Source organism: Platalea leucorodia, assembly GCF_965183815.1.
Source record: "Platalea leucorodia genome assembly, chromosome: 4".
Taxonomy (NCBI): Eukaryota; Metazoa; Chordata; class Aves; order Pelecaniformes; family Threskiornithidae; genus Platalea; species Platalea leucorodia.
This window is the reverse complement of record NC_138826.1, coordinates 85944880-86089058: the sequence shown is the minus strand read 5'-3', so window position 1 is coordinate 86089058 and position 144179 is coordinate 85944880. Positions and strand designations below refer to the sequence as shown.

General features: G+C 39.7%; 1 protein-coding gene across 6 annotated transcripts; it reads right to left on the bottom strand.

The window, feature by feature from the left end:
* Window positions 1-30599: 30599 nt before the first annotated feature.
* Window positions 30600-133259, bottom strand: KCNC2 (potassium voltage-gated channel subfamily C member 2; the record flags this gene model as incomplete). 6 transcript variants are annotated; one of them, XM_082311156.1, is made up of 5 exons in its annotated part: window positions 32570-32706; window positions 36659-36826; window positions 38779-38910; window positions 39235-40165; window positions 132627-133259. In XM_082311156.1, 5 exons carry the CDS (start codon window positions 133257-133259, stop codon window positions 32570-32572), a joined length of 2001 nt encoding a protein of 666 aa, XP_082167282.1. The 6 variants fall into 6 exon arrangements, with proteins under 6 accessions (XP_082167284.1, XP_082167286.1, XP_082167282.1 ...); XM_082311158.1 differs by lacking the exons at window positions 32570-32706; window positions 38779-38910 and adding an exon at window positions 30600-30709; XM_082311160.1 differs by lacking the exons at window positions 32570-32706; window positions 38779-38910 and adding an exon at window positions 31790-31851.
* Window positions 133260-144179: the final 10920 nt, after the last annotated feature.

Here is a 144179-nt window from a genome sequence, read left to right as displayed (position 1 = left end):
ATGACAAAATATCAAGGGTCTGACACATCTCATCATGCAGATAGCAATGTGGTCCTTATGCTGCAGTGCAGCAAGTGATTTATTAATTAATGTATAGAAATGTTACATTTGCTGCAGATCATTTTATTCTTCAGTTTCTACAAATGATGTCCTACAGAGATTGCAGAATCACCCACTCCCATATCAGTATTATTAAGAATAATTATTGTTGTTATTATTATTGATATTATATGATAAAGAATTCTACACACTTTTCAGGTAATTTTGATTTCCTTTTACAGAGGAACAGAAGTCTCCCAAGAGCTGACAATTGTGAAAAGCAATAAAATAGAAGGCCATTTTCTCAATGTATTGCCTTCAATTTTGCTGCTAAAATAAAAGTTTGAAATTGAGAACTCTTGAGCCATGAGGTATAAGGATGGCGCTTGTTTGGTAGTATCCAGAAGTTGTTTTCTTTTCAGTTTTGAAAACACAGACTCTTACATATGAACACTAGATTTTAGGAGAAAGCCAATTCTTTTCTGACACTATCTTGGTTTTTTGCCTGCATAGACTTTGTTACTCTTAATTATCTCAGTCTTCTTGATTTTATTTATTTTGAGGTAATTATCCTTTCATCTTCAAGACCTCTGTCCTCCATGTGTGTCTCTGGGAAAACCCATCTACTCTCATCAAACTCTTCAGGAACTTTACCACACTTCCATATCATTTTAAGCTTTTATTTTTGTTTTATTCTCCCTTTTTTGTCTTACCTTATTTCCTTTTCTCTCCCCATGGCTCATTTACTCTGTAGGTAAGTCTTCCCTACAGCTTGTCATTGTTTAGCAAATGCTATATTGGTGCACTTTATTTTTGACATTACTGATTCTCTAGGTTTTGTTTCTCCCCTGCAGTTGTGGATAATTGTGAATCCATAAGGAGAGCGCACTCTGATCCACTTTCTGAGATGAGAGTTAGACCACCCTTGTACAGCCTAGGGTTCACTCTTTGGAAAGAGACCAGAAAATACAGTTTGCTCAAGAGAAAAAAAGTGGGTGATCTGATTAAGTTGCTCCTTCCTCAATTAGACTGATCCAAAAAAAGCATTTGCATTTAGAAGCCCTACAGCCTGTGGCTTTACTTTTTAATCAAATAAGGGCTGCTCCTGCCATTTGTTTCTGTACTAGGAAGTGCTTTACTCCTCAAAAAATGCAGGACTATTAATCTGTGCCATTCTGCAAGGGTGGCCTGCAGTCAATTTCCATTCATTGGTTAACACAAGTTCTGTCACTCACTGGGGAATGCACATTTCCAGCTTGTCATACAAATGAGCCAAGGGTGAAAAGAAAATAGTAGAAAAATTATAGTGCCATAATAGAAAATGATGATGCATGACCTGAAAAGATCAAAAAATATAGACTAAAATTGAAAAATTCTTTCAAAGTAGTTGCAATTAACTGAACTTAATTGCTGCATGTGAACACCAGACATCAGCCTTGTGTTAATAATATTAGCTTTCAGTCACCAGCAGGAAGGGCATTTTAGCTTATTATTTTCATCGAATGGATGAATGGCGCAGATTAACCCTTTATATTTTGTTTTATGATACTGATATTAGTATTACAATAACATCTGCATTAGTCTGTTATATGCCGCCTATTCTGCTGCTTGAATACTGATAAACCTGGAGCACTATATGAATTCAAGGTTCTTCAGAATGAAGAAAAAACCCTCATTTGCTCTCAGTTTCACCAGTCCATATGTCACTCAGAAAAAAAAAAAAACATATTTACATAGTTTGCGTTAGCCCTGCATTTAAAAACTGTGTGCCTGAAGTCTGAGTTTTTACACCACTCCCAAGACCTACACTATCAAGATGCCCTTGTACAACCCAATGACAATCTTTTCTCATGTGGTGGGACTGCCAGTACAGAAGTTTTTTGAGTTAAACAAGTAAGAAAGGAATTTATATTTACAAGAAAGATGCTTCAATTATGAACACAGGAAAAATAGTAACTTAAATATCATGGATCAACACTTAATGAATATGCATGCTAGAGTTAAAAACAGATTCAATGATGGCTTTTGGAGCTGTTCCTCTAGAGACTCCTGCTGTGGTTGTCACTCATCTTGTTTTTGACAGATGAGGCGTATCAGAAACCTCTTGTGTTGTTAGAAATCATTTTGATGATGACAGTGAAGATAGCTAACTTGGTGGAGAGCAGTCTGATTGGACACTTTGGTTCCAGAAGAAAGAAAGAAGATGGAAGCTGAACCCTAGGGCGATGACACTCTTGCATTTTGAACAGCTACACAACATGAGACAAACTGCTCAAATCACTTTTAGAGAAAGAAGGACTTACCTAGAAATGTTCTCCTACAAACTCAAGATTTTATTTCTCCTTGAAGAAAAGAGAAATTTCACCAAAGAATGTCAGATGCATCTTCAGTAAAAGACCAGGCAACCATCAGCTAAACATTTGCAGATCACCCTGGAACCTAATGAACTTCAGGGAAAACACATACATCCCTGCTGAGTTTTTCTGTTTGGCATATAAAAGACGTGAGAAAATGCTGTTTCAGGAATCCAAACTTAAAATACTATCTTGTAAGAAAACACACTTCAGCTCACAATACAAAAAACTCTGACGTCATCAATTGCTATTTATCAACCTAAACATGTAGGTAAATATAAAGATCCTCTCTCTTTGTTGCAGCATAATAGTACATCTTAATATTTTGGGTCTTTTCTAGTAACTCTTGCTTCTGAAATCATGCAAATAACAACAATCTCCATTTTATCGTCTAACTTCCCTAGTTGAAAAGAAAACCTGGAAAATCTATGAGTACTTAAATAGCTAGGGAACAGTTAGAAATTAACATCTTTATTATTTTTAAGCCCTCATTTTTAAGGCATCCTTAAAATGGCTGGGATTCTGATCAATGAATTCTGAATATGTGGCTGAGTTAACCTCAGGTCTTAGACATACTTTCACATAGCAATAGACAACGATGATTTAAGATGTTATTGCTCCTCTCTGTCATATGTTTTATTTCAGCAGGACAGTAGGCAGTAGAAAAGATATATGATCATTCCTTTAGCAAAGTCAAACACCTCACAGGACAGCTCAGGCCACCAGACTTTGCACAGAAATGATTGACAAGTGCTTGCATGGCCACAGACTGCGCTGCAGGCACAACAAGGACCATCAGAGGGACAGGAACAAGCAGCTTGCAGGGTGCAAGTGTCAGAAAGCACCTCTTCCCTGTGCTGTGTTGATGCAGTTGTAAGCCCAAAGAGAAGCATGAAAGCATGCACAGAAATAAAAGGAGGGTACCAGAATTTGCATGAGGTTTGTTTATCGTGGTGCTGACCTGCTTATCATTAGCTTGCATAAGGGTAGAGAAAACAATATTCAGAAGGCGGCTCATTTCTGAGAATAATGTGGTTATATATGCTCGTCCAGCTAATGAGATTCCTGTTTAATGCTATGTACTGTACCATCATAACTACATGGTGGTAAACAAGTCTGCATCTCTAAATGCTGATAAAGGAAGCAGTGGAAATTTTAACATCTGAACCTGTGCTGAGCAATTTCACTGCTCCAAGCTGCACTTCAGTGCTGGACAACAAAGCTGCTTCTGCTACCACAAAGGCATCTTTCTCTTCTTGTTCCAAACTATCATTGACTGCATGATTCGAAAAAGTTTATTAGAAAACATTTAATACCTCCTTAAGTATTTATATTGTCATTTTCAGTCAATTTGGTAAGACTGATTTCCCAGTGCAGCAGGACAAGAGACGTTTTGCTCCAATAAGCTTTCTGCAGGAGCTGAAAATAAGACACCGAAAAATGTGAAGAGCTCATCAATCCAGATAGATTGACATCCATGATAGGATCAAACAGTTGCCTATAGTGGGCATGAGAAATTCTTTGCCAATATCTTCATGTCTTCAGCATCACTGCCATAAGCAGTCAGTGGATGACTCTGTTTTGAAGTGTTTCCCACAAATGTAATTAACTGTATGATGGTTGATAAGGTCAAACACCTAACTGTCACCCATCTAAAAGTCAGGCATCTGGTCTAAGGTATGCATTTCTGCTCTCTAAATTCAATAAAATGACATCTGAAAGCAGGTCATCCCATTTAGCTTAGACTCTTGTCTTAGGGAGGGCACCAATTGCCCACAGGAGCTGCGTCTCTCTCTCCTTTACCTCTAAGGAAAGTCTTGATAAGTGGGCTAGACATTACACTTTCTTTCTCATTCTTCTGGTATTATTTAAATCATGATTATGGATTGGCTTACTTGCTTGGTTTTGAATGTTCAATCTTGGTGACTTGCTTTGGATTTTTTTTGAAAGGAACATATTTATGACGGCCTTTACTTTGGAAATTCACTGTTAAATTTTGCTGAAATTGAATATAATAATGTCGTTCAATAATGGGAAATACTTTCTCTAACAGATAGCAATGAAATGTAACTTAAGATGTTGCTGAAAATACAGGGACTAAAAAATGGCTGTAATTAGTTGAACTTCATTGCTGTGTGAACACTATTATTATCTATGTGTTATTATCATTTTAACTTCAGATCAAGGCTAAATAAAACTTGCTAAGGGAATGAGGAAACAGGTGAAAGGAATGCCTGACTATAACAATCAGCTTAACAGTGAGACGAAAAGTAATACAAAAAGGGTTAGGAAGTTCAAAATAAGAATTATAAACTCTCTCATATTCTGTCATACAGAACAGTTCTGCAACACTGTCGTGTTTCAAGAATCATAACTCAGCCACGAGAAACCTGCCCAAGTCTGACATAAGTTTAAAATGCAGAGGTATCATTTCACAGCATGACTTGAAATGTGGTAAACTGCAGAAGCAATCTGTAATATTCCTTCTTGTTATAGATGTTTTTGCTGGGACTTCATAAGCACGACAAATGCTTGAAGAGTAATGTAGGGGAAGATTTACTTTGTAGCCACTCCAATTTAGACTTGACTTAATACATTCTCAAAACCAGTGTATTTTCTGTATGTTGCACACATAAGCTATACAAGAAACACCCCCAACGCCCTCCTCACCTTCTCTTCAGCCCTCACATATGCTTCTTTTCACCCTAGCAAACTTGGGATTTCCTCTCCCAGATAAAATCCTACAGCTTATGTATGTGTTTAGCAAAGCCAGCAAAAATGTCAACAGCTGGATAACAGACTGGTATTAATATATGCTATGCAAAAGGGGCTATGCAAAGGGAGTGTAAGTACAGAAGTACTAGTGAAGGCCTTTGTCTGTGTCTTCTCTGCAATAAGAAGGAGACTGTGAGAAGGGAACCCTGAAGACCCCAAGGACACCTGGCCAGTGCAGTGACCATCACAGTGACTATGGCTCTGCTTGCCCACATCTCATGGGTGCTCCATCCTACAAACCTTAGCCCAGACAGGCTGTGGCTTGGCTTCTCTTCATTCTGAAACAGCTCCCAGTTGTGGATAATGGTACCTAGCTGAAAACTGGGCACACAGTTGCAGTTTGGTGCAAAAGAACAAATTCTCCCAATTGGAATTTCACTGGACAGATAAGCTTGATGGAAAAATAACCTCCTGAAATACTACTATATCCATTACTTCTCCATGTTCCTTAAATAGTGTAACCAAAATGTATAGGAATCAGCTATGACTTTTCGTATGATTTGTAATCTCTCCAACAGTGCTCTCTATGATGGGTGCTTGGAAACCAATAGCTGCTGTCAGCTATAAAATAAAACTTGTTGAGTTTTTCAGAAGTTAAAAGTAATTCATTTTACTAAATCTAGTTTTGTCTTTTTTGTTTTATAGTTATGATTCCATCTTGTAAGATGCAAGCTTTGAAAAGTTCAGCTAATTTGTTTTCAACCAGATACTATAATTTTTCTTTTGAAACCTGCTGGCTTGTTATGACTTGCCAATGAAATAATGTGTGATACCCTTTTTTCATAACATAAAATTTTAACATGGATTGTTTATCATTACAGTCTGTCTTCTGCCTAATGGCACCCAGATGAGTGAGAACTCCCCATCTAGACATGAAAAAAATGAGGTTTTTCTCTGACTTTGCTTCTTTAAGTGGTCCCAATAGTCTTGCGCTGAAATTAGAAACTATAGATCTAGTAAGAAGCTCAATTTTAAGTCCAACTTCTTCCACTTGTAAAGAAATTCAAATAACATTATTTTATGGTTTCCTAAATCAAATGGCTACAGAAGTTATGCTATTATCTAAGGTGTCCCCATGCTGACATCTGGAAGATAGTGAAGCTGAGGACTCCTGGCAGTGCTTTCACAAGGTAGTAGCTCACCAATATTTTGCAGGTTTTTTGTAAGTTTGCATTTGACCTAACGCTAACTGGTATTAGCTGTTTTTTTTCCCCCTGAATTTTACATAAAAGTTTTCCTCATGACACCTTAAAACAATTTACAGAGGAGATTGGCATCAATATCTCTATTTTTACAGATATAGAAAATTAAGACTTAAGTTACCCGGCCTGTGTAACTGAGCAGCCCAAGGCTGACCTAGGCTTCCTGAACATTCAAGATCTGGTTAGCCAAACCTGAAAAACAGAGTTAGCAATGTTACAAATTACCACCCCCTTGCTGGAAATCCACACCTCTCACCTGAGGCACTGTATCTGTCCATACTCTGCCCACAGCCCATTGCCATGCCTGATTGATAAAACAGCTTAACTAGGTGGCACTGAGGATGGCTGGGGCTGGGAGAGTCATAACTTCCAGCTGAGGAGGCAAAAGCTTGATTAAAACCAGTAACTCCATGACTTGGGGCTTCTTGGTCTTCCTGTGCCCCAGATGCCCCATGGTTTCAGCATGCACCCAGAGTACTGCCTGCCCCACACACTCTGCCCCCAGCTCTGCCCTGGCACAGACAACACAGTGCACCTCCAGCTCCCTGGCATTTTTTTTCTATATTAACACTGTAAGTTCTGGTGCATATTTTAGATTCTAGGTAGCCTCTTGGGTAAGGACAAATCCCCTCCCTTTCCTAGCCAGGCTTTTCTAGCAAGATTCAGCTCCAGGCACATAAATGCAGGTGTCTACATGTAAGTTGGGTGCCTTAGCTCCCAATATAGCCAGCGAAGAAAAGACAGTCAGTGGAGCCTAGGCTGCAGGCCACCTTTTCAGATGGATTTAACTGCTTCAACTTAGCCTTCTGGTGCCGTCTGAGATGCCCTTGGGTATCTGCCTTGCCTCCAGCAGCCACAACAGGAGACCTGAGGTCCCCTGTAGATCCTGTGACATATCTCACAGCCCCATGGAGATGCCTAGGTTCCTCAAAGACATTGTAAATGACATCTGAATCATGCCCTCAGTTTTCTTTGGAGAGAACGGAATCATTCTCTAGGCTCCACTAACTGCTGACTAGCTCTCAACGAACTACCATGGGAGTCCCAGCACCCCATTCATATGCAAATGCCATACGAAATCTTTCCTCTGCCTTGTCTAACTCTCACTGCTCTGTTATCTTTACTGAGCCACGTACTTGGACTTTGTTTAATTAATTCTTCTGCTCTGCTAATTAACAGTCAAATATGGCTGCTTTATTTTGAAAGAAATTTCAAGCTCCTTGCAAATATTTCTTCCAGAGGTTAATAGGACATGTTAGAAGCTGTTAGAAGCTGTGCCGATAGCTTGTTACGACTTCACTTACAAAGTCTCCACATTGTTTTCTCAGATAAAGGCTCTCTCTCCTGGTCTCTTGGTCCAAGATGTCTACATCTTCTGCTGAGCTATAAAAGTCTGCTTTCCAAGCCTAATGCTTTTAACTCCCACCTTTTCTTTTTCAAATGAAAAGATAAAAGTCTTCATAGTGTCTGTAGAAGGTTGTTTTTTTCTGTCTCACATTCAGTAAGTTTATGTGGCTCCTTTCCATCCCATGTTCCAGGGTCAGGATGCTATTGCCTATGCCAGTGCCTAAGTCTTTGAAACACTGAAGGAAATGCAGCATGGGACCCATATCACCATTTTTGCCAATCTGGACATGAGGGCTTAGCTCCATGGCAGAGTACTTAACACAGGAACTGGGACTGTTTCACTGCGGTTAGACAACCAGGGCTGAGGCAGAACCAAGAGGTGTTGATGTTGCTGATCTCTCCCATCTCTAGGTTGAGTGGTTTTCTCCTGAAAAACTGTGCAAAGGTTCCACAAGGTTTTTGATTCAGTTTTCAGCTACGTCAGTCATTTACTTTCCTTAATTCGGAAGCAATGTTTTCTTCCCTGACTGTCCTTACTGTCTGTTAGCGGTAGAAGATTGGGAAATAGATGACCATGAAAGCAGTGCATATTATTGGCATAGGTACTATGTCCCAGGCCCCCTAAGAATTTATGCACCTAAACACATCTGAGAATCCAGGACTCATGCTCAGTCCTTGATCTCTGATTCTGAATCCTGAGATTATATCAGGATGATATCTTTCATTAAAAAAAAAAAAAGGCAAATACACAAAAAGCGTTTTAGTCAGCACAGGTTCAAGGGAAAGAGTTTGGACACATAATCCCCATGTAATCAATGCAGGAATCCAAGCGAGGGCAAAAGCAGGTCAAACCTCCAGCTAGAGAGAGCACCAAAAGGATAGGAAGAGGCATCATCCTGCCTCTCCTCCTGCATATGGGTAGCATTTCTGAAAACAAAAATTGACCCTTATAATTGGGAAAACATCCTCCCTGCTCAACTTTTTCAGCTCCAAAGTGAAAGCCTCAGAGTGGAGATAGCCAGCAACACTAAGGCAGAGCTGAAGTGTCCAAGAAAGAGGGGGCAAAATTCTTGTAGCAACAGCAGCAGCTGAGAAAGGGAAACCCATAGTTGAATCAGGATATCCTGTTTGAGGCTGGTGATGCTTCCCATGCTCAGTACTTCAAAAGACTCTCTGAGTGATGGAGAAGATGCCCTTCCCTTGGCTTTTTCTCCTCTCTGCTCTAAATTTAGGGACTGAAGGCACTGAACTGTGGGCGGGCATCCCAGTCATTTCTAAGGGCCCAAATCCACCAACATGGCCCAGGCAGGAAGCACGAAAGGGATGTCCTGCCAGCATGAAGTGTTCACACTTGGCAGAAGGGATGTTCAAGGCCAAACACAATCCTTGGTGGTCCCTAAGCACTCTCTCAACAGAAAAGTCTGTGTGTGGAAAGAAAAGGACCAGAGTTTGGGTTCAGTACTAAAAAGCACTGCAAAGCTGCTCTTCTCTCTCTGTAGGGAGGACCTCTGCTACACCTTTCATGGGGGAAACAGGCACCTTTATCTCTGGAAGAGTCATGTCTGCTACCCAGAGCCCCTAGGGCCACTTGACTTGCTCCTGAGCTGAATTACAAGGTCTGGGGAGGAGCAAAGAGATTATGTACTCAAAAGGAGATTTTAAAGTTAGCTAAGAAGCTAGCAGCACTTGCCCTCCAGCAGTGCAGGGTTTTGGAAAGAGGGAGATCTGAAGGGTCAGAGGGCATCAGGGGATGTGCTGTTGTGACTATGCCCCTGGTCTACCTCTCCCTGCTTTCTCATGGAGGAGGGAGGAATTTTGAGAAATCCCTCTGGATACAACTTGCAACCCGTCATCTTTAAGCTCATAAATGGGTATTCAGAAAGCTTCCACTATTTCATATATTTTTTATGAGTGGGTTGGGTTTCTGGGAACAATGTGACTTCAGTTAGAGGTCTTTAATTCCAGCATCAACAGATTTTCCTTTAAAATCATTAGACATATTCTTTGTGATTTTTGGACCTGTAACCTCCAGCATATTTTTTATTCTTCCCTCACCAAAGAGATTGGTAAGATCTGACTCTGTGGCCAGAGGTGGGAATGCAGAGTTTAACAGTAGGTTGAGTTTCCTGTGATATATGCTGTGTGAGCCCTGTCATTGTTCATAATTATTGCTCAACACAATTTATAAGAGAAATGACAGTAATCTACATTTCCTCTAAAACTATTATCATTCTGCTATGGTTCTGAAATTCAGCTGCCCTCAAGAAATGTTTTAACAGGACCCTCCATATATAATACATGTGTTCAATTTATTATTAATGCACTTCAATCTGAATCACAAATTCAACATGATGTCTGACTTTTTTCATACTCATTCTGTTCTGTGTCAGCTCTTATAACATGTTCATCACTATAGCATCCAAGCAACAGACCCATAGTGCATTAAGCAACGGACTTAAAAATCAGTCACACTGTTTAGCTTCTCAGTTTTGCCCCAGAGGTAGCAGTCTGGGCCATGTGGAATATTCAGTTTTGATAGGGTTTTTATTTAGTTTGGCCTGATGCAGGTTTTCTTTTTAACATATTTGTGTTTGAGCCAGTCAAAGCAATGGCTCTTACCATCAGAGTATGTGATGGTCAGGTTAGTGACAGTCCTCAGTTCCTGCACAATTAGTTTCACAGTCTCAGCTCAGCCATCCTCACCTCTGTGACAGAGAAAGCGCCAGTCATCACTTGGCAGTTATCAGCTTTTGTCTTGATCCCAGCATGTCAGGACGTTTTGTAGATATTCTGGGCCCAGCTTCAAAATAAAGATTGAAGTCTAGCAATAAGCTACAAGTCCTATGACCTAATCTCATCTGCATGCTAAGCTGTGGCAGTGGTACCCTGTGCCTGGCTGCAGTGCAGGACTGATGGAAAAGCGAGTCAACCATGTGCTGCTCACTTTAGCATTTAGCCTTAGGTTACCCACTGGCCATGAGATACTGGGGCAAATCCACAGGTGAGGGATCCAGCAGTGCCTGACACGGTGTCCCAAATCTGATCACTCCATAGACAGCCCCAGGAGAGATGCAGGGCATCGTTAGCACCTGTACTGGGTTTGTGTGACAAGGTTTTGGTAGCAGGGTGGGGTAGCCCCTCCCAGGGGTGACTTCTGTGAGAAGCTGCAAGAAGCTTCCCCTATGTCCGATAGACCCAATGTCAGCCAGCTCCAAGATAGACCTGCCGCTGGCCAAGGCCGAGCCATGAAACAACATGTGATGAACTGACCACAACCCCCATTCCCCGTCCCCCTGCGCCACTGTGGGGGAGAAGGTAGAGAAATCGAGAGTGAAGTTAAGCCTGGGAATAAGGGAGGGGTGGGGGAAAGGTGTTTCAGGACTTAGTTTTTGTTTTCTCATTACCTTACTCTGATTTGATTGGTAATTGGTAATAAATTAAACTAATTTCGCCAGGTTCAGTCTGTTTTGCCTATGATGGTAATTGGTGAGTGATCTGTCCCTGTCCTTATCTCGACCCACGAGCCTTTTGTTATATTTTCTCTCCCCTGTCCAGCAGAGTGATAGAGCAGCTTTGATGGGCACCTGGCATCCAGCCAGGGTCAACCCACCACAGCACCTTGCCTGCATCCCTCTTTGAGACAGCAGAGCACCATCTCATGGGGACAGAGCAACTGCCAGACTGCATCAGACTAATACCAGTCCTCAATTGTCTTTCATCTGATGAGCCAGCATCAGACAGTTTTGGCTTGAAAGTTAAGCTTTCTCACCAGGCAAAACTGTTTCTAAAGCTCCTTGAGTGTCTTCCCAGCACTACTCATTTGCTCCCATGGAGAGCAGTTTTAATAACCCCGTTACCACATGGTGAGGATAACAACTGTGCCACCGGGCACGCAGAGCCAGGGGGACCATTAAGCTCAGATCCACATGCTGATCACTGGGGTTTCAACAAACCTCTTTGGGAAGCTGAGAAACAGGGGAAAATGAAGCCAGAAGCAACTCAGATGCCACACATTGTCATTTCCCTTTGCAGAAATCTAAGGAGCTACAGGGAAGTGCAGATTTTAGAAGTGGTTAGCTCTTTCCAGGAGCACAGGGTATTTTGCTGTTGATGTAAATATTCCATTTATGACTGTCATCTTGTTATCCAGCTCCTGTGTGGTGTTCAAAAGGCACCCCTCAGCATACTTCTTCAGGCAGTCAGTAAAATAACTTCCTCAGGCAGTTAGTAAAATACTAAAAATCCCACAAGTCAAGTTATGATTTGCTACAAAAGCACAGACACTATGTGCTATACACCAGCTGGAAGAAGTCCATAAGTACATCAAAGCATCCCTTTTGAAGTTCTTTGAGAACATGAATGGCAAGCTAGTAATGCAAAGATATTACTGAACAACTTCGCATGTGAGATTGCTTTACTTGAACGGAACAATTCAGCCAAATTATCTTTCAAACCTCTGAAAAGAAAAAAAATCTTTCATGTGAGTAAGCATTTCAGAAGAATACGGCTGAGCCAAATAATCATCATTCTGACATTCATAAAATTCACTTTAATGAAGACCTCAGTGCCTATTACAATATTAATGCAGCTATAAGAACTGGGGAACAGGCTGAGCCTAACATCTCCCAGCATGTCAGAAGCAAACGTGGGAAGACAATTCAAGGGCTCTGACTTGCAGGCTTCCTGTGCATTAGGCCACATCTCCCCTTACAAAGACCTGTCTTTGCAGTATATCCCCGGGTGTCGCAAAGCGTGCTGCAAGCCCCAGAAACCAAAGAGAGGAAAGAACAGCAGTTTGCACCCTAAGAGCCTGATCCTGCAAACAAAACCTGTATCGCTTTATGCATAGGCGAGCCCACCGAAGAGCAGCTAGGTTGTATCTGCCTGCAGGACAGAAACCTCCTAGGACCAAGTCCTTGTCTGCGTAACCTGAGCCAAGATCTCACTTGAGGCAAGGCATCACAAACAGATAGGAAGTCAAACTGAGAAGGGAGGAAAGAAGGAGAAAACGCTGTCAGTAAGATGATAATATATTTACCACAGTGGACTCAGAAGGGGTATACAGGAAAGCAGGTCTTGGTCAACAGATACTTGATAAATGCTGGAAAAAGAGTAAATTTTAAGGGGCTGTATTCCACAAACAGGGTTTAATTCAGAAGGGCACTCTGTACAAGGTGGAGAAAGCACAACAGCATCTCTTAACTGCTGTAAAAATGAAGTTTATGAGGAAAGAGATGGATCTGTGATCACAGCAGCAAGCCTGAGACCCTGTGAGTTTCCCTTATGCCTGTCTGTGAGTTACATACTTTCCATGCCTGTGAATCCCTTGTCTCAGACAGTCAGCCATTCCCCAAAACAAGCCAGCCTGCTGATCACTTCTTTTCTGTTCAAGAAAGCCAGCTGTCACTCAGGTGTTCCTATTGAATTTGTAGTTCAGTGTGGACCGAGTGTTTTAAAAATTTACCAATTCTCCATTTGTGTGAAATAGCTCTATGATATTCTGCGGAATTATATTGTAGTTTATAAATATTTGATTAATGCGATTGCTAAAATATTACCTTATCAGCTCTTCTCTATGCTACACCCTTATGAAGGGTTTAAGATCAAAGTATATGGAGGTTACAAGGCCCTGCTTTAGAAAGCATAATCTGGGGACAAAGAAGCTCAGGGAAGGCTGAGGGGATGGGGGCTCAAGGACATGGGTGACCCACTTTCACGTGCACCGAGACATCTTATTGTCCTCAAGATTTGACAAATGTACCTCCACACCCAAACCTGAGCACATGAAGCCATTGTTCAAAATTGGGGAAGGGCTGCAACCTCACAGCTACTGATTGACCCAAGACAGGGAAAGCAGCTGGCATGCCTGAGGCAGCTGTGCAGGCAGCTGTGAGGATTTACTGCTGGTGCTGGAAAATTAGGCCCCCTTGGGGTTAAGGCACCACTAAGCAGTGTCTTGCAGGATCTGGGTGTTGGATGTAAGTGCTAATGATGGAGAGGGCAAGTCAGGTGAGTACTCAAGTCCTTCTGTACACTGAGCTAAAGGTGAGATCAGAAAGGGGTATGGAACAACACCTCAGAGCAGTGGGTTTTATAATCTATGGATAAAGTTATGAGATTTCTCAAGGAAATGTACTGTTGGACAAAACAGTACATATAATTATGTTAATGAATAATCCAAAGATGTGCAGTCTCCAGAGCCATTAAACATTTAATGCTGCTATTTCCAGGTTAATTTATGCTTGGCTTTTTTTTTTTTCTGCTGTCTGATTATTAGTAAGCAGAAGCGACAGTCCCCCTTGAAATAGAGATTCAGTTTGAAGCTGCCAGAATTTTCCTGAACTGATTAAACATTTCCAGCAGATTTTTGTGAATGATCAGAAGAAGCTGAGTCACCTTATTGAAGAATTAGAAAAGGAAGCAATCTTTAAGCAATATCTCACAGAAATACCTTACAAAATCTTTATCTGCTCAAAGGGCATTATTTTGCAGTCTAGTTTTTGATCATAATGGTGATTCACTAAGACACTTAAAGACATATTTTAAGTGCATCTAAAGTCAATGGTTCTTGCATAAGTGTATGCATTCAAGTGTACCTAACTGCTCTGCTGGAAAGGGATCATTTCTCAGAATGAATGTTTTAGGTATTAGCCCTGACATTCATCTGGGTGGTCTGCAATCATGACCAAGCATTTCTGGCAGAAATATGTACTGTGTAAAAGACTTACACACTCAATCTCAGAAACAATTTGCCTCAAGTTAGAGCTAGTTAAATGATGCACCTGCCAAAATTTTGAGATAAAGGATGAAGCAGACAACTTCTATATGCCTTGGCTGTGAGCAACTGATGAACAACATAGGGTCAGGAGTGCTGTGGACAGAGACAAAATCCTTAGTGGAAAAATGTAGAGGTTAAAATTGCCTGAAAAGATTAAAATCTCTGGTGTCTTCACTAGAGCGGGTGTTTCCCACATGAGGATGGATGCCAAAGTCTCTAAATAGAGAACTGAGTCTTTTGGGGCTGATCTTCTTGCCCAGATCGCCAACATAAAAGCAATTACTAGGCAGAGGCTTTCAGTGGACTTGGGATGAAAATCCAAGCAAGAGCTCAAGAAGCTGAAGGAGTCCTGAAGTTTTATGACAGCCAAAGACAACGATGATGGCACAAGAAGAGGCTGTAAAAATTATATCAGGTGCTGGAGGAAATGTAACTGCATTATGCCAGTCCCCTGAACAGGTTAATCAACCCATGCTGACTGATTTTATTAGATCTTGTGAGTGCCAGATAGACCCTTTAACACCAACATGTGCTTTGTAGATACACTCTAAGCTCTCTACAAAGAAATAGGCAACTTTTACAACACTGCAAGTAAAACTGGAGATCAGCATCCTCCCGGGTCCTTACAAATACAGATAACAAAGGCCTTTGCTGATCATATTAAAAATGCTGAGGCACTTTCTAGGAGCCCAGTATTCCCAGGAAATGGCCAAAGCATTGCAAATTCCAAAGGGTAGGACCAACTCCTGCACCTCCAGACAGGTGTGAGTGGGAAGCTCAAGAGGGGATCGGTGGTCACAGACACCCATACTTCAAGTGCAGCAAACAGGACAAGTACAAGACTCTGTACTGTCCAATGAAAAATGTGCCAGAGGTCAGACAAAAAGTGAGTGCAGCTAAGGATGAGGCCTGGCAGAAGGAACTTAAAGCAATTAGCACCCCCATTAAATGCTGCCTTGGGCATGTTCTCAGCCCCTTGTGTCAGTGAGAGGCAGAGCTCTCAGTAGTGGATTTTCTTTTATTTTTTTCTAGAAACAGAATGGTACATCATTCCTAAATGCTTACAGAAAAATGCATTTAAAAGGCTGTGTGAGGGTCATTCAGGGCTTGAAAAATTTCAGAGGGGAACCAGGGACATTTTGGATTGACCTCAGATGAACTGTGGCATTATGGAAAGTCTAAAGGTTTGTCACATGTGCCAAAATACAAGACAAGTCAAGTGAAACAGCCCATGTTGGTGGTATAGAAAAGGGAAAAATTTGCTGCCTGGAGCAAAGTAAGTATCGGTTTGTTTAACCTGGTGAAAAAAAAAAAAAAACTTCTTGTTTAGATATATTTTTAAAAACTAGCAGAATCTCCTTTCTAGATCTGGATGTATGCTGTCAAATATTTTACGTGAGTCATCACTTATTTTTTAATGCATTTATTAGAGTTGTACCCATAAGAGTTTTTTGGATTTGCTATAAACAAACACTTCTGTCATTGAATATTACTTGCACCTTGGTTTAATTTGAGTGAATCTTTGTGCAGACTATGATATGAATTCAATGCACTATTTCAATAATCACAACAAAAACAAGCAAATTTTAGGACAGTGAATATTTACTGCATTGGCCTTTGAAGCACAATGAAAAGTTGTGGATGCACATGACCGTAGAAAAATGAACTTTTAATTCACACATAGTAATGTTTATTCCAGAAATGCTAGTCCACTGAGGGATGTGATTGTTATAATCAATCACAGATAACCACAGACAGATGAAATATGGATCACTCACAGACCCCATGGACTCCATACTCACAATAAGCCACATTCAAATCTATTTTCTTATGTTTGATAGTATTCCCAAATGCTATCAATATGAACATTTTTGTAGCAGGAGCAACCTTACAAGAAGAAGAGAATAAGAATTTGGTCCAGAATGTATGCTTAAGTTTTCATCCATAGACTTTAAATACATTAAAAACTATATATCTATCCTTTTTCCCCCAGATCCATTCCAGGAAATAATTTTCTATATCTGTTTATATCCTCAAAAGCAGTAAGAAAGGCTAAACTTTCAAGCTGAAATTTTAGTCCTGAATTATTAGCTTTTCATTTACTCCCTTACTGTTTTTCATTTTCAGAGCTAACAGTTACATTTCTAGGACATTAATCTTTTCAGGGGCAGACTTTGGATGAATGGGTTATAGTAAAACTTTGATACTCAGCATGTTATTTTTTCTCTTGCATCTTTGCTGGTTTGTTCCTGCTCTGCACAAAGATCCGTTCATACTTCAAAGACGCCTGCTCTTGACACTGTGTATATTAACTAGGGTCTTCTGACGTCTGCACATGACAGTATTCACTAATGCTTTTTCCTGCAATTCTATTTTTCTTAATCTTCAGCTCCAGTCTTCTATTATAAGTAATAGATATTTACTTCATCTTGCATAAGTGCTCTTCATATCTTTGCAATTTCAAATGAAAATTTTATTGGGCCACTCTGGTTTGAAAATGTGAAAGCAGCTGCCATTTGATGCTGTTTTGAGGAAAAGAATAAAAATGTGCTTGAAGCCAACCTGCAAGTTGGTGTGCACTTTCATGTGTGTTTTCTGGAAAAGTCACATTTCTAAACTTACCTTGCTGCTGGTGAGGAATACGTGAAATGTGGCCAGCAGCTCAAAGGCTGTGTATAAAGCAATATGCAGCATTCGCGGTCCCTTAATCTGAGAGATTCTGTCAAAGCCATTGACACCCTTCTTCTGGTGGCCAAGAGAGTTACATTTGTATAAGGTCTCCATGCTGAGAGGCAGAGTGAGACATACAAACACATAAACTGAAGAAGTGTTATTGTTATTGTCCTTGTACTTCTCTTTATTTCTTAGTTGTTCCTCCCTCAGTTTGACTTTGCTCTGACCATGATTATGATGGCAACAATCTGGATCTTCTCATATCTGGTGTCAGAGACCAAAGAAGGTAGTGAACCATGGGCATCCCACATCAAAGGCAGGGATGCTGCCTGGGTGGACCTTGATCAGATGCAAGTTATACTGGTCCCCGAGGTTTGCAGTTGAGGGACCAGTGTCAGCTCTCTACACTGGCCATGAGCCACCAGGTTTTCTTTTCATCAAACTGTAAATGAACTCTTGATGTAGCCAATTTGCATGCAATATTGTTTGTAAAGTTCTGAGAACAAGCTGCACTGAGGTTTGGGTGAGGTCGACAGAAAAGCAAATCTTTCTCATCTTTTTCATAGGTGGAGGGCTGAGGATTTTCTTTTCCTTTTTTTCTCCCAGAGTACCTAGGCATGTTTGTTGACATTGTTCCATAATGTCCTGACTGGGGAGCAGCCCCACATATGGCTGATTTGGGCTTTCTGTTCTGTCCTGCCAAGCACCCCCCTTGTCTTTCATCCCTCCTGTCACTGTGCGGTGGGCACAGTGCGGTTCTCATAGTGCTCATACCGCTTTCATCAGCAAATTTCAATTCCTTAGTTTGAAACTGTGCTCCTGATCCTACATGGCAGGAAGAAATGTCGTCCCTAAAAAAAGATTGGCTATGACGTGAATAGAACAACATATGAGACATTCAGCATTTGTGTCAATTAGGAGTGTTTGAACAGTGTTTATACCAGTTAGGGTTGTTTGAATATTTTAATGACTACTGGGGTTTTTTTTGCAAAACTATTTGTGTGTGTCACACATTTGCAGCAGAAGAGCTCATCTCTCTGCAGCACTCATTGTCTGCTCAGATTCAGCTTGCGCAGAGAGTCGGCATGACAAGCAGGAGCATGTTAACCTCTGCACAGTTAAAATAGGACTGATGTATGGGGCATTGTGGTGTTCCTCTTCAGAATGGTACATGTGTCCCAACCGATGAGTCAAGGCTACCATGTCAGAAGCAGCTAACCCAGAAGCTAAAGCAGATTCAGCAAATGTTTAGTGCTCTTAATGACAGCTGAACATAGTCTCAATGGAAAGGGCTAATACATATGGGATCTGAAAATAACTTTGTTGAAATGGAAGTTCAGTGAAGACTTTTTATGCAAAGTACTACTTTCAGCTTGCCATCATAGCTTGTTAAAAATAGTTCATGTTAATACCACCTTATAATGGCTTTCACTAAGTGTTTGACACATGAGGGAGGAAAGCAAGGTTAAGAACCCTTAACTCTGGACACCACCCACACAACACGGTTTCTGCCATAGCCTCTTTCATTATTGCCTGATAATACATTATGTTATCACTTCTTTACATACTAGCAGTTAAAAATTAGTGTTGGGGAAATCTGTCTCTCTCCAGTGTATAGCAGTGTCTGTACTCCACAAGAGAAAGACATATATTTTGATAGTGTCAAATATTAAAAGAAAGTAAAACAGAATTCCTTGTCTAGTTTTTATTTAGGTGAGAAAAAAATTAACTCAGTGTGATCAAGATGACAAAAATACAGTATCAGTCATTTGGGATGATTATTTATAAACAGTAAATAATAGGGATATTTCTGATGAAACACTCAGGAGACAAAAACTAAGGAAGTGCACTAATGGGCATCCATTAGATTACATTAATTTTGCTTCCTTAAGTTATTTTTTCTGGGATTTCCTTGTCAACATAATTTTTGGACAACCATTATATTAAACAGTGTTCCAAAGCTACACAGTACTGCTTTGCAAGTATAGCTTTTCTTCGCCCCTGTTCCTTTTTCTCCAGAAAAAAAGAAAGTGCTGGTAAATTCATTTGTAATCCAGGTCTACCCAGGATGGCTTCCAAAGGCAAATGAGTTTGTCCGAATTAAAGCTAGTGGCAGGTTGTGAAGTGCCCGTACACCAAGGGAATGAAGTCTGTGGGGATGCTGCCCAAGAGCCAACGTGTTGAGAGAGCATGTCCTGAACTGCAAACACCTTTCCCCAGAGGCAGGGGATGCCTCCTGCCATGGCTTTGCTGGCTTGGGGCACTGAGCAATCTAATTCGATGGTCCCAGGTGCCGGGCAGGGTTGTGGCTTCCCTGTACTTTCTGGGCAGCTGGGTACAATGCAATGGAAACCTCTGGCACAACACGTTAACCCAGATAGCTGTAAAAATTCAGTGCTAAGCTCTGAAATGTGCAGTCCATTTGCATATGTATTGCTCACTGCACTCACACTCACAAGCGCTGCTTGCTGCATTATCTGATGAGAAGGATAAAATTCCCTTTTTTGGGTGGACAGAGTTTTATTTTATTGCATGCTAGTGCAGCATGACAGAGGCATTAGCGATCTCTGGAGCTCCCGAGCCCTGGCAGTGCCTCAGTGCTCACGGCCCCTCTGCAGCCTTCTCATCTACAGCTCGGTGTGTGGCAACATTGGAGAGGTTGTCAGCCACCCTCATGAGTGACCTGTGACCAAAGAGACTAGCAGCTTCTTCACAGCAATTGTGTTTGATGTGCATACAAGGAAGGGCTTTTTCCAACTACATCTTACCCTCTTTTAGCCCCAGGGTCAGTGCAAGGCTGAGAATACCATTTACCTGCATCCCAGCTTCCCCCTGCAGCGTGCCTTATACACAAAGCATCTTTCAGAAGTGGATGAGTAATATTATCCCCATTCGTTTTTGTTTTGGTTTTTTTTTTTTTTTTAAAGAAGGAAACAGAGGTCCAGTCACTCAGCATTTAAGCTAAGAGAATGCAATAATTTAATGATCAAGGTTGGACTAACAGACCTCTGGTTCCCAAGTCTGGAGCAGATCCATTCAATTTCACAGATCCAGAAGCATTTAGGAGCCTACACCCCATTGATTTCAGTGAATCCCAGGGTCCTAAATGCTTTTATCCATTGGTGCCTGCTGTTTCTTTTTCCCTGGCTAAAGAACAGAATAGCCTGATGTTTTCACATGAGTGAGCTTGTGTGGACCAGCAGCAGGGCAGAAGCTTGAAGGACCAGAGCACCCATGCTCAAAAGCCCAGTTAGCCAGGAACCACCTTTCTCTGGGGAGCCAGGACTTCCGACGCAGAAGAAACAAAGTTAAACACTGGTAGGAGGGAGAGCTCCTGGGATCCTTCCTTGCAGGTTTGACAATAAGTCTGTTGTCCATAAAACCCATTACAAGAGAACCACAGTGACAATGAAATGACAGAATTTCTCCCTTGCTTATTTTTTTGTTTGAATCCTTTGAGAGGCAAGGTGGCCACTTCTATTATTTTAGTATGCTTTTTAACAGAAACCTATTTGAAGTTATGTAAAATTAATTCAGAAACACAGGTGGCCTTGTAATCCTGTTAAGGCTAAAGACCACATGCAGCTGTGAAACTGTGAGCCAGCACTCGCATTTCAATGTCAGCTGCTATGCTTTGGATGTCTCCTTGAAACTGCCTCAAGTTGGTCTTGAAAGAGAAAACAGTGTTGCAAAAAAAGGAAAAATAAGGAATATCCTATGTAGAAGACAAATTGGATGTTTAAGCCTGACTAATTGGAGGAAAAACATCCAAGCAAACAAACAAACCTTGTTATCACCTTAAACACAACCAAAAGCAGGTTCTGGGAGAATATGTAAAAGTGGAAAAACTCATGGTTTGTGATAAAGACAGTTTAATAAGTAAAATAAAAAAAAATAACAATAAAGAAAAACAAAAAAATAAAAACAAGTAGTGCAAAAAAACCCAAAATATTCCTCACCACCAGCCGACTGATGCCCAGCCAGTCCCCAAGCAAAAGCAACCCTGGCAAGCTCAAACTCCCCCTGCAAGCTTTTGCTGTTGAGTATAATGTCATATGGTGGCCTGGGACATCCCTTTGGTCATCTGGGGTCAGCTGTCCCAGCTGTGTCACCTCACAACTTCTTGTGCAACCCCAGCCTACGCGCTGGTGGGGGGTGTGAGAAGCAGAAAAGGCCTTGACCCTGTGTAAGCACCATTCAATGAAAGCTAAAACATTGGTGTGTTATCAACACTGTTTTGTTCGTAAATCCAAGAAATATCCCATACAAGCTGCTATGAAGAAAATTAACTCTATCCCAGCCAAACCCGGTACAATCTCTTTTGCAAAATGCATAACTGCATCTCTAGGGGTGTAGAGTCCACACCTAGCACACAGACCCATTTAACAAACCTTGCCTTATGCTTGATCACATTGTTTTGGGGTGGTTGTGGTGACAAAGGTACTTGGTGTCACCTTCACGGTGACACTGCATTACATAGAGTACCAGGAAAGGAAGAAAGAACCTCATTAGGACCAGGTGCACACTGGTTTCTCATTTTCCAGCTGCTGGGGATGCATGGGGGGGCAAGCCGGGGCAGGAAGGAGAGGAGCTGGTGGCTGCAGTGATGCCCAGGAGAGGAGGACCTCCCCATACCCAAGGCACCCAAGGGGCAAATGTTTCTCTGTGCTCCCATCCTGGGGGATGCTCTGTGCTTTCCCTTGGTCTGTAGGAGCCCAATCAGGCCCTAAAAGAGAAAGTGCAGGGACTGGGGAGGAGCAAGGTACAGCTTTGTGGCAAAGGGCCCAATGCCTCTGGCTGTGAGCAGGAGGGGACATGCAGTGGGCAGCAATGCTGAACCCCACTGGACCACTCCATACCTGTGCCCAGGCCCTGGTGGCAGCTCTCCCCACTGACCTGCAGCCTCTGCAGCTGCCTACCTCCTTGTGCGGCACAGCTCACTCACCTCCTGCCCACACCCAGAGCCCCAGCGGATGAGGGCCAGCAGGATTTGGCCACTGAGACTGATTTGGGATATTCTGTCTCTAGCCCTCACAGTGTGGTCCACATTCAACAGATCCCTTGGATCTTGGTGCAGGCAGGCCAATGCGTGGACACAAGGACCATCCAGTGCACATCTGTCCTCCTCTCAGGCCCACCTGGACCTGCATGACCCTCCAAATCCACCCACCTACCCAATGGGCAAAAACACAAGCTCCTTTTCTATCTCTGAAAACAAAATAACTTCCAGCTGATCTCCCAAAGGCGTACTCCTGCAGAGAGATTTGGAGAAGATTCCCTGCCTCCCACTGCCTTGTGCCATGCAGTACAATTCACAGTTTATACTGAGCTCATGATGTTGTAAAACACCAAGATGTGGCATTATTCAAACATTTTTGTGATGATGTGACTATTCCACGAAGCTGTGGAGGTGAAGGGGAAGGGGGAGAGGGCTGCGAAATGTTTGGTGCTCACCACACAGCTCAGCTTCCCTGCCAGCAGCTCCGCTGGTGAAGCCCACCGCACAGGAGAAAACACCCTCATTAAATCCTCAGGACAAGAGGACACAGACGCATTCTTCAGCAGCATTGTGGCTGTCACGTAACACTGCTTCTTGGCCAGACAGCACGTTCCAGCTGACTCGCTAAAACTTATGTCAGGGATTGCACAGTTCAGTGTTAAGGTTTGAATTCTGTTACACTTACCGCACGCACTGCCGCTGGGTCCCAAGCAAGGCGGCTGGCTGCAGGGGAGAAATCAGATCCAGGACCTGAAAGGGTGTTGGCAATGCTGTTGGCAATGCAGGTGTAACACCAGAGCTGTGCCCTGCAGAGGATGTCCACACTGCTCAGTGGGCTGGGCTGGGCTTTTTAGGGAGGCAAGGCATTAAACCCCAGTGCCGGCCATAGACAGATGCTGGCACCTCTCAGCTCTGCATGCTGAAACCTTTATGGGGAGTCAGAGAGCTGCAGTCCCAGCCCCTTCCTTTAGCTTAGACATGGTAGCAACAGCCCCACTGAGGCAAAGCCAGGCCCACAAATCACCCCAAGGACCCACTGTGAACTATAGACCATTCTTCTGGAGCATCTCTGCTGCTAAGCATCTGTCTGCCTGCCCTGCCAGTCATCACAAAACATCTCACCTGAAAACTTGGGAAAGCATGTAACACAGTTTGTCTAGTATTTTTAAACAGACACAGCCAATGCAGGAATGACTGAATCAAAAACTTACCAGTTACTGCCTAAAGATTCAAATACAGATAAGTGAAACAGGCTTCCCGGTAATAAGGACAGTAGAAGTCTAGGCCCTATTTGAAGGGTACTGAGGACTATGAATAAAACTTAATGAACAGCTTTTGTCTAGGACTAGAATATAAAAACTTTTCTTAAAGTAAGTTCTTATAGTTACCTTTGAGGGATGTTTATTCTCTGACGTCAATTTAGCTAATGCACCTATTTTCATTGTATTTATCTTTGGGTCTGAAGGAAATTCAGTATTACAGTAAGCCTTAAAAAAAGGCAGAAAGAATCATGTGAGTATTTGTCATTATTTTTGATAAATTATGATATATTCAGCACTCCAATCATTCTGCTCAGTACTATTATATTTATTGGTAAATCAATAGTTCAGTGAATATGCGGTTGGAAAACTTAATTTCTGAATTTGGTTTCTAAGCAATCATCTCTATTCGTTTTTTGGCATGTTCCTCTGCAGTGTCCCTGACACTGGCCATATTCCAGTTGCAAACTGCTCTTCATTGACAGCTGTGCTGTTTTTAGACAGCAGTTTATGGTTCCAGAATTTCATGTTCCCAACTGTGGTGGCCATACAAAAGGAGCTGCAGAGAATTGCAAATTCATTCCAAGCTGGGCTGGACCCAGCTGCATAAGGCGACATCTCCAACAAGTTTTAGTCAGCTTCACCAGGAGACTCAGTCCTGTACTCATTCACCCTTGTGATTAAGATCCAAATTCACTTACCTTTTCCCTTCCCAGGAGCTCTCATGCAGGCTACAGCTGCACTGTAATGAGGAGGCAGGCAAAGGAAGATGTGGGTAGGTCCTGAATACAGGATGGGCAGAGTTGAAGCTATGAAAGCTGCAGAAGGCAGAGAGCGGTGAAAGCACATGGAAAGAAAATGGGAATAATCTACATAGTGGGTTCAGGAGAATGCAGAAGGAAAAAAAAGCAAACAAGTAACATGAACTCTGCTTAAAGCTTCTCAGATAGCCAAATGCTCTTCCAAGAAGTGTTTTTGAAGTACGCCTGGAGCTCACATGGTAGCATGGTTTCAGTCAGAGATGTATTTCTTGCCACAAAAAAAAAGAGAAGAAAACTTGGGAGTCAGTGTGGGGACATGTCAGTCCTACGTACACCTGAGCAGGAGCCACCTCCCGGGCAGGCTCTGATTGTACACTACCTTCCTCTTCTGAGAAGAACGCAAGTGTTGAAAAAGAAACTATTTCTAGGGCAGTGGAGGGGAAATGTTCATGAAGCAGCCTTGGCACTGCACATCTGTGAGAGCAGGCGAAGCACCAGAAGGGGCAGGCACTGGAGCAGGGGCACGTTGGCTCTGCGCTGAGCCTCTGGCCCCACACCAGGAGGGAGACAGATCCAGCAACTTTTTGTGTCAACAGGCACTCACAGAGATCAATTTGACCCATACTGAAAGAGGTATCTAAGATATGGGTAAAATCACTTTCTGGACATGCTTGATCCACCTTCTTTAGCTCTGGAGAAACCCAAACAGCTTGCTTGGAGTAGGCACCAGGCATGCACAGGACAGAGGTGTTGCCACACACCCTGTGGGTGAGTTGGGTGCAGAGGTGACAATTGCCTTCTCCTCCTCACCCCTGCACGGAGGGGGGGAGGCTGGACCTTCCAGCTGCAGCATGAGGCCCCAGGCACTCACATGGGCCATCCTCCTGCACCTGCAGCAGCTGCTGGAGGATGGAGAAAAGGGGAACGGGGCACAGATAAAAGCTGCTGCTGCATATTCTTATAGCTACTTGTACTCAAACCAGAATCGGTGACCGCCGCAATAAATCACATTATTGTTATTGTTATTGTTATTATTATTTCAGCTGAAAGCTGTTTGAATACTAAGATGTGGTTGATAAATGTCCTGGAAATGTCCATGACAGAAACAGTTTCTTCCCAAGACCTAATCTTGCTTATGTATGTAAGCCAAGGACAGTTTTGCCATTCATTTCAGTGAGGAAATTTTACACTGGGAACTTGTTCAGATAATGTCCTGCACTGAGAAAACTCTTCAATAATTACAGATGGATCTGTTAATTTTGTGCACAAGTTCTTCCCTGAGTTCAGTCCTAGTGCTGTTAAGCTTTATAATTGCTCCATTATTCACAGATTTAAAGCAAACTTATCAAGGGTTAACTAGAGGTTATAAACAGCAGTAACTAAATAAATTTTGTTGCTATGATTTCCAACCAAAACTAAGAAGAGGAGTTTCAGAACTGGAAAAGCTACAGTCAATGTCAAGGGAAATTTTTATTTCTGTGCTGTCGCAGTTACGTGTAGCAGATTCCATAAGAGTTTAAGAAAACCGTGTCCTTCAGTGCTCCCTCTACCCTCCTTTCCAGCGTTCCAGTTCAGAAGAAACCTGATTTTTCATGCCAGCAAAATGTAAAAAGTACTACTAAACAATGGCATTGTTTTAAGACTTTCAGAGTGCCAAACACTGCATTGTACCAACAACATTCATAGGTATGAAGAAAATAAGATTTTCATAAAACTCTGGTGCTGCATTTAGTCACAAAGCAAGGAAATCCCTGTAAGAAACTGAAAAACCATTCTATATTTAGCATCAGCCTAATAGGATAATGCGGCTACGGTTTACTATTCTTCAGATGGATGGAGTTTCGCATTGTTTCACTGCAAAGGCCAAGCTTCTTAAATAAGTCTGATCTTGCTGCTTTTGCAAATGAGCCCTCTTAAGGTCAAGGGAAACAACTTCCACTTTCTTCTTTTGGTAGTTCATTATCTTATGCAGGTCTAATGCCGCACTGAGGAGGCCGACATGAAATTGTCTCCTTTCTGTGTTTTAAAGAAAGGGTACCTATAGCATTCTGCAAGACAAAGATGGATTACAGCCATCTATTACAGCCTCAGTATTTCCCAAACAATATATTTTTCTTCATATTACAGTTCATGTTTACAGTCCTATAGGAGCCACAACAATTCTATAGAGAAAATATTTAACTTAAAATCATACTCTCTAATTTGCCCTAGCATCTTATCTCCAAATCCCATTTGGGGAGAAAACTGAGAGCTTCACGTGATAGTAAAATGCAGCAGCGCTCTAACCAGATGCAGAAAATAAAATGAACACATGCTGAAACTTTCAGTATAGCCTAGCTGTGGCCCTGGTTTTAAACTGATCTCCAGTCTTCCACCTGCATAATAATACAGGAGATGTTAAATGAAATGCATAACATTTTGGTGCCAAATTTTCAAAAAGTGTCCACCTCCAATTTCTTTTTTTTAAATATGCTAGAATAATGCCATCTGTGAATGTGAAGCTGTGAAAGTATGAATCTGAAATCTGTCAGCTGTTCATCAACATGCTCATGAGAAAAAAATGCAAGCGACAGAAGGCTGGGTTTTGGGGAGGAGGTTGCAGAGGGCGGGGGAAGCATGCATATTTTGCCAGAAGGCAATGAGAAGCTGCACGTAGACCACGGCTCGGGGTGCTTCCACAGGCTGTGCCGCGGAGCTGGGAGCTCTGCACTGCTCACATCTGCTGGAAGGCATCCCAGCGTTCCTGCAGAGCCGGCGTGTGACAGATTCCCATCTCTGGGGCCAAGAGTCAGATACCTCTGCAATTTCAACATGTCCCAGGGATATTCAGTTAAGTAGGAGGGAAACGCTGGTAATGGTACACCAGCTAGGTACCCAACACCCAATGCTAACATCCCAGTATTTGCTCATGAGCTAACTCTCAACTTTAAAAACCACCATTTTTTAAATAACTTGTATCTTCAGAAATTAAATAAATAACAAGTATTTCCAAGGGGAAAATAATGTATTATAAAAATATTAATATTTCTGATAACTTTAACTTGATAAAAACCTTTGCTTTTTTTGTAATTTGTTCTCACTCAGTTAGTATTCAAAGGCTCTATTATGGAATCGTTCAAGCCACTGCTTGTAATACAGCATATTAATATATTCATTTTCTCTTTCTAGTAGCAGTTTTCCATTTCAATTTCCTTTATCTGACTTCTGCATGATTTATTCTGATGATAAAATGCCTCCTCTTTCATATAGCTAATTCATTCATGACTTTTAAAATTCGTATCTTCACATTAAATATATTGGCAAGTTTGCTCATGTCAAATTAGTCCCTTCCCCCTCTAGTTTTCAGTAATCCATCTGAACAGAGGCTTCCTCAAATTTCCTTCTCTTTTAACAGTTTTAATTTAATCCAGACCTTTTGTACAACAACTTTTAGGAACAATAATTGTTTCACACATGAAAAAGCCCCCTGACACACAGCATTATATTAATTTTCATTAGCTGCATGCTTCTTAGCAATTCTGGCACCAGTTTACAGTAAACACCTATAACACTCAATAATATAGTGTCTCAAAATTTGCTGGAACAGCAACATTTTCTCAGTGCTGAATGAGGCCTCATAAGAACAGTAACTGCATTCAAAGTCCGAAAATCCCATAATCTGTTCATCTCCATCACAGCTTTTGATCTCTGCACGAACCTTTCTGTTGCACTAGTTTATATTTCAAAAAGATGCTCATTTTTGACATTTTGACTTTACAACTTTAAAAAGCAAACAAGCAACAGTCTTTGGTAAATTGTCTTAAAGGATGCATTGCTTCTAAACTCATTGCTTGTTTAACTCTATCTAGTTTTGAATTCTAATCCTCAAGTCTTACTTATACAAGGATTAAATAAGTTTTTGGACTCTTAAAGCATGCTAAGAAATGTCTACAACCACTCCTTGGTAAGTATTTGTTCCCCAGGACACCCACGCTCACACAGCATCTTCCTGCTTGACCCAAAACTCCTTCTTCCAGGCTCAGTTTTGCATCTGCAGGGTTGAAGGCTTCTGGGGGCTCGGATAGATCTGCTCTGCATAAGCACATCACACTGGGAGGACCCCCCTTACAAAAGATCATTGTATCTACTAATTTTTAAAGGATGGCCAAAAGAGGAAGTAAATGTAAATGTGCTGCCCATCCTTTACATAGTATCTGAGACATAAAAACTGCATGACCCTGAAGAGTGAAGTTTAGGTTCAAAGGCTTCCTCAGTCTGAGAAAGTTAAATCTTGGTGGCCTACCTCCCATGAAAATGCACTTTCACTCCTTCTTGGGCCAAGAAGCTGGGGAAGAACAGGAGGGGGCTAGTCTTTGAAGGCTGGTGGTGAAGCCAACTCTTTCTCTTAGAACAGTTAGATTTGGGTTGCAGTCCCAAGACATATGAATAGTTAACAACTCACCATTGGCGTGTCCTCCAAGTGTGTTTTAAAAGAAAGCATTTAAACACGGGCTTGGTTCTGTAGGCAAAAAATAGGTAGCTGCAATCAGGATATCCTGGACTCAAGGTCCTGTGTCAGTGCAGGTCCATCCAGACTTAAGCTCCTTACCATCCAGAGACAGTGGAAGATGTCAGACACCACCTGGCCATCAGTGTTTTCCACAGTCTTGCCCAAAACAATGCACCACCTTGTCTGCATCCCATCTGGGGCTCCTCACTGTCCCCATATAGCACTGACGAAAGCTCTCTCTGGGTGCTTGGGGGCAGACATCAGACCTGTGTGACTGGAGCTGGCTGTGAGCCTTGTCCTGGCTAACCACTACACCTCTTCTTCAGGTGCGTACTGCTCACAAAGGTTGGAGTACAGACAACTTTTTAACCTTTGGGCAAACTCAGCATATTGAGCTTTCGTGGTATGTCACTATAACACATTTTCCAAAACTTGAACACCTCTTGATCCTGTTTTCTGGAATCTTTCTTACATTCCAGCACCTTTTCCAAAATACTGCAGTAACAGCCTCTCAGATCATGTGTACAGCTGTACTAGCTCCCTCACCCCTCTCAGACACTCTGCTTGTGTATTCAGGGATTTCACTGGTTGCCCCAAATACAGTATTGGATCAGGAGTTTTAAGGAACCATTTATCCCCTCCTTTTTAGGTTGATTTCACACCAGAATGCAATAAAACTGGCTTGAGTCTGATAATATCTAGCCCAATTACAATTTCCGTATGAGGCATGGGGTCATTAACAAGAAGGAAGATTTTAAATTGTTTTAGAAGCCAGCTCATGCTATTTTTTTAATTAGCTCCTCAGGTACCCTAGGAAACTGGTTTGAGAATTGGGATGGACAGTGGCAGGCAGGAGACCGATACAGCTAAAGAAAGCGCATGAGCCACTTCAGAAGATATGTTCCAAGTTCCTCCCCAGGTCTTTTGCCTTTTATTCTCCAATTCAGGTATTACATTTCCACTGGTTTCCACCAGGATTGTGCATGCACCTTGACATGTTCACAGAAGTTCCACGATACAGAGTTTCACAACTGGGACGGGTCCCTACAATCGGGACACCAGGGTGACAAAACAGATTCTGGAGAATTTCCCATTGAATAGGATGGAGAGAACATAATTACCACATCGTAGCACTACAATGCCTCATAAACATAGAATAGACTAGATCCATTTACCACAAAAATCACAAAAAGTAACTGATCAAAGAATATCTCTTTTATGTAAAATATACATTTGTAGGATATAATTTTAATACATCTTTTATACTTATTGATGTTGGGTTTGCAACACTTTGAATTTAAAAAAAAAAACAAAAAAAAAACCAAAATAGTCTTGCTGCCAGAATTTTATTTCTCATAATACTTATAGTTTGAGGTAACAATGAAAGAAGACTGTGTGCTGTGAACCGTCGGTGATGTTTGTCTGCAGTCACATTTCTGTTATCAAAGTGAAAAGTAAACTTAAGACTTGGCATGTACGCTAGAATTCATACAAATATAGGTCATGGCAAACTGAGAAAGCAAGGACTTATGCAAACCTACTCTGTTCATATTTGTGACCTTTGCAAAATATACCATTATTATGACAGAAGTCAAGACAGATGTTGTCTACATCACTATCATTATTAAGTGTGTGTCTTTGTATGATCCACAGCACAACTTACTGCAGGAACCAGGAATAATACACACAGGGGTGTGGGTCTTTGCATGGAGCCTTAGCAATGATGACTTGAATTCAGCTTTCCTTGATATAGATAAAAACTGATATTCCATGCACACACGTTTTATTTACAGCTGACTCATCAACAGTGACTAGTCACCCCTTCCTCTGGCAGCAGTAATTACGATCAGTCTTTAATCTTCTTTAACAAGCTCTACTTTGCATGTAAAGTCTCAGTGACCTCCTCAAGGCGTGAGTTGTTTATCAGGGCCCATTCAGCAGCAGCAGTCTCTTTCCAGTACAGTCCTTGGTATGGCTAAATTCCATTGTCCCTTTTTCAGCAGTCAAAAATCCATGATAAATTCTGTACAACACTGTAGTTAATATAACAGCAGCACCAGATATTATATTAATTCCTTTGCTAAAAGCTCTTTGCAATTATCTCTCTATTGACAATATCTTACCAAAACTAAATCAATGTACATCTCTAAATATCAGAAATGTATACTTTGATAAATACATTATTGTACAAGAATTCTGACATGCAGGTCATGCTATTGGGCTAGTCTATATACAGAAGAACATGTTACATGGTCAACAATAAGTTATATTTCTTTTCCTAACAAAAAATAAAACATGACAATCAGGGATTATTCAACAATCTCAAGGATCTCTTAAGATTTGGGTTGTTATAGTATTCCCCATGTAGTTCTAAAACTCTACAGTTTAGGGTAATTTTTCCTAACCAGGCCAGAACATCAAATCTGCCATTGCATTTGTCCTGTTGCATAAACAGAGATCAATATTGAATGAAAAAGCCACTAGAGGAGATGATACAGTTTCAAAACTGTAATGAATGCTGGTTGCTAGGAGGAAGATTGATGCAATAGGCAACCGGTCAGTACTGTAAAGCCGCTACTAAATCCCACTTGAAAAATCTTCAGAGTGCTCACATGAGTTAGTCTAGACGGTACTAACTTGCACTTGAAAAATATATATATTTGTATCTATACACGTAAGTGTAGTCCATACGAAAAAAAGAGAAAAGGAGAAAAATGTCCTTAGTTAACCTTAAAAGAGGGGGGCATTTTAGCAGTATCTCTGTGCTTTATGGAGACAGATGGAGAATACAGTCGACAGGTTGCAAAACAGACAGACAAACAACATATAGGACAAAGCACCTCAAAAAACATTGACTGAAGAAATTTTTGAAGCTCATGAGCCAGAGGTATAAGGCTGGTTAAAAACCCAACTTGAGAACTACTACCCTCTTACAGTGGTACAAAAAAGCCCCCAATAATCTTCTCAATTTTACATGGTACTCAGCCTCTGAAAATGTTGAAGAACCCTGGAGTAGAGAAATGACTACAGTACCAAGCAGCACTTGCTAGCTTAAAATTGCAAGTCTGGATGGCGTTTACCTTTCTTGCATGTTTTGTGCCTTCCCCAAGCCATTAAGAAAGAGATCTGGCTTCTGCTTGCGTGTAACCAGTAATGACAACCTCTTTGCAGTTATCTGTGTGCAAACAACCGGAGACATTCAGAACTCTGATACAGCAATCCAGTACCAAAGTAAGTTAATCACAAAATAAAGCCATTTATAAACAAGTAGATTGTTTAAAAATAAAGGAAAAGGTTAAACAAAGAAAAACAATCCCACATGCAGACCAGTTTATCAGTGCTTTCATTTCAGCAGGATGGTACAATGCGAGAACAGACATCCAGAGGCCTCTGTGGTCTCCGCGAGCAGCAACACTGCTTGTCAGGTGATGGAGACAGGATGGTCCATGCAAATGAGCAGACCCAAGTCACATCATTGTGTGCAACCAAGACACGATTCCAGACATCTTCAGAATGGATTAGAGTCACAAGAAATGGAGGTTCAATGGAGTGACTGATAATTAGTTGGAAGCACATTATTTTAAGTAAATCTCCCTGAAAATATGCTTATTTATTGAATATACTGGCCAACGGCATCCACTAACTGTCCTTTCATTGCCACAGGAAAGTCGGACAATATAGTAGATAAAAGGAGAAGCGCTACCTTAGGTAATCTTTAAAAGCCAAGATAAAATCGTCAGCTACCCAAGTGGCATTTCTTACTACTGACAGTTATATCATGCATGAGTTATACCATATTTGTGGAGCCTATGGTTAATGCTACATTTATTTCCAATATGTGGTAAACAGTATTTGAATTAATACTATGATGTAGCCGATTGTTGCCATCTGGTTTACAAGATGGAAGGGATGGGAGACCGAGAACGCCTTAGAGGACAAGGTGAGCTGTAGGGTGATGTTACTGGAGACAGTCGCAGAGCATTGCCTGTCAAGCCAGCTATGTTGTTTAAGCTTCGAGATTTTTCATAGCCTTGTATGAGAAAATGCACAGACATCAGTTGATTTCAGCCAAAAAATAGACAAAGACAAACAATACAATGTAATGTAATCCAAGGAGCTATCTGGGACTCAGAGGGAATCTGCCTGCAAAAGAACTCAATGCTGAGACACATTACTACCAAAAGATATTAATAAATAAAATTATTTACAAATTAATGCAGCTATTATTTGCCAGAAAATTAAACAGACCGTCATACAAGAGGTCTGACCTGCTCTTCCACATCCCATCTTGCACTCAATGCCACTCTATTGGCTTCAGCAGGGTTGCATAGAGTGCAAGATAAAGGATCCCAACAGGGTTACTGGGTGAGTTATCTGGCTAAGCATAATCAAAACCCCATTAAGACAGATTATAAAAACTGTTCGAATTATATAATCTCTGCTAAACCAAATTCCTAATAAAGGATGATTTTTCTTTAACAATTAATAAAACAAAAACCAGATTAATTGCATACAGTATGTGTAAATCACTTCTGCAGAGGATTGAATGATCATATGGGAAAGATGCTCCATCTTCAGAAATAGTAGCCCTAAGACTTTCTGTGTAATATTAAAGTATAATAAGATAGCAGAGTTTGACATATTTGCAAATGCCTCCTGATTGGCAAATTTAAAACACCATATTTGTGCTCCTTCTCCAGCTGACTCAAATGAAATAAATGGTATTAATCCACATAAGCAAGCAGTAAATAATTAATCATTAAATGAGGCAACCACATAATGCTTCACAATTTGGAGGGAACATTGCACTTGCAGACATTTCTGTTCACAGACACTGGGAGCTCTAGCTACCTACTTTTTGCTACATATAGATTGTTTCTACCTTGTAGAGGTTATGCTGTAAAACGATGGAAAAGCATTGATGTTCACTGCATCACTATCTTCATACTCAAGTATTTTCAATAGCACCTGAATAAGCCCACTTATGAAGAAAAGGATCAGCCCATTGGCTTGAAGAGAGATACCAGCAAAGAAATACAATGAAGATGAAGACAGACAGGACCTCGCTCCTTAAGTACGTGGATACATGCTTCACTGCAAGCATGAGAAGTCCCACTGATTTCAATGGCACTACCTATTTCCTTGAAGACAAGTATGCATCTAAGCATTTGTCAGGTTGAGACATTCAGGTACAAATTGCTTACAGTGAAATACTGACACTTTTCCCACAGAAACTATAAAATGTCAATGACAAATTACATGGGACGTCACCAGACATTTTTTTTCTTATTGAAATAGTCACTGGCTCAAATTCCAGATCTCCAGATAACAGACAATTAACAGACAGTTGTTAGCATCTTCAGGAAAAATCACGTCTTAGGTTGTCCCCTAACAACAATTAACATATTTCTTACCTACAAAGAATTGCATACTGTAAAGCTATACTTAAAGCAAATGTATAACCTCATGTCTGCTAAAACGTTGTGCAATGTTATCTCCAGATTGCAAGGGCAGGCTAGACTGTGATGCTTCACAGACTTCTGATACATTTCAAAACCAGCCTCCAGTTTCTAAGTAGAAATGGTATTTACACAGATTACACAGATTAGAAAGACTTGCTAAACTTTCTGTTTGAAAGGGGAATTGAGGGGAAGCACAATGCTAGTGTATATATTTAACCTCCCCTGTAACCATAAAGCTTACCACAAAAAAAATCAAAATAATCAGGTAGCTTTTTTACACAGAAACTAAGAAAGTATTTTTTTAAAATATTTTTCCTGCTACTTTTCTAATGATAAAAGCAAAGAACTGATAGAGGAAGATGGTAAAGATGATAAAGAAAACAGGAACTCCTAAAAAATGAAAACCAGATATACAAGATGAATAGAGATAGACGCATGATCCAAAATCAGTACTTTTCATGTATTTTAGTGAGGTTTGGATCAGCTCTGAATCAGTATCATCTTAGAGATGGAGATAAGGTGTTAATGCAAAAAAGCTCAGAATAAATGATCATTGAACACAACCAAGAACCAACCAAGGAACCAACCAAACAAGAAGGATGCACCAAAAGAAAGAAAAGGAAAAAATAAAATTAAAAAATAGTAGACTTGATGTGTGAATTAAATTCAAGTATTCAAAACCATTTGGATGCTACTTGAAGATGTTTTCTGTTTATGAGCTAACTTCCCTACTCTGTATAAAATAAACTTGAAAGTCAGTGGCTAAAGCATTTCAGCCTAGACTAAGGTTATCATCAGAGCCAGTCAAAGAGCACATTTCTCATTGAGAAACTGTCAGTTCTGAACTCAAGCCCTATTTTTCTAGTAAAAACTATGAAACAATTTTCTCTTTAATCTAGATTTTGAAATGAAAATGTTCACATGATCCCAGTATAAAATATGTTTCATTGTTTTATGAATATGTCTTTAGTAGCTGATGGGCAACTTCTTTTATTATTTCTGATCTGTTCTAATTATGGTTACTGTCAAGTGAACAACAGTCAAATATTTATACTAGCATTCCTAAAAGAAGTCAAAAATCTTGGAAGATGCCATGGCAATCTGCCTTATTCAGGTGTTCCTGACCTCCTCAAAGACTGGACTCTTACCATCAGAGATATTTTAAATACCATTAGAGATATTTTAAATAATCCTAATTGTTGAGAAGTCAGTGTGAGATATACACTCAGTGGAAAGCGTCCTAAATCTGTGCAAAAACATCATGTTTGCAATGTGTTTGCAAAAGTGCCGTTTAATCTAAACATTATATATAGGAATATGTAAAACCCGGGAGCATAGAGAAAATCATACTCTTTACAAATACCATACGCATTGAACTCTGGTTGCATATCTGCCTTCACAGGTTTAACCTACTCAGCTCATGCTTTTGAAATGTAAAAAGAGCATTTGCAGAACAACTCAAGAGAATTCCTTTAGGGTCTATGGTTGGCTGAGACAGCTACATTTGCTGTACACAAACCAAGTTTTTAAAAAGGGGGGGGGGGCAGAAAAATCTCAGCCAAAAATGTTTGTCCAGTGCCACATGGCTACTGCAGATGAACTCTGAGGTGAATGGCTGCACATCAGCACTCAGGAACATGAAACCCGTTGGAATGATACAATTTGCCAATAAACCAAAGCAATTCTTATCTAAGGAAATGGCAAGACTACCACTGGCATTGCTGATTTTGGGGCTATGCCCTGAGGTTAGATTTGCAGCCATGGCCATCTGTGGCTTGATGGGGTAGCCACACCATCAGTCACATGACGATATAATGACAGAAGGTTTTGCAAACTCTGCCTGGGGAACCCAATCCTACTGAACAGTGAGTAATCAGATTTGAAGAGGCTGAATAACTAGAAAGGCATTTTTAGCACCTTGCAAGATCAAACATTGTTTACTGTAGTTGAATTCTGGTTGGGGTAGACAGTCACCACCATCAGCGGTGTATTACAAAGATAAAACATTTTGTGGCATTATAAACTCAAACTTTTATTTGAAAGAAACCTAAATAGCATCTCATATAATATGCTTTGTTGTGTTCAGAACAAAAACATTGCTTACTTCTGACATTTCAACCTTTTAAGTGTAATTTATTCAGCTGTAATTTTTATGAGGTTATTAAGTGCAGACTGAAGTTATTAAATAATTAATTTGTCTTTTAGAATGACAAATGGTATTGAGTGATGAGTGGTCGAATGAGCGAGGTCTGAATTGCAGGCTTTTCCATTAAAGATAACAGACAAATGAAGACACAAGTGAAGTGAGGGTCCAACATCAAGCACGTTTTGTGAAGACTAAAGGAGATGAGTGTTTCTAAAAGGAAAGCAGGAAAAGAGTGACTAGGAATAAAGAAAAAAGATACATTGTGAGTACGATCTTTCCTCTAAGAGCATTGTGCACATCATTTTACTCTAAGATTGCTTTTCACAAGCACATTGCTGAGTAACCTTTTATGATCTAATGAAAGAAGTCCATACCTTTCCTGATCCCTCCATCAGTAGCACACGTGTAATCACCTGTCGTCAGTAGGAAACATGTTCCCCCTCTTCTGTTTTTGTCTCTTGTACTAGAGCGTCTGATGGGAGGGAGCCTTTCACCAGGTGAGAGTGGCTGCTCACTTCCTGCACTGTCTTCACCTGATAACACTGGTTAAAGCACCATGCCCATTTACAGACAATAATGAATGAGGAAATGAGACATCACAAAGAGCTTATGCTGAATGCCGGATATTCCCATCACTCAAAAAATAATTATAAGGTAAATCATTAGAAGAAAACAATATTGCAATTCACCATTAATCAGTACAAAATGGCAAAAAGTATATTTTTTAATTCAAGAACAAATGATCTTTTGACTTTCCTGTTCTTTTAAATCTCATATAAAGTTATACTAAACTGACATGAAATAAGAAATAATCAAATCAAGGCTCAGTTAATTGCCTATTATGGACTGTAACTTTTCAGAGTACAGTCAGCCTTGGATATTTCAAACAAGTGTTTACTATTTTGGCTATCCTTTTCGCTAAACAAGAGGTCAGGTTAGTCATTTTTGCTTAGAATAAGTTGTTTAGCATATTTTAAAGACAACCCCTCCCCCAGGAGGGTTAAATTTTCAACATTTGGCACTAAAACCTGTTTAATAACACACTTAGCTTTCATTTCTCTGCTTATCACACTTGCACTGCTTGTCATCATAAGTACCCAACATTCAGTGCTGTCTTTGGTCTCTGTAGTTTATTGTGTCAAACAGCGAAACTCTTACCTCTCCTGATTTGGCACTCCCAAAGGACTCTCTCTTAAAATTATGTGCTATTTCAGATTCAGGCCACACTTCAAGAAAAAAATCTCTGCTCAGTACAGCACATAACAGGTAATGGCATGTTACTGACTTCAGCTTTACCTTTGCATTTAAACCTGAGCATGTGTTTTTCTGAAATGGTAATGCAAAGGGCTATATTCAGCCTTGAAGTTTTGCACAGAATTCCTAGTGACTCTCATAGCATTCTCTACCAGAAATAAAGCTACTGTGCATGATGTGAGCGGTGGCACTACTGAAGAGAAAGTTAACACTTTAAAATGGCTTCTTTTTGCCTATCTGCTTTCCCTCTAACTTCAAGGATTATAACATCTTGTAAATAAAGCTGCAGACACAGAAAAGTGTCTCTTTGCTCTGATCACACTGAGCCTCCTCCATTCTGGAATACCTTTAGTAGGACCTGATGGCATGAAAAAGCTGTTATAATTAACACTTTAAAGATGTTGTCTGAAAGTGGGTATCAGTCAAAGCACTGTAAAACTAACTATATGCCACCCTCAGTGTGAGTCCTTTCAAGGGTTTCCATCCTCTTAAATATATTTAGGATGTTCAAAAAGCTGTGTTACCTTTGTCTATGAACACTCACTTGGAGACTGAAACCAAGCTTCTTTGAACATAAATGCTATTCAGTAACAGAGCAACAGACCAAAGACAGATATTGTTCAGATACCATTTTTCCAGACTCTTTAAAAAATAAATTTCAACTACTGAATGACACCAGTCATGGGTAGTTTTGCTCTCATTATTCTTTAGCAGCTTTCCAACAGGAGTCCAATGACTGGTATGTGAGCTTTGTAATCAGATTGCTCTTGGTTTAAGAATAAATATATTCAAGAAACAAACAAAAAAAACCTTGCTGCTAAAAAATTTGTTTTAATTATACTGAGAGATAAAATTTACTCTTTAATTTGAAGGGATATGGAATATGGGGCAGTGGCTTGGAGGGGCAGAGGCTGTCATTTAATATGCATTTTCACAGCAATTAGCACAAAATACTCCTTATACATCATTTGGAACGCTAACAAATAAGGTAATATAAATCATAAAAATCAACACTAATAACAATGATGTTGCTAGGGGCTGTCATTTTCATTTTTCTTGACAAAATTTACATCAGCTATGCTATTATCATTCAATTAATAGTAAATATCATGCAATGTCTCATCTAACACAGACGAAGGAGGTTCTTCTAGCCAGGGAAGCAGAATGCCAAATGGAAAGAAAGCTAGAAAGAGAATTTCTTCTTATTTCCTTTGAGTGCTGGGCTTTTGATGTAAAGCACCTGCTCCTTTTAAATGACTGCTTCTTTGTAGGATTTTGCTTAACAGGCCACGATGTGGCACAGGCAAAGCTGACACAAGAGACAGACACTGAGGCAAAACACCATGGAGTCCAACAGGGTGGGACACGGTGGCTGCTCAAGTAATCACAGTCATGCAGAAAAACAGGAAACATCCACACGACGCAACAAACAACAGGCAAAAGAAAAGGTTGATATCATCAGCAGGAAAGCATTCTCAACAGAGCAAGCAAAACTGTATAGACCAGCTACATAGAGGTTTGGGAACATCGCTATACCTACTTTGTCCTCTATGAGACTGACACACGCAAACACTGGAGGGGAGAAGGGTGGGAGCTACGTCCTCCTGGCAGAAAGACTGGCTGCTTTCTGACCCCTACCAAACATACTGGTCTATAAAGTGTTTTCAGAGGACATGCATTTCCAGTGGGGTCCTACCTGATGATCTGTTGTGCTCCATCAGCTGGTTGTCCTTGCCCAGGCAGATGTCACCCTGTGTGCTATTGCAGGCCATATTCAAGTCTGTCTTGCAGAAGGTGGGCGAGCTGGCTTGAGGAGCAGGAGGGATGTGCTTCTTCCGCTTCCTCGGCAGTTTCTGCTTTGCCATGGCCAGGGAGTAGTACATCCCAAAATTGTTAACTATCACAGGCACGGGCATGGCGATGGTGAGCACCCCCGCCAGCGCACACAGGGCTCCCACCAGCATGCCTGACCAGGTTCGTGGATACATATCCCCATATCCCAGGGTGGTCATGGTGACTACAGCCCACCAGAAGCCGATAGGGATATTTTTGAACTGTGTGTGCTCACTTGCTGATGGGTCATTAGGCTGGGCTCCCACCCGCTCTGCGTAGTAGATCATGGTGGCAAATATCAAAACACCGAGTGCCAGGAATATTATCAGCAGCAGAAATTCATTGGTGCTAGCTCGCAGAGTGTGGCCCAGCACCCTGAGTCCCACAAAGTGCCGGGTGAGCTTGAAGATTCGCAGGATCCTCACGAACCTTACCACCCTGAGGAAACCAAGCACGTCCTTAGCAGCTTTGGAGGAGAGCCCGCTCAGGCCCACTTCTAGGTAAAAGGGAAGGATGGCCACAAAGTCAATGATATTCAAGAGGTTTTTGATGAATTCAAGTTTGTTGGGGGAAAAAACAACACGTACTAAAAATTCAAATGTAAACCACACCACGCAGACTCCTTCCACATACGTCAGGGCAGGATCTGTCTCAATTTCATACTGTAGCACAGTTTCTGTCCCGTTGATGACCTGCTCAGTTTTGTTTATAATAGTATTGAAAGCCTCATGCGTTTCCAGACAAAAGGTTGTGATTGAAACTAGGATGAAGAATAAAGAGGCAAAGGCGATGAACTGAAACAAAAAGAGGGAAAAGAGACATCAGAACCACACAGCTCTTCACATTAATACTAACAAGGTCAGTGATCATCATAAATCATTTACTGATTCATCCCCAAATGGTTCACAAATTCATATGCACAAAACTTTGCATCTAGGCCAGATGAGAGCAGCTCTCACACATAGGCCAGGAATCTGGGAGCAGGAAAAGTCTTGGTGATGGACATCATGACTAGCTGCAACTCATTCAGAAAATGGAAACAAATTCTTTAATCTGTGCTAAATCATCTGAATTCCATTCAGTTGTCAAGGTACCTTACAAACAGCCCCCAAACACACCAACGACAGCAAGATTTGAGGCTGGACACCTCTCACATAGTGGAAAATGAGACTGACCCTGATGGTCTTGAGATTATGGTTCAGGAATTCACACCTGGCTTGAAAGGCACCTCAGAGGGTCCTAGGAACAGATCCAAACACCGAGTTTCCTTTGGATTTTCAGTGATTCACAAACACAGGATATTTGACAACAGAAAATCCCTTCCATGTTACAGGTAGAGTTGGTTGCACAGCCTGTCATGTTCACAGTCATCCATCCCTCATACTCTTAGACGGGACTAAGAGTAAACCTAGCAGAACCTCTCTCACTGCGGTGGCAGAGCTTTGCTAGTGTGTTAGGATCCACAATCCTGCTTTCAAAGTTACAAATCCAGGACAATCTGAACAAATTCAGTTCTAGTAGAGGCATGTAAATAGATAAAATACAGTTAAATCATAGAATCATAAAATCGTTAAGGTTGGAAAAGACCCTTAAGATCATCGAGTCCAACCGTTAACCTAGCACTGCCAAGTCCACCACTAAACCATGTCCTTAAACACCACGTCTACCCGTCTTTTAAATACCTCCAGGGATGGAGACTCAACCACTTCCCTGGGCAGCCTGTTCCAGTGCCTGACTACTCTTTTGGTGAAGAAGTTTTTCCTAATATACAACCTAAACCTCCCTTAAATAACCTGGAGACAGCCCTCACAGGGGATTATTAAGGGCTTAGAAAACATTTACTGCCTGATCTTCAACTTAGTCACCACAGTCAAGTATTGAAGAAAAAAGAGAACTTCTAGGACAGGATCTCCTAAAAGTGAACACTGAGACAAACAGTTGGAGGAGGAGATGATAAACTTTCTTACATCTCGTAAAACGTGCTAAATGAAAAGGTGTTTTGAGGGCAGTTGTTCCTTTGCTACAATGCTTAATGTCTTTTAAGTGACAATACATTATCACTACATTAGCACGCCAATAGCAATGGTGTGGTACATGAATAGATGATGTGTTTAAATCCCTCCCTGAGCCAGGATTTATAACATGTTATCAATGTGTTTGTTGTACTGGATTTTCAGCTTAAAAGACATTTTATAGCCAGAATTATCCTGGAAAAAAACCTCTGAAGACTTGAAGATTATCAAAGGTGTTACGGGCCCAAAGAGGCAAGAAGATGCCTAAACAGGTTTTTCAAAATTTCTAGTGCCTATGTGCTTCTTCACCTATCTAGCAGCTTGTCATTTTACCATTGTGTAATATCAAGAAAGAAACATATTTCTTTCAAAATGGCAGCAAATGACTAACTCTTTTGGCTTTGGATTTTTATAATTTTAAACTGTTACTTGCTAGTAAAACAAAAATATATGACAGGGATCTCAGAGATTGAGGCAGGCTCTTCCTCCTTTTTAATATTATTTTTTTTTAGTAAATAAACTTAATGTATTTTATGTTTCCCTTAATACTACTTACAAATCACTCTGGGTATCACTCATTTAATCTGCTAATTCCCAATTTGAAACCAAGGACCTTAAAGAAGCCCAGCAAATAGAAAAAAATATCATATTCTCTACTACCACCCTACTGGAGAGGGCAGCTTGCAGTCCGGGTTCCAGTGGTACAGGCAAGAGAAAATGTGGCAGCAGGATGCTGGTACGGTACCACACCAAAATCTTGAATCTCACTGAAAAAATCTAGTTACAAGGGAGACGGAACAGCAGCCATAAGCAAGAATGCCTCTGTTATGTCACTTTAATCCAGGCTGCAACATTGCAGCAAAACTGATTTTGTATACTTCAGGTATCAATCACCGAATTTAGTATTAGCACTCAGATTTAGTATTGTGTGCCACAACAGTTCATTTGGGCTGGTACAATACTTAATGGTTGCATTTTTCTAACAGAACATTAGACAACAAAATGTTGTCTTTACAACTGGTAGAAAGAATTGCTTTTATTCTGAGAAAGAAACAAGTTTAAATTTGCAATGCAGGCCTGGCAAATTTATTATATTCAGACTCACAAGATCGATCTATCTATCTATCTATCTATCTATCAAAAAAACCCATATATCTACCTATATCAGAGATTTGCAGCTTGTTTATGGCTTCCTTTCCTCGATCAATGAAACAAAGTTATTATACCAAGCCCCTCAATTACAAATGCTCTAAATCTGTTATCTTTCAGAAAGGACTGACTGAGGGACTGAACTGAACACTTATCATCCAGTCTGAACTTCTAGCCACGAGCTAAGCTAACAATCTTGCACTGTCTGGCTGATTTTTACCGAACAGGCTTTTCTGCCTTTGCCTTAACAACCGACGTGATTTAACCCCAGCCAGCAACAAAGCACCACACAGCCGCTCGCTCGCCACCCCCAGTGTGATGGGCCAGAGAAACAGAAGGGTTAGAGTGAGGAAACTCATGGGTTGAGATAAAGACAGTTTAATAGGCAAAGCAAAACAAGGACTTCATTCACTACTTCCCATTGGCAGGCAGGTGTTCAGCCATCTCCAGGAAAGCAGGGCTCCATCACGTGTAACGGCTACTTGGGAAGACAAACTGCCATCACTCCAAATGTCCCCCCCCTTTCCTCCTTCTTCCCCCAGCTTTACATGCTGAACATGACATCATATGGTATGGAATAGCCCTTTGGCCAGCTGGGGTCAGCTGTCCCAGGTGTGCCCCCTCCCAGCTTCCTGTGCACCCCCAGCCTCCTCGCTGGTGGGGTGGTGCGAGAAGCAGGAAAGACCTTGACTCTGTGTAAGCCCTGCTCAGCAGTAACAAAAACATCCCTACATTATCAACACTGTTTCCAGCACAAATCCAAATCATAGCCCCATATGATTTCTTACTATGAAGAAAATTAACTCCATCCCAGCCAAAACCAGCACAACTACAAAATTGCTGCATGTTCATAGCTCCTTTATTCCTGGCACTTGACACCACTATACACAAAAAAAGCTTCAATCTTGTGTGAGACAACTAGAGTCAGCAAATACAACCAGATTTATATAACCTAAGTGAATTAATCTCAGCTGATCTTTGCAAAACTTCTCCATAACATGGATAGAGAATTTATCACACTCTAAGCCACTGGTGGGCTAAGAATGACCCTTGGGAGGCTCCTAGAGCATCCTCCAGCATCTTTCTACACAGTGAAGGAGGGAAAAAGCAAACACCTTTGTGGAATTTGAGGAACACTGAAGCTAAGTCAGCACTGTAGTTTGCAATCTGGGTGGGAACTTTTAAGAGATAAAATATTGGGCAACCTCTTTCACAGCAATACTTTAGTGATTTCAGACAACTGTGAACATTTTTTGTCCGAAAAGAACAAAAAATTACATTAAACCTAGCCAAACTAAAATTTATCAACAACTCATATATAATAAGGATTAACTGTGCATTCAACAGTGCACTTAATCTAATAGTATGTAAATAATTAGCACCTGTTTCTGGGCTGTATTTCAGAAAGAGAGTCCATTCTGGTTCAGATCCTTTCTAAAAAAATGCCGAATACCAAGGGATTAACTACAGGTAGACCTGCCTGACAAGCTATTTATTACTGTTTTGCTCAACATTGATACTGTGAAAGGCCACAGTGCACTTGGCACTCGGCACTCAACACTTGGCAAAGCAGATTGAAATTTTTAATGGAGCATCTACATTCAACGGCGCTTTATTATCTCTAAAGGAAAAAGACATTCAGTCATTTCCAAAATCCACCGAGTATCCTTCTCTGTTATCCTAAAGGCAATCATCTTTCAGAGGTTAGAACAAACAAAGGCAAGAGAAAAACTATTAATCTAGTGACAGATTTCTTGATAATCCTGCAATTTCCATTCATAGCAATGTAAAACGAGATGTACACATTTCACCATGCACACAATAGCATATATATCACTGATTTTGAGCAAAAACAGACACTCATTCCTTTTATCTCTTATTGTGTTTTGTTTTAAATGGTAAATTCCTTGGATCAGGATATTCTGGACAGAGCTTGCACAACACCTAGCACAATGAAATCTCGTACACAAGAAGCTCTACAATGTTAGTGCAGTAGTCAAAGAGTTCAGAGAACATGCAAGAAGAAAATGCAATGGCCAATGCAAGAAGGAACACTTTATCAAAGAAAAATGCTTAGGGATTTACTTTACATTAACAAAGATATTTCCTTAGTACTATATTACATAATACTAGGCAATGTGTTGAAAAGACTCTAGCATGTTTTTCACAAACAGCTGTAATGATAGAAATGAAATTGTCATGTGCTATCCTCACTTTATGCTTTCCTTCTACTTCATCCTAATTCCATCTTCTCTCATTTTGAGGGTAATGAGCCTCTAAAAACACATCCATTTTTGTTCATGTGGACAAGCACCACATTCCAGACAAAGTCGGTACAGATCCAAACACCCAGATTCTCTGCTGGAGAATAGAACCACGTTCTATTCCTCAGTCCTGCTAATGTCCACAACAATTGGGGTACCACACACATCTTTTTCTTTTTTTTTTTTTTTTTTTTTAATGAAGCACACAAACCTAAAAGGAGTTAGCCTGATCATCATTTCCGAAAGGTCACAGCAAGAGACAATTTTTTGTTTGAATCATTAGCAACCTTTCACTGTGAGAAGTTCTGAAAACAGGTTTTGACTAGTTGCAAGACAAATTCAGCCTTGGTATACAGCAAAAAGCTTCATCGACTCCCTTTTTTAAACCAAAGACTGTGGCCCAAGCACATGGCTTGAAACTCTTTGGAAAAAAAAGTTGAAGAAAAATTTTCAAGTAAGATCCAAATAATCAGGATCCTTTTCTCATTCCTTAAAAGTTTTTAAAAAATAGTTGTTTCTTGTTTATTTCAATGGATGACATAAAATTATCTTTCTTCATTTAGGTTTTCTTTTTTTCCCCTGAGGAACAACACTTTTCTAAGTGAGAGAATGGTTGTACAGACACTCCAGGGCCACCAAAGCAGCCTTTTTCAAAATTGAAATTAGTAAAAGTTGAATTAATAAAAAGTTCGGTCCATTTTTGCCAGAAGCGAGCAGTGAAAACTTATAAAAAAATGTTCAGTATGTAACACACAGCATGCAGAACATTCCTCATTAAGTAGTTAAAGGTCTCAGTAGGCTGCTGATTCCCTCTGCTCACATTTTGAAGGCAGTGTGCACCCAATTTTGTTCATGTGTGTCGGCATCACATTTCAGACAACGTTGGTACAGACTCCAGCTCCCAGCTTCTGTAGTTGATGGGATCACCAGCCAAGCTCTGTTGCTGAGTCCTACCAATGTTCACGGTAAGTGGGTTAATTATCTACAACTTGATTTTTAATGAAGCACATAAATCTAAAGTGAGTGTCAGATGCCTGCAGATAACTTATTGGAAGTAGAAAACTTTATGATTCCTGTTTCGAATTCAGTGTCCCATGAGGAACTGAGCTGCTCAGAGTTTAAAGCAATTTAAAAAATGACAACCAATTCTAGGGCTGCAAATTGAGCAGTCTGTGGATTATCAGAACTTCTATGCATCCAATGTCATGTTTTACCTTGCACATAGCTCCTAAAGTGCCTCAAAGAAATTAAGGTCACTTTAAAAATCATGGCTCCAAATGACCTGACAACAGTCTTGTAGGCCATGTCTGGATTTCACAGTAGGAAAAGGCACCTAGTCAGAGGATGCTGTGGCTCACATCTAACCCACCTGCCCAAGTTTCCTTTCCAACACAAACCCAGACATGGGACTGGTTGCACAACTTTTTGTTGTCCTGTGATGGAGCCAGGGCCTGACTTCAGTCATTCTAAGGTTTATCAGCTGAGACATAGCCCAAATAAAACAGCAACAGAGCTAGAAATTGATCCTCACACTCAGGTGTGTTATTTATATTCATAAAATCAGACTGATAGTACTCCACATTCAAGATATGCTTTGTCTGTCCATTCCTCACCCTTAAAACAGGCTATTTCTACACATTATTTAGTATTCCAAGATGGACAGGTCATAGTCAGGGAAGACGTTAACGCACAGGCAATTGTTGGTAGTCACAGTCACCCTTACTCCTTGTTTCACAGTTAAGTTTTGAATAAAATCTCTCACAACATTTCAGTATTTTCCCAGAAAGAGTCTGTATCCTGTCTGAATACAACTTGTTCTGGACTTGGATCTCAACACCTCCTCCTTCAACTCACCTCACTGTGTAATATATATTTTCTAACGTGAGTATTCAATAGCAGCTTTTAAGGTTTGGTTAGTTCATTTGAGTTTCATTCCAGGACTTAGAAGGCTTGTCCTTGACACACTTGACTACAGAAACAGAAAAGTACTGAATATTTTATAAGCCCTTGGAAATACAACATTTAATATTCTCTAACGCAGGTACAGAATTGCCTTTAAAGAAAAAAGATTACAATGTTGTTTTAAATAAATATCTTCACAGGCACATTATGAGAATTGATACATGCATGTTGCTGAAATTTAGAACAATTTCAAAAAAACAATAATCCTCCCCACTACACTTAGTAGACTAAAAATACAACTATAGGGAGACTGTCACAGAAAAGAGGCTGTGTTTTATTTCTTAAAGAAACCAGCTTTGATGGCTTGCTCACTATTGAAATCAAAATCCTGCTTTCATTACAAAAGATGAGAGTATACTCAACAACTTAACTTTTCTTGACCAAAACAAGAGTGGGGGAGTTTCCACAGTCATGAATTCTTTGCTTTCCCACCAGATCATTTGTGCTAAACAGAACACACAAACCAGAGTAACTTTTCTGTTGAATAACAAAATACTTAAAAGGAAAGCAGTGGGTTTTTTTTAATATCATACTCATTTTGAAAAATCAAAAATAGATTTCCATACTTGGGAGATTTAAAAATTATTTCCAGTGACATCTGTTCACATCTGTTAGTTTAAGCCTCATCTTTTCATAGTTCAGAATATGATACAAATTATTTGAAAAAATAACTGATTCTGTTTCTTCCTCCTACTAACCCTCTGACCACAAGAAGTCAATCTATGCATTAAACACATCCAAGGTCATTGACTGCAAAAATGTAGTCAGATATATTCATTACAAAACTGTATTTTACAATTTTTCTTCATATGTTCTCTAAGATTCATTGATCAACACTATTTCTTAGAACAAGATGGTTATAAGTGGTGATACCAAAATTAAATATTCCCATCATAAACATTATAGTCTGATATTGACTTTTTTTATCTCAAGGTTCAGGAAAGAAAAGCCTTTGTTCCTGTAAATCTTCCATATATTGTCCCATAATATTCTCCAGAAGCCTTTTTTATTCTTCCAGGAATTCAAATCCTCAATTACTTTGTGGAATCCCCCTAGTTCTGTAGGAGTGAGACTCAGTCAAACAGGGAACAAAGCCAATGTCACGTACTGTTTCCAATCAGTCACAACTAACTTGTGATGCTGATTTTTTAATCTAATTTTATAGCTGCTTAGTCATATAAAACCAAAGTCTTAAAAAAAAAAAAATCCCATAAAAATTCCACTAAATTTGAGGGATATGGGTGTTCAGTGAAAATATGACTTGACTATGGATGTTACTTAAGCAGAAAAAGAAACTACATTTGTAAAGTACGTGGCATGCTTCACTCTAATGAGTAGCAACTAACATTGGAATGAAATAACAGAATTAGATACCAATTCCAGCTTTAAAGACAGCTTTCTCTGGCTTTAGATTTGACAGATTGTCCTCATTTCTGATTTTAACATGATAGCTTTTTTCCCTCTGTTTAATTTCATCTGGCTATCAGGAGACTGCTAAAATTATAATGTGATTTCAGAATGAGCTCTTGTGATGACCTTACCTCTCTGCATGGTTTAATGTTCTGTGGGGTGAAATTTAAATATTAATGTTCATTTTACACAAACCCAAAGATCTCACCAAACAGGTCATCAATCTCTTCACAACTCTATTTCTCAAAGTTGCTATTCTTCCTTAGCTATAAGCTCCCCTTGGAAAATTATCATTCCACACAAAAAAAAAAAAAAAAAAAAAGGAAAAGTCATATATGGTTTTATAGTATGATGCATTTTCAGTGCATTGCATCTGGGTATACTGAGTAAGAAACCAAATACCATCGGTAGCTACTAACCAAACTACTGGTATTTAAATATAAACTGAAGGCAAATATACTGTCAGTTTTCTTCATCACTCATAAATCATAATCTCTCACATTAACACTCTCCAAAGATTAAGGAATGGATACAGACACAGCATTTTAAATAAATCTTCAAGGGAAAAACAAAAACATGATACATGAAATATCAGGCACTAAGACCAATTTAATGTCTCTAAAAATCTATAACTCATCCTCCTTCTGGAGGATAAGGGGGAATGTAAGCAGTAAACTGTTTTTTTAAATATCTACATAAAGATTTAACAGCCTAACCTTAGCATCCTAGTTGGGAAACTCTGGCCATTATAATTTCTCAACCAACACCAAGCCACAGTTGGTAGAGTTCTTGCCAATATTTTCATTTTCATCCTGTGAAAGATAAGTCTACTCTTTTCAAATCCCCAGTACAGTTCTTCTCATTTGTACTCTCTCCTGCTAAAATTATTTGGCATGGAATTTAACGGTTAACATTCTGCTGCTACAATTCTACGCATAATCATATTTGAATGAAAAAAATCTATACATCAATGCACTTTTACTGATATATTTATTGTTTAAGAACAGCCTCTAAGTAATATGCTATGCATAGATTTATAGTGCGGGAGTATTTACAGTTAAGACTGGCTACCATCTGTATGTAGTAGTGGGAACACAAATGTTCTCTTGCTTGCTCATTCTTTTCCCATTTGTTATAGTTTTACAAAGCAGTTGTCTTTCGTTACCAGCTGGAGCACAAATAAAAAGATTACGAATGCTTCTTTTCATATTCAGAAATCCAGGTCCACAATTAAGTCACTCTAACTCATCTGTCAGGTAAATCTGCAGTCTGACACCAGTTTGACCCAGATACGTATCTGACTCAACAAATCTTAGGCACATCTACATTTTAAAGCAGATCATAAAGAAAACCAGAGTTACAAATTATGCTGTATTTTAATTGCATTTAAGTGCCATATATCTTCCCAAAGGATTCAAAACTGATTTACAAACCTACCTTGATAGAGACACATGTTCTGCTGCTCAGCATGGAAAACTTTGTCTCTACTGAGCAACTGGAAAGAAGATGTGACAATGAGTTTCAGTGGCGGGGCCACGCTTCACGCAGTGGAAGTCCCTGGGACAGGACTGATCTGCTGCCCGGGACATTCCCTTGTACTCCATCCCTGGTTGTTCCACCAGGGATATTCAAGAAAAATGTCTTCATGTCCAAGAAAATTACTAATTTCCTAAATGACCAGTGCCGTTTCCCACTAGCAAATCAAAATCATCTGACTTTGTTGTCCCATTGAGCAGCTAAGTTAAACATGTCATACCGACACACAACATATATCCCACTGCCTGTTTTTTTCCTCCTGAAGACTCAGCAGAACTGCTTGAAAAGCACTTATGCTGCTTCCAGAAGCTTTCTTTTCCCATCCACTTGAATTTATCAAGCTTGTTTAGCTTGTGATCTTCCTGAGCTGTGACTATCACAGCAATGTTTTAGGTTTTACAGCCAGCTGTGCTGATTTTTTTAACTAGACTTGGCATTTATATTCTAGCAATCATTTTTTAAAAAGGCATCAGCAAGGCTCACTTTGACCTTGCTTTATTGAAAAGGTTTGCATAGTTATGCAGCCTGATAAGCAAACTACTGTCAGTCATTCATTAAACATTGCTATAAATCTATGCACTCTAACAGGCAAAACATTTCTAGTGGATGCAAAAATGCAATGGATGTTCTTCCTGGAGTCAAGGCAAGGGTGAGAAAAAGAGGAATTCTCAGTCCATATTCTGGGTCTGGTATCAGACGTTTAGAGGCTTCATATTACTAAAAGAGCATCTTCCAAAAAGAAGCTAAAATTCCCTGAAGGGCTCTGAAGAACGCAGATTTTGAAGGACCCATTTCAGCCAATCCCAAATTTACAGGCTGAGTCAAATTAGCCTCTCTGTATGCTTTGTTTCCCTTCCCTAGACTATCCGTTGTTCACACCATTACAGCAGAGATTAGGCTCTGGGACCTGGTGACTTGAAATACTACACAGGCAGTATCTTTCTTTCTGCACTTGATTTATGATGAAAAGGTTTTATTTGGCTCAATGGGTCAAAAATGAAAAAAAAAATCTTCAGTGTAATACTATTTATTATTCATAGACTTTCACACCCATGCAGACAAATGGAGAAAAGAGAGAAATTCTTAAGAAGACAAATTCATGAAAATTCTATTATAGTGTAGTTTTCCTAGTACATAAATCTCATGTCCATTAAAATTACAGAAACATTTTCAGCCCTATCATCTCTGTCTCACTTAAGCACTCAGACTCATTTATGTCTACTTTTTCTCTCACTCAAAACAAGTCTGATGGCCTAATTCAAAATTACACTTGGGCGAATTTAGAAAACTTTAAGATTTTGAGGCTTGACATCCATTAAGATTTGTAATAGAGCCCATCTTAGCCTTCACCAGAGAAGCCTTATAACCAAATCACATAACCTTTTTTTGCCATCCCAAATCTAATCAAAACATACTGGAATTATTCACAAGTTTTCCAGGCCTGTGTTTTTCCTGTACAACATAATAAGACTTCTGCTGCAAGTGCTGGAATAGAAATTACCAAACTACTTCTTAAAAATTGAAGGGACAGAGCAATTTCCAAGATACTCAAAAGTGTGTGCAGAGCCTTCAAACAGCTGGTTAAAAGGTCTCTTTTGACTAGAAGCTCTTTCTTCCTTATACTACTTAAGCAGCATTGGTTTAATTTTTCATACCTACACCACAGTAATACAATACAGTTGATATTAACTGGTACTTTTGTTTCATAATTGCAAATTAGTTAGGGAAAGCAAAAAAATAATGAATAGGCTTCATAGACTATGTCATTGCCTAAATCTTAGTTCCTTGGTACAGTAACCTTAATGATGAGCTTCCAATGCAGCAGGTTTTGTGGAGTAATCTAGATTTAATAAAAACAAATGATGAACCCAGAAACTTCATCCTATGGCTTCTTACAGGAACTGGCGCAGTTGCAATCCAGCAGACAAAACTCCTTGGCCATTTGCACTACCAGGGTAGCCAACAACAGCAGTAGTTTAACTGACTCACAGTAGAGCACACAGTGCTGAGACTCGACAGTCTCAAGCTCCCTGGTTCTGATGTGGAAAGCCTCTAGGGGGAGAAGATTTTTTTCCCCATGTGTCTACAGCTTGCTCCTTTCTGCATTTCATACTCTAGTGTTCCCCTGCCCTGGTATTGTATCTTCCCTGTCTCTCACGCCTTTCCTCAACCCCAGCTCTGCTCCTCAGGTTTATAGTTGGATCCCGGACTTTCCTCCTCTCTTCTGAGCAATTTGTTCTTACCTTATTTGTATATCCATGTCCTGTATCCCCAACCACTCCTTATTTTCTTACGCAGCTCTCTCTCCAGAGCTGATGGGCCTCCCCTCTTCCAGGGTCCTCCTCCAGCCTCAGCCTTCACTTCACATGCTACGCCGGCTCTTTGTCCCAGACTGTTTTCCTCCCTGTCTCCATCTCTGTATCTTTCTGCCTCCCTCCACATTTCTGGATGATCTTCGAGCCCTTCTTCTCTGACATAAATCACAACCATCTTCCTGTTCCCCATCTCCAAAAGCAACTTAATCTTCCTTCTGCTTATACCACCCCATGGTCTCCTGGTCCAGCCACTCTCAGGTATCTTTTCTGCTTCCACTCACAACCTCATCAGGATTTTTACGCCAGTGTACTCTCTCTGTGTGGTTTCTGTGACTTTTATATTTGAATCTGAAGGGCACACATGCCTGCAAACTCCTCTGCTTTTTCCAACTGAATTACTGGTCTAATGAAAGATATTATTTCTTCCTCCAAACCTGGCCTCACTTTGAGGCTGAAGCCTTCCTCCCCCGCATCAGCTAGATGCCAGGGAAGTAGAAGGGAGCATAGGATAAATGCTGACCTTAATTAAACAAATCTACGGTCTTATAAAATTAAAACAGCTCCTCTTCAGAGGAAGATTTATGCCTTTCTATAATCAAATCACTGGATAGTCTATAAAATAAAAACAGCATCTCAGCTTTAACCTTTTCCTAGTCCAGACAAGACAGTGTCCTTAGAATTCCTCCATGATCTCACAGGAGCCTCTGAAAAGTCTTTTAAGATTTAAAAAAAAAATCTTTGAGATACCTAAATTGATGAACTGTGTACCCTAACACCCTGGTACAGCTGAAAGAATAAGGCACTTGGAGAAGAGTTTGAGGTCAGAAGGGCGCTTTTATGAGAGGGGGAAGGGTAAGGCTGTTAAAGCTCCTGTGCATGATGTATGTGAGTATGTTTCAAGCTCACAACACAATCACATAGATCAAAGCTAAATTTAGAGATAGTGAATTATTCATTGCAATGGTAGTCAGCTAGGCTTATCCAGACTCTCAGGAACTGAGCACATCACCCCAGACAACACCAGTTCATACATACACATTGTTTTTTCAGATCTATCTTTTGGCTCTGTGGTGCAAAAAAATTGCACTGGTCAACCAGTTGCCCAGAATCTTGTTGAAGGTTTTCCTAAAGATAGGTAAAAAACTATATGTAGCTTACTTGCAGTTTTTAATACATTAAAATTCCATTTACCCCTGTCTCCCGGGATGCAGAAGTGACAGTTCAATTGAACTGAGAAAGGGAACATAAGAAAGAGAAAAGCCCCCAGTACAACAGTTATTAGGATACTCAGACAACTGTGACGTTCAGATTTCATTCCTGCCCTGTTCAAAGCAGACACTTGAACAGAGATGAAAGATAGTTCAAGTCCTTCCTCTAGATCCTGGGAGAAGCATGTTTAAGCATATGAAAAAGATTACACAAGTTTATGAGAGGGATTATATGACACTGGGCTTGTGATAACAGAGAATTGGACTCAAAGACCCAAGAGGCTCCTCCAGCCCTCTGTCCCCGTGAATATTTCCAAATCCAATTTACACATTTATTTAATACATAGATTATGTTCTAAGCTATTGCCATTGCAAGCATTAGCATTGAAGCTGCATACAGCACCATTTCAAATGTATTCCTATTATTTAATAGCATCTGCATTGCCAACATTATTTAGCTTAAACATTCTCTTAGAGCTTTATCACCAGTTTGCCCTAGGGACTGACACTAATCCTTATACTCAGGGCTGGACTAATTAGCACAATGACAAATACCAGTGATGTTGTGCAAAGACCATCATCCTGCTGAAGATTTCTTTATCCAAGAGCTTGTTATTGATGAGAGGGAGCTTGCTAGCAGCAGAGGGGAACCATACGGGACTTGCCTTGTGATCTCAGGAGAACGAAGGAGTGAATTCCTGTGTCAGACCTGTCAATCCACCATAGCATATATTTCTTCAGAACCAGATGCTGAGATGGACAAGAACATTCATCCCAATCCGGCAGGCTTCAGAAGCAGCCTTCCCAACTTGCTGAGGAAAGCTACTCTCTGTCTGCTGCACTTTTGCTTTTTATGACAACTCTTGTCTCCTTCAGAGGTGTAACAGTTATTCAGAAAATAAATATCTTTATTCTTTTCCTTGTGATTCTAAAGCCCATTTATTTATTTTTTAACTTACATTAGTAGTTTACTTAGGAAAAATCAATAGTAGAATATACACAGTGGAACCATTCCAGGATCTTTTTGATTAAATTCTCCACACAAAGGGGCATGGGAAGAAATATAAACTTAGTATAAGCATTTGGATGTCCTGGATGGCTAAAATTCGTCTGCAGTAAAGCAGCCAGCAATACCAGTGCTTATATTATCATTTATGTGTCAGAGTCAACATGCCATTGAGTTGGCTGGGGCAGTTCTTCGTGCAACTAGAATATCGGGCTATCTGAAGGAAAAGAACTCTGCACTGGTTATAGTTTGGGCTGGTAGCTTTACAATGATCCTCACAGCAATGAAAGGCATTGTCTGTAGCATGCAGTGGAAAATTTGCATTAAGGGAATGCAGTTCTCTAGAGAGAGTTCCTGTGGCGAAGACCAGAGTCAGGAAATCACGCAGCAAAGGGGCTCTTTCACATGACTTGAGATCTTGCTGCTGATTATGCACAGAGTAGGAACTCCAGGAGAATGAATCGCCACTGCTGCCACTACCAGGCAGACTATGCTCACTAGAGACTGTTTGTGAATGTAATCTGCAAAAGGAGTGGCACACCGTGCGGCACGGAGGCATATTTCACAGTTTCCATTTCCAGTTTAAGGTCTTTATGGGATATTTACTGCTGGCACATTCTTTTCAAGACTGGTTATGTCTGCCTGCATGCTTCTCTTAAATAAGGAGCAGGTTACTTGTACATGGAATTACAAGTGTTGTCGCTGCTGAAATATGCATGTGACATAGAAGCAGAGGTTGGTCACTGGTGGCGTTTATGAATCAGCAAACTGGGCTTTGGGGAACTCTGTGTTTTTTATTTAGGGCTTTGCAGTCATGATTTGAAGGGTAATAAATTCTCTTTGTTTACATATCACTGACAGTCATTCATACAACATCTTGACAAAATGATGCATGCCAAGAAAAACAACTTTATTTAACAGCATACAAGCAGAGAATTCTAGTGGCAGGCTCAGCCTTCATTTTCACTTTGTTTCTTCAGCTCTTTTTCATCAGTTCACCTACTCACTCATCTCTTACCATTCTGCAATTCCAGAGGTAGAATATGAAGAAAAGCCATTTCATCACAAATTTTCCAGATGGTTTGCTTCTTCAGGATTTGAATGAAAGCCCATTTCCCTGGTGTTTAATGAAATTTTCCCTGGTAACTCCTGGGGAAACTGAAGACAAAATAATATTAACAGGATTCTAGTGGCAACTGTGTTCTTTACAGCCTCCTAATTCCTAACAAAAACATTGTTACACACAAACGATTCTTAACCATTAAGACTGTCCCTTAAGATGTCCAGAATTATAATAACTGCATTAAAACATCAACCTTTAGTCAAATAGGTGTTGGTGGGGTGGGTTTTTTTGGGGGGATGGTTTTTGGACTGAAGCTACTAGGAGAGATGAAGCTCACTAATATAAAGTTATATAAAGTCTAATATAAAGTTATCACTTGCAGTGTGCAGGATTACTTTGCCAAGCAAGAGCAGAGACACATTAAGAGACTGTATGTTGACAAACCTGGAAGACTGGGGGAAACAGAAGCAAACTTAAATGCACCAGAGGGTTCTTTCTGGTTTGCAGCACACAGCAGAGAGAGGTCTTCTTTCTGCTCCATTTTAGGAATAAAAGGCTGCTTCTTCCTTTAGTAAAGGATATGTTATAATGTAAAAGTTATCCCAGCCAGTCAGGTATTTCCCCTGCCCTCAACACATGAACAGCTCAAAAAAGCATCATTCATGAGCAAGGTTCAGCATGTATACTATGTTTATAAATATGTTTATAATATATGCTATTTCCAGTCCAAATACAGATTGCTTATACATCATCGTGTTTGACCTACAGTTTTATAACAGGCACCTTTGGTGCATGTCTCTCAGTGCAATTATGAGTTTGGTCCCTAGGGAGAGACAGGGAGTGACTGGTGTCAGATGAGTGTGATGCAGGACTCACATGAAGTACCAAGGTTGAGAGCAGCATGTCCACTCAACAAATGGAAGAATGTTGCTACAAAGGGGATTTTTAGCATTGCAAGAAACTACAGTCATCTTATTTGACAACAGCGGTAGTGACTACTGTCTGCAAATCCAGTCCTCCTCTTCTCTAGAGGAAAACAATGAAAAGAGATGTTAGTTGCTAAATTAAAATTAATAATAAAGAAACTCACCTGTACAGAGTACTTTTCATCCACCCAGCTCAAGTACTCCAGAATGATCACTGATACCATCTGCACTGTGTGGGCTGGGGTTTTGGATCCCAGGTGGCCCTAGTTCTTCCTGATCCTGAACTCAATTCCATCTCACTTCCATGCAAGGGCAGGCAGCTCTTAGGCCACAACACTGCTCCCGATGTCCCAGTGCCAAAAAAAAGGACTATTTCTAGTTTCCTCGTATACAACGGAGATGAAAATCATGGAAGTTCAGATAGAAATAACCTGTTTTCCACCTGTCTCGAGGAGGCTGGTTGCTTCCCAGACCTTCATAGCTCTCATTTCTCTGTCACTGTTAGACGAAATGAAAAATTCCCGTACATTGAATAACATCCAGTTATAAGTTAGGGTGTTTGGGTTAGTCCGTTGTGCTTTGATTTGTTTTTTTCTCTTGGTCCAAATATGCCAACTTGCACCTGCTTCATTCTTGTGAAGTTGAACCCTCGATGCCAGGTCATGCTTTCTGCATTAGTACCACATACAGTGGTACACAAAGGCAGCACCCCATAACAGCCATTAGTAACTTCAGCACATTTGCACATTACTGAGAGCATTTGGAAGGACTGCATAATGCATGGCACTTTCGTTAGCAAATTCTTGTGTGGAGACAAAGCTCCTGTCTCGGGCCATATGACAGATGCCCTCCAAACCTACACACTTGCATATGTATAACACATTTCTAATAATATCTTCCTTTATGCTGAATGTGGACATTGACATGTTACCCTGTTTATCCAAGATAGTCTTGATACATGAGGACAGCACTTATGTCTTTTAAAACTTTCTGTGGCAATGGATCTTCCGAGAATACTGAAAACTGTCAAACTACTTCATCCCGTAAGTCTCAATATATTTTTGGGTGGGAGGACATAAAGAGGTGTTATACAACCTCTGGAAATGTTCCAGTTTGAAAAATCATAATGTCTGGTCAACTCCCTTAGTTCTAGCACATCATTTGCATGCTGCTACTTTAATTTCTAAAATAATGCAATCCAAAAAGTGAAAAGCTGCAGTCATTCACAGAAAAACTGTTTGCAAAATTTTCATTAGGAATTCCAGTCTCCCCAGGAGAGAATTTAATTTCTGCTGTCCCACCTCCCTCCCACAAAAGAGGTTTCCCAACAAAACAGCCAGTAGCGGGGGTTTAGGATGCTCACAGGGGAAGTGAAAGATCATGTTAAAGTCTCTAAGGAGTCAACGCATGCCCCAAACTACAGCCTTGGACTGATGTGGATTCCACCTTTCTTTGCCTTCCAAAGGGCTATGCAACAGACTGAAAACCCCCAAAATTTCATGAAACAAGATTTTTGTTTTCCAGTCAGCCATAAGCATGATTTTATCCCAGTTCCTAGCAGGTAAGATTTTCTAACTGTAACACCCCAACACACTCTCTCTCTCTCTTTCTTTTCCTCTCCATCTCTTCTTTCTGCATTAAGTGCCATCTGAAGTGACAGACAGGCAGACAATGCACCAGCCTTTTCAAACCCTACTGGGAAACACACTTGAAAGAAAAGTATCGAAACCATCCAAAACCACACACAAAATATAATGGCATGCAATTAATTAACCTGTCAAGAGAGAAGCAGACATTATTGTTCTGATGAGCTTTTTAGATTGTGGGTTGCTTCCTCTTGCCAGGTGCAGCTGCAGTGATAGCGGGGGGGAAGCTCACAAAAATACTATACTGCCAACCCAGAACAAAAACTGGCCTTCAGACAAATGGCCTGGCCACATGCTCACTGAATACAAGAGCTTCTCTCCAGAAGAAATCAGACACAGAATGAGACAAAGCAAGGGTGGGTTTTTCTTCCATTTTGCACAGCTGGCACCAATACTATTTCTATAAGAAAAAAATAGATTAAAAACAAAAAAAGAGTGGCTGGAGCTCAACCAAAGCCAAATATATGGAGCATTTCAGGCTCAATCCTGTGAAATACTGAGTACCTCCGGCAGTGAGAACTGAGGATACTTGATAGAGGGAGAGATAAGCAGAACATAGGACTGGTCCAGTGAGGGGTGTTTGCCCAGGGTCCCTGTAGGAAATATATGAATGTGGGAATCTGACAAAGCTCTTTAGCTTTATAGAAAATAAAAACAGCAGAAATCTCAGTTTGTACGCATTGTTTCATCTGACACTCTTGCGCTTTTATCTCCATTTCTGTATGGGATTTATAGCAAATTTTATGTTAGTGCTTCCAGAGCTCCTGTCTTGCTCTCATTGCTCTCTGGAATTTTTTTCACTTGATTAAAGTTTCGTCTACTGTTTCTTTGATTATATAATGTCCTAGTGCAGCTCTTACAGTTACCCACACTGCCAGTTATAGCTTTCTTTTTTGGCCTAACCTTTAATAATTTTCTGGGATTCAGAAAATTCTTTATGTTACATGGGGTTAAATCACTACCAAGATTAAGAGGGCTTGTTGAACAGTTGCCATTACACAAGTCCCCTTATTCTGGAGCCTTTCTTGTTCGTAAGTTCATTGTAGTTTATTCATAAGGTAAATTAGTAGGAAACAGATAATACTTCAGGTGCAGATAATTGCAGTACCAGAATGGGAGGTTCTCTGAAATAAAAAAAATAGTTATTTATGTATTATTCACTTTTTTTTTCAGATTTCAGCCATGAAATTTCAGCTGAATCTCAACAGGCATCCTGGGGAACAAATACACATTATAGCCTGGGAACATATTCTAAAAGCTAGGTTCTGAAATTATGGATAGCAGGAAGCTGGGAAGCAAGAAATATTGTTTCTGCTAGAAGACTACCAATATGGAACAGGTTTTGAGAGTACTTTTGTAAAAAACAGGGTTATGGACACTTATGTCCCCAACTGAGGTATGTGTCAGGCCAGCTGAGATGGAGTTTTGCTCACTGAGTATAGGTCTATGTTTAAAAGATAAAGAAAGATTTATTCCCCATGTCGTTGGTAGGGATTTCATTAAATATTTCGACTACTAGCACGCTATCAAGTGATATAATGCTTCAGATATGAAGTGATGAGCAACAGTGTGAAAATCTAAGTTTCACAGCTTCATATTCATTAACAGTTTATTTCAAATGTATGAAAAATGATGCTGGATATGATCAGAAAAAGTACTCAAATGTCTATTATTAAATCCCTTTTTATCTATCACTGGCTAATGATCTGAATACTCATGTTAGAAACTGAGGATTAAGAAAGCTGGGAAGTTTTTTGTGCATTTGCATATAGACCTGTGCCCACCCTAGAAGGACTGACTGCTGGTATAGTACATTACTCATTGTCACAAATCCATGATCACATTGGATAACCAGAACAGGAAAATAGAAAGTCACTACCTGTACTGGTTGAGTTAAAGTATTTTTCTTATTTTATTTTACTTATCTGATAATGGTACTATGTGAAAACATGACTATATTTGTTTTCTGCAGTTCTGTGTTATTGAAATATGCACATTGCAAGAGGCTAGAAAGGTCACAATGTGACATTACCATAACTGGTTTGGCACATGAGGCTCTTGCACTTTCCAAGGAAAGAATATAGGGTAGGTGGAAAACTTCCCTTATGAAAGCAAATTGAGCCAAAGTTCTGTGTAAATAGAGCCAAATATTAAAACATTTCGGTGCTTTTTTGGCTGCAGAAATGACAACGTGTAAAATTGGCTCATGCAAGATATGGTCATATAAGATTGACATACATCAGTGGATGCACATGGAGATCAGAAGCAGACCATTTGAAAATCTAAACCCATGAAAGATAATAGAAGGCAATGAGGCAAGCCACATGCAAGAGCAAAAGAAGAACATTTATCAGTTGAATGTGCATTTACAAGGCACGCTAGGGAGGCAGTAGGCCATTAGATAATACTTAGTGTGGTACACATGCACCCATCTATGTGATAGAGCAGCAACAGTCTGCACAGGCAAAGACATCTTTCCTCATTTCATTCAGATCCAGGCTGCCTGCAATGCTAGCTGGTATCAGTGACACTCTTCCAAAAATATAAGCTGATTCAGGCTTGTACTCCTTCACTGGCTGATTATCAACATACAAGACCTGATTATGAATGCAGCTGCACTGGTGTAATAACAGAATAACTTAGTACAACACAATGGAGTTTCATGCTGTTAGAATTGAGACCAGAAACAAACCCAATGTTATAGAACTGGGGAAATGGGAGAGTAAGCCAAAAAAAAGTAACCTAGCCTGGCAATGTCAGACCAGCTAAGACAGTGACTATGCAATTCTTTTGAAGTCAATGTGACGACACAGAGGTTTCAGTGGGGCACGTGCTTAAGAATCTTGCTGACCCAGGAATAAACACATTGATTTTGGTAATGTAATGCTGACTCTGTGTCCCCTGTGTGTGTGTAAGCTCACTCAATGTGCACAGACTGCTGCTGTATTGTTCTGCAGCTACTAGGTGTAGTAAATTTATAGAGAAGCAATAAAAAAAACCCTTCTGAAATCCATTGTTACATGATCCAAGATTCGGCTCAGGGACCTTAAGATCTTTCTTTTATTCAAACCAAATCTGGAAAGGCTCATGTAATTTAGAAGTGCCCAACAAATTTATTCAGTGCAGGCTTGTAAGATATGCAGACCTGCAGCGAGATGCTGGTCTATGAATCATTAATTAATATTCTCTTACATGCTTACCTCAGAAGTAAGCTTGAAATGAAGTTCAAAATGGTGACAGTGTATGTGAGAAAGCTCAGTTTCTCCCATGCCCCTGCTAAATTTCTCGACAAAGCTACTGGCATGATGCAAGTGTTTATTAAACTAAATCTGGATGATATATATGCATCAAATCATTGGAAACTCTTCATATACCAAACCAGCCAAATTGAAAGTACTCAGTTGTCACTGTAAACCAGGCACATGTGGACAGGTTGGTGTAACAGAGAAAGTCAGTAAAATAAAACTTACTCAGCTCTCCCCAAGGCACTTCTAAGACTATGACACTGCCATTTTTAAAATTACCAGTTGGAATGACTTACAGGAGACTGCAAACAGTTGTTGCTATTTCCAAATTTTAGTTTCATAAAGGGACTCCTAATTTCTAAGAATAGTACTAATAATTACACCAAATAATGTAGCTGAGTACAAAAGAAAAAGTAAATGCAGCCTTATTCAACCTCTGATAATATTCTTATCTTAGATGCAACCCAAGTCAATGAAATGCCAGCAGAAATGTTTTGAATTAATGGCATTCATCAGATTACAAGCTTCATTTTGATCTTCAGCATGAATTTACTCTAAACCTCAGGCTAGATTTGAGAGCTGCATGTATCCTAACTAGCTCATGGAGGAGACAGGAGGAATTCCCAGGTTAGGAGGGAAAGGAAGGCTCATATACTTGATACAGAAAAATAAAACATTTTTTCAATTCAGTGTCCTATTAATTTTTTTTTTTTAAATAAGTCACCTGCAAATAGGGCAGTTTGATTTAGTTCAGAGGCTTGCTGCCACCATGCAGTACTGAAGGAGCACTTCTTCTGAATTTCCTGTTTCTCTGATAAATGTAACTTGGACAGTTGGTCTAAGTCATGGATAAAAACACTGTGAGGCATGGGTTTAAATTTTCTAAAGTTCTTCCTGTCCTGGGTGTGTAAGTGTTCTTGTGTGTGTTTGTACATTCTGTGCAGTTCTTTCTTACTTTTTTTTACATTTTCCACTCACATTGTTAATAAGGAGAAAACTCAGAGAAAATATAATAACCCATTCCATGTTTTGACTACCGTAACAGAGATTTACCCACAATCACTGAAAGAGGAAATAAATCCCAGGCTTCAAAAGTTTATTTATTTTCTCAACTTGGTAGACTGAGGAAGAAGTAAAGAAGAAGGAAGAACCCATCAGGACCTTCAAAAGCAATACTAGATATTGGAACGAAACAGAAAAATAGGATTCAGTCTACCTGAGGGAACATATCTACAAGTGGGAGCTGCAGTGTGCTTTTGAATGAGCTGTTCTTAGCACAGCAGTGTAGAAATGCACCGCAAATAACTGTAATTCATTTTCTTAGAGCTGACCTTCAGTCAGATGGTTATTTACAATGTTTCTCCTGGGAGGAGCATCCTGAGTTCTCAAGTAGACAGCCTGGTTGGGGAAAAATGGGGCATGGGCAGAACATTTGCTCTGATCATCAGTACCTATTTAACATAATAGCCATTCACACATGTTTTGGCAGTCACTCGTGCCACAGTCAAAAACAAGTTTTCCATAAACATCTACCACCTCCCGCAGAAAGACTAGGATGGGATGTGTAGTTTAGACTCAGACCACTAACCATACATTCATCAGATCAGAGGCCTGTACCATTGCACAGACATGTCCACAGGTGGTGAGTTAATACTGAAAATTTGTGAGGAAGAAGCTTATCACAATTACCATAGCTGGAAAACATGAAATGAAACAAGCATTTCCTTCTGTCAGTGCAACAGCTTTGGGGATTGCTCTTGTATACTCAGCAACAAAGGACAGAGAGAAAGAGTTGCTGTTTAGAAAACAGGATTCCTCCCTGGCAAATACACATAGCTGAACATATGCCATTGCTACTGGCTCCTCTGCAACTTCCACAGCATGCTATTCCTCCATTTAGAATGTTTTAAAAGTACATCTAAAGATAGACCATATTTTCACTAGGAACAATAAAAAAATACATCATCTTATCTTTAACCTGACCATGCCATAGGCAATTAATTTGTTTGCTTTCCTAATGAAAAGGTAAATAAACATGACATAAATATTTAATCTGCAATCTTTCCCTCTTGCCAATATGTGGTTGGTTTCTCATAGCAACAACAGCCATGCCATTGTCAACAACAGGCCACTTGAGTTACTGCGAGCCTGGACTAATTCCACTGAATGTAATAGTCCTACATCTGTCCTTCATCATAGCCGTTCTCCTGGTGCCAGCTGGAAAGGCTTACTCATGGTGGTTCTGCAAGCCAAGGGGCAGCAAACAGTCCTAGTCACAATCCCTCCCACCTCCCCTGGCTCATCTCCCTTGGATGCTTCTTCTACAGGGATGCAGGAACAAGTGGCGATAAACAGAGATAGCTATGGGCTCTCCAGAAAGCATTGAGCAGAAATAGCTCTGCAACAGCGAAAAACAGGGGGAACAGAAACCCAAGCTGGTTCAGCAATTTCAGAAGTTAGTCCAGATTCAAAGTGGTGTGTCAGGAGCGGCATGTGACCCACCATCATCTCACTGTGATGACATTGAATCTTTTATCTTGTAGCCCCTACTGCATTCTCCCTTTTGGCAATTAGTCATGCAAAGTCCCTGATTTCATTCTGCAGATGATCATGCCATTTATCAGTGAACCAATTTTCTGCACATGACCTTCTCCTTAATATCTAGTTGGCCTTGGCCAAACTCCCAATTAAAGATTCTTCCTTTATCAGTAAACTGTTTATATACCACTTTTTTAGCATAATAGCACATCAGTCAAGATGCCAGCAGACACTAAAAGCAGGTTTCACGCTCCATACTAGGTAGCTGTTTGTTTCTCAAGCTGCCTATAAATTTCACAGCTCAACTAATAATGCATGAAAGCAGCTAAATCTTAGGAAAATTATAACAAACTGAACTATAATAGCTTTTTATTGCAGTTTATGTTGCCAGCGTCTGGAATCCTGGAAATATTACTGATCAAATTATTATTGCAAATAATTGCACGTAACACAATGAATTATTCCTTCTTAATATTTGACTGCAAAAAACCTGTCCAGATAAATTATCATCTGGAGCATTCCAGAAGACAAGCATTTAATCAGAAATCAATCAGCATATATGCACTTTGAATTTAATAATAAGGAACTGTCAGTGCAGGTAGAAAATTTCCCAAGTTAGATTTCACCATAGTTACTAGCCTGTTAGAATAATATGAAATACGATCTTAAAAATCCCTGTAACCAATTGACTACATGTGTCAGCTTGCCTTGAAAGATTAACTTAATTATGCAGAAGGGGGAAAACAGAACTGGTAGGATTGGCAGGATTTAAGACTCTTTGATGTATGTTTCTTAAGTGCTGAGATAAGGCAGTTGAAACCACATATAACACCATGAAAATGTGCTTTGAAATGCTTTGAAAATATAAAGTGCTACATAGCTGCTATTACAATTAATGTATCTAAAATGTGCATGCACACATCATCTTTGAATGGGAAGTGTTATGAAATCCTTGACCAGGCTGGAAGACCTCAAAGAGGTCTTATTAAAGGTTGTTTTCTTACATCTTGTAAGTTCCTGTTATTGTAGGACTAATAAACCTCATAAAAGTTAGTGAGAAATAAGCTTGTGTTGAAAATCTAGCGCTTGTTTATTTTTCTGAATTGGCACTTATGTGTTGTCTATTTCTTCTTAGCTAATAAACTCCACTTTTCTTGGGTTCCCAGGTTCACGAGGCCAAATTCAGAGGTCTTAGAAACCACATGTGACTTACAGTCCCCAAATCCACCAAAACTACAATCTAAAAGAGACTCCTCATCTGTCACCAGAGCTTGGAGGTGCCCAAAATTACCAGCTGCCTCATTACTGTGTCTTTATATTTTTCTGGGCATCAGGAGATGTGCACATCCTCCTTACCCAGAACAGCCCCATTTGGGGAGTTTTAAGGACTCTCTTCTGTTTAAGCTGACAGGGGCTCCAGAAAATAGACATTCTCTCACATTTATGGCATGTCCTCATAGAATTCCTACCTTCTAGCCTCTTTTTATAGTCAGTGGAGAGTCAGGCAATTTTAAGCTACCACTCATCTGACCTGTAAAGCTGTCTCCTTTAGAACTGAACCACAGGACATGAAAGCAGGCATTTGCCTCCACTGGTTATGAAAGGAGACCTGCATGACTGAACTTCTATGTGGACACCAACATTTGAGCAGATGCCTCCCATCTTCATATCTAATGCACTCGGGATACTAATACTATTGAAACAACTTGTAGATACTTCATAAACAGAGAGTAGATTTCTTAAGACAGTAGATTTCATAGTGACAGCAATTCTGGTTAGATCCGTTAGGCTTCAGTTACCCTAATTTGGAGGACAGGGAGAGGGGAAGTACAGATGTAAAATTCACATCACATGAGGAAAGTCTGAAATGTTGAATATGAGATTTTACATTGGAGTGAAAATTCAAAATTTTTGAATGTTTACAGCATTCTAAAATTTCACTAAAAAAAAAAAAAAAGAAAATTAAAATCAAAGTGAGGAGATTATTTCCCTCCTGAAATATTTCATTATGGCTAGACTGCATCACATTCTTTAGATGTCCTTGAATGTCCATTAAAATTTTTTACTTTCAAATCAAAATGTTTGTCTGAGACCCTGAAGCACAACAGAATAGTTTCTGCTTGTTTCATCTCAGGCCATTTGTAGCTGTAAAATTATGTCAAAAGAAAGAATTCTGCTAAGTCAGGCATTAAAGGGAATTGTAATATAAGGGCAGGTTTTAAAATAATTTTTTCCAATGTATTGTTAAAGCCAGGTCAGAAGAAATTTTTATCAAAAGAATAACATTGTAATTTTATCAGGTCATGAAACAAATGCACTGTCTTAATTTGACCTTCAGTTATACTCTATTTGGTTGAATGACTGGCGCTTACTCCTTTCTATTTAAAACGCGGATATACAACCTGGAGCAGAAAAACAATCAGTTAATAGAAAACCTACAAATGAACTTCTATACTAGAGTGACAAAGCACTATAATGAACAAAACCTTTTATTTTAAATACAAATTAAGAAATATTTTGCTCTAGAGAAACAGTGTGAAGAAAAGTTTAAGAGAAAAACAACTTTGATATGGTATGATTTAGAGTGCTTATAACCCCAGGGACCAGTGATATTTCCTGTTACACTAGCACAATTTTATTTAACGTAGGGAAACCTGGATTTGGTTGCTACTGTTCAAGCTAGACATCATGATTCAGAGAACATGAGTTTTGAAGGTCTCCCCAGAGACTTACCAACAAGACTGACTTTTCAGGGAATTATCCCTTCATCGGAAACTCAGAAGGTGTCTTAATGTGCACACTCATGCGTGAAGCCTTTCAGAAGACCTCAGGGCTGAGAGTGGGATCTTCAGAGGGACAACACGCTGCTGAGTGACTGCAACATAACAAGCTTTATTCTTGGGCTACAGTGTGTTTTTTACAAACATTAGCAAATCATCACAGCACACCTCTTCATCTTTGCATGTTTTAAAAATTAAGAAACTGACACTGAACATGGTCAAATGAGTTTACTTACAGGAGGTCAGAAGGACAGTTTCCCTCCCTTCCCATGCTGTGGCTCCACAGCTAGGTGTAGTATCCTTGCTAGTCACTTATGTCACTTTTCAGAAGAATGTCTCTGACTTACTAATACTGCCATCACATTTTCTGGTTTACCCAAACCCAGTTTAATCTGGTTACTTCCCCCTTTGACTACTAAACTACTAACAAAGCCTAATCCTCCCCTGTGTTTCCCAGGTAAAATGCCACTGAATTAGAAGATAAGAAAAGGAACTATAGACCATACAAGTACTTATATGAGGGAAAAAAGCCTAAAACCACTCTCTTTTTCAAAGAGCTTCTTTATGTTTTCTCTGTCATATCAATGCTTTGAAAATATAGAGTGCTACATAGCTGCTATTACAATTACTGTATCCAAAAACAAGCTATTCAGGTTATCATGGAAAAACTCATTCAGAAAAGACATAAATCACAATACTCTAGTCCCATAAAAAACACACTCTTGAATGTTTTTATGAACTGGTTTCACAAAATACATACACATAACTGTGATATACAGAGGCCAACTAAGGCAGGATGTTAATATTCCCCTTCATAATATTTGATGAGTCAATAATAATATTCACAACCAACCTCTTATTTCCTAGATGTGTTACTGTTGCTACATTTTCCTAAGCTAGACATATTTTACTGTGATGCATTTTGCATTTCTTGTTTCAGTTAAGTATGACTCTATATGTATCTAACAATGGCAAAAATAAACACATGAATGGAAAAGTGTCACCTCTTTAATATACCCACAACAGATGGATGATTATTGTGTTGCCTGGTGAACTCTTCCTATGTAAGAAATAGCAGACCAGTATAAACTAACGTGAGCAGATTTATAACCATTGGGAGTAGGGGAAATATTGTCCCTACGGAGTGAAAAATTAATTTTTCAAATTGCGGACCTTCAGAATTGCTGATAACTACATCTATTTATAACTCTAGGTTTACAGCATATGAAAGAGAACTTCAACTTATTGCCTGGCACATGCGCCTTTAGACTCTATATTCCCTTTTTTGTTCTGGAACAAATGAAAGAAAATAATTATGACAGTTCAAAAGAAGCAAACATTGCATTGTAGATAGCTCTTTAAATCTTCAAAGCTAAGAAATTATTAGCAATTAGGAATTAGAAGCATTTAAATTAATAAAATCCAAGTTAAAATCATATATTTTTGCCAGCCTTTAAAGGCATTAGTTAACTTCATTCTCTAATACTTAAATACGTTCTTCATATAATTAAAAAGGATCTGTGATACTTTCCCTTTTATTTTTATATCCTTAGTCTACACATACACGGACTGCATCTTCCTATGGAGTTATCAATGCAAGACAAAGCAAAGCAAAGCAAAACAAAAATACAATAAATACTGCTTGTCTTGAAAGAGGAAATTCAAAGCAAAATTCAGTACCCGATGGACTCTTTTCCCTACTGCTTCAAAAGCAAGAGTACACCATGGAAGAAGGCACTCTGCTTTCTCCTTTAATTCAGTCAGTAAGCCTTCCAAGGGGAAAGGATGCCTGACTTATGAACTAATGCCTCAGGAGTTCTCAGAATTCTTAAAGTATTTAGTTGCTTTACTTGTCCTTCATCCCTGAACATCATGTAATAAGGTTAAAAAACAGCCTGAGTCTTGACAGGCAGGTTTACATGTGCATTAAACTGCTATGGCTTTCATTTCTTCCTTTTCACGTGGCAAATGGGGATTAATTATCTCTATCTTTAATGGTGTTAAAATATGCTTAGAAATAATATCTGGAAAAATCATGCAGAAGATAACAGCAAGAATGCTTCTGTTCAGTGCTGCTTCTTTTGCAATATAAAAATGCTTCCTGTAGAGACCTAGAAGCGACTTCATTTCAGCGGCATATTTTTGTAGTGTAGTGGTGCAACGTTGTTTGGTTTGACTTTTAAATTTGCTTTCAGAAATTGAGAAGTTCTTAAGTTCAGTGGCATTAATTTTCATTTTAACTGTAAAGTAAAATTTTCATACATTTATCATAATTCCATGAAATTTCTTTCTCTTTCTAGGGAGGCTTTTCTCTACCTCCCTTGTATAGATTGTCCCCACCTGCTTACAAATATTTAACAGCAATCAATAGACATTAGAAGGCTAGGTGCCTTCCTTTTTGCAGAACAGAAAATATGCAAAACACGTTCTTGCCCTTTGAGACACTATACACCAAGAAGACTTTCTGAGCATGTTAAATGAACTAAGATGATCAGAAATGTTCAGCTCAAATTTCCCATGAAGAGCTACCACATTTGAAACACCCTTTATTATCCTATTCTCACCTTTCTCAGGGTTTGTGGGGTTGAAGGTGGCATTTCTGACTGACCACTGAAACCAGCAGGGAGCCAATGAAAAGGAAGGAATCCATTAAAACTCTTGGACTCATCATACAATGCTAAAACAGCATTCCTTCCCTTATTTCATCCGCCACCACTCAATAAGAGGGCTGAGGAGTCTCTGTATTTCACTGTTCAAAGCAAAGATGATGATCAAGAGAAAGACTTCCCTGAACCTCCTCAGTTCTTTTCACCTCTGCCAGTCAAAAGGGCAAATTTATTTGTTGTCAGACAGGCTACTTCTCCTCACCTTCAAGCACATTCTTCTTAAAATATGGGGGGGGGGGGGGGGGGGCAGGAGGAAAAGTAACTGTTTTCCTGATATTCAGCAAATCCCCATTTTTTACACAGTTCTCCCCAGAACTGTGTTCTCCTTGCAGGTCTTCTCAATGAAACAGGGATGGTTGGTAGGTCAGGGAGCTGCAAAGAGTAAACGAAGGTTGAGAGAAGCCAGGAACAAGGAAAATTGCAGCAAAAGGGGCACTGTCACGGAGCAGGAGAGTCTAACTAACAGTACAAGCTGTCCATGAGTGACTGCCATTTAGAAAGTTCATGAGATGAGCAGTCGGCAGGCATGGGGAGTGAAAAGTACATCCCATAAAGCAAGTACACAGGATATGGGGCACACTTCAGCCCATAAAATCCCTACACGAACGCCCATGACATGCTAGCATCTGGCCCTCAGAGTACATTACTACAGTTGAATAAGATGATTCAGCAGTAAGGTTTATACTCCACAGTGGGTGCTTCACAGCATAGACATGACATGGGCATGATACTGTGACATCAACTGGAATCCCTTACACAAGAGACCACAGAGGTAGGGAGGTCGCCATTCCAGGAACACACACTTCAGTAAGGGGCTGAAACTGAAGATGTTAGATGGACAACATAAATGAAAGAAAAATTTTAAAGGAGGCAGGGAAATGTTTCTGCCATTGACTATGAAGGTTACATACAAGATATCGTTTAGAGAGAGCTTCAAAAGACAACAGATGGTGTTTACATGATTTCAATCCTACTTGACTCTTTTATGGATATATCACTTATCTATTGCTCCATTTGCCATGTAAACAAAGAATAAAGGAAGAAGTTTAAATACTTGCTTTGATTGTGCATTTTCTTTTTGGTATTGAAATGGTTGCTTTTCATAATTTCATACATCAGTTGCCTCACTGTGATACTCATTATGAAATAACAAAACTGTGAAATAATGAGTTATACAAAACATACATTTCTGCAATGGTCCCTTAAGACACATGCTTGGGGTTAGACATAAAATCACCTTTCTGTTTAGAAGGCTTTGGCAGAATTATATTTAAAGTTGAATAATTTCTTCTAAATTGTTTTTTAATGCATCCATACACACAAAACCACAAGGGTTAAAATGGTATACCTCTGTTCTTTCCCCATACCCTCTCTGCAGAAAATTCTACAACATGTATTTGAAGTGACAGTATGCATACCATCATATACTAAATGATTTCAAATTACCATCTGTATATAGACATGTATACACCCATATTTCACACTTCCAAGAAAACTTGTTATATATGTTCTGGTATAATAATATTTGTAATCCTAAACCAGTTTTCTTTTCTATATGGAACAATTTTCCCTCTCTGCCTCTACTGTATTAGGACAGATTCCATGGTTAAAAGAAGAGAAAGCAAAGACAGAAGAAGAAATGCTGCTGGCTGATTTGAAGTTACCGAAGAACATTGACCAGGATGGACCCATAATTTCATCTACTAGGAAGATCCTATGTACCCCCTGCAACACATACAGTCAAAAGCAGTCTTCCTTCCTACCAACTGATATCATAACATGTCAAAAAGTCTGATAATTGATTATGGGGAAGAAAAGAGACAGGAAACCGCACATTTTTCTTCGCCTCCTTCTGACAACATGGGAAGAGCTGAATCCGTGGGCTCTCTGCTGTGCTTCCAGCAGGGAAGGGCGTATTCACGATCCCCTCACCTTGGACAGCGACTCAAAGCCACGGTTTATTTTTAAACGCTTTAATAATAGAAGGCTGAAATAACCTTCTGAGGTCTGAATGGGTCAGATCCAGCGTGCACATCTGAGAGCATGGTAACTAACACTGCCTGCGCAGCTAGTAACAGTCAGAGATACTTTGAAGTAATCTTGATTGAAGTACACCAGCCAGGCACTAGGTGCGTTTTGAAGACAACCCCTCAGACTGTGGCTTCTCACTCCTCCTCTGCCCAAAGCACTGGCTCAGTGAGCAGGTTCTGAAGCAGCTGCAGCTGAAGGACGGTGACTATTAATTGTGGATAGAAAAAGCAATTACAAGTGCCAGAGGAAGAGAAAAATCTCTGAAGTCTCAGGCATGGGCAGCTGCTAAGGGAGATACACAAAATAGCTTTAAGTCACATCGTTTCCTCTCATAAAGCACAAAAAGAGCAGGCACCACTGAATGTAAAATGAGTAACTGCAAGAAAAAAAATCTAGTTTGCACTCATGCCATTGATAACAACTTGGTTTGCACAAAATACATGACCCTACATATTCTGTGAGCATAGGAAGGCTTGCTAAAACAAAATCCATATTTAAAACCACAAAGAAGGGCAATTCAGACTTAGGCTTCCTCTGGAAATGTTGTTTTATAAGGCACTTTCACACCAGTCAACTTCTAGCCAGTTGCCTCCATAGAGAAAGGAGCACTATCAAGGAATCACTCTTTCTCTCCGCTTACTACATAAGGTTCCTCAGAAGACTATTCTCTGAATTTGCCTGTCGTTTCATGAGAAGCACTGTCGTTCTGACTTAAATTTTCCCAGCTCACAGGATTTTTAAGTCATCCATTTCCAAATCCAATTCACAGCACAGCTGCACAAACCTTTGTGGCAAAACAGCAAAGGGAGCAACACAGGAGGGGAAATAACAAGTTGGTGACAAAGCAGGACTACCACAGGCCAATATCACACATATGGCTTTGTCTGATAAAACCTTGGCTGAGGCTGGTTAATGAAATGCCTGGATTTGGGTGATGAAATCTCCTCTCTTTTCCCACCCCACACCTTAGTGGTTAGGGGTGGCAAATAACACAGAAGCTCAGGGCAAACAGGAGTTGCTGCATTAGGAACCTGCCCCTCTCTCACTGCAGTCAACCTGTACATCCCTATGGCTTTCCACAGCAACAGGCATCCTGAAACACCCAGTGAACAACAAAAAAATGAACAGTCATATTTCAGTAATATTTACTAGAATAATCAATCATCTGCCACAGAATGATTAGTACTCCTTGTGCAAAATATTGAGCATGTTACATTCCCTACACTGACAGGGATGCTAAACACTGTGTTTGCCCCTACAACAAGCACCTACAACCAGTGAGAAATAATAATTGTCAAAAGAAACATGATAGAAGAGGGCTCATGAGCAAACAAATGTAACCAGACTCTTCTTCCCTCCAGGACAAACCAGATATGATTGTGATCAGGAGTCACAGAGGTCTTAGTCCTGGTTTAACACAGTGAAAGCATCACCATCTTGCCAGAGTTTAAGCAGAAGAGATGGAAGGACAGAAAGCCACAAACAAAATCTCTCTGAAAACTGCACAGGGTGATTTACAAAAGACAATCATCTTTCACAGTCTTCATGCAAGGCATCTTTCCTTAGGTCTAGATGGGGGGAGATAACGAACGCTCACACAGCTCCTTTGGGTTTCAGTGTTATCTGACAACACTCAACACATTCAAATTGGAAATGGACAGCTAAAGCCGCACCTTTTTCATTTTACTTCACACCACTTCCAGCATCTAAGGTATCACCTTAGAGGTTGTTGACTCCCCTTAGCTGTTCAACTGGAGATGGGACAGCAGAAATAAAGATTATATTTTTCCTTGCTAATCAAATTCAGTAAGGCCTTAATTTGCATCAAAACAACTTTTCATTGATGAATGAAGAGGGAATATGTAAACACAGAAACAATCCAGCTCAAACAGCTTATTCCAGCAATGGAAAGTGACAGCATATGCATGTATATAATCACATGGGAAATAATAATAGTACGTCCCAGTGCACTGCATAGCATAAGAAAGCCAACTGCCCAAGGGATATGTCAAGAATGATTTATTTGTATACAGGGCTTTCTTTCCATGTGTCACCACCTGATTTCTTCAATGGAATCACCAAAACCTCGGTGGAAAAATAGCTAAAGCTTCTTTCCCTTACCTTCTCTCTTGTAATTTGAAAATAACTTTAATAGCCCTTTAAAAGAAATATAGGATCTTTCTCAGTAGTTGAAAAATTGGAGAAAGCTGTTTAAAAATAATTTGCTTCTAACTTACATTTACACACACATAAGCACATAAGATGTTTAGATTCTACTGAAAATATCAGTATTTTGATTTGAAAAACACATTCAGAAACTGACTGATGGCTTTTCTTGTCTCCTCCTGCAGATGTTATCTCATATAACCTTCTGTCTCAATATTGTCCAACTTTTGCAATGTTATTGTTTTGCTTCTGTATATCCACTATATTATTTCAAACCAGTCAGATGTATAGGTAATGTATCCATAGATAGTAGTTATGAAGCTATTATCTTCTTCTCCTCACAAGACTACTCTCTTCTTACTATCTTCTTTTACTTCTTTGTTTCCCACATCCTCCACTGCAACTTCCCTGGAAAGTTTAAAGGAATCAGTATCTACTGAATAAGGAACTGAAAAACAGACAACATAAATGACTAAAGGTATCATCTGGCTTTGCCAGTAAAGATTGCTTCTGGAAGAGGGTGGTTATTCAGAACTTTACCCAAGATTTAGCAACACTATCTGCAGTATGAGCTTTATCCAATGCACAGGAGCAAGCTGAGTATGAAACAATGCTGCCTCATCCAGTGGTCTGACAGATGACTGGATATTGTGTTTTCAAATCTCCAGTACTATTAACACTTAAGAAATCAGAATTCCTCCAAAGGCAAAGGCAGTGCTCCTGAAAAGGATCCTAACTGTTCCCATTACTGCTGGACTTCAACAGGTAGTCCATCGTCCCCTTCATCTTCCTGTGTTCTACCTGCCACCAAAGCCCTTAATGACACAATCCTGTTTCTCATGCTATTTCTACTTACTGAAATTCTGAAAAAGTACAAATTCTTACAAGATTTCCAGATGACATTTGAAGATCACCGAGCTTTAACTTTGGCCTGGCAAGGTTTTGGAAAAATTAACAAAAACATTATGCACATTAAGCATGAAGCATTATGAACCACCTATTATATAGAAATTATGAGATGGTACACCATTATGGTGAAACCGAACAGTTTGCAAGAAGACAAAGTAAATCTTAACACACTCAATGGGTCTGTATGAAATATATCTATCAGTAGCATTGAATGGCATTAACATATGCATTAAACAGCTTTGTTTTCAACGATTTTCTTGTTACTGTCAAGGGAAATGAGGACAGAAATTATACACATAAAATGACATAACACTGACCACATTTTGACCTAGTCAAATGACCTAGATGAACAGAAATTTTCAATGCTTGATACAACACAGCATTTTTAAAACAGGCTGCATTTGGTATTCCTGTTGATGATCTGCCTACATTGTGCCAGAGATACAAGCAAACTATTGCTATTGTTTCCTTGACAGCATCAAAATTGTCATCAAGGAGTCCTTGGTCAACAGGCAACGGCAAATCTGGTGAGAGAAGCTGCACATGTTAACCATGTGTCCAAGGCAAAAGGAAGGAGCAATAGTGCTGCTCTATGAAGTGAGACAGGTAGATACACAAGCTACAGTCCAAGCGCTACACACAAGGTATATGCTGCAGCATATAGCATAGCTTAGCCACGTGGGAGCTAGAGAGTTTCCTGATTCCCAGCACAGAATTTAAAGGCTTGTTCAGCAAGCGAGGAGGTAGGATGTACCGGAAAATCTAAAGGCAGAAGAAACCCAGGAAACAGAGGAAGACACTGTCACAGCATTATTTAGAAAGGCAGTGCAGAGACAGAGCTCCTTGGATGTGAAACATACTGAAAGGTAGAGGTGGGGATTTCTATATAAGCACCCACATCCAAAGCACTTCTAACAGTATATTTGACACAGTATGATTAGATAGTGACAGATTTATTTCAGCAGTAACAATTACTGCCATACTCCATGCTAAACCGCAGAAAAGAAACCAAAGATATAAACATTCAGTCAGGTTTACTGATGAGCTAGAGTTATGCAGGGAAGAGGATTTCATGTCTTATATGTTTTCAGTTTGCCTACAGAAAAAATACTGCATTCATTTATCATCAGCCAATTTGCATAAAGGAGAACAAAAGCATAAACCATCATCAAGCATTTTTATTTTCAAAATGTTGCGGCCAAAAACCTCTCTTGCAAATTTCATAACCTAAGTTATTTTCCACCCATATTAGATAAGCGAGACAGCGATGATTACGCATTATACAAATTGCATTATACAAACCTCTAGAACAAACTATAAGTTCTGAGCTAATGCCTTTTAATCACAGTTGCATCAGCAACTAGGAAAAGTCACCCATCTGGAGAGAATGACTGGGGTATGTGTCAGTCCCCAAAAGTCACCTTGCCTCCTGGACCGCAGAGGCTGAGCTGAAGGGGGTGGGAAAACCTTCCCTGAGTACCTTAAAAACATGTGAGCTGCTGAGGCCAGCAGCAATTCATTTCTGCAAGGTTCCTGATGCTCTGCAGCCCCACAACAATCAGTCTGGAGTCAGTTTTGCCTTCCCTCTCTATATCCCCAAGTAACCTGAAAAAGTTACCTGGAAGCCTAAAAATAAAACAGATGCATGCAGCTCTCCAAAACACGCATACACCACAGAGATTATGCCAAGGGCTAGCACTATAAATGTACCACAGTCAGGATTTAATCAGGAACAGGTTTGCTTTATTCATAACAAGAACCACATCACCTCACCATGGAAATGTGAATCTATGCCGAAGAGAGAGGTAGTTTGTGCAGCATTAGTTACACTTAATAAGTCATTTCCCCCTCTTCTTGAGCTCTTTTTAAGAAGCCTGGGAGAGACATCTGTTCATTTTGTTATTTAACTGCTTCTAAGCAGACAATAAGGACTTGTAAATACTCATAAATACTGCAGTTATCTGTTCCTCTAAATACAGTTATGAATTGCCACCAATTCAGTACGGAAGACTTCAGAACCTACAACTCAACTACCTAAACATAAAGTTCTTTCTTTCCCTAACTACCAGGATTCATTCAAATACAAAGACATGTAAACCTAGATCATTACCTAAATGATTTCTAGGCTTTAATTCATTTTGTTTGTTTGTTTTTTAAGATATACTGTCCTTGCATTTAAAAGGACTTTTTATTTCTCTGATAAATATGAACTATTTCACATAAGGAAGAAAAATAAGCCTGTATGAAAGTGACATTTCTTCAGAAACAAACAAATATATGAATCTTACAGTTTTACAACTCCTATTAGGACAGGAAGATGCAAATTAACATGTCGTGTTAGTGAAGTACATGTGGAAGTAAAAAGAGGAAATGGCCAATTTTTAAGAAAGCGCTGATAACATTTGTCATATTCAGAAGAAACAAAGTAGAACCCTCCATAAATTATTTAATGCACATCCTAAATATATGAAATTAAAAGATTCCTATCTTCTGCTATTAAGTCAATTGTGGTGGTACCAAAACCTTCAATTGCAATGAGAGCAGAATTTCACAAACACTGAAGCAACAAGTCCCTGCCCCAGAGAGTTTCTAACATAATTTAAATCCATGAAAGCAGTAACAGCTTAATTGCTTCAAAATTTTAGATGAAGAATATAAATATCTATTTGATGAAAGCATAGAAGAAATTTCTGAATAAGCTTAGTGAAAATGCTATTTAATTAATTCATCATAAGAATATAGCTTTGTGTATAGTTATTTCTACTTGCATCAACGTGGATAGCCAACGAGCCTTAATTAGTTGCAATTTTGGCAGAGCATGGTCTTCAGGGACAGTGGAGTCATTTTACATTACAGCAATTAATCTGTTAAGCCCTGTAGCTGTGTGCTTAAAAGGTACATAATATTTATTACTCATGCAGAATGGAAGTAAATTGCATGGATTATGTGAAAATAAAACAGTTACAGTAGTTGAGTCTCTCTCTTTAAAATAGATACATTAAAATTACATATGTAAGTATACATACCTTATCATTTATGTGTTCTAAACATAACTATATGCATTATATAGAATTTATATATACATACACACACACACACAATCATTCACTCACTGATAAGGACAACGTTCCTTGCAGTTTCAAACAGCTAACACACACAAAACTAAGAATTTGGGTTCTCCATGCTCATTCTGAAAACAGATTCCTAGAACTTGTTTACATGAACGCTGGCACTATGGACACTCGCTTTCCTCCCAACTACATAAAAGTCAGCTTTCTTTGCAGTTAGGTAAAGCAAGACTTTGCATAGTGCTCTAACACAGCATTTAACCAACCGGTCCTGCCAAACAGTTGCTTCCTTTTCATCCTTAGACCTCACAAATCAAATGATATTGGAATAGCAAATCTGGAAAAATTACTCTCTGCTTTATTCTTAAGGCTGATTCCCCAATTTCTCTGGATCACTGGGCTATTTTACTTGGAATCCAAAAAGAAGACAACTAGCATATGCAGCATTATGCAGGCATTAATGGTCAAATGTACATGCCTGTACCATAGTCATCTAAGTCTAAGTTCCCTTTATAGACAGTGGAGAGAAATAATTATTCTTAAGAGGCACAGCACCTCGGCCCAAAGTAAAGATTTTCTTCTGCCATTGCAGCCCAGGTGGGCATGAGACAATGGTCCTGGAACACATAAACTGTTTGATGTACTCAGTTCTGTAGAGAAAAGCCAGGAGAAGTGGGAACCTTTGCTGGAGATGTCCTCTTCTGTGCGTGAAAGGTACACAAAAACAAGTGCAAAAAGAAGCAGACATGAGGAAACAAACTGAAGCAGCTCCAGGGGAAAACCTCACAGATAAGTTCACACCCACAGAAACACTGGAAAGGGCAAAGTACGATCTAGGTCCAGGGTGGTTTAACTTCATCAGCTGCAGAGGTTCTTCTCCGCCTCCTCAAAGGAAAATGCAATACAAAAACCAGCAACCACCAGGCAACGTACCTACTAGAAGGAACTGAGGATTATATGGATGATAAAGAAGCCAGACGCATTAGCATTTCCTTTCATTTTCTAGTAGATGGACCTTCTGGGGCTTGCTGCGTTCCAGACAGGACCAGATGAGTGCAACAAGGAGGGTAATTCCACAACTCTCCTGCCACCAAGTAATAAAGACAGAAACTATTTTGCCTTTTAATTTGCCCTTGGGACTACTCTATACAGCCACGACATCTGAGTGATTGGCACTTTGGGTGCTGATATTAACATTAGCTTCCTTACTTTTATGGACTGTGTTGCTAAGAGACGCTCATGTGCAACTTTTACTCTAAGGTTACAACTTTTTTTCTCTCACTTTTTTGTGAATTTTCTCTGGGTTCTCACTTGCCATTGGACCCATTCCACAAACGTCAATGCTGACCGTGAACTTCTCCAAAGCCCATAAGGTAACCAGCTTTCATCTGGAAGCTTCTGTGCTTCATATGACTTTAAAGAAAAAAATTCAATAGACATTGTAATAAAGCACCGGTTTTAAGAAATAATTTACTGAAACTTTTAACTTTATTCATTTAGCATGACCAATGCAGACAGGAACATACGCAGACATTGTGCATTACAATTCAGGGTGAAACGCTTAAAATCAATAGGTAAGCATGGAATGGTTTCCACATTCATTTATTAGTTTGCAAATAGATAACTGAAGGTCAGTTATTCTTTTCTTATTCCATACTGAAGAGGGTAAGTACACATGGGAGCTCAGAGACCCAATTTAGTTTCTTGTTGGATACACTGCATGGCTGTTTCAAAAAGAAATAGAAAATACTTGCTGTTAACACATGGAAGTGCTCATGGTCCTGTCTTTTTCCACAGCGCATGTTTTAGACTGGGGCGAGGGGAGGAAATTATTTGCTAATTTCTGCAGGATTTTGCCTGGGGAGTAGAAACATTGTCACTAAACTCAACTAAGATTACTCTGACTCTGTGTATTTTCTAAGTGATTTTTCTCCCTGGCCAACAAATAGTTGGACCCACGGAAACCTCATGTTGCTAATGCCTCCTACCAGGAACATCAACACAGCCAAAGCAGACATTTTCATAGGCTATGAGTATAACTATCATTGAACTATTTTCCCAAATTGATTGAATATATTTCTGCTGCATCAATTCCTACGTCTTTTCAGGCTGTCTGACTGGTACTTCGTTTTGCACTAGCACTCCACTCCAAAACACTGATTATTTTTCAAAAGGCTGGATGAGCCTGCAGAGAGAAGGATATAGATGCTAATAAATCCTCAATGAAATAACTCCTAGAAATTTGTCTTTAAAGTGTTTTCTTAGGAACAAAAGCAGCTGAAATGCAAATTATAAAGCCTGCATTCATACATTTTGAACAGGTCTTCTCAATTCAGTATCAATGTTTAGATATTCAGATGCAATAAATCTGATGTTGTGAAATTTACACAGTCTATAGGCTTATCTGAGGATGAACCAAATATTTGGCATGGCAGACAGCCTCAGAAACATCAAAATGGTTATTCACACATAAAATTTACAGCTCAATAAAATAAAATCTACAGAAGAGAGTGAAAGTCACAGCTTCCATGTATAGCCCAAGCCCAAGCCTTGGAGCACAATTCCTGCTAAAAGTAGCAGTATCCTGCCAGTCCTTGTTTTCTTATTAGAAAGATTTTCTAGCTAGCAGAAATCCCCAGCCATCGTGTGTTTTTGCTTTAAGCTCAGATTTTCACAGGCAACATCTCACTTTGAGTCTAACTTTAGCCAAGGGTTACCTTCTTTGTGTTCTAGTCAATCTTAGGTTTGTTACCACAAGGGTTACAGGCAGCATCTCCCCTCCAGCACTTATTGTCCTTATCAACTGTAAACAATTAACATTTGCTTAAGGGACTTCAAGAGAGCACTCAGTTGTCCCCTTTCTCAGTAGACTGCAGTTATCAGCCCTCAGAAAAGTTTCATAAAAGTAAATCCTAATTAAAACTTTTTTCAGAAGAAAAAAATAATCTAGCTTGGTTTATAGGCTTAATGGTGTATGAAAGAAGAATTCTTCTCCATACGATTAAAAGGCTCCTGCACATTAAAGCTGTGGCTGAACTTGGACCTGGGAGTTTTTCTGAGCTCATGGGTCCAGGAATTTGTTTTGACTTGTCCTGAAACTGTGCTCTGGTCAAGACCCAGATACGCAACTGTTCCCTCTCTTCCCTCCTCCAGTAGGTTTCCCCAAGAAGGAAAGCCAGGCATGCAAAGCTGGGAGTCCTGGGAGGATCTGGCAGATCCAAGACCTCTTCAGGCAGAAATTGTTCCGCCTTGACATAGCCTGAGGCACCCACCCAGCTTACCAGGAAGAATTATTTAAATCTTGCCCACAGCTGTAATTACCATACTCCCAGGATGCAAAACCCCCTTTTTCCTCTGCAGCAGTAATTTCAGCTTCTCCAGAATCCTAATGTTCATATCTTTTGAAAGAGTTTCTTGTTCTCGTCAAGAAAAAAAAGTAAACTTGCTGAAAAGCTCTTGCAAGAAGAAAAGGCACTAAAAACAAACAAAAAGAAAATCAAGGATTTTGGTAGTTTTTTGCAGTACTCAGAAGTGCAGTAGCACTACAGTTACCTAAGGAGCACCTGTGATCTGTAAAATGTTTGTAATGTTGTACATTATATGAACAATGTGGTTACAAGAGGAGAAAAGAGAGCAAACAAATAGTGCTAAATAAAGATGAAGGGAAGTGCCTGAAGAGGGGGTTAGCAGAGGCTGGAATGACTAGCAGATAACTAAGGATCTTGCAGATAACTAGTGTGGAGAACAGGCAGCTGAGAAGCAACTGGAAAAAGCCTACTTGCTGCAGATAGGCTTCATTTTGAAAGAACAGGGTCTACACCTCAGCTGGAAAACATGTTGAATTCTTCCAGCTGAGGAGTCATGCACACACCAGAATGACTGACTTTCTAGCCTGGATAGGCCTGCAGGTAGCAGTATGCTGCGGGACAGGATGGATATGGGTCAAGGAACCTGAAGTACCACAACAACGGAGCTCAAATCAGAACAGAAGTAGGAAAGCAGATACACTAGGTTTATATTTTTCACAGTATAAATCCAGGTAGGGCTAATATATCCCCTTGGCTGTTTGAATACAGATCTGGTTGAGCATAACACAGGAAAAAAATTCAAGAAGCTGGGACAAACACAAATACTTTTGCCAAACATCATTCTTAACCAGCGATGCCTTCAGGAGAGCAATATGCTGGATCAGGAACTAAGAGTAGAATTACTCTTCCACAGTCTATGGAGAGAGATGGGTATCTCAGGAGAGTGATCCGTCTTATCCTATGGTAACTCTTTTCACTGATTACGGTGAGAGTGCAGACACTAGCTAAATGCAGACAAATAATGTTTAGATGGATTAGGCTAGGCAAAAAGAATGGTACACTCATCGATCATTTCCACCACCAGTTATTCTAAATCTGTACTACCCTGTCACTCACATGTTGCTGGCTGGGATCAGCATTTTAACAGGCTAAGTACAAAGAGTAACACGTATCAGTGACCTGCATGCAGAATGTTAGACAATTTATACCACTCTAGGAAGCAATTTTGCATGGTCCCCAACCACAAGCGATATAAAATGAGAAATTAGGAGTTAAAAATCTACAAGAGAAATTTTGGCTTTTCTTAATTATGTTTCTAATCTGTCTGTATGTGCATCATCATCATCATTATTAGAACACACTACTGCTATCACAAAGAGATTTACAAGAGGTTTATGCATGTGATATTCCAATGAACATACCTGCCTCTGACAAATAAACAAGTGTAGAGCTTCAGGGGTAGCTCCTGGAAGTTGCAATGAGGGTAGAACATGTACTACCAGAAGGTCTTAAGGAAAAAAGTCAGCTTATTTTGTTTTCTGGGAAGCATGATTAAAATCAGTAAGATTCTTCAAACTTTCATCTACCTGATTAAACATCATTTTTCATTCAAGTACAGACTCTAATACTAAGCCTGTTCATGCTTGGCCTACTGGTTAAGCACAACTAAGCCAGGTCCTGTATGGGACTCCATTGGGACCCTATTCAATGTGAGCAAAGGACTTTCTTGGGGAAGTTCTTTCTGAAAGGTTTCATGGGTTTCAGAGGTACCATAAACAATTCAGTATGTGTTTCAGTTTATTTCCTAAGATGAACCTTTACCCTGGGGAATCCAGGAGAGCTGGTAACTCCCACTAGAAGCCAGGTTGCTGGAACTTTAAAAAGCCAGACAAATCCTGTTTCCCATGAAGTTAACAGAAACACAGTGAAATCACTGGTTCTCCAACACAGGCAATTACACTGTTTATTAAGCTAGGGTCATGATGTTGTTCAATCCATTAGGAACAAAAATGAAGAAAGATAATTGAAAGTCCAGTTGTCTTTCAAGCTCAGTGTGAATCTGTTATTATAGTTCTGGATGAGTAGATGAAAGATGTTTTACAAGCCTGACATAAATTGCTAAGAATAATCCCACTCCCATTCATAAAAAATTCTTGCATTCTATTTCCAACAGCTGTCACCCAGACATCTGCCTCTCTCAATTTTTGTGTTTAAACAGTGGGGGGAAAAAAGAAAAAAAAACTTTATGAGAGGGCTGAAAATCTTCCCCTGATGGATTTCTTCTGAATTTCTCTAGAGATACATCAAAAAATGTGGCTACAGGCAAGTGCCTATGAGTTTAGATTATCATTCAGCTAACTTTCCATGCATATTCATACTACATTATGCATATGGTGTTTCAAATCTTTTTGCCTGGATAGTCTTCTACAGTTTTATGCAGCAGAATATAAAATCAGTGTGGTTTCACCTATACTTCAGAACCACCATTTTTAAGGACAGGGTCTCTACAAAGCATTTTAACTTGCATGGTTTTCCCCTTAAGTCATTGTTTTCAAAAGAAATTCGGTATAAGAAACCATATATTACTAGCTAATAGAAACTGTTCTAGTCAGACAAAGACTTTTATGTGCAAATAATATTTGGTTTTTTTCAGAAACCACAAATTCCCATTTTGAAAAGCCAACTTGAAGTTCACTTGTTTTGATTCTTCTCCAAATTAAATATCCATGATTTTGAAGTCATTACTAAAGAAGACAGAAATAAACATTTTTAAAGCTAGGGTTTAGGTAGTTAAAATTCTTCTAATATACATTTTTAAGACATTTCCGTCCTTTGCACAATTAGCTTTAAAGACGTGAGAAGAAAGTAAATCATTTAGTCCAACTATTTTTTACATAAATGAAACAAATGTCCACAGTTCTAAGAGTTGAAGGAACAGAGACAATGAAATATTGCACATTTATTAAGTCAGAGAGCTACACAAACCACCATATTTATCCTATTACTTACACTGTGAATCTTTATTTTATTCTGTCTTAGTTGTAGTAGGCAACTTAGCTCTGATAAGACAGCTTTTTGCATCTGTTAAGCAATTGTTTTATCTGGCCAGTACACTGAAATGGCTTTCGAAGTTGCAATGCAAAAACTGTAAGAACCAACAAGCAAAGCATGTAAGATGTTAATAAAACAAATGGCTAGGGAAAAGCCTCAGATACACTTGATCATTTTTTTCTTTAAGAGCTGACAATGTTGAGACATAGTAAACTATAGACGTGTAGGAATGCCTTGTGAAGGACTGAGATTATTGGCTCAAAACGCTAGATCTGACATTCAAAATCACATCTTCTTATCTCGTATAAAAATAAAAAGATTGGCACAATTCACCCAGCTTATCACCATGAGGCCGGGCCAATTCACTGTACTGATTCATTCCTATTCTATACATTGTAAGGGGTGAAGATCACATAACCTAAAATTCATTCAAAGTTACTGCCAGGGATGAGGGAGGTTTCTTTTTTCCTATAAAGGCAGATTATCAAAAGGTGGAACCAATTTGGTTACTACCTCTTCTTGAAATCTACACAGGGATTTTGTATTCAGAAGGCCTGCACTTTGAAAGGTTGCTCATTCCTCTCTCTCATATATTACCTTGCAATCAAGTGCCTCAGGCTCTTGCAGACTTGAAAAGAAATGTTAAAGAGTTTCCTTCTGGATTTCAAATAACTTCCTCCTTTCACCTGCTTTACATATTGTTATTTCTTAGCATAGCAAAATTATTAACTATAATAAACCATATATTAGGGATAAAATTTTCAAATATACAGTATTTGCCTAACTCAATAAAAGCTTATCATTTAATTAGAAGAAGGTTAATGCTGATACTTTCAGTACTTTCTCCTAGATGAAGAATCGATTTGGCTTCAAATTTTTCTCCTTTGTATTTGTTCCTTGGGAGGTTACTCATGGCAAAGATAGTATCTTCCTACTGGCTGATTTTCCATCAGGAAAATATACACAGCATTTCATTTTCTTTTCACTAAGGCAATGAACCCTTAGACACACGTTAGTAAGTAACACGCATCTCATTAATTCATTATTCACTTATTTTTAGCTGTTTGTTTCATTTGCACAGACTGGCTCTTAAATATTTCACCATGGGACAATAATGTTCTAATCCAGAGTAAATAAAAAACAATAGTATGCTCAATCTTAATGTGATGGATATTTTAAAACATGAAGTTGTTCTTCCATAGAAAAATTACTTAATTGAAGACAGTTCTATTGAAGAATATTTACTTTCTACCTCACATTCTATTGTGAAATTAAACCAGATTCAAATTTCAAAGCCAAACACTGTTTCAACCATCTCAACCAAAGTACTTCCAATGAACTTCAGTTCTCTACTCCCCCAAACAACAGGACCTCTGGAGAACTCTAAAAGCACTTCCAAAATCAAATAGGTAGGATGGTCAGGAAGGGACAGACTATCCATCAAAAACCTGTGCAAGTCAGTTGAACTTTGGGGGTTCCCAATAAGCTTTTTGAGCTCAAGTAATCAGGATTTCCAAATTTCGCTTTATTTGAAAATCTATGATCATTTCTTTTCTTTAGATAATGCCTGAGAATTATTGTTCTTGCATATTCCTTGTAGAAATTCAAAATTATTTCAGAGTTGGAATAAACTAAACAGAAACTATCAAAATGGTCTCTATTATATGACATGAAAATGAGATTAATTTCTAGCTCTTACACCGTTTTTTTTAATAAGTTATTACTCTGATATACAGGAGCTACTCAACAGTGTGCTTTATGTTCTAGAAAAAAATTAATTAGCATGGTAATCAAGTTAATTTAAACACGTAAATTCTCATATTGAAATAAGTTGCAGTTGTTTCCATCTGACTCATCCACAGGTCTCTAAACGCTTTGCAGCCTTGAATTAGCTTAGCTTTCCTGTATCATGCCATTTTACAGGCATGGAAACAAAGACATGCGAAAAGGTTAAATTATTTCCTAAAGCTTCTGCCAGAGCTGGAAATAAAGACCATGCCTGACTCTTATTTCTTTGCTTTAATTATGAGCCATTTCCTTTTTCTCTAAAATAACTTTTCATAAATATAAATTCTAGCATTTTCAAAATGTTCTGCCTTATCTCTCATTCACTATTAACATTCCAGTTCACTACTAGCTTTAGCATCTCTCTGTTTTGGGAGACAGGAAAAAACTAACACAACTATTTGATGAAAAAAAATGAGTCTGAAAGTGCAGTAGTCACATCAAAACCTGACAATTCAGTGCTAAAGGCATTGGAAGTAAATTGGATCAGTGTGCAGAGGGAAAGAATAGTTCATGAACATAAATTCAAGTATTTTAATATAGCTTGTATTCGCAGATTTCACATTATTGTATGTTTTTACTAACTGGTTAGTCAGCAATAGCTAGTGCTGGAGGCAATTAGTACATGTCAAATCTATCAAATTTCACCTGCCACTTATGCCTAAAATCTATTCAGTCACTATAAATTTGTTCAGACTATTTCACCTTATCATAAAAATCCTTTACAGTAATATTTTTAACCAGTTTATTGCCTTTCACTTCACATAAAGTCCTCTGCAAGAAATGTAAATGTCCAAAAGCATCTCTTTGAAGACATTACATTGAAACTACCTGACTCTATTGATAAAGACAGTGCGGTACATTCCACATTCCCTCTTTTTGAGGTCACATTTAATAATGGATTAATTTCATTTTGTTAGAGAAAAGAGACCTCAGTCTTCAAATCCAGAACACTTCTACATGTGGATTGACACCACTGAAACCAAAGGCAAAGGTTGGTCTGTGTATTAAATGAGGCTGGGTGCTCTGACTGAAAATAAGAAACCAGATTATTAGTATTATTTAATAACAATAATAATAATAATACAAAGGCTTAATTGCAGCCTTGCTAGAGCCTTAGACAAGGTAAAGGGCATATTACATCAGCCATTGCAGGACACAGCTGCTCTAACCGCTATGTGTACCTCAGCCTCCATAACACAAAGAAAAAGCTGATACTCTTGAACTTAAACCTATAATAGTCCTGATTAGTATATTTTCACCTCACCTCATACGCTCCAGAGAGGGCTTAAACCATGCCAGGTTTAAATCCATATGTGTCTGCGTCATGCTAGAGTCATTTTGTTGGACTGGAGGACCATGACATGTGAAGTTAAGACTCCATCCCTACAACTCAGCCCTATGTTTTTAAAGAAATATGTTTCTTTTTTGTATGGAAATAAAATCTTTTTAATAGATTACATTTAAATATTGGCAGACAGGGTACTGTTCACGTGTAATTTTTCTTTCAGCTATGGCAGCATGTAAAAATGCTACCCAGAGATCAAAACACCAGTAAATTATGTACCATATAGGCATTTGAGAACAGAGGCTTGCTTTGATAGACAAGAGAGATCTTTAATAGACAAGGTCATGGTCAAAAAAAGACATGGATTGTAAAGGCAAAGCTGCAGCAATACAACAAAAAGCTTACATTTCTATTTTGCTAAAAAGTTCAGTACTAATAAATGTTATTTAAGAACTTCATTCATGCTTAGATCATCAAATCTCTTAAATGCTAAAGGAAACGACCTGAAGAAATGAAACTGATTGAGCAACTCGTATGCACCGTAACGAACAAGCAGAAAGGGGGAGGTGAATTTGTGTGGGCTGCTTGAACTTTTGCATGCTCTGACTTTTGAAGTGTGCAAACCTCATGACTTTCTTATGCAATCACACACAGCAGTAAGTCTGAGTATTCCCCTAGGCTTTATGCATCCCTTTGAAGCATTACAGACCTTCTTTGTGCATGGTGCTATTAATAGTTATCTTTGAGCAATCTTAGAAATCTCAGTGCATCTCCAACACTGAAAATTGAAAATAACTTATCTGCTGCTTCGTATAGGCTTTTTTAGAACAACCTGTTGAGCTCCAACAGATTTCATCTTACAGATCAAGATGATGACAAAAGCTCACCCTTTTGCTAATCTGAGCTTGTTAAGAGTTGCCAGTCAGGTATGTGGACAGCCTTCCTCTCCACCTCAGCACCTGTACTGGGGAAGCTCTCCTTGAAAAGCATCTGTGAAAATATTCTTGCAAGAGGGGAGTAAAGCTGAAGCAGAGAGGAGATTTGTTAGGAAAGTGTTCTTCACAGTTGATATCTTTAGCTGTGTAGTATTTTGTGATAGTTGTTTTGCCATTTTTCGTGCTGCTAACAAAAATATATTTAAAAAAAAAAAAGTTTGCCACAGGAAAAAAAGGTTGTTTCCCTATTTTACCTATACTACTTGACAATATACCATGAATTTTCACAGTCAAAAGCTCATAGTTAAACTCTCTGTATGGATTCAGGAGACAGGGCAGAAAGTCACTCTTCTCCTCAGCTGAAAGGATTTTAGTTCAGCCTACATGGCTTTTATCAAAGGTTTTCATACTTAATATGAGATATCACTTATCTGCTTAGGTAGCTTTTACAAGCCTCTTTGAAGAGGGTTTCATACCACTAGTTATATGCTTTCCATAGTTGGGAACCCTGACCCTACACCAACAAAGGACACTGAAAACAGCATTCGTTACTTTTCCTGTCTAAAAACAACCACCTCTTACTTACCACCACAAAATTCACACCACTTAAAATAAAAAGCTAGATTCTTCAAATATTTATATTTGTATCTTTGCAACTATTGTGTATTTTTTGTGTGTGTACATGAAATTTGTTATATTTCATGCATATAACTTGTTTCTCATTTAAGCATAAACCTTTTAAAATACAGTTCCCCTTTGCTAGGAAAGGGATCTGCTTGATAAACTTCCCCTTCCATGCACTGTAAATTAATTTAGTACATACTGGTATGGAGTGATTTTGACAAAAACATAAGCAACTGAAAAAAAGGGATTTGTAATGAAAAACAACAGGTGATATAACTGCAGGTTACAGCTATGGCTTTCTTTGATGCTCACTGTGTTCAGAGAAACTGAACTGATTCTCTGTGTTCAGAAAAACTACCGTCTTTGCTGGTAAATGAAAAGAAGGCATTAAAAAAGGCTGCAATAAGAAAAGACTGAAAAAAAATGAGGCATTGTTGAGCAGAACAAGGGGAAAAGCTAATTATGGAACATGTCTGGGTCAATCTTCAAATCTATTCTGTATTTTGTCTGTCTATTCCATATTTTTTTTTTCTAATTGAAAAATATATATTGCTGTTTTTAAGAGAGGGATGGAGAAGCTGTGAGAATGAGAATTGACATGTAATTGACTTACAGGAACTGAATTGCAAAGGAAAGAAACAAGACAGCAACTCTTCTTTCCAAGTATTCCCATGCTAGCAAACTAAACAAAAATGTCTGATCTCATGACTTTTCCAGCTCAATAGTACATATCATGGCTGAGATGGGAGGAAATGAGAGCAAGTATGTTCATATTTACTCATATTCTCTTTTTTTTTTCTTTGTTTTCTTTCCCCCGCACCTCCAAATCCCCAAATCTGGAAGGTCTCCAGATGGTAGTCAGGTGCAAAGCAAGACCTTGAATTGTAGTCGTATTTTTTTTTCTGTTTGCTCCCTTTCCGCTTCTACTCTTGCAAAAATAAATTATTATGGAACATCATATGTATTAATGTCAAAATCCAAACTCCAATTTTCTGGCTCTTGAGAGGAAAAGACAGAATTCCACCATATAGGAACATCCATGTAAATAGCATACATGGAGTTTGACACAAAATAGAAGTTTAAAGCCAGTTTCCAAGTTACTTTGTGCAAAAGTTCACAGAAGTCTGAATATATGAAGCAGAAATACTCTCTCAGAATTAAGTACAAATTTTCTCCACAAACTGTCCATTAAAGTGTTTAAATATGATAAAATATCGCAACAGTATTTTCAATATGCTATGCACAGCTGAAGAGAAGGGATTTGAATAAAATGTCTGTCTCAGCTTTAATTATAGTGTCATTTCCTCAAAGCTGTAATAAGGTTCATTTCCACAAAGCAGTTTTTCATTTTTCCCCTTGCTTATTTTATCTCAGCAGCAAATGCATGATTAAAAATTTCTTAAAATCAGACCAAATGTGCCATGTTACAGAAAGATTTAACATATCCTATGAATCAGTTCACAGGTGAAAATTAAGATGGAAAAGAAAAAGAAGAAAACAAATAAACTCAACACAAAAGAAGAAGCTGCTCCACTGTAAGTGTTGGAACAGAATAAACACTATTGGTTCATTTTAAATATTCAAAAAGTACTAGAAATATAATTTTTTCCTAACTATAAATTTGACAAAATCACTTGGAGTGAAGGTACTTGCATATTTTGCACACAAGGAGAGCTAACTACTTTAGCAGATCACAAATGGTTCCCATGTCTATTTCAGCTGTTTCTTCTACCTTTTTATTCTAAATCCCTTGCGAACAGCAAGCAAAAAAGGCTTTGAACAGGCTAGAAATACTCCGGACAGTTTATGAAGATCTTACAAAGTCTGGATCATCATGCTCATGTTTTGGTTGAAGGTTCTCCTTGAAGCAGACAAACACAGTGCCAACCAGGGAAAACCACTAGGAGTTTGACTCTTTTCTCATGTCAAGATAAGAGGACTACATCCCTTGAAACAAATGGAATAAGCAAAGACAATACAGAATTTGAGGCTGAGCATGAATTTAAGCCCCAAGCTAGCACGACTAAAGAGACTGCAAAGCATAGGCATTACAGTATAGACAGAATAGCCATAGACTACTTAAAAATGCATCACACCCAATATGATGGTGTAGATTAGTTAGTGTCAGAGTCAAGTCACCTTGAGTCGAGACAAAAATACAGGTGACCTTTATGCCTGTATCTTCAGAGAAATGTTTCCAAACTACGCCATATTGCAAAGCAGAAAACAGTTCTGTCATCCTGTTTCAGATTAGTCATTACTCTTTTCCTTCTATTCTGGCCACAGTAGTCTTTCATTACTTATTTCCAAGGCTGTCAGTTGCAGAACTTTAGAGTTGTTTTGTTGGAAAAGCAATAACCAGATAGTCCAACTTTTCTCCCAAATATAGCACTGCCGTTCACAGTGAACATGATATAAAAGCCACCGCGGTCAGTGGCAATGTTTGAAACAATTTACATCATGAGCTTAGCTCTTCGCTGCCGAATGTTTATTTGGGAGCACAGTACCAGAAGCAAGGCATGCACATCACCCAGCCAAAGCACACCAATTTCATCTGAAAGCCAACCACTGCAGCACGTGCAAAAGGAAGAAGTTGAGTCTATAACCAGACAATCTTTCCAGCCCCGCTGTAGCTCAGCCCAGCCTAGCGGTTGATATTCAGCAGAGCTCTTCTGCTTTTTATTCGGACGGAGCCCATTTCTGACAGATGGCGGTTTACATAATGATGACAAATGTGAGTGAGCAGCTGTCATCAGTGCTCATCATTTATGCATCATGCAGTATCGGCAGTGAAACACTCCCCTTTTGAAGGGGGGAAAAAAAAAAAACAACGTTTTCAAACTACCAAAATCAACACTTAAAATCACTCTCCCTGGCATAAAAATAGCAAGAGGAAACAGTAATCACCACAAAGTAGTGACTGGAGAGTTAGGGAAAAGATATCCTTGACTATTTTGGAAGCTACTAGAGTGGCTCAGTGTTACCACTCTTCCCCAAGCTGCTTGTTACTTGTCCTCTCCTACAGCTTACCAGTCCCATAGGAAAAAAATGCATAAGCATCCTTATTTCATTTCAAAGCAAAGCTTTCCATCTTAGCTCTAAATACCTTCCTGAAGCATTCTGGAAGACCTGAATAACAAATGGATAAATAATTCTTCCTTGCGGCTAGTATCCTTTGGATATAATAACCTCCATCCTGATGATAACACACAGGTAGCTGTAATGTCATCTTTGATGTCTGCAGGGAAGGGGATCTGCCTTTGCCCTTAGCAGAGGAGGAAAGCGTTTGTCATTCAGGCTCCCTCTTAACAGCCACATTTCAGCATTTGTTACAGCTCTGCAATCACACTGAGGTCAATTTACTGGCACTAGTGTATATAAAGGCATACTTTGGTTCATCTTTTTAGTTTTTGACTCTCCCACACCAAGAAGAGGAGCTATAAAATTAATTAACCACTAAACATTAATTTGCTAATACTTACTATTCCTATTTCTCTTTACATATTGGTTCTTTTTAGTAAGTCACCTACATGGCCGCAAACTCTTCATGCTGACAAGAAAACTCAATGTAATTTGAAAGATTAATTCTCCCACCTTAATTATTGCCTTTTTCTACATTACCAGATACCCTGCAATATAGTTCATTGTGCTTTTGGGCTAGTACTATGAAACTGGGTTGGTGCAGTGTCCTTCAAAACCAAAATGGAAGTTGATTTTTTAAAGAATCTTCCACTAAACTTTGTCCAGCTATAAAAAAAAAAGTAAGACAAGTAGGCCATCTCCTGTCTGTGAATAATGTAAATAAAGTTAGGCAATGGCGAAATAACACACCTGTCATCTGCTGCTTCCTATCTTTTCCAGTTCATTCCCTTTAAATCAAAAAAGAGTCATTGGAGCTTTAAATTCTGTCTCTTAGTACATAAAAAATAAAATTTCAACAAACAGCTATTTCAAGCCAAATCAGGTTCTGAATAAATGCAATCTGCAAAATTTAAAGTGGTGCCAATACAGTTCATGTATTTCCCTCATTTCGGCTTTCATCATCCATTAGCATGCAATATGAAACTCTTTACTTTCTAATTATCCTTATATTTCTCAACAAACAGTTGTTTCTGTTATCAAGTTCCATGAAAAAGTGCATTCTTTTAGCTGAGAAAAAAGTGTTTTGACCTAAATTTATAGCCATTCATTTTTTTTGTTCAAAACCTGATCTGATTCCAGATGGCAGATTTTCCAGCTGAAAACCACAATGGAGAACAGGTGTACTTGAAAGCATAGTTAGCGAATTGAAGCAATTGTAGTCCATCTACACAGCTACACACTGGGTAGTACCCAGCCCACCCACATAGCCATTAGCTCGTTTGCCCATTAAAATGCAGGAACTTAATAAACTATAATTTTGCATAATTCATAAGCAAACAAATTCCATCTGTTTTACCTTCAGAGTCAGTGTTGATTAGGGGGCATGAATGTAATGAAGAAATTCTCAGTGGTACTCTACTGGTATAAACATATGCTGAGAGGAAAGCCTAAAGGCTTCGAAGATTTGCCATAGTTTCAAGCTTACGTGCAAAAAGAAAAGCGATCAGGACTTGAAAAACTGAAGGAGGACTCAGTGAGTTCCACCACACCTTGCAATGCTATGCCACAGCATTTAATCCTCACGACTACCCTTGCAAGAAAAGTTTGCACACAAAAAACAAAAAAGGAAGACTGCAAATGGGAATGTGTAGTAACTTTACATCTTTGTAAGTGCAATGCTCATCTTTATTGATAGATCTGTGAAGCAAAAGTCCCTTCAAGGGAGGCAAGCCCAGACCCATTTGTACAGCCTTCTTTTTAGACCACGTGAATTGGAAGAAAGGTAGCAGGCTCAATGCATTTCCTACTCCAAATACAGTTCAACAACATATCTCTTCAACAGGCTGTGACAAAACCTCTTCTCTCTTCCAACTGTTGTATATGTCAACATACACATTTTATTACACACAAGTCACAAACTATCCTGAACTTTTCTGAAGTATACAGTAAATAGTGTTTTGAATCCTCAGTTTCAAATGAGGACCTATGGATATTGTACAAGTTTTCTATGTATTTTGGCTTATCCCTTCTTCTGATTTACAGGGATAACGTACTTAGAATACTATTTTACATTTTAGGATTTACAGAAATAAAACACAGACTGATGACAAATCTTCAGCTGGTATAAACTGTCTCTTTTCCATTGGTTTCTGCCCCCTCCCACCAGCCATGAATTGCTCAGGTGCTCTTGGCTGTCCTACTGCATCTGTGTTCTGCTTCAAGGGACCATTTTGGAATTTGATTACCAGTTACTAGCATTTCCATTTTTTAAAAAAGACACTTATTCAGTTGCTGGGCCTTTACAGAAGATCGCCTGGCCACCTCAAAACTACAGCTACAGAATGATTGCCTGGTTTCGGCATCTGTACTAAATAAATGTTGGCAGCTGCTGAAGGCTTTCCTTTCCGTTGCCTCCAACTACAATGCATACAGATCATTTCTTTACTTCTGTTCTAGATACCATGCATGTGATATGACATCTGGGGAACTTGTACTGGCATGTTCAGTTAACTTTCCTGACATCTTGCCATAGAAAAGAGAACTCTCTGATTAACATAGAAAAATGAGTGAGATGTTAGCTAAGCAGATTTATGATAGGAAAGAAGGAAGGAAAAAAAAACACTAAAACGAAAAAATGAGGGCAGAGGGCAACTCTCTCAAGAGTCCTTGGGGTGAAAAAAAGCCATAAAACAATATTTAAAACCTGGATTATAATAATTTGAACAGATGCCTGTCAACAAGCAGTAAAAGAAATTCCAGCATGGTGACAAAATAATTGCCCAGACAAAAACGATCATGCATTCCCCCTAACATACCTGTAGACTTGAAAGAAAATCAGTATGTCAGTAATTTTTACCAGCCTAAGGCTTGCCTCCTCCAGATCAAACAATGTGATCCATCACAACAGCACATTCTGCATTACAGGTAGGAGGAATCCTTTTCTCTGAGTTGTCTAGATGATCTACATAATTAAATTCACAGCAACTGTCTTCAACCTGTACTATCTCTGGTTTTTTCTGTTTCTCATCTGAATGAATGCTTACACAGCCAAAGCCTTGCCCATTCTTTCCATCTATGCTTTCTGATCTAAAAGGTATTCTTTCTACATGTAAATCATATTTCTCTTCCATCTTTACTCTAGCAGAACTACAACAGCCTGACTACCAGAACTAGGACAAACATCTCATACAGGATGGCTGGTTTCTCTTCAGCTAGCTGCTCTGTGAAAAGCCCATTTGCCACCATCCCAGGTTTCTGCTTCTGTCCTCAGTTCAGAAGGTTACAGAACATTACAGTTCCTAGCAGCAGAAAGAGTTCAAACTACATTTTAATTTTGACTTTCAGCATTATCATTTCAGAACTCACCCCTCCCTTTTTTTTTCTTCATAAACTGCCCCAAGACTAAAGAAACAGTCATGATCTGCTGTTTAGCTCAGCTCTTCACTAAGGGAACTTCCAGCTGATGAGGTCTGCCCTCAGCAATGAGTACTACTAAGTTGATGGGAATAATTTTAGAAGGCTTGTGGGAGATGAAAGGCTGATTCACCCATATGAAAACAAAAAACAAAAAACAAAAAAAGGAATAAACAAAATAAAAAAGGTAGGTCTTGTATGTTTGCTACATGGTTACTTTTCATCTCACAGAATAAAATATTCATGAACTTTTCAACACTAGCTGCCTACTGCTCAGGAAAAACTGTTAAATATGTAGTAGGACGATATGCTGTGTGAGCTTTATACATTTAGACATTCAATTTTTTATATGATGCTTTTAGGATCTTCATGTATTTCACAGTTTTCTGCACCTCAGTTCCTTGCCAATGCCTCTCACAAAAGGCATTATATCACATGGAAAACAGGCAAAGAAGGTTGGAGAATTTTCTCTTTTTTTCCAACTCAGGCAGAAACACTGCTAAAAAAGGCAGAATTCATGTCAGACAGCAGAGCAACTAAAGAAATCATCTTTTTAAAAGAGAATAAATACTGTAAAGCAAAAAATAAAAACCATGGGAGGAAATTTAAGCTGAGAAGAAAAGTTTAGCAACCTTTAGCTTGCAAAACTTACAGAATTAAATATCTTCATCTTACTTCTGATGAGAATTTCAACTGTATAAGGAATACAGAAGAAAACTTTACTTCTCACTTTGCTATCTATATCTATCCATACATAAAAGCCCATGATAAGTACTTTCAATAAACTGGTCATCCTATCAATTTCCAGACTGATCTCTGCCCCAAGGAAGGACCAGCCTCAAGACCCTTCCCAAGACATTTGCATGTACAACCCATGCAAATTCAGGTCAGGTGACAGCACACTTCTTTTTCAGCCCAAGAGTACTGTGATGCTGCCTCCTATACCTCCGAGAGTGTGAAAGATGTTGGTTTTCAGGAGTTTTATAGCTGGAAGTTAGACAGTATGGTAGGTAATTAGGTAATATTCCAAACTTTCTGAAGGCAGCAGCTTGATTTCCAAACACAGCCTGGACCAGTGCTCCATTCAGAAGATTTTGAAGCAGTTTTTCATGTCTTTTGAAAAGAGAAGATGTGTTTAATGATAAACACTCCCATAGCTCACAGACAATTGATAAATATCATTTGGGTAAACGATTTCTTCACTGATGTGCACGAAAGAGCAACCATTAGTCAACTCTTCATAACAGCTGCAGCCATGTAGTGGCAACAGAAGTTCAAAATTTCTCACTAAACACAGAAATTTGTTAATATGTTTGAATAAAAGACCTATTGAGTGTGAAGGTGCAATATTTGTGCAATACCATGGCACAAAGTAAATTTGCAAATGTTTGAAAAGGACTGAATATTAAATCAATTCAATTTATAGAGATTTACCTTTTTTGAGAGAGGTCCACTTCAAGACTAAAAAGATTTTTTGAGGGATACATTTCATGAGTGACTGGAATGTAGCTAATGGAACAACTGTTGAAGCAGATGCCTGTTGCTTTTATATTTTGTTTTCTTTAAGTGTAAGACTCAAGGTAAATGCTTCATCTTTCAGAGGTATTACTGCCTGATAAATACATTGATATAAAAAAGTAAAATGCAAAAGGAAAAATACAAATATTCCACACTGGTGGAAAAAGGACCTTTTGTATCATCTTTGTAGATATTTCCTACATATGAAAGTTGCTTTTTTTATAACTGGAAAGAACACAATATTTTTCTATTCAGTATTTTTCAAAAAACAATTTGCATAAAGCAATATTCTGTATTACATACTCCATTCATAAGGAAGTACACTGAAAGTGTTAATTAGGTCATAAAAATCAAAAACTCAGAATCTGGAAATGCCAGGCTCACTTGCTCAGCCCCCAGTCGCAGGAACACAGGAATAGAACATGTTACTGGTGTCATTAAGCCCAATCCCTCACAGGCCAAATAGACAAGTATTACTATTGCAGGCAAGTAGACAATAGATTTTTATTTTATTTTTTAAAGAAGTGACCCCATGTTGCTGCTAAAAAGCACTTTACAACACTCTATTTAAAACAAAACGAGCCCCTTCCCAAACAAAAAACCCTTACATTTCTGTCATAGAAGAGACCTAAAGCTCCAAGGAAGTGGCCCAGACCCCATTCTGCAATGGAATTAAAATGATAACAAATCAACCAACTAACCCACTCCTGACTTCCAAACCTGGGTGAGAATCCTCCCCTAGATGCAAAACTGGTGACAGGTGTGAGCATGTGAACATGACAAACCATCCAAGGACAGATGACACACCAGTATTTCTCATAGCATCAGCAGATCCCACCAGTTTCTCCTACCTACCTACTTACCTACTTGCAGCCACTCTTGTATGCATTAAAAAAAAAAAAAAAAAAAGAAAAAAAAGAAAAAAAAAAAAAAAAAGAAAAGAACCCTGAGAAGACAGGATATACAATGGAAGGTCAGGGGACAATCCCAGTAAACTGTGGGCTGTGATTCATACAAAAAGGGTACAAATGAACACTGTCAATGCCAATCACATCTCCTTTGGGGATATCACCAAGCTGGACACCCATGGACTCATACTAGTTGGTTCAATTTCTAGCAACCTTGTCACCCAATTCCATCCATAAATCTACCAAGCTCTACCTTAAATGAAGTTTTTCATCTTTGTTGTTGGATACCATGAGTTCTCCTAGTTCTAGCAAAGCCTAAGCTAGCCTACATCAACATCGATTTTACCATCAGAGTCCATGAAAAAGCTGATATGCACAAAAACAGTGGTCAAACCAAGCAAGAGAAGGATACACAGTTTCTCCTTGCACCCACCCTTCCTGAGCATTACTCCCTTAAGCATTCCCACTCATGGCTGTCCTCTTCGTGAAAGATCCCCAACTACTCTCAGATGAGTAGATACTCAAGGAATGCCTAGTTTTGTTTACACTTCTTCGTAAACAGAAAAATTTCATTCTCCCCTCAGCACATACATACATGCATATACAGTCCTGACCAGCCACAGGGGAGTATATCTTGACGTGTAAGGGCAGCTTTCAATCTGCTTCTGGTACCTCTGCCCTTAGAAGCCATTTACTGTAATCCCAAGTCCTGACAGAGAGGCATAATCAAACAGCAGGCAGTTTAAAGGACCAGATTTTCAGGCTCAGCAATCAGACTGGTTATAATCCAAGGCAATGCTCCATGATACCTAATCATATATTCTGCAGCTGCTGAAAAGAGGGGATTTTTACGTCCCAAAAGAACTGTAATTATCCTCCACAGGCAAAGTCTGCAGACTTCTTGCAGGACAACAACTGCAGAAGCTAATGTCCTGTTGCCTTAACTCTTGGACAGTCCGAGTGTACACGTTCTTCTCAAGGAGTAATCACTTCAAGGTGAGTATGTTGCATTAGGGCAGCAAAAAATTATTTACACAAAGGCCCATGCCCTTATACAAATCTGCAGGCTTAAAATGAGCAGACCATGATACTGGAAACTGATTTTCTACCTATTTCTCCTTTTTCCTCTTTAAGTAATAATCAAGCCATGATTTCTACTTATCTGAACAAGACGTACATGAATTTTATTCATAATGCTGTTGGAGCTATAGAAGAGCCATTTCATGAATAAATATTTTTTCTTTTAGCAGAGAACATGAACTGGCCAAATCAGCAAACCTTGTATTTAAATGTCTTAATGACAGAACTGTTTATTTTCCACAAAACTGGATTCAAATTTGACATTTAGTATGGATGAAACTAAGGCTGTTGCTCTTAAGCTAAGCACTCAGAGGAGAAAAGCCTTCATAGCAGCCTTTTATTCTTTCACCATAATGCAAAGCCTTCCAGAGGAGAGATGATGCTAGGAAGGCTGGGGCTGCTGGCTGAGGTGAGGCAACACAGCAATCCATGGGAAGCGTGCAGGCTTTGAACCCAAGCCAAAGCCAATCTCTCTCACTCTCAAGAGCTTTCCATTAAAGCAAATTAATTAAAATAAAATCTTGTTGCTAACATACTTTGTCGATCATATTTCAGAGCAGAAAGAACATATTTAGCGTAGTTACATCCTGAAAACCATGACTTACGATGGAAGCGCTGACACAGCCTGAATTGTTTGAGGCCACAAGTAGCACTGTGATAGCTAAATGAGCTTTCAAACACCATTTTAGTAGTTTCGGAACAATGGTGGATAGTAGTGGTAGAGTTAATAATGCCACACAAAAAAAAAAAAAAAAGCTGTCCAAACAGTATAATTTTCTGAAGGTAGCAGAGGACACCAAGCATGAGACATCAAGAGACATGAGCTTTGGCAACAGCCACTTGCAGCCTCTGAGTCCAGTCTGCTTCAAATTCTTAAAATTTTCTACATAGCAGGGAAATGTCTCAGCACTGAAGAAACTATAAACACAAACACTTATTAATCCAAGCCGGGTTTCTGTTCCTAGTGTGCTGTGCTTGTAGATCACAGAGATTTACTGAAACATTTGCCGCTGCAAAACAGGAGATTTCACACGCGTTGCTCAGAGAGTAAGCAATTATGAACCTGTGAAGGCTACACAAGTTTTAACGATGAAAAATGGTCTCACCCTTTGGCATGACAGGTGAAGTTAATAAGATTCTTCCCCACGTTGTGAAGTAAACATCTGGACTTTTTGTTTTCTGAGCTGTATTACCTCCTTGCTGAAAAGTAAAGTACCCCACTCTCCCACTGGCTGAAAGCTAAAACCAGCTGCTTGTCTTGTATATTTTTAACAGTAAATTCACCTGTAAATGACAATGCAATCATTCAGACCCTCATTATTAAGGGCCCATTCTGTGCTATCAATTTTTTCTGCCAACAAAAGTGACACTGTAGAAGTAGATAGTTTTATAAATGCATATTAATCTTATTCACTGAGCTAAAGACTTCTTCTAACAGACAGCAGAAGAGAATATGTGCAATAAGAAGGTGCTGTTTCTTCTGAAACGGAAATTTACCTTTCTTCCAGTATAGTCAATGTTTGTTTCTTTTTTAATCAAATGAGTAATAATTTATTTTAAATACTGAAAACTCACCAAAATGCAACACTAATAAACCACACCAAATGGAATACTGTTTTCCCATATGGTCTTAGAAAAATCTAGAAGATCTGTATCTTAATGCTTTAAGTCTCTTCATACAAACAATTTGATGCAGGTCCATCATGATGATTCAAGCCAAGTTTAGGGCTGACCCAGCTCAGCCACACACCAGTGAAAATGAAAGAAGACAGAAGTCAGACTCTTCTCAGATGCACCCAGAGACAGGACAAGAGGAACTGGCACAAATTGGAATACAGGAAATGATGTTTAAATGCAAGAAAAATGCGGTTTACTGCAAGGATGGTCAAGCACTGGCACAGGTTGCCCAGAGAGGCTGCGGAGTCTCCATCCTTGAAGATACTCAAAACCCAACTGGATGCAGTGCTGAGCAACCAGCTCTATGTGGCCCTGCATGAGCAGGGTGTTGGACTAGACAATCTCCAGAAGCCCCTTCCTACCTCAACCATTCTGTGATTCTACTGGAATTTCTTGGGATCACTGATGACCTAATATTTATCATCTTTTGTATGTGTGTCATCACCTCAGCTCTTCTTCTAGCCTAAATAACGAAGCCGATAAACAAGCCTTTTGTCTTGACTCTGACTTAGAAGCACCTTCATGCTCTTGGCTGGGCCAGAACTGTAAACAGGGCTGTGTTACATGAGGGAAATGAAAAGAAATGGGGCTTAGACTTCTAACTACAAGTTTGGAGAAAAACAATAAATAAATAGTATGGGAAAAAGACTTATTGTATCATCAAATTATAAGATAAGAAGAAAGAGCATGAAATCAAAATCCTAATCAGGTCTAGGAAATACTTCCATCAGTTGTGACAGTGACATTTAACAGGAAGTTGATACTAAACCTAGAATTGTTCACAGTGCCATAAACAGGACTACATTTTGGCTTTCATCCCACATTAAATTAATTTCTAAAGCTTTCCAGATATGCCCAGCATAACCTCATGCCAAACTCTTTAAGTAACTGCCTCTCATGCACTTTATTTTGGTGTAATATAAAATAATAATTTCCTTTTCCCTCACAAAATTAAAATATCCTCCCAAGCCAATTTTCCACTGAATAGTCAAAAGAGGCAAATATTTTTCAAAGTCTGATCCACAAGCTGAAAACTAAGAAGGTGAATATTTATTAAAAGTAAAGCCATGGAATTCTCACATACAAAACTGAGGCGTTTTTTCCTACTTAATAAAGGATAGTGAAACTGAGAAAAAAAATCCTGAAATAAATCCCGAAATAGTAATAATAGCTTTCTGATGCATCCAGTAAAGGAAAAAAGTGAGCCTCTATTGTGGAATAAAGGAGAGTTGCTCCACTGAACTACACCAGTATTCACTAAACCTAGTTTACAGGAATTTACAAGATTGGTGATATATTTGACTATTGACATCTGTCAACCAGGAATCACAAAACAGTTTAATGAGTTGAAACATTATTGGCATGCAATACAATTTGGCACATAGTTTTTATCTTTTGAAAACCACAGCTCTGCGCCATGGAGAACTTCAGCAACAAGAAGCCAGAGTATCATTTAATTCTTCTTTTGGAATAAAGGAAGTCTCACATGGTAGCAGTTTTTTTCATTGCATGTAGGATAAAGACAAGCAGTTGATACTTCTCTTAACTCCAGAGCTGTGGATGCAGCTAGATCCACAATTTCACTCCTCAAATGTTTCCTTCTCAAACTTTTCAGTGTTGAAAAAAGCAAATTTGTTCCCAGTATATACATGCAATCCAGTGCTAAAAAATGCAACTACCACAAATCAGAAAGTCATGCTGCATTCAGAACACAAGCAAATAAAACATCCGAATCAAAATGTGACCGCTCCTGCAGTTTCACTGGGTGTGGTATTCTTTTGGCACGTTTGACAGGCCTAAGACTAATTTTAAAACGCGTATCAGGAAGACCAGACCATTCACCTCTGCATCGATAGGAGGCATTCCGTACTCCTGTGTTTGGACCTAATCATGCTACTTGCCTGCTAATGGAAACTTAACACGCTCTGGGCTTGAAGATAGTGATTAATATCACAAATTTACAAAAAGGGTTTCTCCTGCTCTTTTACCCATTCCAATACTCTCATCAGCTTCATGTCAGATGTTCTTACTTTGCCTCATCAACCTCTGTGGCATCCCATCTGAGCAGCGACACATTCAAATGTCGCAGTTTTAATTTTCAGTTGTGTCCTGAGACACTTGGCACTCTGCATTTAATATTTCCACAAGGAAAAAAGGCTCCATGTGATTGATCAAATATATCATGTCACAGCAACTTGCGTTTCTATCTCTCTCTGTTCCAGTGGTGCTTCATCTATTATTTAAAAAAAATAATACGTTGGAAATCCCCAAATGCCTGCCTGATCTGTTAAGGTGGAAGTTTAATTAGACCTAAAACTAATTTGAAAGTGTCAGCAATATCTTTTCTGAAGAGCATTTAGGTATACTCCATTTAATAATAACATGACACGAAGTAAGTAATGAAATTATTACCGTAGGAGTGAAAATTGTTTTAAAAGAAAGACTATTATTCATACTGAATACCACATGTTTAAATGACTGGCATTGCATTAATAATTATAGTAGTTATCACTCTCCATTGAAGAGAAAATATATTCAGATTACTAGCTCTATTATATCATAGCAAAAAGAAAAGGAAGACAAATCTAATAAATGTTATTGCTGAGTTGGGGTAGTCATTTGCCAAATTCTATTCCCATTATTAGTAGCCAATTTGTTTTGAAGTCACTGAAAATCTGAGTAAGAAAACTGTTATTCATACAAACACATTTTATTGATAGAAAGCCAAATAGATATAAACACAGAGTGAATTTAAAAAAAATGCATTTTTGCATCTCTTTTTGTTTTCTTCACCTTATTTTATCTGTACCAAATATAATAGACATTAAGAAAAATTAAAAGCTTATTCTAGATTCCATTGGTTTATAACAAGTAGAGTTTCTATGTAGGAGAGATGGACATAAAAAATGCTGTTTCAAGTTCTGTTTTCTAACAGAAATAGTTAGATAAGCTAGAAGTGCCTTTACCTTGGCAGACTTCTTCAGATAACCATTTCCCATGATGACCACCCTGGTTTCCCTGGGATTAGAAGATCTCTCTAGTGCTTCTCCCACTTGCCCGTTAGACTGCTTGGTATTCTTTAAATAGTTGTAATGCCAGTAGGTCACAATCAAAAGAATGGCTGCCCTGGATACATGCTGAAATTACATATAGAGCAAAAGACCATCTCTACAACAAAAAAAGAAAATCTATTGTCTAAAAGCTACTGGTTGCACCCATAGCAGTTATTCACTGATGCAAAATCAGATTCTTCCAGAAAAAGAGCTAGTTCATCATCATACTAGAAATGCTATGAAGCAGATTCAGTCTATCACTCTTAACAAACCCGTCTGGAACTGCTTGTTACTCCTGGGACAGACAGAAGGGAGAGCAGAGGTGCCCTGTTTTGCCCTTTCAACCAATTAAGCCTCCCTAATATAGAATACAACCATGAGGTTCATTTTGCCCTAAAAAGCCCCTCATGATGCATATATTGGAGAGTCAGTTCAAAAGGTCCTCATGTGGGTTACTCCTCACCTCCCTCACTACTGTACATTCAAATGGATTTAGTGTCCAGAATCAGAAATCAGTGGAGAAAAGAGGACATAAAGACCATGTTTCAAAGCCCCAGGCAGAAGTCCACAAGCTGAATGATCACACTGAAGCCAAGGTGCCCAATTCTGCATAGCTGCCAAAATTATCCAGGCACTGCTCAAACTCTGTGCTGATTTGAGAAATCAGGATATCCAGTCACATAGTTACCAGGGTGGGTTTGGTATTTTCAGGGCTTTTTACCCTCCCTTTTTTGATTGAATTATTTGCTGCTTTGGTAATTCAAAGAACTTTTTAACCTCAAATATTCAAGATACTTACTTTCATTATTTTAGCATTTGTTTAGCAGCATCGCTCTGAAAGGAAATTGTTCTATAACATTGTGAGTGCCAGAAAAACACACTGCTGCATCTTTCAGATGAAAACCTTCCAGCAGCATCAGGAACTTAGCGCTCCTGGTAAAACATCTGCTGGAGACACTTAACCTTGACAGTCTTGTGAGCAAAAATATTAATAACAAAAACAGCCTACGCTGTGGGCGTATGTGTCTGCTGACGTTCCTGTACAAAAGGCTTTCACCTCAGACTCTGTCCATCTTCATTAGCACGTCAAACAGATCGCTGAATTGAGTTAACTCATATTTCAACTCATATCACAGTGACTGGGAAACAGCACTGAGTACAGTGTGCATAAGGACTGCAAAAAAAGTTCTGTTAATCCTAGAACAAAATTTTAATATAATTAAGGATTTTTTTGGGGTGGCTATTCCTTCACACAACACACACTTTGTGTCATAATTATGCAAAAGGGATCCTTGTACATTTGCAGGGAATGCACACAACAGCAGTACAGTCCTCCTGTATAAGGCTACCAGCAAGTTGTACAAACTCTTTTTCTCCTCAAAAACTTATTTTCTTGCAACCAGTAACTACTCTTGCAAAGAACAGTTCTGGTCTAAATTTCTGACTAGTTTGTAACTTTTTCATCTTGGTGAGCAATTACCATTTAATTGAAATAGCATTTCTCCTGCTTTGAGTTTTCAAAGTGAAACAGTCATTTAAACCTTGCAAATGGGGTTGGGACTGATTAGCTCCATCAATGGATCCAAGTCAAAACTGAGTGCGGTGAAAAAGACTTTGTATTACATGCAGAGAAAGAGCATGTAGGACATAGTTCCCAGTTCTCCCATGTATGGGAAAGCCCCTCTCTACACACGAGTAGGTCTAATATGGTCTTTAGAACAGGAGAAAAACTCATACAGGTCTGCAAGTTAACATCACACCAGCCAGGTGGGACTCGACAGCAGAATCTCACACCACTGGCACTAGATAACTCGGCCCCCGCAAGACGGCTGACATTCACAGGGCCAGGGACAAGCCACTTGTACAACAGCTCAGCGACACCTCAACAACAACATTTACACGCACAACTTACTCACAGTGTAAAGAACGTGCATCGTGGCACAAATTACAGGAGAGTGTAAGAAGAAATTTTGAGTAGGCATTCCAAATAGCAAAGCAAAAGCAATTGATTTTCCTTGGAGAGATGCCTTTTAAAGTGTTTTTTGGTTTTTTTTGCCAGTGGTGCACCTAAGGATGATACTTCTTTCCTCCTTTAAAAGAAAAGTCCTTCCCTTGCCTGCATGCAGTCATACTCCATTAATTCAGAACAGTTGCTGCTATGGAGAAGTTAACCGTTGTGATTTCTCACATTGAAACTTTTGTCATTCTTCTCCAGTTGCTTTTTTGTTCCAATAAAATTTAAAAGTAATCTAAATTGATAATATTTATTTATACCTTGTCTACAAAGAAATTCTGTTCCATTTCTGCTGGTAATTTTGGCCATTTCTGTTACAATTCACTTATTAATTCAGCAGAACAAAGCTCACCTTAGTAAGTTATGCACATTAATAACAGCCTATTACCCATGTCGCCTTCTTATGAATCAATTAAGTCTAATGTCCAAACTTTGAAATGAGCAGAAGAGACATACTTCTGCATAATGAACTCTGTTAAAAAGCCAACAAATGTTCATAAAGATTCACTACTTCTATCTACACAGGCTTTTAATAGAAGATATTCATGTTTATATAAGAAATCTCATCTACTACATTTTTCTAAAATTTGCCTCTACTTAAGCCTGAAATTTAATGAACTCATCAGGACCACCAAGCATACAAGGATTTGGTTTCTTTTTTTAACTCCTTGCGCATCTCTTACTTCTGCTGAAATGCTGAGCCGTGACTTCCATTTTTCCTCTCACAGGACAACCATTATTCTGAAATTAATGAACCTTCTCCAGACAACCGCTGTCAGGAGCACATGGCTCGGACATACCAGCACATGTTTCAGGCAGCCTGAGCACACGACACGGTCTTCTCCAACCTGAGCAGTCTGTCAGTTTTACTTTGGGTGTTTGACATCCAGTGTGTTTCGCCCTTTAATGCTGCTATTGTAAGACTCCTCCAGAGAGCTCTAAATTCTGCCTGTTTTCTTCTCGCTTCCCCAGAAAGCCTTAAACGTCTAACTTGGGACAGTCACTTGAGCGATAAAAATAATGGGCTTCTCAGTTTGAGGAACACACTGAAATACTAAATGTTAATACAGATCAGTCCATAATGGACATTTTTTTGTTTTTTCAGAGGAAAAATCTTTTTTTTTGCTCAACATAGAAATATTTAAACCTATCATCTTTTTTCTCATTTTTAATGAGATTTCTACTGAAAATTGCATTTCAGAATTAATAGCTGATAAAAAAATTTCAGCACCTTAAAAATGTTGTCCATACCCATTATTTCTCCTTCCCCATATCTAAATTATCCAACAACAAAAACAAAATTTATGAATAGCTTCTGTCTCTTCTAAGCTGCAGTTTGGACAAATTTATTACTGGCCAAGTAACAAATACTGCCCAGCATTTCAGCTGCTTTTCATGCATTTAAATGGACTTCCACGTATGAAACACACACACTACAGGAAAATATTACAGCCCTGACTCAGAAAAGCATGTGAGCGCATTAAACAGGCACTTACATGCATAAGCACAAACATGAAAAGGCACAGCATCAGAAGGCATGACAAATTCAGAAGCAGAAACAGTTGAATGAATATAAAATATATGCAAGATAAAATCTGGTTGAATTCAAGGTTTTGAAGGGTATTCCAGAAGTTTTTTATTATTATTTTCAAGTTTTTCAAAACTTGTCTTCAGATCTTGTTTCAGGTAAAAATCTTGCTACCATTTTCCATGAGAAAAAGATAGGTCTCTCAATAAAGATGAAGTATTTTTGACACAAGCACACACTATAAGTGTTTCTATTTTCCCTGTGCTTATTTAGATACCTCACTGGATTATTTATAAACTAGCATTTATCTTCCGCATGGAGTGTTGATACAGAGGTACAAATTGGCTAGCATCTTCTCTTATGTAGAAGAGGCTTCTAAATCTTGATTTGTGTGACAGAAATCATAAATGACGACTCTGGATTTGATGTGACCAAAACAATAGGATCTGACACCTCCTTAATCACCTTTCAGAGTCTACTTGTATAAAAACTAAAGTTTGCTTCATGACTAGAAACTGTGAAGCAGAAATTCATGACTGCAAATAGAGGCTGTAGAGCAAAAATGTTCCAACTTCCCAGCCAACTCTTCCTGGTGGACTACTGCTCTCTTTATCATCACTATTGTTACACAGTGATTTAAATATGAACGCAAAATAGCTTCAGTCTACATTGCCCAACTTCACAGTTCTCTTAGCTCCCAACACTCCCGTCGTAGGGAACTACTTTTGTCACCTGGTGCTTTTAGCAGCTGCACACGATGACAACATGGAGTAAGAAGCCTGCAAAAAAAAAAATTAATCAGGACTGCACAAAACCTTAACCTATAATCTGAAACCACTCTTTTGTTCTACAAGTCTATGTTCACAATCCATTGGAAAATACACATTTCCCAAATTTCTGTGACTAGAAATAGATAATCTCCTAAACGGTAACAATTTCAACCACCTTTAAAATCCCTTACAAAGTGGTATTGCAATTCAGAGCAAAACATAAAACAAGCATGGATGGGAATAAAGTATGGATGATCTCATCCAAGGCAATTGCTTGTTAATCTATAACTCTCCAGCTACAGAAGTACAATTTGAACTTTAAATCCTAAAGACTGTTTGCAACTCCACAGAATTTGGAAAGATGCAAGGAGACAGGAGCAAAGTAAGGCTTCATGTTTCATGCTTATGGTTTCAGCTCAGTCTCATCAGAATCTGTTCTGGCCAAACTAAAGCACTGAACTGAACTAAAATGACACTAAATCTATACTAAATCTTCCTACCTCCAATTTAATCCTATTACATTTTGGTCTCTTTGGTATGGACACTGGAAAAGTTTACTCTTTTCTTTGTAGCAGCTTATTTGAAGTCCCCTATGTCTTTCCATGTTATCCTGTTCCCTAACACAAACAACCTTAGGTCTTTTCTTCTTTCCCATAGGCCATAATTTCTAAATTTCTGACTATTTTGGTGATCTGGACTGTCTCCATTACTCCACATCTTTCTATCTTTGTTCCATAATAAAAGCAAACTCATGCTTACAAGAACAGAGGTTATGAGAAAAAAGCTACACCCGCATACCCAGAAGATTTGATCACAATAAGTCATTACCTTCTTCCCTGTTTTTCCATCTTTCTCCAAACATTGTTATCAGTTATCAATTCAGAGCAGTTTAGGGACACTTGAGAATTTGACCAAGACAACGAATGAAAAGATAACACTCAACAGAAATTTATGCAGCAAATGGAAAATGCAATGAGCCTGGCCCACCCATTCACGCAAATGCCCTGGGAAGAAAAGCAGCATCACCTATTCCTGTTCCTGGATGACAGCCATTAACTCACCCTGAGGTGGGACTTTGCTGCTGGCCCCACTGGGGAGCCTCTCAGAAGGGGTGCACCAGGAGGAAGAGGGCAGAAGGGCACTGGTAAAGCTCAAGGGGCAAAGGATCAGGTAAGCTCAGAAGGGAGGAATACTGTGATTTGTTTAGGGCCCAGGCTAACATGAACAAGTATTTGTTATTTTCCATTTTTTTCTGTGTTTGTGTCAGGTATTGTTGAAAGGGAGTCATCTGGAAATATTTATACAGCTGTTCAACTGCAGTTGAAGATACAGCTTTTGTGCCTAAGAATAAGACGTGTTTTACAGAAAAGCAACAAAACCTTACAAACCGCAACACAAAGGTCATATAAGCTCTATAATATTGTCTTCATAACATTAGAATTTTACAATTCTAATTAATGAAAACATCATCTTTTATATCAGTCTGAATATTTAGTTTTAGTCTTAAGCTACAATCTTTTCAAGTTAATGGACTTTACATTGTTTTTTACAAGATTACATGAATAACCAGAAAAATAAGATTTTTTTTCTTTTTAATGTGTTCATCAGTTAAAGCATTAATGATGTGGGCATTCATATGGTCAGAACCTGGCTTCAGCATCCACTGAGGTAAATGCGAAAGTTCGTGCCTCTTCACATTATTGTTTACTGTGCCTGGCTCCAGACTAAACAAAACATTACTTTGGATCCAGGATCAAACCTAAGCTCTGCAACAGCCAAACCTTGGAAGTCTATATGTCCTCAGAAGTCAAAATAATGAAACGTTAATTTCTCTGCTAAGTCAGATCCTACAGTGGTTACAAACATTTGAGAATGTAATAAATCCTACTACATTTAGGAACAAACATAATTAAAGAAATCCATCAGTATGAGGTAATGCACCACATAAGCATCCACCAGCCAGTAAAGCGGCAAAACTTCTGGTTCTCACAACCCTTCTCATTTGCTGGAAACTATAATACAAGTATGAAACAAAATACGTTGAAGTCATACCGAGCAGCTGCACATTGCATGACTGGGTTAGAGTCCCACTGGCAAGACCTGCTGCCTTGAAATGTAAAGCAAGTTTTTTTTTTTCATATTTATGACATTTCCAATGACATTCAGTCAAACAATCAATCTTCGTCTAGTGCACTACAAGACAGTTTCCTCTGAAATGAGTGAAACCATTAACTCCAGTTGAGCAAATGGAGTTGGCTTCCAGCTTCTGGAAAAACAAAATAGGAATGGGCAGCTGTCTTTCAGAAGCAGTTTTTCTGTACTGCTTTGTTTATTCTCGCAATATTTGGAGGGCAGTTCTTGGCCTTTCACAGAAAGTCTGTACTTGTTCTCTAGCCTGTTTGCCACTGCTGAACACTACATTGCAGTAAACTGTCCATTCAGACCAGTGCATATATTAGTCACCCTGAAAAAAAGTCAGTTTGGATGGATACAAATCACAATGATGCCTACAGCAGTGTTGAGAAGGTAGCTTAGCATGCAGTGAGGAAGCCAAGGTGGTCTTTACAGCATCTCCATGTTATCCTTCATTTAATCTCTGAATCTGTTTCTTTCAAACACACTCTATAAAAATAACATCCTTCTCAATGACTTTCAAAGTTACAAGAATATTTTCACTTCCCACAGAGGTAGAATAGATATAATCCAAAGAAAGGGAAACCCTTTTATCACAAAAGAAAACACAGTGGTCCCGAAAGAAAGCAATTCACAGTCCACGCTGTGATCCTTGCTTTTCATTACACCAGATTGCCTGATCTACAGATACTGAATTCATTGCAAAGTTTTCAAGGAAATATAAGGACCTGACAAACTAATAACTACCTACCATGTCTATATCATGCAATGGAGTTTGGTGAACAAATGGTGGAGGTAGCAACAGCCCTCATTGACTAGGTGAACAGTATCACCCAGCACTGCAATCTTGCATCTTAAATATACACATAAGGATGATACTGCTAAATGCTGAATTTTAGTATTCCCTAATTCAGGGTACTAACTGTCCAATTTTAATAGATGCCTTTTACTGTAATTTCTGCATTTAAAGGATATACATCATGTATGAAAGTATTTGCCATACAAAAACACATGGGTCTATTATCTACAATGACAAACAGATCTTGAGAAGGTTTGAGGTTTCTGTTCCCCAGGCAGACACAGAGTAAGTAAATTATATAAAAGCTGCAACTGTATAACCTCCTACCCCACCCAACACAGAGGGCGGCATTCATTTTCTCAAAATGAACGGGGTGTATAGCAGCAGAAAGGAGACTTTTAATGAAGAAGAGGACAACAGGCAAAATTCTGTCCCAATAGTTTCTTCTCCTATCAAAAATTAAACCAGCAAAACTAGAATTTACAGTTATGAATTTGTCCAGCTTCATAAAGTAAAAAGAAACTAAACAGAGCTACCGTGATGCTGCATGGGCATCTAGTGCTTTCCACTTGAACATCACTTCAGCACTGCTGAGCAGGTGTGTGCCTACTGCAGCCTAGTCTGAGGCTCCCTGCTGAGCCACCGCTTTACTTTCCCTTTGAACGGAGACTATTTACATACCTTTTAAAATGCAAACGTGCTGGCCTCCACTTTGATTGTGATTGCCATCTATTGTTTCATGTAGAAAAACAGCTTTTAAGGTTGCTGATGCTCTGGTGTGTCTCTTATTCTATCACCAAAAAAGGCCTGAAAGATAAAAACAAGGCTGCTCCTGCATGGACTTCCACAGGTCCATCCAGGCAGCTGTCCACACCAGCTCCTTCAGTACTGCTCTCACTGCCTCACATGGCAGAGGACAAACAGACCTCATCCTTTGATCCTTCTGCACGCGACCCACCACAAAAACACAAGCCCACTATTTACTACAAGAATTTCTCTGATGATTCTGAATACATCGCAGCCTCACATCAATCCACCCGTGCTGCGCAGCCATCCCAGCCTCTGCTCCCCAGCTTGGAAGGGCAGAAGCTGGGGTGTGCTGAGAGGAACAGAAATCACATATGTTGAAGCAACAGATTCAGAGGTCTGCCACAGCATGTCCTAAGAGCATGCAATAGCCCCGTTGTGCATTTGAGGGGCATGGCAAACAAGAAAGGAATTCAGCATGAATGTAAAGAATGAAAAAACCGTCACTTGGTGGTTACGCAGTGTTATAAATTGCAATAAGATATGCTGGCAGCTGTCACAGTTCTTCCCCATTAGCATTAATAAGACACAGTAGAATGGAATTAAGATGATTTTACTGACTTGCTAAAAACAAACATTCAAGCTCTCTAAAACTACGCTTGACTTTGATGAGGTCACAAACTTGACAGCGAATTGCATTGGGAACTCATTACTATCTCTATTGCAGTAACAACTAGGGAAGCGCCTAACCAATACGAGGGCTCCTGCTGCGCAATCCAGAACATGCACAAGTCAAATAGATGTGCACCTATGGAAACAACAGTCTGTGCTTATTTACAGCTGAAAGAGGCCAAGACAAGGAGTAGGAGCAGAAAAGTACTAAACACAGGCAGTGAGTGGCTTGGAAGCAAGTAACTGAGTAGCTGAGTCTCAGTCCAATCTGATTTCACTCAAATACTTGAATTTCAAGAAAAGCATTGCATACTGAAAGCAAGCATACTTCAGACATATCAAGCATTCAGGAGCAAAACTGATAGCTCTAGGCATACAACAGTGGTTTCCTAGAATATCTCATGAGAGCCTGAACACCTTAATACCACAAGTGGCCTATACAGAAATCACACAGAAATTGCACCAATTTAGCTAAACTGGTTTGCAAATTGACTTATTTACATCAGAGCTAGCCTCTGGTGCATTCCGTTAAGTGTGGGAAAATTGGTTTGGAAGCCAAACTAAGCTAAATGAGTACTGGCCACTCTTACCCTCATTGAGCCATGGTCATACAAGCTTGTTACACTGATTTAGGTAAATCAGCTTTAGGAAACAATTTAGTTAAATCAGTGCCAATTCTGTATTTAGGCCACAGATACGATTTACTCTTTTTTCACTTTTCATTTTGCTTATTTCTCAGTACAGCTTATGTGAAAACAAATGTATCACAATGAAGTAGAGAGCACAAATGCCTATTTCAGTCATACATATAGCAGAATTATATTTAAAACACTCAAAAGGGGATTTACTCTGTCCAAATGTATGGATCTCTCTCAGCTATTTTTAATCATCTAGGCCTGTATCTCCAACTATTAAGAAGATGGGGAATGTAGACTCCTAATTTTAAGTGCTCTGAATTGCACCTCCTGACTGCCTAGCTGAAAAATTATATACCACAACATTTGAGAACTTTTCAAGAAGAAATTGTGTAGAGGATTCTGTAATAGGGATATAATAGATCTGCAGATAGGATAAAAAAATAGAGGCATTCTCACTGCAGTTTTAAGCTTGTAAATCTAACAGTGTTCGAAAAGAGAAGAATATTGTTCGTTATATTTAACAGTGATGAGCTGTGAGTCTATGGAGGTTTTTTTTTTTACATTACCCACTAAAAGGAGGGGGGGAAAAAGGGTATGGACTCTGCCCATGCATTCTGTGTTGCAGGATCAGATATCTAAGCTCATGAGATGTACCACTAGCTCTACAGATGTAAAGAAGCACACTTATGGAACAGAGCCTTGCTGATGAATCTTTCTACAGAGGAGCAATGGGTTACTTAAATTTAGAAAGTCCTCAAGTGATAAGAAAAAATAAACAGGAAAAAAAATAAAGAGGAAAAACAACTGAATTAGAAAAATAGGAAATAGCCAAAAGAAAATTAGTTTGTTCCAAAAATTAACAAATTTATGAAATAAGGATGATGATGATTCACATGCTTGACTAAAAAAAAGTTAGGAAAAATCTAAATTTAGTGCAGAACTAGAACTGTCTCTGACTGTGCATATCTACGCAGTTTTCCTTTCTACACAATTATCAATAAGGCATTCCAAAGTGAACCTCTGATGAAAGGTGTCATAAAATCATCATTCACACATACCCATTTTGAAATGTTTGGCTGTTCCATTTCTTCCTGTTTGTTCCAAAATAATTCCAATTTTCATAAAGTGGTCTGATTATGAACACAGACAAAGCAGTTTATCAAGACTGTCTGACACTTTAATTTCCATCATTTATAATTCAGGAAAAGGGGTACCACAAATCTCCAAGCTTCATTTTCAATTTTTACTTTTCTTCCTCTCCCTTTCTGAGTCTTCATCTTAATTGAATACATACATAATAACTCTCCTAAACCCAGTAATAAAAATGTATCGTAGAGGTCAAGCAACATAGCATTTTATGTTATTTCAAGTCACTTGTTCTTCTGCTCATTTTTGTCTCTCATTCTTCATATCAAACTAACATTAGCTAATAGCATTAACAGTGCTATCTTTAAAGACAGAAAACTGATGACACAGTCAAGGACAATAATTCCACTTTTTTATGGTATTAATCCATAGCAGAAACAGTTCATTTTGAAATTCCCCTTGAAAATAATATAATACTCTGACAATGAAGCAAAGGATTTCCAGTTCTAGATTACTTACAAGCATGACTTCTTTAACCAGTATCAGAATTACAGAGGCACGTTAAGTGAATGATGAAGCAAACCACCTCTTCTTCATTGCTGTGAGCACAAAAATACATTATAAATCATAACCACTACATATCACAAAACCGTTTATTGCCACAATATAAATTTACCACAAAAAAAAAAAAAAAATCTATAAAAAAGGACTCTACTACAAAGCTTCAGATAGCTTTTCAGACACTAAAAACCAGTAATTTGTATTAGCTCAAACCTGGGACTCCAGAGGCCATCACATTCCTGTATTCCAGACAAGACCTGAGAGAAAATTTAGTCCTATTCATTCTACAGGGAAAATTTAAAAATAAAGAAAAAAGAAGGGCTTGTTGAACAGTTTCTTCTAGACATGACCTTTGACCAAAGAAAAGCATGACGTAAGATCAAAGGAGGAATATGGGCTTAGAAAACATGTTTATTAAGTTTCAAATTCATTCATATTTTCCTTTATTAAAACAGGGGGAATCTCTGCACTGGGAAATGTAGAAAAAATTGACATTGTCTTTTAAAAGTTCCAACCCATCATTTATAGTTATCTTCACCTTTTCTCTGCAGAGCAAGACATTAGCCATTCTTGACACTATATTCTGTGGTTCTCTCCCAAAAGAATAAAAACCACTGCTAGCTGATATCACATAAATGTAACTTTTGCAGAAGAGTACCCTACAATGGACTACAGCTCACCTATTCTTCTTAGCCTCCAATAACTTAAACATGTTCTCTTTGTTTAAAAAAGTAGAAGAATAACCTGGTATTTGAGGTTCCTCAAAGTCTTATTCGGGCACTTTCTTACTGTTGCAGTACCAGTGTTCTTCCAACAGCCACCTTAAAAAAGGTTTTGAGACAGACAAAAAGCCTTGATTTGAGTATGTCAGTTCAGAATGTGTAGTATAGCTCCCTTAAGACAATTCTATTCAAGGCTATTTTATAAAAACTAATGAGCTAGAAATAAAATTAAAAAAAAAAATTCTCTATGCTACTTAGTGGTTTTCCTGAATTTCAGATATTAAACATTTATCTTATTAGCCTCTTTAACATGACCTATTTTTCAGTTTCCTATGAACTGAAAAAAAAAAAAAAAAAAAAAAACAGAGTGCAGTTTTCTTGAAAATCACCATATTATAATGTTCATAATATTGGTACATATGGGTATATACTTAACGCAAAGTGTTTTGTCTAACACAGTTACACCTCAATGCCATATATGTTGCATATTTCCAGGCATTTAACTTCAAAATCTCCTATCTAAAAAGCTACAAATGCTGCCAAACAAGCACCACGTTTGATAGAGAGGTTATGCATGAGCACAGTGTCAAGATTGTGAGCTACTGACTTTCTAGAAAAATAAAGAGCAAATGCAAGTACAGGATCACATTCTGAAGTTTACAGAGGTACACTGAATTTCTGCCATTCAGATACAGCTTCATAGAGATTCATGGTAAACTGGAAGTTTTTGGTTTTGTTTTTTTTTTTTTTTAATTAAAGAACTAAGTGTATAATTATGCCTAAGAAGACTGTGTAGCTCTGTACAAATGGGCATTCAGGCTTCTCCCTGTCCTTTTCCTTTCCCTTCTCCCCTTCCATTTATTCTAATCAGCTGAAGAATTCCCAAGGATTGTGATAAATGCAAATATTTTCACCCTACAAAACTGTTAACATGTATTTTTTCTTCCCTAGGCAACAGAATAAAAACCCAGAAGCAACTATAACCAACACAACCTACATTTCGGGACACCACCAGTCCCTAATTTCCTGAGCCTCAATTACTTTGTGGTCTTCAAACAAAAAAACCCTGCCCAACAGGCCTTTTCTTTTCTGCCCCCTGGCCTTTCTTTTTATTTAATTGCCATTTCAAATGTATCATTTTTCTTCAGCATCTCCTGATTAGATTTTTCCTTTAAGATCCTCTCTCCTCAAGGTCTTAACATATTTTTTTCAGATTGGTTTCCTATTTATAGGAGCACTCAAATCCTCTAGCACACTTAGCTTATCAGTTTGACAATGCTCAGTCTGTCCAGGACTCTGTGCATATTCTAGGAAATCCTTTCCCAATTCAGAGATTGCCAGACTAATGCGGGAAGCACAGTCTCCATTTAAACACAAATACCCTTGATTTGAAAGAACAGTACTATGAACTCTTTACAATCTTTACAAGAAGCACAGTGAGTGTTTAGTTTGATAAGTTTTGAAAATATTTTGAGATATTAAAGTATTACAGCAGTGAAGGAGGGCCTTCTTAACATCTAGTGCCAAATTCAGTTTAAAAAGCACTGCAGCTCATTATCATGGCTACCAGCTTGTAGCTTTTTCAGGGCCAAAACAGTCACTCATGCCAAGAATTTGCCGTTACCACTAGGAATACATCAAACTATCTTTTCACGTTAGCTTCTTGTAACGGAAGGTTTGTTTTTTAAAGTTATATGATGAAACAAGATCTGCCCTACACTGCTGGTTCAGAACCAGCTTGGGCAAATTCAGAACCATGGACAAGATCAGCATGGTGCACGCGCAGAAGAGAAAGCATATGCAGCAGACATAAAGCTATCATTCTATAAACTTTCTGTTGCTAAATCCTTTACAGTTGGTTTATTACTTGGAAATGTGCATTCAATTCTAAATAAAAGATTTTACATTGTTTCACAATCAGACATTACTCTGTGTAAGGAATCATGCTGAAATCCAGCCCTGCTTAGTGCAGCTATTAACAACACACCAGAGAAGAATTTTTCAAACGTCAAAGCCTCAGAAGAAATCCCAAAAATGCAGCTTTTTCCTGTTAAGGCTGTAGGCAATGATCATTTCAGGTAGAAAAAGAAACTGAGCTCACTTGTTTATCCTGCATCTTGTTCCAAAGCAATTAACTGAATGAAGAAATTGCTTGCCTGGCCGTGATCAGAGCAGACTTAACACTTGTCAACTGCCGTCTTTTAGAATTAATTCAGCCAATATCACCACATGCCTCATGCACATCCCCAAATCTTGGCCAGATATAGCTGGATGTTTTGATTTTTTTTTTCCAGCATGGAAACATAGCAGTTAATCAATTAATGAATTTCCTGTAATAATTCAGTACAGCTTCTCTGATATGTAAAAGTAATGTGGCATCCTTTGCTGAACTGGGAAGGGGTGTTTGTGGAGGAAGAGGAAAAAAACAAACTAACATCATTGGTGCCCCCAGGCATCTGTAAAGACAGATCTTCAAATACTTCAACAATTTTGATGGCAATGCTCTTGTTCTCCGTGGCTTCCAATACTTACAGAACAATTCAGATTTCTGATCAAGTTAGCAAAATGTTTGGCTTTGATAACCCTCAGTAAGTTTGCAGATGACACCAAGTTGGATGGAAGTGTCGATCTGCTGGAGGGTAGGAAGGCCCTACAGAGGGACCTGGACAGGCTGGATCGATGGGCTGAGGCCAACTGTATGAGGTTCAACAACGTTAAGTGCCGGGTCCTGCACTTCGGTCACAACAACCCCATGCAATGCTACAGGCTGGGGGAGGAGTGGCTGGAGAGCTGCCTGGTGCAAAAGGACCTGGGGGTGGTGGTCGACAGCCACCTGAACATGAGCCAGCAGTGTGCCCAGGTGGCCAAGAGGGCCAATGGCATCCTGGCTTGTATCAAGAATAGTGTGGCCAGCAGGACCAGGGAGGTGATAGTGCCCCTGTACTCGGCACTGGTGAGGCCGCACCTCGAGTACTATGTTCAGTTTTGGGCCCCTCACTCCAAGAAGGACATCGAGGTGCTGGAGCGTGTCCAAAGAAGGGCAATGAAGCTGGTGAAGGGTCTAGAGAACAAGTCATGTGAGGAGCACCTGAGGGAGCTGGGGTTGTTTAGTTTGGAGAAGAGGAGGCTGAGGGGAGACCTTATTGCTCTCTCCAACTACCTGAAAGGAGGTTGTAGCGAGGTGGGGGTCGGTCTCTTCTCCCTAGTAACGAGTGATAGGACGAGAGGAAATGGCCTCAAGCTGCACCAGGGGAAGTTTAAGTTGGATATTAGGAAAAACTTCTTCACCGAGAGGGTGGTCAAGCATTGGAACAGGCTGCCCAGGGAAATGGTTGAGTCTCCATCCCTGGAGGTATTTAAAAGATGGGTAGACATGGTGCTTGAGGACATGGTTTAGTGGTGGACTTGGCAGTGCTAGGTTAATGGTTGGACTCGATAATCTTAAGAGTCTTTCCAACCTTAACGATTCTATGATTCTATGAATAAACTATTAAACAACATCTTACTCATGAAAATGCATTCACTTATACAGGAAGAATTCACTCATCTCTATAGAGAGAACTCACAGCTAGAGTTCCTGTGTAAGTCAGTCTTGTATATGAGAAACAAGACAGAAAGGTGGGTGTTATTTCAGAATTAAGGAACAGGTATTACTTACTGCTTTGGAAAAATCTCTTACTAAAATTTGCAGTAACTCAATTACAATACTGCCCTGTGCTTAACCAATACTGATCACCAATATAGTTGAACACAACTAAATAACGTATTAAAAAGCAGCAAGGACTAGCAACAAGCTTTCACTAAGCAATGCAAATGCTCCTGAAATACAAAGTTAGGTACTATCGTAAGTATTGCTCACACTGGGCATTCTTTTGGGATCTTGGCTTTCTTTTTTTTTAAATAGAAGTCTGATAAAATGCAACCCCTAGAAGTACAGCCTGCAAGCTCCACCATTCCCCCCCATATCTAGTGATGGTGATCCTTAGCCACCACACTTCAAAAGCAGGTGCAGAACACAACCAAGAATTAACATATCATTGAAAATATCGAACAATCTTTCTAATATACTGCAGATCAAATTGGTAGCAGAGCCAACTGTAAAGACTGACCAATATTTCTCATTTTAAAACTGTCTACTCTGTTGTGCCAGAATTTAACTGCACAGGCCGAATGCCAAATGTTTTTGCAAATGTTCAGCAATCTGTGAGAAAAATTGAGAATTACATTGTTTTCAGTTGTATTCAATTCTGGAAACCTTTTATTTCAGAAATGTTACCATTATGTTTTGAAGGAAAAACTTTGACAAACTGTATTTGTGCCAAACCCCACCTTAACTCGATTTCCTTGTGTTCGCGTGCTGCAAAGCAATTTTTATTAACATGACTGAAGAATTTTTTTCCCATGTAGACCCTGCCTCAGTCAGTTCACAAAACGGACAATGTTTTCTTACTGAATTCAAAGTTTTCTTTTTTCCATGTTGTTCAGGTGTGGGATATATGCCTCCTTATCCGAATACACTCTTCCAACACTGCTCTGCAAACAAAATTATCAACATAAGGATTTCCTCTCATACTCATTACTGCACATATCCAAATGACTACACAGTCCCAGTTTACTCTCAGCATAGATCCATGCTGTCAAGTGAATGAGGCAAAGGTCTGAAAGAAAAAAAAAAGAAAAAAGAAAAAAAAAGGGGCAGGGGGGAAGAGGGCCACGATATGATTATGTATGCTCAAATCTTCGGGCACAGAAAACAGCAAACTATCCCCCAACTTCCTTTAAAAAATACCAAGGCTCTCCTTTGCACTATATTTGATAGTCACGAACTAAAGTAAAACTCGCCTTTATTTTACTGCATTATTTGAGTGCTGCATTATTTTTTAAGTTTGGTGTTTTTTTTTTTTAAGGTAAGAGAACATTTGTACCTTCCCAGTTTGCAGACTGGGTGAACCACAATGGTGCAGTGAACCACAGAAGATGTTACGGCCTAGCAAAGACATAAACCTGGATCTCCAGAATTCCCTGCTAGCACTTTAGTCACTGAGCCCTCTTCACTCTCCATGTCCCTCCTAGCCTGGCCAAATGAGTTCATCATAACACAATTCCTACACTATTCACAGCTTTCACTGTGCTGTGACCTTCTGCATCTTCAGCTTAAATGTTGGTTTCGTGGTTTCATGTTTCTCTTCATTCGGTATTCCTCACAAGAAGCAGAGATGTATGAACTCGACTTGAACCGATCCTCTCTTCCTTCTAAAAAAAAAATAACTAAATGAAAAAATACAGATAAATGAATAATAAAATAGGTTGCAACACTTCAAAGATGAAAAATCATGGTATTATCAACATGACCTGATGAAAATGGTTACTAAATCTGATTGTATTTAACATATCCCCTTACCAACAGCTGAAGAAAGGAAACCTGCATCCCTGGCAGACATGATTTTCTTAAAATGTCTTATAAAATAATATAAAGAATATATAGGTTTTTACAGTATAAAAATCAGTAGGGTTCTAGTGCAATTCTAGATAATTTAACAGACAAACTTGACCTTTTTATAGGTTTTTGAGCCATTCTGTGTAACTTTATAAAAGCAACATAATTACTTGTTGTAGGATGTTTGAAATAAAGCTGTAGAAAGAATAGTCTCCTCGTTTACATTTTATAGGTGCTTCCTATAAAAAAAAAAAAAAAAAAGCACACCACAAAATATTGGTTTGCTCTGGAATAATTAAGTACTTTTTAAATGACATAATGCATGTCATAATACAGTAGGGACTGCACAAAACACTATAAAAAAATTTCCATCTTGATTTAGTATTCATCGCAAAAAAGGTAGAGCTCTCAAGTATGGAAGGATTTCCTTACATCAGTCAACCCCTCTCCCAGTCACAACAGTCCTTCAGCCTCTGCTTGGCTTGCTCTTTTAACGTGTTCTTGAGCTCCAGTTACTTATGCGGAGTTATGCTTCCTGATGTAACAAATGTAAACATAAGTGCTTTCTTGAGAAAAGACATCTTAAATTGGCAGAACTTCCAAGTGAAAAGCAACTTTTTCTTGTTTTGCTGTTGTGTTTTGCTGTTGTGTTTTGTTTGTTGGTTTGTTTTGTTTTTTTTTTTTTAAAAAAAAGACCTACTGATCTCCTACCTAAGAGCCTGAACCAGCTGGCCGTTTATGACAACGTTAAACCAAAGGATAGAGATTTTGAAAACAATTAAATCTCTGCAGGATTGTGAAAACAAGGGATCCATTTAGACAGATTCAAACACCCTTCAGTGAGACAAAGTTGCAAAGTGAGTTCAGAACCTTCTCACAGCAACAAATCTGCATTCAAAGGAAACTTTATAATATGCCAAGTGCAGGAAAAAATTTAATTGGCCCTGAGAGTCACCCGTAAGATATACCTGCACAGAAAACAAGATTTCTTTAGTTACCGAACTGCTTCAGGTTTTTCCCATTTTTAGTGAGATAAAATTTATAAAGAATAGAACACTATTTCTATCATCAAACATGATGAACAAAATACTGCAAGCCAATGTAGTAATATATATGTATATCCAGTAAGATAGATCTATCATATTCAGACAGTCCACAAAACTGTACTTGAACTTATAGCTGGGAGCTGAATTTAACAAGTAAAAGCAAGAACATTGAATTAAGTCATGAGATCTGGGATGCAGCCTTCTTCATTAAAATCTTCAAGGACAAATACAAAAAAAAAAAAAAAAAAAGAAAAAAATCTTCTTGACTACCATAATTACAGGTTAGGAACACCAATAGATGCATTTGTTTAGAAACGTGTGTGTGTGCGCGCATATACATACATATACACACACACAAAAAAATATTTGCATCCATATTTATATATACATACAAAAACTCCACCCGAAGTTTGAAAGCACCAGGGCCACAACTGTTCTCCTCCTTTGGTTCAGATTCACATTTCACCGCTCTTTCTGCAGTGCACACAGTTGTCACACTGTACTTGTCTGAACAGTAGAATTGCAATGAAAAATTTATGTCACACATTTTCCTTTAGCCTCCACTATTGCTAAGACTTTCACACCCAGAGGCAAGGCTTGGGTTTCTGGAGGCAGCATTTTACTCAAAGTATGATTAGGAAACTGGAACAATTACCTTGTTATTTGAAAATTGCATTGCCAGTAAACAAACAAAATAAGATTTGCAAAGTTTGTTCATTATAATTACTAATACACACCTCCTGATCTGTATTTTCCAGGAGTACACAAACAGTAGCAGCACAAGACAGGAGTTTCATAATTTTCCTCATGCTACTTTAGAAAGTTAGTTATTGATATTTGAACAAAAGCAGACATTATTTCAAAGAGGATTGCCTTCATCTCATGAGTCTGTCAGGATTGCAGTGCAAGGTAGGTTGTTCTAATGAAATACAAACCCAACATGAACTACATCTGCACTTCTCTAGAGACTAATGGGTACATTTCTGCAACTGAATTTAAATGTCTTTTTAAATAGTTGAGAACACAAAATCACTGAAGTTTTGCTGGGTTTTCATTTCAATAAGTGAGGTATGCTATCACGCTTTCAAAGAAAAGCTGCTAACACATCTACTAAAGGTAGTATTAACAGTAGAAAGGTATTTATAACTATCATTGTACTTCAAACTGTAGCAGAATGCTTAATTTTATTACAAAAGCATTGGAAAAGGAATTGATTCAGAAGCATTAGAACAGCCAGTCATTGGCTCAGTGAAGTGCAAGATACTGAATACAACACGGTAGGGCTGAAGAGTGAGGAAACAGGTAACCAAGAATGCACTCTGAGAGCCTCCGCAGATAGTTTTGTAGCTGTCACAGCACCTGGATTGAGGTGGAGACCAGCTGCAAGACTGTACCTACCTACAGGAGCTGTTTCAAAAATGTAATAAACCTAGTCATTAGAGAAGTAATTTTGAAAAGATCGAAGCTCCCTTCTCACTTTAAAGAAGCGGCAACTGCAACAAGAAGCATAAGTAGATAAACATGAAGTTTAAGGACAACCATCTTCCATCCTTAAAGCAACAAACATCACTCAAAAAAACCCAGACATGCAACACAAAATGCCTTTGCCAGTTTTAAGGTTTGGCTGGCTATATTGTGATAAACCAAAATAATGAAGATATGTTCTTTGCTTGAGTCCTTAATGGATCATTTTTCACCAAGATGTAATTTTCCCTTTTATCAAATATTTTTCTCTTTTTTAATTCTCCCAGCTCATTTGTTCCGCTATCGAGGCACCAACTTAAAACACGCAATGACTAACCAAGGAGACCCTGTAGCTGCAATGCATCAAACCAATTTTGTTGACCATTCACGGGTCACTGAAACATCAGCTTCACATGACTGTTTTGGAGACAAATGACAAACGTGACCGTTTCTTTCTCCAAGCTGCACAGGTATATCACCTAGGCAAGCAGGAAAATAACTTCAGCCTGCTGTCAAAAGTCTCAATCCTCAAATTCAAAACTATATTCAAATAGCCTTGAATACAGCCAGTAATAAAATTTACTGGCCAAAGGATGAAGATGCCTATGGTGTTTAAATCAATTTAACATCAAGTATTACCAGATAACGAACAGATAGTGAGTTATACAGTAGAGCTGATGTTCAATACCTGCACCGAAATCCTACCCTGCTTGATTTCTACCCAAAAAAAGCTGTTGATGTCATTTATTATATGCCATTTACTATATAGACTTTATTTTTTAAACCATGAAAATATGAAACATAATTATTAAGTAAAAGGACTTCATTTTCCATTGTAAGGGAAAAGAAGGTTGGAAGACCAGAACTTATTTATTTAGAATAGAACAGACTATTTCAGTTGGAGGGGACCTACAACAATCATCTAGTTCAACTGCCTGACCACTTCAGGGCTGACCAAGTTAAAGCATGTTATTATGGGCATTGTCCAAATGCCTCAAACACTGACAGGGTTGGGGCACCCACCACCTCTCTAGGAAGCCTATTGCTGTCTTTGACCATCTTCTCGGTAAAGAAATGCTTCCTAATGCCCAGTCTAAACCTCCCCTGGCGCAGCTTTGAACCATCCCACACGTCTTGTCACTGGATACCAGGGAGAAAAGCTCAGCACCTCCATCTCCAATTCCCCCCCTCAAGAAGCTGTAGAGAGCCAGAACTCAGTTCCCACTGAGTTTTTTTATAATTTGTTTAAGTAATTTCCCAGACTAATGCAAGAATGTTCAAGATGAAATCCAAATGTGCTTGCACATCAATTATATCCTAAAATTCAAATGGAAAACTGAAGGTAGATATCAGACCTAGGACAGAAAATGCAAGAAAACTCCTTTCCCAAATGTGATCAGAAACTAGGAAGACAAATAAGGTTCTTCTCCAAACTATCTGGATTAAACCTAGAATACTGCAAAATTCCTGTCAGAAAAAAAAAAAACCTGCATAACACTTGGGATGACATGAAAAAAAAATCTAAGTTAACTATTTCAGCTCCTAACAATCATTATCCTATGAAAATTAAGATACTCCTGAAACCAATTATTCAAAATAATTGCCATTCATATGGGTAAAGGATTACTAAGTGCCAATGAAGAAGATAAAATAGACAGCTCGCTTGAAAAGTACAGAGAATTTTTGAATACCTATGTAAAAATAAGGACTAATGAGCACATCTCCTTTGGTATTGTCCAAGAACTAAAGAAAGTTTATAACCACACATTTGTTTACTTCAAAAACATCTTTTACATTGTCCTGTAATAATTTTTACCACTACTTTAAGAAAAAAATTAAAAATCTGTGATTGCACAGGCTTTATATAAAATAGTAATTACTACATACTTGATTACCCTCAGTCTTATAGCAGACAGCATATAAAAGCCTAATATATTTTGTGAACATTTATGATCTGAGAAATTAAATAGGCCAATAGAAATATGATTAGAGGACACTATTCTTCCCTCTACTTAAGAGCACCCGCCAGCAGGATGCCATTTGGGATGGTTAAGCACTCCGACTCGGTGCTGCGGCAGGCACCAACGCAGTCCCCTTGCCAAATTGTCAGGAACTCAGCATGCACTCCTTAATATTGCAACAACATGTACGCGGCATTTCACAGCACTGTTCTGTAGTCCTCTTTTTCACTCTACTGAACTTCATCTTCTCCAATGCAATTCATTGAAAGAGAATTTTCTCAGCTGTTAATTGAGTTTCAGCATTTGATTTCTGTTGCCTTAAAATCCCACATACTATCAGACCCCTAGTATTGGGGTAGCCTTGTGCTTTTATCAAAGCAAGCATTTTAGTGTGGTGGAAGTCATTCCTAAATAAGAATTGTTTCTCTTAGGATAAGGATTAAACAGTTAAAAAGATTACTGCTAGACAGCTAGTACTCTACACATTATCAAAACCAAACCCATAAACTTCAAGAGATACGTCACCTTTTTCAAAGTCTAGGCACACCAAAAAAATATAATGTTGTATGCTATACACTAATGAAAATGTAAACACTTAGGAAACTAGACTTATCTCAGAAATAAGACTAGATGATAGTGTGGTATATTTAATGCATATTAATGAACTTTACCACATTATTCAGCACTGGGGTAAGAGACTGTTCTCTGTTTACAGCATTTTTCAGAAGCACATCAAAGACCTGATATCTAAGGTTCACCTAGAAACACTAGAAAACTACAAAAGGTTGTCTGCAGTAAGAAAGGACTGAATTATTACACCGCTGTAATAATTAACCTACTGGTATAAAGACCAAAAACACAGCAATATCTCAGAATTTTCAACTTAAAGGCAGAGGGGAAAAAAACAACACACACTTACAATATAGAATCATAGAATCATCAAGGTTGGAAAAGACCCTTAAGATCATCGCATCCAACCGTTAACCTAACACTGCCAGGTCCATCTATACCATGTCCTCGAGCACCACAGCTATCCGTTCTTTAAATACCTCCAGGGATGGAGACTCAACCACTTTCCTGGGCAGCCTGTTCCAATGCTTGACCACCCTTTCGGTGAAGAAGTTTTTCCTAATGTCTAACCTAAACCTCCCTGGCGCAGCTTGAGGCCAATATATAATTGGATAATTTGGGTTTTAAGCTTCAAGTCACCACTTCAGTCAAAAATTCTGTAAAGCAAATCACAAATCACAAGAAATTGTATTTCATGTGACTAGATGGCATTCTATTTTTAACACTACTGATTAACAGATGGAAGTGGAGTTTTTTGTTCAAAAGTGCTTTAGTCATCATAAAGTACTAACAATGATGTTAATTAAGCACATTTGTGGAACTAAAAAAATCCAACCGTGTGATTTCATGTTTGTTCTCTACAGCTATTTCTACAGCTCTCTCTGACAAAATTACCATTTAGTTATATCAACGTATACATGTGTATGTCACAATAGGGAAGGGAACATACCAGGTCATCACTACAACTTGAATCCCTTTTATCATGTTGATATTCCAAATATTACCTTATCTATATTTTTATTTACCTAGCTACTTTACTTACGGTAAAAAGAAAACTGCAGAAATCCCCACAAGTTTCAACACTGAATCAATAAGCTTATGTAAATCACACTGCCAGAAAAAAGGTCTAAAGAAGAGTTTAGTAAAGAGAATTAAAAGGGAGCATACTATCCTCATCAGGTGCTAAATATAGAAAGCATAAACCCTTTCTTTCCAGCTGTGGCTGAAGGAAACCATGTTTCCCCAAGGTGTGCCGAGAGTCTGAAGTGCAGGACGAGCAGAAGGAGTCTCTGCAGAAATGAACAGCGCAGAAACAGCACTTGATAATGAGAAGAACTTCTCTCTTCCATCTCAAAACTGCTGGACAGCAGCACTTCATAAGAGATTACTAAAATATTAAAAATTTATATAGGAATGCCCTTCCTCTTCTCTGATCCTTCTGCCCCAATTGCAAGGTAACTTCATAGGAAGAGAACAGGCACTTTCTGCCAATGATCATTGAGGGAGAAAAGGACAAGCACGTTTTACACAAACTTCCCTTAAAATTCCTTAAAGTTCCTACAGTGAAGGAAACTAATCAAGGTTTTGGGATTAGTCCAAGTTTTGAATTTGTTTGATTATGACTCAACACAAATTCACCAAAACAAGCAAAAATGCCGACTTCTTCGCAGAGTATTGATCAATACATTTACCTTGGACTAAACACCAGACACTTTAAGAAAATAGGAACCTCGAAGGTACCAGTTTTCTTACATCACTTTTTTCGTATCCTGACTGCATCATGTGACAATGGCATGATAATGTGATGCCTCATCTGACGGAAGCATTGACACCTATTCAATATTCACCAGAAGTTGTGAGCTCTTCCTCCCACCACCATCTCAATCAGTGTGAAGGTAAGTTTTCATCCCCAAAGTAAACCATTTAGGAATTTTACCATGGTAAACAAAACCTGACAGATAGCACATCACATATTAACTTCATAAAGGAAGGGAATGTGGTCTGCCAGATTTCTCAACTGAAAATACTTCTCCCACCGTTATTATCTTGAGCTGTGTGTGTTAAGCTAATTTCCACTTCCAGTTACACCAAAGCAAATTCAGCATAAGTCCATTAACCGAATTACTTTAGAGTCATTGGAAGACGAACCTGGCTGTATGCACGTGCACATACGTAACAGCTATTTCTGAAATGATATGACTGATCATCTCTGTGGCATTCATGTCAGAGCCATGACAAAATGCTTTTCCCAGATGAATAAGTGACAGCGAGAAGGCTGTGTTCAATGGGAAGAGGAAGCCAAGAGCTGGCTTGTTTCCATGGAAACAGTAGCAGCATCAGGCAGAACAGCTGTAGAAGAAAAGGCAGAAGTTCGGGAGGCAGAATTCTTGCTGATTTTACCTCACCGATACGTCAGTGTCATCAGAGACCATCTACGTTTAAGGTAGCTCAAGCTAGTTTATGTTGAATATGTCATGTATTAAACTACAATTTCCAATTAAGACTTTTAACAGCCAACATGCCAGAAGTACATTAATAAAAATTACTTATAACGGGTTTTAGACAGCCCATGTACACACGAAGCTACAGAGTGTATGAATATCTGTAACAGTGATGCATTATGATTTTTGTCATTAGGAACGAATTTTGCTGTTTCTTTAAAAACAACAGCTCCCATAGTCTAAATGCTCCAAGCAGAATGACTGGTTTTCACCAGTTTAGGCTAATGGACTCCTTTCCCACTTAAAAATAAACTCAGCACTTTGATTACCAACATGGCAAAAGGAATACCCTCTTTTCAGTTTCTTTAGCAACCTTTACTATTTTCTTTGTATACTTTTATAATCATTCTCAGATAGAAGACACCTGCATAACTCAAAAATTATTAAAGGTAAAATCTAAAGTATACTTGCTTTCCTTGTTGGATAAAAGACAGAGAGTAAAGATTTGCACATATAAATTAAAGGTTCTATTTGTTAAGAAAGCAAATAAACTCTGCTAATCACTATTAATCTACAACTGTGTATTCTGAGATTAACATATCTTCACCACTCCATTCACAATGTCTCAATCGAACTATCCCCGGCAGTGTTGCTTCCACCAAAAATAAAAACCATTTTGCAGCATGAACAGCCAAAGCCCTAAATTTAACCCACCCCATTCCTTCACCCTAATACATGACAGGTATCTAGGTACCTGGAGAAAACATAAGCAAGCCACCAAATAAAGACATAAGTTATATTTGATAAGAACGCTCTCCAATATGATTTCCATTGCTTTAACCTTTTGAGGGGATCTATAAAATCATATTTTCTCCCTCTCCCATCTCACTCATTTCAGCCGATTCTTCCTACAACCATCCCCACCAAATGTTCAAAGCTGGTGTAGATGTTATGGGACACTGAAAGGAGTCTCTGACTGTAACTTCATGTAAAGCAGGAGACAGGAACTTCATATTTCCATCCAACAATACCGCTCACTGCTCAAGCCCAGCTCCTCATGTCACGATGAAGCAGCATAAGATCAGTATTTTTAAGGACACTTGCAAGGCGTAAGTATCTTGGTGCCTAGACTGCAAGGCTTTTGTGGTTTTATTTGCATTTCAGTGAATATTTACAACAAACTTTACAAATACTTGCTAATTACTTTTTATCCCTCCCTTGTAAACCAAGTAACTATGATCTTTCCTATAGATAAAGACCGTACAGCAAAGGAGTTGTGTAACTCGCTGTCAGCTGCTGAAAGGAGGGGGTGCTGCAGGCAGCGCCTGCTCCAGTGCCCTGGGCTACGCTGAGTCCCATGCTGCTGAGTTACCCAACTTCGCAGGCGCTGTCCCCTTCTCTGCGAACAGATTTACAGCCTTCTCAGAAAGTGAAGGCTATATAGCTATGAACTTTGTTAGCCCCAGGGCCATTTTTGAGTTCCTGCACTAAGTACCTGAGCAATCCATAATCCTTGGGAAAAATCAATGACAAATACTAATTACTTCTTTAAACAGCATCACGTTTCAACTATTATTCAAAAGTAAAAGGCCTTAAAACCTTAATTAATTTGAAATGTGGTATCTGAGACTAGCGCTGACGTTCTAGGTCCTGCTGGGCATCTGCAGTCACTCTTTTAAACTCAGTGTGTAATTATGCCTCTTGTACTTTCTTACAAACTACTTAGACGTATCTTTGCACTTTACTAAAGCATAACGAGTACGTTGCACTTATGAGCCATCAAAGGATACCAAAATCATTTACAGGTATCAACTAGTCAAACTCACAATACACATGTATGATTCAAATAAGAATCGGGTAAGTGTCTGTTTCAGAGATGCTTAAACCAATGCAAAGAACGATTTAGTTGCCCGACGCTTCTTCTCCTATGACAGTATCTTACGCTAGTAGCTTTCCAAATCTACATAATAGCATTCTGTCAAATAGCAGTTTGTGAATGATTGCTCTGTTAAGCCTGGAATGAAAGGAGTACTGCTGTACTCTTTAATTTCATTTCACAGTCTATGACACCCAAAACGATAAAATGAGAACAGAAATAATATTCAGATGTAACTCCTGAACTTTAGAAACAAAGAACAGTGTTGAAGGTTTCAAAGCAATTGTATGTACATGGATCACATTTCATATTTACAAAAAACATGTTTGGTAGATGTCACTATCTGAATATCAAACTGCATACACTAAAAGGTGAAATTTTTTTTAGAATCTCAAAAAACCTTCTTGTCAACAAACTAGTTTCACTATTTATATAACATCACTGGATGGTCTTGCTAGAATAATCTTGTGCGTGCACTATCCCCCAATAGGTTACCATGGCAACTTATATTTGAATTTCTATAAATTTCTATTTTTAGAGATCACAGTTTAGGATAAAGACAATCACAAATATTAAGTACCATTTCGTTAATAGAAAATATCCCATTTTTATCATCATCATACTTCCCAGAACAGACATTGCTGAAGTTAAATCAGGCAGCAATGCTAAAAAAATAATTACCACAGTTATTAAGAAAGTTTACCACTAAGCAGCCTCAACATAATCTAGAGTGGTGTATGAGTCAGTAGCTAACGCTATGAGGCAAAGATTGATGTTCACTGAGTTTTGCCTTTATTTCAGTAAGGCCAGGATTTCACTCAAATGTTTTTGGAGTTAGTCATCATTTCAGCTGACACAAAACAGAACTGTATTTGCCAGAATACTCAGAAAATAATGCCTTTGTTTCAGGTGTGGGAAAGTGTTGAATTGACAGTAACGTCTCAGTGCCAAACTAAGGTTACCATCACCTTAAGTTACTGTGTTCAAGAGTGCTTACTAAGTGCCTGCCAGCCCTTAAATACACATTTACTGAATGCTTTAAAACTTGCCAGCAATTCTCAAAGTTGTCTCCCCACCTGAAAGATCAAGGTACAGAGTAGCAACCGTGAAGAAAATGAAAACACTGATTTAGACACTGTTGTTATGGCTCTGACACTGCCTTACTCTGGCTGCTTGGGGTTGAAAACAGAATATAATGTTTAAAACTAGTTTTTAAGTTATAAAAAGGTAAATACCTTCTCTTCTAAGAGACGACTATTGCTGTGTCGCAATTTTCTATTCCAGTGTTAATGACAGCATTCATTTTGCAAACTCAAAATGTCTTTACGCGAGTCCCTGACAGTTCAGGATGGTCTAGTACAGATGGAAAATTTGGAAAGCAAGTGCCTACAGGCTCTGTCAAAGAGTGGACCGAAGTGGACTGAAAAACCAAGTGACAGCTACAACTCCAGGGTGCAATTGCAATCAGCATGCCTACCTTTCTATTTCTCCTGATATCTTCCACTTAACATTTACTTAGCGCTCCTCAGTTCTCCAGCAAAGTTGAGTGGAAAGATTCCCTGTTGTAAAAGCTGCAGATTCAATGCTGTCAGCAACTTTCCACGAAACGGTAGGTGAAAGACAACCTGCAGCGCAATCACCGCGTGCACTACTGTTTCGTCAGGTGACAGCCAAATTTCCTTTAGGAGTCAGACAGCTAAGATGCAAGCAACATGGGTATGTCATTGATGAGCAAAGATATAGACGCTTCTGGTAGTTTTTCTTCAGAACCGGTCCTTTATTAAAAACGCATTTCAAGTATCAGCTGGAGCCAGCTGTCAAGGGAAAACGTATTGGTGGGCAACCTTCGAAAACGTAAACAACGCTGGCACTCAGCAAGTGACAGTAATAACTACAAGGACGTTTACCTTCTGGTTAACTTACCTCACTAAGCCCAGAGGAGTTGCTAAGATTCACAGAAACTGCATCAGGCCATAGGGTACAATTCAGGAAGTCACTTAACCACACACTTACGGTCACATCTATAAGATTGCCAGTGAAACCAGTGGAACTAATCGTGAAGTGAGACCCACCATAACAGCACTTTCTGCAGGATGAGGCTTAGCTCTGAATACTTCATGGGAATCCTGGTAAATACGCTGCAAAACACTTATTACCATTTTATAATCAAACACTTCCAATTACAAGTACTTTTTCTTGTATTGCAGGGAGGATTTGCTGGTGGTTGCTTTTCTCGTTGTTGAATTCAAGGCACCGCTGTGTATTTCTCTCAAAGGGATTACAACCATTTGTTTGCTCCAAAGCCCTGGGTTAGAAAGCGAACCCGCATCGCCACTGACAACAGCAACTAAAAGACGGAACTAAAATCCAAATCATCAAAGTAGAAAGCAGTCAGCATCAAAATCTAAAATCCCTATCTAAATAACGGAAACTTAGTACGAGCATTTAGTACTTTGTACCCATAGCCTCAGTCACAGAGCCCGTGAGGGTCACCCTGAGAAATCAATGGAGGAAGAGCCAGGGTGACCCCCTGTCACACTTACTTCATTGAACTCAGATCACCTCCCAGCGCAGACAGAGTGAAGCTGGGAAAGGGCTGAGGTCTCTCTCCTGCACTGCTGTCACCACCTCACCCCAAACCCGAGACCTCCGAAAGCTGAGGGAGGGATGATGGTCTCCCGGTGGGGCCAGCTGCCCCAGCCCGAAACGCACCTCCATGCAGGTGCTCAGAAAGGATGAAGGCACCTTGGGGCTGTTTCTGCCCATACACACACACAAACGGGTCCCACAGCGAGCAGCACCTCCATACCCCCACCCAGGCCAGGGGGGCAAGCGTGACTCCCTCACAGGCTCCTCAGGGCACGACTCCCACCTCGCCCCATGTACACTCCTATGGGTTGACGCCAGCCCAGCGGGACGCCCTCACTGCTCGACATTGCCTGCAGATGCAGAGGCAGCAAACACCACTGCCCCACAGGGGCTGATGCTGCCCCCCATGCAGCGGCCCACCAAAGCATCACCTCCGCACCCCCACCCCAAGCGGGACGAGCTTCCCCTCGACGGCCCGTGCGCCTGCCTCCCATGCAGGGAACTATGGCGTGTGCACCCCTGGCAGCCCCTCGGCCTCCCCAGCCGCCCCGGGCGGGAGCACCGTCCGGCGGCGCTTACCCTGGCGGCCCGCGAGGAGTAGGGGTCCTCGAAGAGCGCCCAGACGCGGGGCTGCAGCCGCCTCCAGCGCCCGCCCTTGCCCTCGGCGGTGGCCCCCACGTCCTCGATGCCCAGCCTCTTGGCAGCCAGGTCGTCGTCGTCGCCGTCGGGGGGCGGCTCGCCTGTCAGCAGGTCGGGCGCCTCGAAGATGTCGAGGGCCTCCTCGGCGTCGCGGTGCTGGCGGTAGGTCATCCAGCAGCAGGGCTCCACGTCGGTCTCGTCGATGCCCCAGAAGGCCAGCTCCTCCTCGAAGAGCGGCCCGCAGACGTCGGCGGGGCAATGCAGCTTGCCGGTGCGGTAGTAGTTGAGCACATAGGCGAAGACCCCCGGGTGCCGGTCGAAGAAAAACTCGCTGGCGCCGCCGCTGCCCCGGGGGCTGCAGCCGCTGCCGGGCTCCGGGCAGCCGCCCGCCGGCGGCGGCGGGTTGGGGGGCGGCGGCGGCGGCTCCTCGCCGCCCGGGGACTCGCTCTGGGACTCGCAGGCGAGCAGGGCCAGGCGGGTCCCCGGCAGGGTCTTCAGGGTGCTGCGGTAGGTCTCGTGCCGCGTGCCCCCCACGTTGAGGATCACCCTCTCGTTGTCCTCGATCTTCCCCATCGCTCCGGGTCGGACATGACTGGGGAGGGCGCGGGAGGCGGCAGCGGGGATGGGAGGGGGACGGGGACCGGTCGCTGGGCGGATGGGGGGTGGGGGGCAGCCGGTCGCGGGCAGGTCCGCGGGGGACGAGCTTCTGCCTTAAACGCAAACAGAAAGAAGAGATCGAGGAGAAGCCCCCCCAAGCATCACCGGGGCGGGGCTATTCCCCGCCTGCCCCAGCCCCCTCCAGCCCGCCGTGATCTCGCCGCCCCGCGCCGCCGGGAGAGCCCTCCCGGCCCGCCCCGCCGCCACCCGCCGCCGGGCAGCTCCGCCGCGCTCCTCCCGCCCCAGGCACAGCTCCGGGCTCTCGCCCCGCTTCCCCCGAGAGCAGGCTACCGAAATGGCACTGCTGCTTCTCCCGCGTACGGATCCGCCACCGTCCCCACCCCCTTCTCCCTCGCGGGGCTGCGTGAACCGAGCTGATGGAATAGAAAGTGTGCGGTTAATTATTTAACGGGCATCTATCTTTTATTATCCTAACAGCTTAAGGAGGGGAAGAGGGGGAAAAAAAAAAAAAAAGGATTAGAGGTTTGTCTCTCCCCTCGCCTCTATTTGGGGAGGGAGGGATTGCTTTTGGAGAAGAAATACCAAGCCCCCCAGCAGCTCAGGCAGCAGGCACACCCTTGGAAAAGCTGCCTGCGTGGAGCTCGGCTCGCTACTTTCTCAGACAAATCATGAAGACGAGCGTGCATCTCGGGGAAGAGCCGGCGGAGCAGCGCCGGGCCGCCCTGGGCTTCTCCGCGCTCCCTCCCGCCAGCCCCTCTTCCAGCCCGCCGCTACCTTTGCCAGAAAGTGGCTCCCTTCTCGGGCGGGCTCCGGTTGTGCGTGGCGGCGGATGCCGATTCCCAGCCGCTCCCCGTGCCTCTCTGCCGGGCGAGAGCTACTTGTTGTTGGTTTTTTTGTTTTGGTTTGGTTTTGGGGTTTTTTTCCACCTTCAGGTAGCTCTTTTACCTCCCTCCATGCTCAACTCCGAAAGGCGTAAAAGCGGCTGCCGCCGCCCGCTCCGAGATCCCCCTCCCTTCATTTTACGAGAGAGACGCCGCCTTTCCACAGCGGGGCTGCGAGCGAGCATCGCCGGCGGAGAGCGGAGCCATGGGCGGCGGGTCGGGGCACCTCGGGGGACCGGTGCTGCCGTAATCCCAGCGCCTCTTCGGGAAGATGAACCCAAAGGTGAAAACGCACCTCATTTGGGGCTGAAGCTCCTCCCCGGGGCGGGGGCAGGGGAGCCGTCCCTCCGCACCCCTCCGGCCCCCCACTCCCAGCCCCGTGGGGCGGAGGGAGGCGACAGCAAAAACAAATACCACATCTACTCCGAAAAAGGCAACACCACCTCCGCTCCTGCTACATGTAAATTTGGTTCACTTAAGGAAAACACGCGGGAAGGGATCGGAGCTGAGAATAGCTCTTTTTCGAAGGAATGCAGGAAAAGCAGCGCCTAGCTACAGGTGACTGCGGAGAGGAGCTGCTCAGCCCCCCCAGGCGAGGGGCCCTTCGCCTGGCAGGCCTGTGCCTGCAGCGCCTGGGTCGCCCAGCGCCCGCAGCCTCGGGGGATGCGCACGGCGCCGGCCGGCTGCGGCGGCGAGGAGCGCCCCGGCTGCGGCGAGCCCCCGGGCCAGCTCCGGCGCGGGCCGGCAGCGGGAGGAGCCCCGGCCTCCGGGGGTCGGGGAGGGAGGGCTCCAGGAGAGGGGATCCAACTTTTATGTCAGCTGGAAAAAAACAGGTACAGTGCAGCGGGTACACTTCATACTCGGTACGCTTCATGCGCTGGGGGGTGGAAGTTGAGAGTCCCCAATAGTGCATAAGGAAGCCCAATGCCTGTGCCAAAAAGCCTCTGCTTCCAAGCCAGCTGAGTTATTTTCTACAGCCTGTTTTACTGATGCCTGGTTTCAGCTGGGTTGGTCAAAGGGAAAGAAGCTTCCAGCCCTGGAGAGAAGATACACAAAATGAGAGGTGATCCCTCTTGCCGCTTCCTCAAAAGAATTGTCTTCCTCTGCACCAAGGGTATTCCCTAGCATGAAGTAGGGTAATGAGTGAAATAACGGTATCTGAAACATCCCCCTTCCACATCAGAGCCTTTGGCTGGGCACTTACTGGCATTGGGACGGTAAAGCCCTGCTGGAAGCGATGCTCAGAGGACACTGTGCTTAGACCAGATTGCTTTAACCCAGATCTGTCTGTATGTGGCATCCATGATGTAAACACAGACTCCCAAAGCAGCAGCAACTTTAAGAAATGGGTTTCAAAAGCTTTCTCCAGATGTACGTTTTGAAGTTCCTAAAAAAAAAAAAAAAAAAAAAAAAAAAAAGGCAAAATATATCCTGCCAAAGCAGATATAACCAGTTAGTGAAAACTCCCAAGAGCCAAAATTAATATTCAATTACATAGTTGTAAATCCAGTGGAAAGGACTCAGCCATCCTAAACCAAAGCAATGCTGCTCATGCCATACTTGCTTTTCTTTGCACAGGGGATTTTTCTGAAAAGGGGAGATAGAGAAGGAGGGAGTAAGACAAAATGAATATTCATTGTCTTCTTTCTGACCTACGAGAGGTTTCTGGAGAAATGCAACGTATTAAAGCTCTGCAGCATTCATCCATTATGGAAAACCATGGGGTGGCAGTAGCTGCCAAAACACTAGACAAACTGTATCATCACAGAATACCAGGACTTCCCTGGGAACTGTCACTATCTGCTCAAGTCCCACATCTGTGCTCAAGTTACAAGACAAGCACTCCCCTCCACAAAAAAAAAAAAAAAACAAAAACAAAAACAAAAAAAACCCCCACACAAACAAAAAAACCCCAAACCAACAACAAAACCAAACATAAACCCCCCCCAAACCCATCCCCCCAAAAAACCCACACAACCCACCCAACAACCTGACACCTAAGACTGAGAAGGATGGCATCTCATAAACAAAAACTTTACAGTCATACCCCTTAGTGCCAATACCATGAAAAAGGCATGTATTAGGACAAATCTGTTTATGCTCCAGACTTCTTAAGTACACAGGCTTTTTTATTGCATGGGGAAGAATAAGCCACAGAAATAATTTTTCCAATTGGTAAGAAAAGGAATGGTCTCCTCCAGAATATAATAGTCCTTCAGTCACGTCAAAATGTCCATATTCTACAACATGTCTGTTACTAAATATAATGCTATTAATTTCTCTGTGTGTCACTCTTCCTTGTGTTTTCAGCATGTGGCAGACTTCTCAATAAAGGATGAAATTATATTAGACATTGACTTTCTAGAGCTGACATTTTCTTGAATGACAATGTTCTACATAGGCAACTGTAGTAACATTTATGAATTAATTTTCCCCTATAAGAGACTGACCTGAATTTTTGCACTCCTCGGTGCTTCCAATAAAAGTGGAGGCATGAGACATATGTAAGAGAGAGAAATGCACCTGCTGAGTGAGTCTTACCATGAAATATATCTGCAATTGAAAAAAGAAAAAAAAAAACTGTTTACATATACTCTCAAACATATTCATGTACTAGTTAAGTAGAAACATTTCTGTAGCTCAGGATTTGGCACTTTCTTTGAGGAACTGAGTGACACTGAGCAATGCACAACCAATTTTCCCTGCTGGATAGGTATTATGAAAGGAAAGGTCCTATGTTATTGTTTTAATAGCAAAAAAATCAGATGTGAAGACCACTATCAGAAACCCAAGCCAAATGAGCATTTTACTTACTAGCAGCAATCATTCTTCTTGCAAGCTTGACTACTGCAATGCAAAGTCATTGGGTTACCAGCTGTTGAACAGTAAAAGAGTAAATGGAAGAAAGGACTTGTGGAAAAGAAAAACAAATTTGAGGACAAATGCGGCATACCCCAGTTACAGTCATGCTCAGAATCACCTTCTGGAGGACCTCTGTCCCTGTTGACTACGGTGTCCCTGGGAAGGTTAACCTGCCCAGCTACCATCTGTCTTCCTGAGGAGGTCATGAGAAGCAGAAGCCACCAAGTTTTTCTAGTGCAGGTCACAATTTCATATTTTTCATATGATGTTGTAATTGGGAAACAAAAAAAAAAATCAATTTTATAATGGAAAATTATAATTGAAGACAGTGCAACACAGCCAAAATATGATCAATTTATACCAGTTTAGCTGATGATTAAGTAAATGAACTAATTATTTTAAATACCCACTGTCATTAACATTTTATTAAACTTCTACTTGTTTCTTTCACGTATTTTTCTGTTCTCCCTTATTATTTATAATCATCTCTACTATTTACAATTACATGTACTAATTCATTACAGATCTTGCAGGACATGACAGCCACTTTATACTGAAGCACATTGATGATAAGTCAGAATCCTACTCTGAAACTGCAAAAAAAGAATTAATAGATTAAGTGTCTGTGAAATACAACTGTAAGGAGCGATGGTGTAGTTAAATTGGACAAGGCTGGAAACAAAGCCAGCCAAAAGTTGTCATTATTTTTAAATTCCAAAGCACAATTGCATTTTTAGTTAATGCAGTTGAAATACAAGCTTGGTTTGATCAATAACACAGAATTGGTGAAAAAAGGTCTTACTGTAGAAAAATATAAATAAAACTAAGATTGGACAAGACAAATGGACAAAATTTGAAAGCTGTCATGAAATCAGTCTACTGTTAGTCCCACAGTAGCAGGCCGGAGTCCCCTATATGAGGTGCTGCATACCCAGAGGTGTGCTTCATCAGCCTTCCCCCAGCCCAGATCTTCAGTTCTTTGTGAAATTCCGGGGAATGTGGTATCTCTTATCAAAAGATGAAAACTGGAGAAGTTCCTTATACATCATATTTATCAAGGAAAGAAAAACTAGGGAACGTAATATTGAGGTCTCCTGAGAGCGTACAGGACACAGTAGAAAAAACAGGTGAGCACTAATTGCATTGCCTAATTAGTAATCCACAGCACAACCCACGCTATATGGTTAAGTCGTTGCCTTCCCTGGCAGTGGGGAGGGGATGGTAAAGTGTACAGTTTTACGTACATTAAAACAGGCTTTGAGTTTCTCTTTTCAAAAGAAAGAGGTGTTGGGGAGGGGAGTGTGAAGCAATGTCTCTGTAGAGCTGGGACTGGCCCATTTTACCTTGCGTTAACTCCAGCTGCGGCCCTGTGTCACACACAGCTCCTGTCTCAGCTCTGAGGCACACAGTTGCACTTTCCCTCGGAAATCCTCATGGTTCCTTCTGCTGTAAGTTGAGACCCTGGAGCACACCAACCTGTATGTTCTCATTGTCTTCTCGGTTCTCCAGTCCTCCCACAGGTGCTCGAAAGATTTCAAAGCAACATCCCTCTTCACAAGCTTTCGATACCACAAGCTACACCATTTCTTTGACCTTTCCAGGTTCAGGCAGTTCCAGCGTGGAATCTGCCACATCTTTTTTCAGGGGCTGAAGTGGAGCTGGGCTCCTTCCATGGGGTGTCCCCAGATTCCCCCCCGCAGAGGAACTCAAGCCTGTCCCATTCCGTGTCCCAGCTCCCTCTAGAGACATCTTCCCCATCTCTTTTCTGCTCCTCTTCCAAATTCCTTCCACTCTTCCCTGTTTTCCAAAGCTCTCCTTAGCACTGGCACGTGCAAATTCAGCAACCCGCTTAGCATTGCCTCTGCAGCAAAACACATTCCTTCACATGCAATCATATTGACTAAGCATATTGGGTGCAAACAGCAAGGTTTGGGCAGCGGGACTGCAGGGTGCCTGCGGGGAGGTGACTGCGAGCTGCCCCGTGCTGGTCCCATCCATTTCCATCTGGCTCTGCCCCATTGTGAGCAGCTCCCTGCCCTCCAGAGCCTCAGCCAGCCAGAAGCCCCAGCGCTTGCCTCCTGTGTGGTTAAAATAAATAAAGTGAAAATTCCCCAACTGTTCTGCCCGCGATGCTACAAGAACACACATATAATGCAAGTGGAGCCATTCCAATCAATCACCTCCTCCAACCAGCCTCATAAACTCCCAGACCCAAAGCACCTGCTCTCACAGGGGGCAATCCCTTAGGAACCATCACCCTCTGCTTTCGATTCTACTGTTCCTCTAACTCAGGAGTGGATCCCACATGCCCTTTGCCCAAACGTCAGCCACCCCAGAACCTTCTCCTAGCCACTGCCTTTTTCATTCATGAAATGAATGCCCTTTGGCTCCCCCCAATTACTAACACCAGAGGTATTAGCAATGCAAGATGGTGGAAAGAAGGATTATTCACCTGTTTCTGCTGTAATTCAAGTAGCCTTGTCAGTGCTGATTCACATTCATTTTCTCAAGAGATATAGGATATTACATTCTGCTTATAAAAGGAGGCATTGCCTCAGGCTCTGTCCATACTTACATTTTTTAGTGCCCAATGCTGAAAGAGTTGGAATGAATTTTTGATCTATCCTGAAAATTTGCTTCAATTCCAGTTAAAGGTCAGTGATGTGTCTTTCTCATTCATATCTTGCCAGCACATGATGCCACTTCTGAGGGACTGTCACCTGCCAGCAAGATAGTGGCTTTGTGAAGAAGACTAAACAGTGAGAACGGTACTGAGCTCCTCAACAGGCGTTTACTCTTTAGTTCAAGTACAATGTAAATACATGGACTGAGCTTCTTCCAGGTGCTCTATATACTTACAGAGACTGAAAAAAAGGTCTTTGAATGACCTAGTCAAACATACAGAGTCCTGAGGTACAGGGAAATGAATGCAGTACCTCCAAACTAGTTACAGCTCTTGGGTACAGGCTTCCATCATTCAAAAGGGGTAAATCTTTCCATTTGTAATCAGAAAGCATGGAGAGATGGAAAAATGGGGAAATGCCCAAGCCACATATCTTCTCTTACAGCATGGCTGGCTGAGCCTACAGAGACGAGCTAGCCTCCGCTGACCTTGCTTCTGCTTCTCGGCACAGGAACACAAGCCTCATGAACATTTTTGGGAAATGCTATTCACAACATTTCTGCAATTTTCTATCCTGTATCCATCTCATTCATTTTGACTGAAGTTTTTGAGCAACACATAAATAATAAAATTTTGTGTCAGCATAATGAGGGCCTCATCTTGTCGCAAGTCTTAAGCACTCCCACAATATAAATAATCAACAATCACCTAGAAGATGCAGGACAAATAGTTTTCTTCAGCTACAGAAAAGCATGCCCTGAAAGAACTAATTCTGTCTAAACAGAAGAAGTGCCTTATTATCTATTTTAGCAGTCTGTTCAGAAAAGAAAAAAAAACACCACAACAAAAAAACCCAGATCTATAACATACTTTGCTCTGAAATATATGTCATTCATTTCATTGGCAAAGACTGTACTAAGAAACAGCCAATTTACAGGGGCACTGTACAAGTATCACTAAACAACCTTACACAGAAACTTAAAGCAATCTTTAGTTTCTAAGTCTCTGAAGTGATCAAATCAAGTTGGACATAATTTGACTCCTGGGAGGGGGAAGAGACTTTTACATTTTTATTTTGGTAAATTATATTATCTATCATCCAGCACACACTGTATCTACTACCGCAATCGATATTCAAACTGTTATTGAACAGCTAGTCTGTGTTTTTAAAAGAATAGGTCCACTTACTAAATTTTTCTGGAAGCAGTTTTATGTTTCACTTAATGCTAGCTTTTACCAATCTTCTTCTAAAATCAGTTCAAATCTGGTACATAACCCACATATGATGGTGATTTATTGGAGGAAGTCAGCAAACCCTCCCTCACATGCCATCAAAATCAATGAAAGCACACTAAAAGGACTACAAGGGTTTTCAGATGACTGGCATTGTTCCACCTAGTTTCTGCGTTCCACCAAAGTTTAACTGGAAACCTACCTCATCTATCATTTTCCTACTTTCTGTGACTAACAAACTCCATTATTTTCATTAATTTTTAGTAAGAGACCATAATACATGTACCGCAAGAAGGCAAGGGGTCTGCTTTAACAGGCTGTCTTCTGAAGATATTTGCACTGGTGATCTTTGAGGCACCTCTGAAGCAACAGCCATTTAATTGATTACTCTATCAGTGTACAGAAGAGATTTTGTAACAATAGTTCATTCTCTACAATTGAGTCAAAGTTTAATAATTATGTTTTGCAATGGTTTTGTCTTCCCACTGTGAGTAGTTGTAGTTTACCTGTCAGAAAGGATACTCCCAGAGTGCAAGTGGCAGAAGTCTTCCACAAAGTCTCACTGACTGAGGCAGGCAGATTTTAAACCAGATACCTTAGCTACGCAGAAAGCAAAGAGGTTTCTTCATAGTGTCTGCAGTCTCATATAGCAGACCCAATCTCAGTGTATGCAAGCTTGATTAATTTTGACTGCCTTCATTCAGCTGCAGTCAAGTTTTTCCTCTCCTAATGTTTTTCATGCTACTTTGCAGACAAGATTGCCCAAATCTGGACTGAGCTGTCTACTGCCATGGAAACAGAACAGTATTCTCAAGAGATAAACACTGCATCTCCTCTGCTTGTGCTTTAGTCTTGCTTGCAAAAGTTAGAGGTGCTGGCACAGATTTCTGCTATAACCTGTAAACCGAACCATTACCCTACCTGCCAGGGGAGAGCCAGATGGGAAATACCAGATCCATCGCGGGTAGCATCGTCAGCATTGCCTCCTCCGAGGCAAGGTGCCAGTGAGCCTTAAAGAGCTGTGCAAGGTCATGCTGAGGTAGAGAAGTCTTGGCAGAAACAGCCTAACTAACTCTCAGTTAGTAGCCCGTGTCACTATAAGGAAAATAATATGAGGTTGTAAAACTGCGAGTTGGTTTCTTGAGTCTCTGCATGTCTTTGAACAAGTCAGCTTATATACTTAGGCGCACAGTAAAACTGCATTGGTCACATTGACTGTTACACTTAGTTGTCAAAGAGCATGCCATGTCCACGCTAATCTTGTAAACATTTCAGCAACGATTGATGCCCTTGAGGTCTTTTCCCTATTTGTTTTGAACTGCAGCGCTCTAGTTGCTCTGTATCTTCCTTAAAGGAAAAAAAGGGCTAGTTTGGAGCAACAGGGGGAAGGTGTGGGCTTGGGGCTGCTGTTGCTGCAGATGCTGCTAAGGGGCACCCTCACTGAGCACACCACCTGGGTCGGGGAAGGCAGGTACAACACAGCCAACAAGACATCAACCCCTGGCCACGTACCTGTTCTGCGCAGGTGGGGTGTAAATGGAACTGTGGAGGGATGCGTCTGGAACGGGGATGTTGGGGCATCAGCAGTCTAGTCTAAGGCCTTGCATACCTCTTACAGCAGGAACTCAGAACAGAGTCAGTTGTTCAGTCTTGGACTGGTCTGATCTGCCAAACCACAGGAACTACAGTAGGGACCGATTTTTAACACCTGTGTCCCATAGGAAGAGTGAATACCCTCCTAACTTTTGCTAGTCAGTTTAGCTATGGTAATTTACCTAAGCTCTTACATATTCAGCAAGAGAAAGACACATGCCTTTAAAGGTCTGGAAGACCCTGCTTTTTCTGCAGAATAAGCAGACAGCCTAAAGACTGTAGCAGCACAACAGAGGCGCCTAAAGCAGCTGCCTAAGGTTAAGCAGCACACTCCTGCCACTGACTAACCAAGACCTTGCCACAACCACTCGTGGCTCTGTTTCTTGAGATTGGGTTGCTGTAACACCTTCTTCATCCCCCTACACCTTGAAAGCATGCAGGCTAAAATGACCCGAGAGTTTTATAGCCCTCGTAAGAAGATATTTTCACTTCAAGATCACAGTGTGCATGTCGCAGCGTGGTTACAAGCTTACTGGCAGCCTCTGGTGGGAATTCAGGGTGTCAGTTTTGTAACCTACACCCTTCTACACAGCTTGCAATTTGGCAGTTAGCAGGACTGGCACAGAGACAGAAGTCAATCTGCCATTGCTGTAGCGAGGAAAGCCATTTCAGTATGCCAGACAGCCTCTGGCAAGGCATGCATGAGGAAGTCCCTTACTGCCACTTTGCTCCACTCACGTTCTCATCTGCTTTTTCCCAAGATGGAGGTTAACGACAACAATACACACACGAAAACAACAACAACAAAATCTTCCCTATTACATTTTTTAGTAAATGTTGACTGTCAAAATGGAAGAAGCACTCCCATATCATGTAATAACTATTTTTTTAAAACCTTCTGTAGTCAAGAAGTATCACATGGGAGATTCAAGGGACCTTTCTAAAAAAGAATGGATTCTAAAGATCTTCTATTTGGGAGTTGCCTAAACAAAGAAAATCCTCATAATATTTTAAACCCCTACCTATCTAGAGCTCTACTTTAGTGTTCCTGCTTAACCAATGCAGAGATGAAGATTTGCTCTGACTTTTCAATAATCATTTCATTTTACAAATTGTTATCACTTTTATTTGTTAAGCAAGAGGCAACCTGAGATGTTTGTTATTACATTAAATGTTAGCTGCTTGTACCATTAACATACTACTCTGTCTCCTATCGTCATCTCTTCTCTTATATCTTTTCCAACTCAGATTTTACATTTTCTGAGGCAAGGATTGTATCCCAAAGTAATCATTTACATAGTGCCTAGCTCAGCCCGTGGCTCAGTTAGTTTTTAGGAGCTTCAAAGCTAGAAAACACATTAACGAAACGGTAACTGACATACGTCCCAGCTCAAAAAGTGTCAGCATGAAAAGGAGAAGCACAGTGGAAATCAAAATGCAAAAAGAGATGCTCTGAGAACAGAGCTGCCATCTTAAATGTACCTTTAAGCTTCTCCCACTGCTGTGACTGAAAGATTGCTACTCCTTCTCCAGGAAAGGAATCTCTAGTTTAAAATCTAGCAGTATCATAATTAATGTGAATATCACACTAATCTTGGGAAAAAAAAGCCACTACTTATCAGGTTCATTTACATTTTTTAATAACTCCTTGCCTTAGGCTTTTAATATTAACTTCAAAAATTG